Source organism: Sus scrofa, chromosome 2 (assembly GCF_054392235.1).
Source record: "Sus scrofa isolate SSC_HxYL_T2T_F1_AM1 chromosome 2, Sscrofa_HxYL_maternal_Yorkshire_Landrace_v2.0, whole genome shotgun sequence".
Taxonomy (NCBI): domain Eukaryota; kingdom Metazoa; phylum Chordata; class Mammalia; order Artiodactyla; family Suidae; genus Sus; species Sus scrofa.
In genome coordinates, this window is record NC_139384.1 from 70,802,709 (window position 1) to 70,905,956 (window position 103,248).

Genomic DNA, 103,248 nt, shown 5'->3' on the forward strand with positions numbered 1-103,248 from the left:
CAGGTTGATAATGAGACATGAAGGGGGAACTAAACACTCTGGTAATGGGAGGCTGCATTCCCCAAACATCCCTGGTGTCCAGAGTGCCTTGACTTCTCTCCCTTGGAGTCACTTGCTGCTTTCCTTCACTTCTGGGTCAGCACCTGCCCTCAGGTCCCCAGGATTGTAGCCCCAGCAGCCCTACTCAGTCCTGATCCTCTGAGATCCTAGAGAAGCAAATCAACGAGGATGACTTGTAAACAGAAGCCTTCAAGAGAAGGCTGAATGGGTGAGAGTGGGATCATGTGGGCTGTGATTACAAGCTTCCAGGCTTTCCAGTGTCTAGTGCAATGTTCCTCAATATTTGGCGCCAGATCTTTCTTTTCTATGGGATGTTGTCCTGTGCCCTGTAAAGTGTTTAGCAGCATATCTGGCCTCTACTAGTTGGATGCCAGTAGCCTCAGCTCAGTAGTAACAAACAAAAATGTCTCCAGACACTGCCAATGTCCCCAAGGGTCCGGGGTGTGGGGGTTGGGCAAAGTGGACCCCAGATGAGAACCAATGATCTAAACAGTATAGCTGTAATTCCTTAGCTGCCCCTTCTGCCCAGCTCTTGGGTCCTCCCTTTCTCCAAGCAGCGAAAACCTGTTAGTCTTTAAGACTCGGCTTAAATGTCACCTTCTCTGATGTCCAGCAGCCTTCCTGGATATCTCTTCCTAAAGCAGATTTATTCACTCATTCCTGGGTGCTTCCAAAACAACAACTCCAGAGTGAGTTTAAAAGTCCTTGCTCCTAAATTTGTCATGACCTTCTTTATAATGTGTCCTGTTGGAGATGCAACTGTCTCTTGCATTGGATTTTGAGTTCTTGATGAAAATAGTTACCCTTAATTGGACATTGGCACCTGTGTTCCTGTGTTTCTTATCAAATTTGTACCTAAATATTGTGATCACTTTCTATGATCCACATTTTACAGATGTGGCAGCTTCGTTCCACATAGAACATATCACTTGCCCAAAGGAGCTTGTCTCCTGAGCGGGGCAGTCAGGATCCTCACCCACAGTTGAATAACCCAAAGCCTGTCATTTCCTAATCTCTCTTTATACTCATCAATTATCGTTGGCTATTAATGAATGTTAAAGGCCACTCCTAAGATAGTTTCACTACACCAGACAATCCACTCACTCCCTCTCTATAATAATTAAGACCACAAAAGCCACAGCCATGAAGAAAGAAAGAAGATCTATGAGAAGACAGGAGTTCCCCATGTCCTGAGTAATGGCACAGGGCTGCATATACATGCTCTGGGATGATGGGATGCAGAATTTAGCTAAGATTGGTGCCTCTTCATTCTGGGAAAAGGCAAAAATATAGAGGAAGTAAGATTTGTTGTTGTCAGAGACTCAGGGGGAGAGAAGGAGAGATGAAGAGGTTGAAGTCAGAATTTTTTTTAAGATGGAGAAATAATTCTTTATGATACTGTAATGCTGGATATGTGACATTGTGCCTTTGTCAAAACCCACAGAATGAACACCAAGAGGGAACCCTAATATAAACTGTGGGGTTTAATTGGTAATAATGTGTTAATATTGGCAGCAACTGTAACACAGTTACCTCACTAATGTACAATGCTCTTTTATATAATGATTTTTTTTTCATTATGGCTGGTTTACAGTGTTCTGACAATTTTATACTGTACAGCATGGTGACCCAGTTACACATACATGTATAGATTCTTTTTCCTCACATTATCATGCTCCATCATAAGTGACTACACATAGTTCCCAGTGCTATACAGCAGGATCCCATTGCTTATCCATTCCAAAGTTAATAGTCTGCATCTATTAACCCCAAGTTCCCAACCCATCCCACTCCTTCCCCCTTGGCAACCACAAGTCTCTTCTCCAAGTCCATGATTTTCTTTTCTATGGAAAGGTTCATTTGTACCATATATAAGATTCCAAGTATAAGTGATATCATATGGTATTTGTTTTTCTCCTTCTGACTTTACTCAGTATGAGAGTCTCTAGAATGTTAATTAGAAGCTTCCTGCAGGGAAAGAGGGCTTATAGAAATCCTCTGCACTATTTGCTCAATTTTATGTAAACCTGAAACTAAAACAAACAAACAAACAAAAAACCTGTTAAGTATAGTAATTTAAAAAAAAAATTTAGAACCATGATGGTATGGGTGCAAGATGGCAGAGAAATGAATCTACCAGGAGGACACCCAGTGGTTTCCTTTCTAAGTAAACTGAACAGCCACAGAGAAATGGTGTAATCTGGCCACATTGCACTTAGAGGAACCCAGAGTGTGGCCAGTCCCCACCCAGGAATTCAGTGGCCAAGCCTGTCAGTGGGCAACTCCTGTCCAAACATTCCCCTGGGACAGGGTTTTCCAACTTCAGCATTAAGGACTTTAGGGGCTGGTCATTTTCTGTGGTTGGGGGCTGTCCTGTGCATTAGAAGATATTGAGCAGCATCTCTATTGCTCATCAATGCCAGTAGCATCTCCCAGTTGTGACAATCAAAAGTATAATCACACATTGTCAAATAACTCCTGGGGAGCAAAACTGCCCCTGATTGAGAACCATAAACTAGGTCTATGTCATCTTCTGCTTGCCTTACCTGTCTGCTCCCACCCTGGCTCTCTCTTCTCAGTGAGGTTGTTCTGGTTCCCCTCTCTGCATCTTCTCTCCCATCTCAGCCACCTCCTGCCTCCCTTTTCTCTCCCTACCATCACGGCACCTGTGCTTCCCTTTACACCCTCAGGGGGTGACTGGAGCCTCTCAATTCTAAATTCTCTTGTCTGTTTTCTCTGTCTCCGCACAAACTTTTTACCCTTATTTTTGGCCAAGAAAGAGAAGGGGTTAGAAATCAGACAGTTCTGGGTAGTTTGGGGTGGAAGCTCTTCTCTTTATGCACCTCAGTTTCCCACCCCATCCTGAAAAATACTCATGACATTACTTTGAAGCTAGGAAGTAAAGTCCTGTCTTCTGATCCCATCCCATAGACTCAAAATGAACAAGGAGTTTTATACACAGAGTGGCTTCTCTGAGTGTGTGGTGACTCCCCAGGTCTCTCCTGGTCAGGTTAAAGGGAGGAAAGATGATTTACCTGTGGCTCAATGTTCTGCACCTGCTTCTGCCTCACTCCAACAGGAGGCCCTGTTTTGGTGTTTCCCTGCAGGTGAGGGCTGCAAGGCAAGGAGCCTGCCAGCTGTTTGGGGAGAGGGTTACCTGAGTCTAACTGCCATTATTTATGCTGCCTCTGCTCCCTGCATGCTGCCTTCTCTCTCTGTGGTTCCCCAGACTGTGCCTCTGCCTCTGCTACAGAGATGCTCTGACCCATGGGGACCCTGCAGTGCATTGGGCAACCTCAGGGAAACTGTCATCACTTTCCTTTCCTCCTCCTTGCCTTCCAGGGGTGAGTCAGTTACCTGAGATTCTCAGGGGCTCAAGCAGTCTAATGCTTCACAAGTTTGTGATTTGGGGCCCTGGATGCTGATACTGGCATTAAGCCAGCACTGCCATTGCCCACTGAGGATGAGGAGGCTGCCTGACTTGCCTCTCCATCTTCTTTCTTCCCCATTAAGGCCATTTGCCCAATTAAAAGTCCTTTTAAGTTTTTAAAAATTAATACACAAATATATGTGTCTTATTAAATAACTGCAATGCTACAAGTAAGGCTATAATGGCCAGCCATATGATCATGAGATGGATTTAATGGGCAGCCTTAGACCTTTGTACACATGAGGCATTTGAACAAACACAAACCCGTAAAATAAGAGTACTGCTGTGGAATTTTGTTGCAATCTTCTGTTTGTTTTGGTTTTATTTTTGAGGTGAAATTTACGTAACTTAAAATTTTCTAAAACATTTTAATCACCCCCAACAAATGGGAGAACCACTACCATTAGCAGTCTTCTCTCCCCCACCCTCTGGCAACCACTACTGCTTTTTGTCCCTATGGATTTTCCTGATATGGACTTCTCATATACATATAATATGCAGCCTATGGTGTCTGGCACTTTTTCTCAGCAAAATATTTTTGAGATGCATGCATCAGTGCTTCATTCCTTTTCATAGTTGAGTAATATTCTTTGGACATCCAGATGGACCACATTAGGCTTATTCATTCACATATTGATGGGCATTTGGATTGTTTCTACCTTTTTGGCTGTGAGAGTAGTGCTGCTATGGATATTTGTGTACAAGGGTTTAATTGAATTCTTTTCATTTCTTTGGGGTATATTCCTAGGAATGAAAGTGCTGGGTCACAGAGTAATTCTGTATTTAATTTTTTGATGAACCACCATGTCGTTTTGCATACTATGTATTTATTTATTTATTTTTTTAAACTTCCCCATTATTTTTTTCTACTGTGCAGCATAGTGACCCAATGGAATACTACTCACCCATAAAAAAGAACAAAATAATGCCATTTGCAGCAACATGGATGGAAGTAGAGACTCTCATACTGAGTGAAATAAGTCAGAAAAAGAAAGACAAATACCATGTGATAACACTTATTTCGGTACTCTAATATATGACACAAATGAACCTTCCCATACTATGTATTTTAACGCAGCTCAGATTGTCCTTTAGGTAGCTTTCTGTAACTTAGCTTTTTAACTTAACATTTTGGAATACTATTCGTGTTAGTTTATGTAGACCAAAGTTTCTCAACCTGGGCAGTGTTGACATTTAGGTAGGGAAGTATCGTCCTTTGTGGTGGGGGCCGTCTGAGCATTGCTGGATATTTAACATGATCCTTAGTCTCTACCCCCTAGATGCCAGTAACCTCCCCACACCAGCCATGACAAAATATCTCCAGATATTATCAAACGTCTCCTTGGGGGCAAAATTACCCCTAGGTGAGAACCACTGCTATAGAAGCACCTCATTTTATACAATAAATTTAATAGATCAATTGAATAAATATAGGCAATGCATATTTAACTGTTAGATACCTCAGTTTGCATCCAATTTTCTCCATTATTAGGAATAATACAATATATATCCTTATCCAATATATATGACTTTTACCACAATCAGGCACTATCTGATTCAAATTCATATGGAGTAGTGAGATGATAATATCATAAGAAATTTGATCCTTAAATTTAAGAGAAATTGCCAAATTAAACTCTCCTGAGTGGCTGTATGCTTGTGTGTCAAAGCACCTCTTTCCCCATACCCTTACTAACTCTTGACAGGGTGAAACTTAATTTCGCCTATATAGTTGAAAAGTGGGCTCCCATTGTCACTTTAAATTGCATTTCCCTAACTACTAGTGGGGCTCAAAATCTATACTATTTTAGCTATATGGATTTCCTTTTTGTGCTATCCCTATTCAAAGCCTTTACTCATTTTTTTCATTGGATTGTCCTGCTCATATTGATTTGCAAGCATTTTAGTAGAGATTCTAAATACCAATTTTGCCTAGCAATCTTTTTCCTTTTCCTTCCATTTCTTGTGCCTTAATACTGTTCCTATGGGAAACATTCTTCTTGGTTTCTTCCAATGCTCTTTTATTACGGGTTTAGGGGGTCACTATAACATGTGGAGAAACTGCCTTTTTATAAATAAAGTTTTATTGGAACCATAGTCATGACAATTCACTGACATATTGTCTATGGCTGTTTTTGTGGTACAAGAGAGGAGTTGAGTAGTTGTGACAGAGATAGTGTGACCTGCAAAGTTGGAAATATCTATTACCATTGGGCATTTACACAAAAGTTTGCCAAGCTCTTACACTATAATCTTCAAAATATATGGTGCAAACACTTCAGATTAGGTTTCAGTTTATTATTTTTTGAAGAGTTCATTTTGTGGGGGGCTGGGAGTTTAGGTTCACAGCAAAATTGAGAAGAAAGCACAGAGATTCGCATATACCCTCTGCCCCCACCCTCAGGCTCATTGTCTCCCATTGTCAGTATCATCCATAAGAGCAATGCATTTGTTGCAGTCATTGAACCTACCTTGATACATCATCATCACCAAAGTCCAGAGTTTACATTATGGTTCATTCTCATTGTACACTTTGTGGGTTTTAACATATGTTTTATGAGTTGCAGCCATCATTATGGTATCATGAAGAGCTATTTTTACTGCCCTAAACATCCTCTGTGCTATTCCTGTTCATCCATCCCTTACCACTAACCTCTGGCAACCACTGATCTTTTTACCCTCTCCAAAGTTTTCCTTTTTCCAGAATGTCATGTAGTTGGAATCAATTTATTTTTTTCATTTTTTCAATTTTTAAATTATTTTTTATATTAGCTTTTTAAAAAAAAATCCCCAATACATTATTCTAATATATGGCACAAATGAACCTTTCCACAGAAAAGAAAATCATGGACTTGGGGACTAGACTTGCGGTTGCTGGTGGTGCGGGAGTGGGATGGATTGGGAGCTTGGGGTTAGTAGAAGCAGACTATTGCCTTTGGAATAGATTATCAATGAGATCCTGCTGTGTACCACTGGGAACTATGTCTAGTCCCTTATGATGGAGCATGATAAATGTGAGAAAAAAGAATCTCTACATGTATGTGTAACTGGGTCACCATGCTGTACAGTAGAAAAAAAAGTATGTCGCCTTTATTAGATGGGCTTCTTTCACTTAGTAATATGCGTTTAAGTTTCCTCAATATTTTATGCCTTGATAGCTCAAGTTTCTGGTGCTGAATAATATTCCAGGGTCTGGATGTACCACAGTTTATTTATATATTCTCCTACTCAAGGACATCTTGGTTCCTCCCATTTTTGGCAATTATGAATAAAGGTGCTATAAATATCTCTGTGCAGGTTTTTGTGTGAGCCTGAGTTTTCAATTCTTTTGGGTAAATACCAAGGTGTGTGATTGCTGGATTATATGGTAAAACTGTTTAGCTTTGTGAGGCACTGCCAAACTGCCCTCCAAAGTGGCTATACAATTTTGCATTCCCAGCAATGAATGAGAGTTCCTACTGTTCCACAACTTGTCGGCATTTGGTGTTGTCAGTGTTCCAGATTTTAGCCACTCTAATAGGTGTTCAGAGGTAAAATTTATTGGCTAATTGTCCTGACACAATTTTAAATAGTCCATTGATTTGAAATGCCACTTTTAAATGTAATAAGTTTATTTACACATGGGTCTGTTCCATGACTCTTATTCGGTTTCACTGGTTTTTTGTTTATTTGTTTGTTTTTGCTTGTTTATTTGTTTTCTGCTTTTTAGGGCTGCATCTGAGCATACGAAGTTTCCCAGGCTAGGGGTGTAATTGGAGCTACAGCTGCTGGCCTACACCACAGCCACAGCATCACAGGATCCAAGCCTCATCTGTGACCTATACCACAGTTCACGGCAACACTGGATCCTTAACCCACTGAGCAAAACCAGGGATTGAACCTGCAACCTCATGGTTCCTAGTCAGATTCATTTCTACTGCGCCATGACGGGAACTTCCAATTTCCCTATTGTATGTGTCTATTCCTATACAATATAATGTTGCTTTATAAAAATCATTGTGGCAAGGCTTGAGTGTGCAGGGTGGGGCCAGAGCACAGCTTGGGGGGAGGGAGGGGTCCCACTCTGAGCCACTGTTTAGCCTGCTTGTCCCTGTGGCCAGTGCAGGGTCCTTAGCCATCCACACCTTCCTGGTGAGTGAGGAGAATAGCAGCATCTATTCTGAGACCTCCCAGCTGCTGCTCCTCACTGGCAACTAGAAGAGGATAAGGTATGACAACCCCAGGTTTAACCTGACGCTGGGAGAAAGGATCTGCTGCTATTTGGGAGACTAGATTAGGCATCCCCATATTCTCACAGGTTGCAGTGCTTCTGGATTTAATAGACAGCCATTTTTTTAATTTTATTTTAGGAGTTCCCATGTAGTGCAGCAGTTTAAGGATCTGTTGTTGTCACTGCAGTGGCTTGGGTCACTGCTATGGCACAGTTTTGATTCCTGGCCCAGGAACCTCCACATGCTATGGGTGCTGTCAAAAAGTAAAGTTATTTTAGCTTTATAAGTTAATTTTACGGTATGCTATTTATATACTATAATAGTATTGACAGTTATAGTAGCCCATAATGACTATGATTTAGTCTCTACTTTGATCGTTATAGTCTTATTAGTTTATAATTACATAAATAAGTATATATGTGTCATTAATTTTCACAATAACTGCCATCTAAAATAGGAGGACTCTTGGAAAATATTAAATGGGTGCATTTTGATCATTATCCTCATTGTATTATGTCTATTAATTTTCAAAGGTTTGTTCAGGTGTTATGACAAAGCAATCAAAGAGAGGCAATGTTTTCATGACACAAAAAATTGATGCTAAGTTTGTAACTAGGGACAATTTCCAACTCTGTGTCCATTACCCAAATTGAGGTGGGACAATGCCCCCATTTAGCAGGAAGTAGCCAGAGTGGTCATCATCCTGTAATACAGATAGAGAGAGAGAGAGATAGATAGACAGAAAGATATCACATCGTATCTTCTTTATCCATTCATTCACTGATGGACTCTTCCAAATCTTCATTATTGTAAATAATGCCCTCATAAAAATACAGGTGCATACATCTTTTTGAATTAGTGTTTTCATATTCTTTGGATAAATATCTAGCAGTGTGACAGCTGAATAATATACTAGTTCTATTCTTAATTTTTTAGTAACCTCCATATTGTCTTCCACAATGGCTACATCAATTTACATTCCCAGTAACATGAGGATGTGTTTTACTCCATATCTTCACCATCACCTGTTATTTCTTGTCTTTTTGTTAATAGCCAATATAACAGGTGTGAGGTGACACCTTATTGTGGGTTTTTTTTTTCTTTTTTTAATTGGAGCATATTTGATTTATAACATTTTGTTAATTTAAGGTGTACAGCATAGTGGTTCTTTTTTTAACATCAAAGTGTAAGTTATAAGGTTTTCTTTATTTCTCAAATCTTGTACTTTGTACATTCTAGGATATCAAAGGTGCTTGGTTTTTTAGTTTTTTAATTTTTAAAACCACTTTTAATTGAAGTATAGTTAATTTACAATGTTTTATTAGCTTCAGATGTACAAGGTGATATATAGATATATAGACATAGAGATATCTTTCTTTCCTGGATATCTTTCTTTTCTATTATAAGTTATTATACGGTATCAGGTATAATTTCCTTTGTGTAAATCCTTGTTGCTTATCTATTTTACGTAGAGTTATTTTGTATCTGTTCATACCGTATTCATAATTTGTCCCTTCTCCACTCACTGTCCCTTTGGTAATCAAAACCACCTGACAGGCAGCTGCAGCTCCAATTCAACCCCTAGCCCAGGAACTTCCATATGCCACAGGTGCAGCCATAAAAAGAAAAAAAAAAACACTCGGTATATAGATAAGTGTGACAGCCAGAGTATGTATTCCGCTTTCCCACCTGAATACTAATTGATACAGAAGAGAAAAAGAGAGGAGTTCCTGCTGTTCAGTGGGTTAAGAATCTGACTACAGTGGTTCAGGTCACTGCAAAGGGGCAAACTCAATCCCAGGCCCAGCAGCATGGATTAAAGGATCTAGTGTTGGGTTTAGTCTCTGGCCTAGGAAATTCCATATGCCGCAGGTACAGTCATTTAAAAAGAGTAAAAGAGAATGTCATAAAAATGAAAGAATGTTGTTTAAATTCCAGCAAGCTACTCTTGTCTGCCAAAGGCTTCTCATTTTCTAAAACGATGTTATAAGTACAATGTTAAAGATACAGTAGCACCAAACCAGAATGTTCTCAGGGTATAACCAGAAGGATAGAAAGAACTTAAAAGGGAATATCTTTTTGAAGATACTTAATGTTGCGTCCATGAGCCAATATAAACCACCCTGAAAATCTTTCGGTCTCAACTAATATTTGACGAGGGAGCCAGCAACACCCAATGAGGAAAGGATGGTCTCTTCAACAAGTGATATTGGGAAAACTGAATAAATACATGCAAAACATTGAAAGGACCACACTCCATGCCACTCACAAAAATTAACCCAAAATGGATCAAAGACTTAAACATAAGACTTGACACTATAAAACTCCTAGAAGAAAACATAGGGAAGAAGCTACTCGACATTGGTATTGGCAATGATTTTTCAGATGTGATGCCCAAAACACAGACAACAAAAGCAAAAATCGAAAAATGATACTCTATCAACTTCAAAAGCTTCTGCACAGCAAAAGAAACAATTAAACAAATGAAAATACAACTTACAGAATTAGAGAAAATTTTCAATCCATATATCAAATAAGGGTTTAATAATCAAACTATATAAGGCACTGAATAACAAGAGGCAAATAATCCAATGAAAAATAAGAGATATTTTCCAATGAGGACATCAAAATTGCCAACAGACACATGAAAGGATGCTCAACATTATTAATTATCAGGAAAATGCAAATCAAAACCACAATATGATATTACCTCACATCAGCTAGAATTAATATCATCAAGAAGACAAGAGACAACAGGTGCTGGTAAGGATGTGGTTAAAAGGGACCCTTCTACATTGTCGATGGGAATGTGAATTGGTCCAACCAATAGAGAAAACAATATGGAGTTTCTTCAAAAACAGTTAAAAATAGATCTACCATACAATCCAGCAATTACACTTTTTGGTATATAGTCAGAGGAAGTGAAAACAAGATTTCAAAGAGACAGATGCACCCTTATATTTATTGCAGCATCATTCACAATAGCTGAGATAGCGGAAATAACTTAAATGCCCATCAATGGATGGATGGATAAAAAAGATGTGATTAAAAAGATTATATATAATTCTACCATGAGAAAGGAGGATAACCTGCCATTTGCAGCAATATTAGACAGATGCTGAGCACATTATACTGAAGGAGATAAGTCAGAAGGAGAAAGACAAATACAATATGACATCACTTTTATATGGAATCTAAAAAAGTCAAACATAAAAAACAAAATGATAGTTACCTGGGGATAGGGCAGCAGGGAGAGAAGATTGATGTTTTTTAATTTTATTGGAGTAGAGTTGACTTAAAACGTTGTATTAGTTTTAGGTATATAGCAAAGTGAATCAGTTACATAAATAAATATCAGTTCTTTTCACCCATATAGGATTTTACAGAACATTGAGTAGACCTACCTATGCTATAGAGTAGGTCCTTGTTATTTATTTATTTTATATATAGTAATGTGTATGTCAACCCCATCTTTCTAATTTATCCCTCACCAACACAGTTCCCCTTTTAGTAACCATAAATTTGACTTTTTAATTTTAATTTTTATTAAAGTATAGTTGGCTTATAATATGCCAATTTCTGCTAGACAGGAGAGTGACTCAGTCATATACATATATACATATATACATATATTTATATTTTTTCTTTTTTATATTATTTTCCATCATCATCTACCCCAAGAGATTGTATATTGTTCCCTGTGTTACACAATAGGACCTTGCTGTTTATCGATTCTAAATGTTAGTAGTTTGTATCTACCAACCACAAACTCCCAGTCTGTCCCTCCTACCACCTTGGAAATCACAAGTCTATTCTCCATGTCTGTGATCTGTTTCTGTTTTGTAGATAGGTTCATTTGTGCCATATTTTATGGTCCATGTGTAAATGATATCATATGGTACCTGTCTTTGTCTGACTTCACTTAGTATGATAATCTCTAGGTCCAAACATGTGGCTGTGAATGGCATTATTTTATTCTTTTCATGGTTGAGTAATATTCCATTGTGTGTATGTGCATGCGTGTGTGTGTGTGTGTGTGCTTACCATATCTTTATCCACTCCTCTGTTGATGGACATTTAGGTTGCTTTCCTCTCTTGGCTATTGTAAATAGTGCTGCATTGAACATTTGGATTCATGTATCTTTTCAAGTTATGTTTCTCTCTGGATATATGCCCAGGAGTGAGATTTCAAGATTATACGGTAGCTCTATTTTTAGTTTTTAAAGAACTTCCATACTGTTTTCCATAGTGGTTGTACCAATTTACATTCCCACCAACAGCGTTGGAGGGTTATCTTTTCTCCATACCATCTCCAGCATTTATTGTTTATATACTTTTTTTATTTGAAAATTTTTTATTTTTTAAAAATTTTTTTTAAATTTTATTTTCCCACTGTACAGCAAGGGGATCAAGTTATCCTTACTATACATTACATTTTTCCCCCACTCTTTCTTCTGTTGCAACATGAGTATCTAGACAAAGTTCTCAATGCTACTCAGCAGGATCTCCTTGTAAATCTATTCTAAGTTGTGTCTGATAAGCCCAAGCTCCCGATCCCTCCCACTCCCTCCCCCTCCCATCCGGCAGCCACAAGTCTCTTCTCCAAGTCCATGCTTTTCTTTTCTGAGGAGATGTCCATTTGTGCTGGATATTAGATTCCAGTTATAAGTGATATCATATGGTATTTGTCTTTGTCTTTCTGGCTCATTTCACTCAGGATGAGAGTCTCTAGCTCCATCCATGTTGCTGCAAATGGCATTATGTCATTCTTTTTTATGGCTGAGTAGTATTCCATTGCGTATATATACCATCTCTTCCGAATCCAATCATCTGTCGATGGACATTTGGGTTGTTTCCATGTCCTGGCTATTGTGAATAGTGCTGCAATGAACATGCGGGTGCATGTGTCTCTTTTAAGTAGAGCTTTGTCCGGATAGATGCCCAAGAGTGGGATTGCGGGGTCATATGGAAGTTCTATGTATAGATTTCTAAGGTATCTCCAAACTGTTCTCCATAGTGGCTGTACCAGTTTACATTCCCACCAACAGTGCAGGAGGGTTCCCTTTTCTCCACAGCCCCTCCAGCACTTGTTATTTGTGGACTTATGAATGATGGCCATTCTGACTGGTGTGAGGTGGTATCTCATGGTAGTTTCGATTTGCATTTCTCTTATAATCAGTGATGTTGAGCATTTTTTCATGTGTTTGTTGGCCATCTGTATATCTTCTTTGGAGAAATGTCTATTCAGGTCTTTTGCCCATTTTCCCATTGATTGATTGGCTTTTTTGCTGTTGGGTTGTATAAGTTGCTTATATATTCTAGAGATTAAGCCCTTGTCGGTTGCATCATTTGAAACTATTTTCTCCCATTCTGAAAATTGTCTTTTTGTTTTCTTTTGGGTTTCCTTTGCTGTGCAAAAGCTTTTCAGTTTGATGAGGTCCCATGGGTTTATTTTTGCTCTAATTTCTATTGCTTTGGGAGACTGACCTGAGAAAATATTCATGATGTTGATGTCAGAGAGTGTTTTGCCTATGTTCTCTTCTAGGAGTTTGATGGTGTCCTGTCGTATATTTAAGTCTTTCAGCCATTTGGAGTTTATTTTTGTGCATGGTGTAAGGGTGTGTTCTAGTTTCATTGCTTTGCATGCTGCTGTCCAGGTTTCCCAGCAATGCTTGCTGAATAGACTTTCCTTTTCCCATTTAATGTTATTGCCTCCTTTGTCAAAGAATAGTTGACCCTAGGTGTCGGGGTTTATGTCCGGGTTCTCTATTCTGTTCCATTGGTCTGTCTGTCTGTTTTGATACCAGTACCACACTGTTTTGATGACTGTGGCTTTGTCGTATTTCTTGAAGTCTGGGAGAGTTATGCCTCCTGCTTGGTTTTTGTTTCTCAGGATTGCTTTGGCGATTCTGGGTCTTTTGTGGTTCCATATAAATGTTTGGATTGTTTGTTCTAGCTCTGTGAAAAATGTCACATTTCTGTATACCAGCAATGAACTATTAGAAAAGGAATACAAAAATATGATACCTTTTAAAATTGCACCTTGCAAAATCAAATACCTCGGAATACACCTGGCCAAAGAGGTAAAGGACCTATATGCCAAGAACTATAAAACTTTAATCAAAGAAATCAAGAAGATGTAAAGAAATGGAAAGATATTCCGTGTTCATGGATGGTAAAAATCAATATTTTAAAAATGGCCATACCACCCAAAGCAATCTACAGATTCAATGCAATACCTATCAAATTACCTTTTTCACAGAACTAGAACAAACAAGTATATACTTTTTGATAATGGCCATTTTGACTGGTGTGACATGATACCTCCCTGGAGTTTTGCTTTGCATTGCTCTAATAGTTAGTGGTAATGAGCATATTTTCCTGTGCTTTTGGCCATTGTTCTGTCTTCTTTGGAGAAATGCCTATTTAGATCTTCTGATCATTTTTTGATCGGGTTTTATATAAACACATATATAAATATATGAGGGAGAGGTGTATGATATGTTTGCATATTTTGAAGATTAATCCCTTGTGGGTCCCTTCATTTGCAAAGATGTTCTCCCATTCTGTTGGTTATTTCTTCATTTTTTAAGGTGCAAGCTTGCAACAAGTAGTAAATATACCGTAATTATCTAAGGCACAGTATAATAAATATACACAACAATACTGTATTGCAATCATCAAACTTGCTAAAAGACTAAAACTAAATTATCTCCCAACCAGTAAGATAGAAAGGAAAATTACGTAATGTGATAGAGCAGTTACAGTAGAGATTATCTTACAATATGTAAATTATCAAATTAACACTTGTACACCTTAAATTTACACAGTAGTATATGTCAAATATGTTCAATTAAATAAAATGTACATGAATAAAAAAATTTGTTTCCACTTTCAAAAAAAAAGAGGGAACCACCATAAATTCTAAAATTGGAAGGCATTTGTGGATTTCAAAAGCAATTGAATCTAAAAAAGTGTTCAAAGAGACTTAGCAAAGTGACCCCACCTGATAAATTTCCTGAGGGCTCCCTTCAGATCTTGGTTTCTCAGGCTGTAGATGAAGGGATTCAGCACTGAGGTGACCATGGTGTATATCACTGTGGCTGCCATGTCCCTTTGAGGAGTGTGTGTGGATGCAGGGTTGAAGTAGACTCCAATAATAGTCCCATAGAAGAGAGACACCACACAAAGATGAGAGCCACAGGTGGAGAATGCTTTCCACCTACCCCGGGCAGAGGGCACCTTCCACACAGCCACAGCAATAGGTGTGTAGGAGGCCATGATGCACACAAAAGGGATGAGAACCCCTGAACCCCCAAGGACCAACACCAGTATCTTATTGACTTGTGTGTCAGAGCAGGAGAGATTGATCAAGGCATTGATGTCACAGAAAAAGTGTGGGATCCTATTAGAGCAAAAAGACAAGCGGGTCATCAGGATAGTGTGGACCATGGAGATGAGGTTGGCTGAGATCCAGGGTATCACCACCAGCAAGGCACATCGAAGAATGCTCATGATTGTCATGTAGTGCAGTGGGCAGCAGATGGCCAGGTAGCGGTCGTAAGCCATGGCCGAGAGAAGAAAGCTGTCGGCTGCCCCAAAGGCAACAAAGAAATACATCTGGGCCAGGCAAGCCGAGAAGGAGATGGTGCTGAGCCCACACAGGTGGTTCACAAGCACCTTAGGGATGGTGGTGGATGTAAAGCAGATGTCAAGAAGGGACAGGTTGCTGAGGAAGAAGTACATAGGGCTGTGAAGGTGAGGGTCTGAGACGATGGCCAGGATGGTGAGCAGATTCCCCATGCACCCAATCAGATACAGACTGAAGGACAAAGTGAAGAACATCTGCCTCTGCAGCGGCTGCTCTGAGAGTCCAAGGAGGATGAATTCAGAGACTTGGGTCTGATTGTCCATGTCCAGGCAGCTCTAAAGCCAGAAACAGGGGCATCAACAGTGGGAAGGAAACAGAGCCCCTCATTGCTGTGTCAAACCTATCCTTGAGGAGGCATCTCACTTAAAACACTCTGAGCCTCAGTTTCCTCATCTGTTACATGGGATGAATAATTCCATCTTCTTAGGATAGTTGAAAGGATTAAGTGATAAAAATATGTATTAGGGGACTAAAGCCATACCCGGCATGTTATATGGACAAATATTTTTATTTGCGGCAACTCTTAGTGATGCTGTTAAAATGAAGCATGATATGTTAATTAGCTTGATCGTGGCAGTTATTTCACAGTATTTACGCATATCAAAACATGAAGTTGTACATCTTAATTACATATAATTTTTGTTGATCAGTGATACCTCAAGGAAGATAGGAATAAAAGAAATAAAACCAAAACACACAGCCTAAATATTCCCGGGATTAGCTTTCTAAAATGAAAAGAAATAATAAAGAATGATTCAGGATATCAATTATGAAGCCAGAAATCCTGGATTTAAATTCCAGCTCTGCCACCTACTAGCTGTGTGACATTAGGCAAGGTACTTAACCTCTCTCTTCTTTAGTTTACTCATCTGTAAAATGAGGGTAATATTACCTGCTCTATAGAGTTGTTGTAAAGATGAGACTAATTAATATGTAAAATGTTGAACCTGATGTATTTTTCTGTGTTAACATCTCTTGTTGGTTGAGAACAAGGACTCTGTGGAGGGGTAGAAATCTACAGTTAACGATTACTAATCTAGATTAAAACCCTCTGAAGTTCTCCTCCCCCATTGTACCTGCACAAATAGATTAACTTTGTTCTGGACAATGACATTTATTCCATGCGATCCTCCTTTGAGCTAACTGCTTGAAACATATCATCCCATTTAACACCAACAACACCAGGAGTAGACAGTTGAGGCTCCAAATTTATTCCTGCATGGAATAGGAATACTGCATGGAACTAGGATCCAGTACAGCCTCAGGTCTGGCCTACATAAACTGTCTTGACCAGCTCACAGTACCACCACCCACCTATGAGGCTCTGATGCCAGGCACCTCAACTCCTTGTAGATGAAACCGAACAGATGATCCCCTAAACTCTGAGGGGAGGCTTCAGGAGGGTGTGCTTATCTTCTGCTGCAGCTTATCTTACTGATTCACTTACTTGACTATACTTCCCTCAGATTCCAGGACCTCTCAGCCCCCCATGTCCTATCTTGAGGTTTGGGGCTCCTGCAGCCTCAGCTTTGTCTTGCAGCTGTGGAGGAGAAGCTTGCTTTCTCAGGGCACACACAGCAGAGCCATACCAGGAGGTTTATACCTGACTCTCTGGCCTCTGGATTTATCCCTGGAGAACCTTGATAGAGAAAATACAATTAGCTCATCCTCCCTAGTGGAGCCTTTGAGTCTAGGAGCCCTGTAGGAAAGAGTTTTTGTCCCAAGAGCATTGGTTTTCTTCAGATCTTTCTTTCTTGGTTGACAGAGGGATAACATAGGGTACTCAATTATTCCCATACAGAAGCTTAAGGTTATTCCTGTAAACAGTTTCAATATATTAAGTATTCTAAATGTGACTGGAGCTTTGTGGAGCAGGCAACATCTTGTAATTCTTACAAAAGCTGGATGAGGAAGGGAACTGAGAATTTCACTAGCCCATTATTCACCCAGATTGAAGTGGCAGATGCAGGATTGAAATCTGGCCCCAGGGACAAATTAATGAATACAAATACCTCTGAATACACATGAAAAGATATTCATTTCTTTGCATATTAACAATATTCCATTGTATTTATACACTTCAGTTTTGTTTATCCATTCATCTGTTGATGGACATTTGAATTGTTTCCAATTTTGGCTATTGTGAATGGTGCTGCTGTGCACATTCATGTTGAAATGTTTGTTTGAGACCCTGTTTTCAATCATTTTGGGTATATATCCATCAATGAATTTGCTGGGTCATATAGTATGATATGTATCATTTTTAAGGAATTACCATATTGTTTTCCATAGTGACTCCACTGTTTTATATTCCTACCAGCAATATATAATGGTTCCAATTTCTCCACATACCTGCCAGTGCTTGCTATTTTATGTGGTTTAAAAAATTCTAGTCATACTAGTCAGTGTGAAGTGGTATCTAACTGTGGTATCTAATTGGTACCTATAGTATTCCCCTGGTGACTAATGATGTTGAACATCTTTTCTCTTTTTTAAAACTGAATTACAATTTATTTAGAATACTGTACCAGTTTCTGCTGTATAGTAAACTGACTCAGTCATACATATATATACATTCCTTTTCTTATATTATCTTCTATCATGGTCTATCCCAAGAGATTGGATATAGTTCCCTGTGCTATACAGTAGGACCTCATTGCTTACTTATCTATTCTAAATGTAATGGTTTTCATCTACTAATTCCAAAATCCCATTCCATCCCACTCCCTTCATCTCTCCCCCTTGGCAACAACAAAGTCTGTTTTCCATGTTTGTGACTGAGTTTTTGTTTGTACATAGGTTTGTTTGTGCTGTATTTTATTTTATTTTATTATTTTATTTTATTTTACTTTTTATTACTCAGATGAATTTATCATATCTGTAGTTGTATAATGATCATAACAATCTGATTTCACAGGATTTCCATCCCACAGCTCAAGCACAGCCTCCCACCCCCCAAACTGTTTCCTCCAGAGACCATAAGTTTTTCAATGTCTGTGAGTCAGCATCTGTTCTGCATTTCAGATTCCACATGTCAGTGAAAGCATTTGATGTTGGCGTCTCATCATATGGCTGACTTCACTTAGCATGATAGTTTCTAGGTCCATACATGTTGCAAAAAATGCTGGTATTTCATTCTTTTTAATGGCTGAGTAATATTCCATTGTGCATATGTACCACATCTTCTGGATACACTCCTCTGTCAATGGACATTTAGGTTGTTTCCATGTTTTGGCTGTTGTAAATAGTGCTGCAATGAACACTGGAGTACATGTGTCTTTGTGAGTCATGGTTTTCTCTGGGTAGATGCCCAGGAGTGGAATTGCTGGATCAAATGGTAGTTCTATGTTTAGTTTTCTTTTTCTCTTTTTTTTTTTTGTCTTTTTTTGCTATTTCTTGGGCTGCTCCTGTGGCATATGGAGGTTCCCAGGCTAGGGGTTGAATCGGAGCTGTAGCCACCAGCCTATGCCAGAGCCACAGCAACGCTGGATCTGAGTCACATCTGTGACCTACACCACAGCTCATGGCAACGCCGGATCGTTAACCCACTGAGCAAGGGCAGGAACAGAACCTGCAACCTCATGGTTCCTAGTCAGATTCGTTAACCACTGTGCCACGACGGGAACTCCCATGTTTAGTTTTCTGAGGATTCGCCATACTGCTTTCCACAGTGGTTGCACCAATTTACATTCCCACCAACAGTGTACTAGGGTTCCTTTTTCTCCACCCCCTCTCTAGCACTTATTGTTTGTAGACTTTTGGATGATGGCCATTCTGGCTGGTGTAAGGTGGTACCTCAGAGTGGTTTTGATTTGCATCTCTCTCATAATGAGTAATGTTTAACATCCTTTCATGTGTTTCTCGGCAATCTGTATGTATTCTTTGGAGAATGTCTGTTTAGATCTTCCGCCCATTTTTTGATAGGCTTGTTTGTTTTTTTGGTATGGAGCTGCAGAAGTTGTTTATAATGTTTGTGCTATTTTTTAGACTGCACCTATACATGGCAATGTAGTATTTGTGTTTCTGACTTCACTTAGTATGATAATCTGTAATTGCATCCATGTTGGTGCAAATGGCATTAATTCATTCTTTTTATGGCTGAGTAATATTCCAATCTGCTATATAAATGTACTACATCTTCCTAATCCATGCATCTGTTGATGGGCATTTAGGTTGTTTCTATGTCTTGGCTATTGCAATAGAGCTGTGATGAATATTGGGGTGCATGTATCTTTTCAAATTATGGTTTTCTCAGATATAAGCCCAGGAGTAGGATTGCTGAATCATATGGTAATTCTATTTTTAGTTTTTTGAGGAACCTCCATACTATTCTCTATAGTGGTTGTACCAATTTGCATTTCTACCAACAGTGTGGGAGGGTTCTATTTTCTCCACTCCTTCTTCAATATTTATTGTTTGTCGATTTTTTGATGATGGCCATTCTGACTGGTGTGAGGAGATATCTCATTTTAGTTTTGCTTTTCATTTCTCTAATAATTAGTGATGTTAAGCATTTTTCATGTGGTTTTTTTTCTGGCCATCTGTAGGTCAATAAGAGCTTAAATTCTTGTTAGCCCTCAGACCTGCTTCCAAGGCTTTCCCCAAGCTCTTCTCTCCATCCTTCTTACCAACATTTCATGCTTGTTTCTGACTGATTTATAAAGCCCAGCCACCCTATATAGACAAAATTTAACTGGAAGCCAACACTCTGTTCTCTGGCCACTTTCAGCCCAGTGGATGGCAAAAGGTAGAGACTCAGGGGTCAAGTGCACTAGGTTTCAGCATCTATGTCCACTCCCTTTGTTGAGCCTACTTGTTCAAAAGGAAAACAGGATAATATTTGCCTTTATTTCCCAGGGTTATTACAAAGCTTAGATAATATGAAGAATGAGAACCAGTTAACAAAGTGGTTGGTAGAGGATGCTTATGATTTTTATTGCTGTTGTTCACCTGCCAAATTCATATTTCACAAAAGGGGAACCAATGAAATGTGATAATTCATCATCTCACACCTGAACAGAGCCCTTATTCCCTGGCCTGCTCCCAATGCCCATTCCCATAACATTGTTCTGAATCTCCTACTAGTTTCAATAGTCCCTTCCTCCCCACACTATTTGTAGCTCCCGATTCTAAGTCAAGCTCTCCCTGCATCTGGGGATCTGGCTTCCCATATCAGGAAGTCTTGTCTCTGCCTAAGCTACAAATAGGCTCAAATATTCCCATTTTAAAACATACAAATTTTTTTAGAGATCCCAAAATGTACAAACATTTCACACAACTTTATATATTAAAAAAAAAACTAGCCCAATCAAAAAATGTACAGATGATCTAAATAGACCTTTCTTCAAAGAAGACAGACATATGGCCAAAAATCACATGAAAAGAGGCTCAACATCACCAATATTAGATAAATACAAAGCAAAACTAAAATGAGGTTCCATCTCACACTGGCCAGAAAGGCAATCATTAATAAGTCTACAAATAACAAATGGAGGAGAGGCTATGGAGAAAAGGGAACCCTCCTACACTGATGGTGGGAGTGTAAATTGGTACAACCACCATGGAAAACAGTATGGAGGTTCCTCATAAAACTAAATATAGAACTCCCATATGACCCATCAATCCCACTCCTAGGCATATATACTGATAAAACCATAATTTGAAAAGATACATGGACCCCAGTGTTCACTGCAACAGTACTCACAGAAGCCAAGACATGGAAACAACCTAAATGTCCATCAACAGATGCATGGAGTAAGAAGATGTGGAACCTGCTTACAATGGAATACTACTCAGCCATAAAAATAATGAAATAATGCCAGTTGCAGCAACATTGGTGAACCTAGAGATTATATTAAGTAATCCAGGCAGAGAAAGACAAGTATCATATATCATTTACATATGGAATATAATTTTTCAAATTTTACAAAATAGTGCTTGTAGGAAAGAAACAGCCTCAAATGTTTTGAGGTCAAACTTAGGGTTACCAAAGGGGAAACCATTGCAGGGAGGCATAAATTGCTACGATGGTGTTAGCACATGCACACTGCTATAACTAACAGGGACTTACTGTATAGCCCAGGGAGGTCTACCAATGTTCTATAATAACATATATGGGAAAAAAGAATAGATATATGTATATGTATAAACTGATTCACATTGCTATAAACCTAAAGCTAGTATGACACTGTATATCAACTATACCTCAATAAAATTTTTTAAAACAATTAAAAAAATAAAAGTAAAAGCACAGGGAAAAAATTTTAAAAACATACAAATATGTGAAATACAGATAACACAAAATGAAAGGAAATGAAATGAAATGAAAGGAAACAACTCAGTGGCATTAATACATTCATGATGTTATACAACTTCCATTTCTATCAAGTCCTAAAACATTTTCATGACCTCAAAATAAACCCTGGACCCATTAGGCTGTCTCCATTCCCCTTTCCCTGTTAACCTTTTAAAATGCCTTCTGTCTACAGATTTCCCTGTTCTGGGCATTTCATATAAATGGAATCGTATAATATGTGATCTTTTCTCCCTGGTTCCTTTCACATAAAATTTTCTTTTTTTTTAATAAATTTTTTTATTTTCCCACTGTACAGCGAGGGGGTCAGGTTATCCTTACATGTATACATTACAATTACATTTTTTCCCCCACCCTTTCTTCTGTTGCAACATGAGTATCTAGACAAAGTTCTCAATGCTACTCAGCAGGATCTCCTTGTAAATCTATTCTAAGTTGTGTCTGATAAGCCCAAGCTCCCGATCCCTCCCACTCCCTCCCCCTCCCATCCGGCAGCCACAAGTCTCTTCTCCAAGTCCATGCTTTTCTTTTCTGAGGAGATGTCCATTTGTGCTGGATATTAGATTCCAGTTATAAGTGATATCATATGGTATTTGTCTTTGTCTTTCTGGCTCATTTCACTCAGGATGAGAGTCTCTAGCTCCATCCATGTTGCTGCAAATGGCATTATGTCATTCTTTTTTATGACTGAGTAGTATTCCATTGCGTATATATACCATCTCTTCCGAATCCAATCATCTGTCGATGGACATTTGGGTTGTTTCCATGTCCTGGCTATTGTGAATAGTGCTGCAATGAACATGCGGGTGCATGTGTCTCTTTTAAGTAGAGCTTTGTCCGGATAGATGCCCAAGAGTGGGATTGCGGGGTCATATGGAAGTTCTATGTATAGATTTCTAAGGTATCTCCAAACTGTTCTCCATAGTGGCTGTACCAGTTTACATTCCCACCAACAGTGCAGGAGGGTTCCCTTTTCTCCACAGCCCCTCCAGCACTTGTTATTTGTGGACTTATGAATGATGGCCATTCTGACTGGTGTGAGGTGGTATCTCATGGTAGTTTCGATTTGCATTTCTCTTATAATCAGTGATGTTGAGCATTTTTTCATGTGTTTGTTGGCCATCTGTATATCTTCTTTGGAGAAATGTCTATTCAGGTCTTTTGCCCATTTTCCCATTGATTGATTGGCTTTTTTGCTGTTGGGTTGTATAAGTTGCTTATATATTCTAGAGATTAAGCCCTTGTCGGTTGCATCATTTGAAACTATTTTCTCCCATTCTGAAAATTGTCTTTTTGTTTTCTTTTGGGTTTCCTTTGCTGTGCAAAAGCTTTTCAGTTTGATGAGGTCCCATGGGTTTATTTTTGCTCTAATTTCTATTGCTTTGGGAGACTGACCTGAGAAAATATTCATGATGTTGATGTCAGAGAGTGTTTTGCCTATGTTCTCTTCTAGGAGTTTGATGGTGTCCTGTCGTATATTTAAGTCTTTCAGCCATTTGGAGTTTATTTTTGTGCATGGTGTGAGGGTGTGTTCTAGTTTCATTGCTTTGCATGCTGCTGTCCAGGTTTCCCAGCAATGCTTGCTGAATAGACTTTCTTTTTCCCATTTTATGTTCTTGCCTCCTTTGTCAAAGAATAATTGACCCTAGGTGTCGGGGTTTATGTCCGGGTTCTCTATTCTGTTCCATTGGTCTGTCTGTCTGTTTTGATACCAGTACCACACTGTTTTGATGACTGTGGCTTTGTCGTATTTCTTGAAGTCTGGGAGAGTTATGCCTCCTGCTTGGTTTTTGTTTCTCAGGATTGCTTTGGCGATTCTGGGTCTTTTGTGGTTCCATATAAATGTTTGGATTGTTTGTTCTAGTTCTGTGAAAAATGTCATGGGTAATTTGATAGGGATTGCATTGACTCTGTAGATTGCTTTGGGTAGTATGGCCATTTTTACAATATTGATTTTTCCAATCCAGGAACATGGAATATCTTTCCATTTCTTTACATCTTCTTTGATTTCTTTGATTAAAGTTTTGTAGTTCTCGGCAGATAAGTCCTTTACCTCTTTGGTCAGGTGTATTCCGAGGTATTTGATTTTGTGAGGTGCAATTTTAAAAGGTATCGTATTTTTGTATTCCTTTTCTAATAGTTCCATGCTGGTATACGGAAATGCAACTGACTTCTGAATGTTAATCTCATATCCTGCTCCTTTGCTGAATTTATTAATCAGTTCAAGGAGTTTTGGGGTTGAGTCCTTAGGGTTTTCTAGGTATAGTATCATGTCATCTGCATACAGTGACAGTTTGATCTCTTCTCTTCCTATATGGATGCTTTTTATTTCTTTTGTTTGTCTAATTGCTGTGGCTAGGACTTCCAAAACTATGTTGAAGAGCAGTGGTGAGAGTGGGCATCCCTGTCTTGTTCCAGATTGTAGTGAGAAGGCTTTCAGTTTTTCCCCATTGAGGATTATATTTGCTGTGGGTTTCTCATAAATGGCTTTGATTATGTTCAGGAATGTTCCCTCTATACCCACTTTGGCGAGGGTCTTGATCATGAATGGATGTTGGACTTTGTCAAATGCTTTTTCTGTGTCTATTGAGATGATCATATGATTTTTGACTTTTTTTTGTTAATGTGGTGTATGATGCTGATTGATTTGCGTATGTTGAACAAACCTTGGGAACCTGGGATGAACCCAACCTGGTCATGGTGTATAATCTTTTTGGTATGTTGTTGGATTCGGTTGGCTAAGATTTTGTTGAGAATTTTTGCATCTATATTCATCAGTGATATTGGGCGATAGTTTTCTTTTTTGGTGGTATCTCTGTCTGGTTTTGGAATGAGGGTGATGGTGGCCTCATAGAATGTCTTTGGGAGTATTCCTTGTTCTTCAACCTTTTGAAAGAGTTTAAGGAGGATGGGCACCAATTCCTCTTTATATGTTTGATAGAATTCACCTTTGAAGCCATCTGGTCCTGGACTTTTATTTGTAGGGCTTGATTTTATGACCTCTTCAATTTCATTTCTACTGATGGGTCTGTTCAGTTGGTCTGTTTCTACTTGATTCAGTTTTGGCAGGCTGTAAGATTCTAGAAAATTGTCCATTTCTTCCAGATTGTCAAACTTGTTGCCATACAGTTGTTCATAGTATTCTCTTATGGTTTTTTGTACTTCTGCTGTATCCGTTGTGATTTCTCCTTTTTCATTTCTAGTTTTGGTTATTTGGGTTCTTTCTCGCCTCTTTTTAGTGAGTCTGGCCAGGGGTTTGTCAATTTTGTTGACCTTTTCAAAGAACCAGCTCTTCGTTTTATTAATTTTCTCTATTGTTTTTTGAGTCTCTATTTTATTGATTTCTTCTTTGATCTTTATACTTTCCTCCCTTCTGCTGACTTTAGGACTTTTTTTGTTCTTTTTCTAATTCATTTCGGTGGAGGGTTAAGTTGTCAATTTGGGATCTTTCTTCTTTTTTGAGAAAGGCCTGTATTGCTATAAATTTCCCTCTGAGCACTGCTTTCGCAGCATCCCATAGATTTTGAGAGGTTGTGTCTTCATTATCATTTGTTTCAAGGTAGTTTTTAATTTCCTTCTTGATTTCCTCATTGACCCATTGGTTTTTTAGTAGCATGTTGTTGAGTCTCCATGTAGTAGGTTTTTTCTCTTTCCTTTTCCCATGGTTGGTTTCTAATTTCATGGCATTGTGGTCAGAGAAGATACTTGAGATAATTTCTATGCTCCTAAATTTGTTGAGGTTCGCTTTGTGTCCCAATATGTGGTCGATTCTTGAGAATGTTCCATGAGCATTTGAGAAGAATGTGTCTTCTGCTTTTTTTGGATGTAGTGTCCTGAAGATATCAATTAAGTCTACCTTTTCTATTGTTTCCTTTAGGATCTCTGTTGCTTTATTGGTTTTCTGTCTAGAGGATCTGTCCATTGATGTGAGGGGGGTATTAAGGTCTCTTACTATGATTGTATTCTCATCAATGTCTCCCTTTATGTCTGTTAATATTTGTTGTATGTATCTGGGTGCTCCTATATTTGGGGCATATATGTTGATGATAGTAACATCCTCTCCTTGGATGGATCCCTTAATCATTAAGTAGTGTCCTTCTTTGTCTCTCTTTATGTCTTTTGTTTTAAAGTCTATTTTGTCTGATATGAGTGTTGCGACTCCTGCTTTTCTGTCATGTCTATTGGCGTGAAATATTTTTCCCCACCCTTTCACTTTCAATCTATATGTATCTTTTGTCCTAAGGTGAGTTTCTTGTAGGCAGCATATTGAAGGTTTTTGCCTTTTCATCCACTCAGCCACTCTGTGTCTTTTGATTGGGGCATTCAGTCCATTGACATTTAAGGTGATAATTGATAGATGATTATTTATTGCCATTTGAACCTCGTGTTCCAGTTGATTCTATGCTTCTCCATTCTTCCTTTCTTTCTTTCTCTCTTTTTTTTTTTTTGGTTGGATGGTCTCCTGTTATTATCTGCTTGAGTGTATTTTTTTTTAAATGCAATATTTGGTTTTGGCTTGTGGTTGCCCTATTTTCTAACTATGCTAACCCCTTCCCATAATTGTGTGTTTTAGCCTGATGGTCCTGTAAGTTCAAACACTTCATTACTATATTAAAAGTAAGAAGAGAAACATACAAACAAACAAAAGGGTTATTTACTTCCTAACATCCCTTGCCCACATTTTATGGTTTTGATGACTCTTTTTTATTTTTTTCTTTTTAATTTTATTTTGTTTGAAGCATGTTCATGATTAAATCTGTATGCTGGCTTATTTGAGTGACTGCTCTCTGCGGTTTCCTCAGTCCTAGTTCTTCCTCCTCTTCTTCTTTTTTTTTTCCTTTCTTTTTTCTTCCCTTTCCTTCCTTTCTTTTTGGTTTAGAGAAGCCCTTTCAATATTTCCTTGAACCTGGGTTTTGTGTTGCTGTATTCTTTAAGTTTTTGTTTGTTGGGAAAAAATTTTATTTCCCCTTCTATTTTAAATGATATTCTTGCTAGATAGAGTATTCTAGGTTGCATATTTTTTCCTTTTAGCACTTTAAATATCTCCTGCCATTCCCTCCTGGCCTGTAGTGTTTCTGTAGAGAAATCAGCTGATATTCTTATGGGGGTTCCCTTGTAGGTAACATTCTGTTTTTCTCTTGCTGCCTTTAGGATCCTCTCTTTATCACTAACTTTTGCCATTTTTATTATGATGTGTCTTGGTGTGGGTCTGTTTGGGTTCAGTTTGTTTGGGGCCCTCTATGCTTCTTGTATCTTGAACGCAGTATCCTTTAGATTTGGGAAGTTTCCAGCGATAATTTCTTCTAATATATTTTCCATCCCCTTATCTTTTTCTACTCCTTCTGGAATTCCTATTATGCGTAGATTGGCCCACTTTATATTATCCCATAGGTCTCTTATATTGCTTTCCAGTTTTTTGATTTGGTTTTCTATCTGTTGACCGGATTGAGTGATTTCCATTATTCTATCTTCCATATCACTGATTCGTTCTTCTGCATTATTCATTCTGGTTTTTAATGCCCCTAGTTCAGTTTGCATCTCTGCAAATGAATGTTCTAGTTTTTCTTGGCTCCTCCTTATATTTTCTAGTTCCTTTCTGAGGGTATCTGCATTACTGTTCATATCTTCTCTGAATTCCTTCAGTATTTTCACTATTTCTCTTTTGAACTCCAGGTCTGTCTGACTGCAGAGATCTGTTTCATTGTTGACTGTTTTAGGTGAGTTCTCCTGTTGGTTTGACTGGGGGTGGTTTCTCAGCTTCTTCATCTTGCTTGTTGTTTTCTTTCTCCTGAGGGAGTTGTACTCTCCGTGATCGGGCAGTGTTTGCCTTGTCACTGCCGTGGAATATTTCCTGAGGGCTGGCGTTGTTGGTCAATCTTTTTTGAGGCAGTGCGGCTTTTCTGGAGTGTTGATGGGGCTAACAGTGTTTCTTTGAAGCAAAGGAGGACTTCCTGAGGGCAGACAGGACTGGGAGGTCCACACCACGATGGTAGCAGATTTCACTTGGTCATGCAGAGCTTGCTCTGGTGTTTTTAGGCTGTGGGGTTCTTGCAGGGGGTTGGCGGTGTTGGGAAGCTGTTCCACAGGAGTGCAGCACCCCTGGGGGCTGGAGCAGCTCTCTGGGTCACTGAGAACCTAAGAGGCTCTTCCCTAGGTCAGCCCTACTCAGAAGGACAGCCTGAGAGTGTAGGCGGATCTTTTCACAGTCTGGCCGAGCTTGTTGCAGCTTTTCTGGGCTGCAGGGGGTCCTGCCTGGAGCTGGCAGTCCTATGCAGCTGATCCACTAGAGCACCCCCTGGGGGCTTGGGCGGGTAGCAGGGCCGATGGAAACTGAAGAGGCTCCTCCCTGGGGCAACCCGACTCAGAAAAACCATCCAAGAATTAGGCCGATCTATTCACAGCCTGGCTAGGCTTGTTCTAGCTTCTCTGGGCTGCAGGCCTTTTCTCGGGGGCTGGTGGTGTTTGGTGCTGCTCTGTGGAAGTATAGCCCCTCCAAAGGGCAAGCAGGCCTGTGCAGGGACAGCCCCTGCGGTGGTAGGCTTCAGGCAATTGTTGAGGCCAGCCCTCCTGGATGGCAGGCAGCCCCAGGTTCGGCGAGAGCATCGGGGGTGGTGGGGGTGGGGGGAGGGGATGCACTGGGAAGCACAGCTTTTTGCTAGCTAACGGGCCTGTAAGCTTGCTGTGGCATGGGGGGTATTCTATGGGGACCCACCCCTTCTTCTCTCCCCTCGCCAGCAGGGGCACAGACCAGGCTCTTCTCCCAGGTTCCCTCTGAGGCAGCTTTCCACTTCCCCGCCCCTAGAGTATTGTTCCCTTCCTCTGGGACAGCTTTGCTTTCTAGTCTCCCAGGCAGTCTCTGCCCCGTCAAATGGTTTCTAGACCTCCCAAACAGTTTCTGCTCCGCCCCGCCCCCCCAGCCTGTTCTCAGGGTCTAACCTCTCGAGAGGAGATCTCGGTGCCCCGCCCCCATCCAGGCATCCCCTGTCCCTTTCCTGGGGACTAACCTCTGGAGCCGAGGACTTGGTGCCCAGCCCCCACCCAGGCGTCCCCCCGGCCCTTTCCCGGGGACTAACCTCAGGAGCCGAGGTTTCAGTGCCCAGCCCCCACCCAGGCGTCTCAATTTTTGGTGACTCTGCCCGTAGTTCAGATGGTCCGTTTGGTTCTTGATCGGCTTTTCCGTACTCCAACTTACTGCTACACTCTTCTCTGCATCTGGAGATTCCTCCGGTTTGTTTGATCTTTCCCCCGGTAGGTGACTTTCCAGGGTGCGGGATCCCTTTCTCCTCCGCAGTTCCCTTTCGGGAGTGCCCGTCCCGCTCGGATTCACCTTCTCTCACTCTCCTCTTTTCTCCCGTTCTGCCCAGTAATGTCACGAACTTCTTGCTGTTATTGGAGTTTAGGTTCCTCTGCCAGTGTTTGGTTGCTGTTCTGTGCGAGTCATTTATTCTGTAGATGTGCTTTTTTTGTTTGTTTGTGGGAGAGGGCGAGCGTGTCCCCCTACTCCTCCGCCATCTTGTCCTCTCTCCCACATAAAATTTTCAAAGTTCATCCACATTGTAGCACATGCTAGCACTTTATTCCTTTATAGGACTGAGTCATATACCTTTGTGTGGATATACCACAGTTATCTACTAAAGTATTCATAGACATTTGGGGTGTTTCTAAACCTTACCTTAGCTATTAAAAATAATGTTGCTGTGAACATGTATTTATCTGTATTAGTTTGAGTCTGTTTTCATTCTTTTGGAGTATAACCTAGAAGTAGACTTGTTGGGTCATTTGCTAACTACATTAAACTATTTGTGGAGTCACCAACTGTTTTCCATATTGCTGAACAATTTTACATCCCCACTAGTTACGTACAAGGAATGCGTTTCTCTAATCTTCACCAACAGTTGTTTCCCTTCTCCTCATTTTTTTTTTTTTTTTTGTTATAGACACCCTGGTGGGTGCAGAGTGGTATGTCATGGTTTTGAATTGCACTTCCCTAGTGACTAATGATGTTGAGCATTTTTCATGCACTTCTTGGCCATTTACATACCTTCTTTGAAGAAACGTTTATTCAATCTTTGTCCACTTTCTAAGTTGGATTTTACATTGTCTCATTTTGTTGTAAGACATCTTTTGTTGTTGTTGTTGTCTTTTTTGTCTTTTTAGGGCCACACCCACGGCATATGGAGGTTCCCAGCCTAGGGGTCTAATCAGAGCTGTTGCTGCTGGCCTATGCCAGAGCCACAGCAATGTCAGATCTGAGCTGTGTCTGCGACCTACACCATATCTCACAGCAATGCTGGATCCTTAACCCACTGAGTGAAGCCAGGGATCGAACCCACAACCTCATGGTTCCTAGTTGGATTCATTTCTGCTGTGCCAAGACAGGAACTCCCAAGTTGTAAGACATTTTGAAGTATTCTAGGGCAAAAAAGTATTTTTCAAAATAAATGCTCCTTCATGCTCTGAATCTCCCCAGACAAACTCCTCAATAGGGTGTCAATAGGGTTGTCTCCCAGCAAGCCATAGTACATCCTGACCCCAAGCTCACCTTTCTTGCTTACCCTGGGACTGATCGGAGCATCAGTTCAGATATGTCTGTAATACAATCAGGTAAGAAGCACCTACTGTGTATGTACCATGGCCACTGGAGACACAAAGACAAATAACCCAAATCTCTTTGAATGACAGCCTTATAGTTTTGCAAAGCTTTTCTCTCAGTCAGGACATATGCATTTTTGGATTTCTCCACTGGGTTTATCCCAGGGGATAATCAATAATTATTAGTTCAAGTTGTTTCATTTACCCAAACATTTATCCACTCCTGCTACTGCCAGGCTGGAGAAAGATAGATGCCAAGGGACGATGTTTGGTCCAATTGCGAAGAAGGATCACAGTTACAATTGTGAAAAAGGAGAGGAGGTTGTCTCCTTCTCAAAGGAGGGAGACAGAAGGACCAGGAAGGATTGCTCAAAAGTGGGGCACAAATGAATGCTGGCCAACCGAATGTGCCAAGATAGTAGATGTGTATTATGAAGGGCAGAATGGAGGATTTTCACTATATTCTACATGGGATAAGGACATGAGATTGCAATGACTGGAAGGACTCCCAAAGCATCTTTTCCTCCTCCTCATCTGCTCTGCTTGCTATTGATGATGACCAGGTGAGCACCCTCCCCAGCATAGCGATCCATGGCTTTGAACCAGGGAGTTTGTAGGTGCAAAATTGATAGCAGGAACCTTGATATGCCATCCAGGTCTTTGGGAAGGCTCAAAAGAGGATTCTGCGAAAGGAGAAAGAGGTCAGCTCTGCTGGGGCTGGTAGCTGCATTGGTCACTGAATGGAGCCGACAATGAAATGATTTGGACTGGACTAACCTGTGCATCCTTGACACTTTTCAAAAGTGAACACGCTAGCTTCCCAGTTGCCCATTCAAGGGATGGATATTATCAGAAGGCAGGGTAATGTAATGTAAGGTGCCTCAACTTTATGTTAACATTAACTATGATGGGGGTTGATTAAAATAACCCAACACACTCTGTGCTGTGAGAACCATTACTATCAACAGTGGTGGAAAAAAAAAAAACTTTCCTTCCCCAACCCTGATTTTCACCACCCAATCCTACCCCCTATCTCCTTTACTACTGCCTGTCCAAAAATACCTCCATTTGCTGGAACATTTCGTACTGTATGATGTCCTGCTCTTGTCCAGTGTCTGCCAGACCCTGTAGAACTAAGAGACCCATAGAGAAAGACTGATCAAAACTGGGTAGTCCACATGGGAAAGAAATCTATCATTCCAATAAGCACCCACATTTGATGTCCAGTTGCCTCAGTTCTTCCTGCACCTGGTTTATGAACTGCAAGACTAGGAGAGATAAAGCGATATGCTTTAGACTTTTAGACACAGAGTTCTTTCTCCAGGCTGAAATGGGAAAGGGTAGTTTCTTTTTCTTTTTTTTTGTTGTTTTTTTTTTGTTTGTTTTTCTTTTTACAGCTACACCTGTGCCATGTGGAAGGTGCTCAGGCTAGGGGTTGAATCCAAGCTACAGCTGCACACCTATGCCACAACCACAGCAAACCTTGATCCAAACCACATCTGTAACCTAGGCCACAGTTTGCAACAACATGAGATCCTTAACCGACTAAGCAAGGCCAGGGATCAAACTCACATCCTCACAGACAATATGTCAGGTACTTTTTTTTATGATTTTTTTCCCAGTATAGCAGGTTTACAGTGTTCTATCAATTTTCTACTGTACATCATGGTGACCCAGTTACACATACATGTATACATTATTTTTTCTCACATTATCATGTTCCATCATAAGTGACCAGACATAGTTCCTAGTGCTACACAGCAGAATCTCATTGCTAATCCATTCCAAAGGCAATGGTCTGCATCTATTAACCCCAAGCACCCCATCCATCCCACTCCCTCCCCCTCCCTCTTGGCAACCACAAGTCTGTTCTCTAAGTCCGTGATTTTCTTTTCTGTGGAAAGATTCATTTGTGCCATATATTAGATTCCAGATATAAGTGATATCTTATGGTATTTGTCTTTCTCTTTCCGACTTACTTCACTCAGGATGAGAGTCTCTAGTTCCATCCATGTTGCTGCAAATGGCATTATTTCATTCTTTTTTATGGCTGAGTAGTATTCCATTGGGTATATATACCACTTCTTCCTAATCCACAATGGGAACTCCATCTTTCTAAAATCACTACTTCCAGGAACACTACAGGCACCCCTTAATGCTCCATCTCTGCCACAGTCCCATAAAACCTTCTTCTCAAGACGGCAAATTTGGTGCCTGGATCTATCTGATAACCTTTTCCACTGGTCCTGCCAACTTACATTTGGCCAGGATTGCATCAAAGTTCAGGACTAACAAAAGTAGCATCAGAGTCATCACCAAGCAGAAAAACTTCCAGGGATCATCCTGGGGCAGTTTTGATCTCAGTGTGCTATAGTAAATGCTATAAGAGTGAGTCAGCACACAGTCTGGGAAAAGTGCTGAGATAGTGCTAGAACTGTGGAGGGATAATGCTGAATCACACACTGGAGTGTGAGGCAGTGAGTGATCATGCATATTGGGGAGGGCATTTACTCTTACCCTGGGCCTCCTGACTCAGATTCCCTAGGCATGGGCAGAGATTTTTCCCCCACTAGTGTGAGGTCCTGCAGCTGGTTGCTCTCTGTGCCAGCATTCTGTTGTGGTTGCAACTTTTTCTGCTCAAACTACCTGCAGCTCTTCTGGCTTTATTGAAGACATCCATCCTCTACTGGGAAATGCCATCTCCATGTAAAGCATCAGATATATCCTTCCTGGTTCAGCAAAGCCCTCAAGATCTCTATATGGCTTATCATCATTCATGTCATGGGGAGATGATACTGGCATCTTGGAGAAGGTATTCTTTTTTAAAAATTTTTTATTAAAGTATAGTTGATTTACACTGTGTCAATTTATGCTATACAGTATAGTGACATGGTGACATTGTGTGGCAATTTCTGCTATACAGCATAGAAAAAGTATATATATATTTTTTTTCTCATACTATCTTCCATCATGTTCTATTCCAAGAAATTGGATACAGTTCCTGTGCTGTACAATAGGACCCCATAGCTTGTTCATTCTAACTGTAATAGTTTGCATCTACCAACCACCAAACTCCCATCCATCCTACTCCCTCCCCCATCCCCCTTGGCAACCACAAGTCTGTTCTCTTTGTCTCTGAGTCTGTTTCTGTTTGGCAGATAGGAATCTGTTCCAAGAATTCTCTATAACTTTCATTTCTGCTGCCCCAGAAATCTGCCTCAAAGTCTCTGATGCATTTGTGCACCTAGGCTTCAGGTCACACTTGTTTTAAAACTGTTTGATTTTCTCAGAGAAAAAAAAATTGTTTTAATTTCAACATTGGAGTAATTTTTATGACTTTTCTCTCAGAGCATGTGACCCATCATTCTCACTCATTGATTTATAACTTTATATTTTAATAGAGAATGTGATACCATAAGGAGGAGAAAGTAGCCAATTCTGATGGAGAAGTTTCTGTTTATCAAATCAATTGTTAAGAAACTTTCATATACCCTGTCATTTTATGTGTCTTTTTCTTTCTGGATGCCATTATGGTTCTTCTCCTTTTATTTTGTTTTCATCAGTTTTTGTCTCTGTCGACATGTGTTTATGTTTCTGTGTATGTACATATAGTTTTTAAAATTCATTTTTATTGCTATTTCCCCCAACATGCTTTTCTTTTCCACTGTACAACATGGGGACCCAGTTACATATACATGTATACATAATTTTTTCTCACATTATCATGATCCATCATAAGTGACTAGACATACTTCTCAATGCTACAGGGCAGGATCTCATTGCTAATCCACTCCAAAAGCAATAGTTTGCATCAATTAACCCAAGTTCCAAATCCATTCCATTCTGCCCCCCTTGCCCTAGGCAATCAGAAGTCCAAGTCCATGATTTTCTTTATGTGGAAAGGTTCATTTGTGCCTTATATTAGATTCCAGATATCTTATGGTAAGTGTCTTTCTCTTTCTGACTTACTTCACTCAGGATGAGAGTCTCTACTTCCATCCATGTTGCTGCAAATGGCATTATTTCATTCTTTTTATGGCTGAGTAGTATTCCATTGTGTATATATACCACTTCTTTCTATTCCAATCATCTACTAATGGACGTTTGGGTTGTTTCCATGTCTTAGCTATTGTGAATAGAGCTGCAATGAACATGTGGGTACATGTGTATTTTTTAAGGAAAGTTTTGTACTGATGTAGGCCTTTGAGTGGGATTGCTGGGTCATATGTAGTTCTATGTATAGATTTCTAATGTATCTCCATACTGATCTTCCTAGTGGTTGTACCAGCTTACATTCCCACCAACAGTGCAGGAGGGTTCCCTTTTCTCCACAACCCCTCCAGCACTTGGTATTTGTGGACTTGTTAATGATGGCCATTCTGACTGGTGTGAGGTGGTATCTTGTGGTAGTTTTGATTTGCATTTCTCTAATCGTCAGGGATATTGAGCATTTTTTCATGTGCTTGTTGGCCATCTGCATATCTTCCTTGGAGAAATGTCTATTTGCCATGTTTCCATTGGGTTGTGGGCTTTTTTGCCGTTGAGCTGTATAAGTTGCTTGTATATTCTAGAGATCAAGGTCTTGTCAGTTGCATCACTTGAAGCTATTTTCTCCCATTCTGTAAGTAGTCTTTTTGGTTTCCTTTGCTGTGCAAAACCTTGTCAGTTTGATTAGGTCCCATTGATTTATTTTTGCTCTTATTTCTGTTGCCTTGGGAGACTGACCTGAGAAAATATTCATAAGGTTGATGATGTTGGAGAATATTTTGCTTACATTCTCTTCCAGGAGTTTGATGGTGTCTTGTCTTATATTGAAGTCTTTCAGCCATTTTGAGTTTATTTTCATGCGTTGTGGGAGGGTGTGTTCTAGTTTCTTGCTTTGCATGCAGCTGTCCAGGTTTCCCAGCAATGCTTGCTGAATAGACTTTCTTTTTCCCACTTTATGTTCTTGCCTCCTTTGTTAATTGACCATAGGTGTCTCGGTGTATTTCTGGGTTCTCTATTCTGTTCCATTGATCTGTATGTCTGTTTTGGTACTAGTACCACCCTGTCTTGATGACTGTGGCTTTGTAATATTGCTTGAGGTCTGGAAGAGTTATGCTTCCTGCTTGGTTTTTGTTTCTCAGGATTGCTTTGGCAGTTCTGGGTTTTTTGTGGTTCCATGTGAATTTTGGGACTGTTTGTGGTAGTTCTGTGAAAAACGTCATGGGTCATTTTATAGGGATTGCATTGACTCTGTAGATTTCTTTGGGCAGTATGGCCATTTTTACAATATTGATTTTTCCAATCCAGGAGCATGGAATATCTTTCCATTTCTTTACATCTTCTTTAATTTCCTTGATTAATGTTTCATAGTTCTTGGGAAATAAATCCTTTGCTTCCTTGGTCAGGTGTATTCCTAGGCATTTGATTTTTTTGGGGTGCAATTTTAAGAGATATTGTGGGTGCCTTCAACCTGTCTTTTGATTTGATTCCTTGATTTTTATAAAATTCTCAGGATTCTGAGCCCCAGATTTCCTACTCATTTGCTCTAACCTGAGATATGCCACTTAACCTATCAAGCTCATTTCCCTGCTTGCAAAATGGAAATAATTGGAATGCGTGCCTATCTGCATTGAGAATATTGTATCTGGTGGGTCATAAGCCCCTGATAAACACAGCTAAGGGTCTTTTATAGGCATGATAATACGCTTCCACGTAGCCAAGCAGGATAATTACCTACATCCTGAACATTAGGGAACCCTAAGTTTCAGGTACTCCCTTTAAGGAAGTCCTCCTCTATGATCTGGAACCAGATGGAAATTTAAGTGGCTTCCAGGAGAAGTACTCCAGGCCCTCAGGATAGAGTGAATTTGAGTGGGTCTCAGTTATAGGAAAGAAGTGTCTCAAAGATATCACTCCCCTCTAGTAACTGTCATCTGCCAGCAACAACCCTGGTACCCATTTCTCTCTTTGGGGGCACTCTTAGCCCTCAAGGCCACACATAGTGTGGACCAGAAGCCTCAAGTAGCTCCAATATTTGTACCTATAGCTAATTGGCATGACATTTCTTTCATAGATATGATGGCTGTGTGATGGTGGTAAAACATTGGTTATGGAGGACATTCATCATGGACCTAGGATGAGTTAAGGTTCTAGACTACAGATGAATCAACACCAACCCTAAATCCTGAGGTGTTTGTGGTCCTATGCATCTGCATTTGTGTGTTCATTTTCTGATGCCATCTCTGGACTACATTTTCCAAAACAGGCAGGGATAGTGACAAGAGTCCTTTCCTCCATGCGTGCTCTGGTGCTGGCCCCCAGTGTGGTCCCCCACAGGTTAGCTACAGGTTCTGCACATGTCCTGCCATCCACCGAGTATGACCAAGCCTCTCTCCTCCAAATGCTTTTGACACTGTTGCTCTGTAATGCCAATGGCCTTCCAATGTACAGTCTCCTTAGAGCCCTAGGTTTTATCCCAAGCTCTATCACTAATATCCATTTGACCTCAAAAGAAATTAACACAAACCTCTGAACCTCAGTCTCCTCATCTGCAAACTAGAAGTAATAACAGCACGTTCTTTCCAGAGTGGATCTTAAAATTGGCTGTGTTCATAGGAACACAGTATGTACACTTCCTATGCTCATGAAAATACTGCATCTGTGAATTGTTATGGGACAATCAACACCTTGAATGTCCTTGGCTTGTGTTTGGACTTTGTGGAATTATAATGGCTCTTCCAATGAACTCTATGAAAGAGGCATACAATAACAGCACCCCTACTGTGTGCCCAGCACTGTTATATGCTCTGGGGACCCAGAGACACATCATATCCAGTCCCACATGCATGACCCAGCAGCCACAGTGCAATGCACAGGCCTGTTAGGGAGACACCTACTGGTAACATTCAAAGGGCAGGTGGGTTCCTGTGATGTCCACCACACTTGAAAAGTGAATTTCAGATAAAGAAATAATCACTCATATTTCAGAAGGATTTTGCAGCTCACAGACTTTCCATAAAGTTGTAATGAGTCATTTGTTTATTCTCTCAGCAAGTACGTAATGTGAACTTACAAGGTGTCAACTTGTGGGAACACACTGGTGAGCAAGTTCAAAGGGGTCCTACACTCTCAGGGCTTCCAGTCTAGTAGAAGAGGAGGGAAGGTGTTGATCAAGAAATTTCTATAACACAGTCCAGTGAGCCTTACAATGGATGTAGAAGCATCAGCCACCCTCAGAACTCTAGAGACATTTCCTTCCATGTATACTCAGCAGCCTGGAACATTCTCTGTAGCCTCGCTCTGCACAAAGTACTTAGCAATCTTTGGGTTCTGTTGCCCAGAGAACCACAGCGCATGCTGATACACTGGGCTACTTGGAGCCCTTATGGATTTCTAGGATTAAAGGAAGAGAATACCACCTCTAATTCCCACTTAGGTCTCTTGATGCTAATCAAATGCCTGAGTCTGGACTTGAACCTAAATGCAAAAACCATCTGGGGACTATCCCTCCAGAGGAGGGTAAACTTGTAGCTCTTTCTGCACCTTAGCCCTAAGGTATGTATCAGACCTCATCTGCATGCTGCTCTGAGGCTGATCCTTAGGGACTTAATTTGCACAAATGGAGCGGAGGCAGGGAATTGTGAGTCAACTTTTAATGAGCTCCGGGTGTCACTGAAAATCCCATGACTTGTTCACTAATAAAACTTGGAATTGGCTTCTAGGGATTACTATGCCAGAGAAGTTTGGCAGACTGTGCCAGTTACATGTCCCATTGGGCACTTTAATGCCAGTCATGTCTATAATATTTTTAATATATCTGTGTTCTCAAGGAAGAATACCCAAAAGCCTTGACTGTTAAGCACATAAAGCACTGGGGTGGGGCTGGATGTGGCAGGTTCAGATGAATTCTAATTGTCTGCTAGGGAGACCCCATGATATCACAGCAATTGAATTCTCTGGGGACTCCTTGTTTTCTTTTTTAAGTTTATTGTTTTCATCTGTTAAACAGAGACCAGCTGGCCACCAGCATGACTTGTTCATTTCTCTTCAGTTTCTTAGACACAGATTACTAGACAAGAGGAGTTATACACTAGTGTGGATTGCTTCCTGCTTTAGGGCACTGACTCACAGCAGGTAGATGGAGTTCAAATCCTCACCCTGCCACTTTCTGGCTGTGTAACCTTGGTGAAGTAAACTGGTGTCTGTAAGCCTCTGTCTGCAGATGTCGAAGCTAATAGTAATAGCACCTGCCTGGTGTTGTGGTGCATATAAACTTGTTGGCACTTAGTAAATGCTCAAAAAATGCTAGGTAGCATTGTTTCATCACTCAGTAGCATCATATAGGTGTCTGACCCAGTCAACTACTTCATTTACCTTTCCCCATGCCTTGAAAATCCATCTATTCATTCAGCAGCATTTTGAGAACTATAGAAGGTGCCTCTGGGCAAATTTCAGCCTTGGGGAATTCAAGCAACATGAGGTCTGCTGACCTCCTGGTGTTTATCACATAGTAGAGAGAAAATAATTCCCAGCAATAGGAGTACATGTCAAAGAGTTACACACTTGTACTGGTGTCTTAAAGGAGATACAAAGCATGCGGTCATTTTTAGTGTGTTCTAGGCATTGAACTAAATACCTCCGATGATTATGATATTGTTGCGTTACACAACTGTGTTTGATGATCTGAGACCTAGATGTTCCATGAGAAGAAGAGTTTTCTCATGATTAAAGGCATCCAAAGAGGAAATGGCCCTTCTAGGGAGGCAGGGAGCTTCAAACAGAGACTGGGTACAACATGTGAGTGGGGAGATGAGTTCCCCTTTGGATGCATAAGTGATGACACACTCCAAAATTCTTTTCTGATTTAGTGGGGACTGTTTCATTTGTCAGGGTCAGAAATGTAAACTTTAAGCAAGGAAACAGGAATCCAGTGATTCCTATACTAAGACAAGAAGGGATCAGGTAAGGTGACCTCAGGACTCAAATCATGTCCTCAAGGCTCTCCTGCCCATATTGTTCTTGCACATAGAGTAATAGCCGTACCTAAATTTACTGAAAGTTGTGGGGTGTTGTGAAAATGAGTAAAAGAAACCTCACTTTTTTTTTAAGTATAGTTGATTTACTATGTGTTAGTTTCAAGTGTACAGAAAAGCGATTCAGATACATAGATACATATGTATATATCTTTTTATATATGTGTATATCTGTAAATTTCAAGTGTACAGAAAAGTTATTCATATATATATATATATATATATATATATATATTCTTTTTCAGTTTCTTTTCCCTTATAGGTTATTACAAAATATTGAGTACAGTTCTTTGCGCTATACAGTAGATCATTATTGGTTATCTATTTTATATATAGTAGTATGTAGGTATAAATCTCAAACCCCTAATTTATCCCCCCCACACACTCCTTCCTCTTAGGAAACCATAAATTTGTGTTCTATGTCTGTGGGTCTATTAGTGTTTTATACAGACATTTGTACATCTTATTTTAGATTCCACATATAAGAAATATCATGTAATATTTATCTTTCTCTGTCTGACTTACTTCACTTAGAATCTCTAGGTCCATCCATGTTGCCGAAAATGGCATTATCTCCTTTTTATGTCTGAGTAATATTCCATTGTATATATCTAACACATCTGCTTTATCCACTCCTCTGTTGGTGAACACATAGGTTCTTCCATGTCTTGGCTTTTATAAACAGTGCTGCAATGAATTTTGGGGTGCATGTATCCTTTCAAATTATGCTTTTCTCTGGATAGACACCCAGGAGTGGGATTCCTGGATCATAGGGGAGTTCTTAGTTTTAGTTTTTTAAGGAACTTCCATACTGTTCTCCATAGTGGTTGCACCAGCTTACATTCCCACCAAAAGCAGTTTAGGAGGATCCCCTTTCTCCACACCCTCTCCAGCATTTATTGTCTGTACACATTTTGATGATAGTCATTCTTACTGGTGTGAGGTGATCTTTCATTGTAGTTTTGATTTGCATTTATGTAATAATTAGTGATAATGAGCATCTTTTCCTGTGCTTTTTAACCATCTGTCTGTCTTCTTGGAGAAATACATGTTTATATCTTCTGACCATCTTTTGATCGAGTTGGTTTTTTTATATTGTGCTGTGTGAGCTCTTAGTATATTTTAGAGATTAATCCCTTGCTGATCTCTTCATTCACAAAGATTTTCTCTCATTCTGTGACTTGTCTTTTTTTTATGGTTTCTTTTGCTATGCAAAAGCTTTTAAGCTTAATGAAGTCCCATTTGTTTATTTTTGTTTTTATTTTCATTACTCTGGGAGGTGGATCCAAAAAGACATTGCTGTGATTTATGTCAAAAAGTGTTCTGCCTATATTTTCTTCTAGGAATTTTGTAGTACCTAGCCTTACATTTAGGTCTTTAATTCATCTTGACTTTAGTTTTGTGTACAGTGTTAGAGAATGTTTTATTTTTTAATGATTTTTGTTTTTTCCGTTATGGTTGGTTTACTGTGTTCTGTCAACTGAGAATGTTTTAATTTTATTATTTTACATGTAATTGTCCAGTTTTCTAGCACCACTTATTGAAGATACTGTCTTTTTTCCATTGCATATTCTTACCTCCTTTGTCATAGACTAGTTGACCATAGGTGCATGGGTTTTCTATCCTGTTCCATTTATCTACGTTTCTGGGGTTTTTTGTTGTGCCAATATTACACTACTTTAATTACTGTAGCTTAATAGCATAGTGTGAAATTGGGGAGGCTCATTCCTTCAGTTCCATTTTTCTTTTTTAGCCAAAGCAATCTTGAAAAAGAAAAGCAGAGATGGAGGAATCAGGATCTCTGACTCCAAACTATAGTACAAAATTATATTAATTCAATTTTAACCTTTTATCAAATTTTATGATTGTAGTACAATATTGTTGTGTATATTTATTATACTGAGCATTAGGTATCTATGGCATATTTACCACTTGTTGCAAGTTTGTGCCTTTAAAAAAGTGAAAATACAACCCATAAAATGGGAGAAAAATCTTTGCAAATGAAGTTACCCACAAGGGATAAATCTCCAAAATATACAAATATCTTAAGCAGTTTTATTTTTAAAAAAATGAAACCCAATCAAAAAAAAAAAAAGAATGGGTAGAAGATCTAAATAGACATTTCTCCAAAGAACACAGACAGAAGGCCAAAAAGTACATGAAAAAATGATCATTATCATTAATTATTAGAGAAATGAAAGTCAAAACTACCATGAGTTATCACCTCACACCAGTAAGAATGTCCATCATCAAAATGTGTACAAATAATAAATGCTGGAAATAGTGTTGGAAAAAAAGGACCCTCCTACATTGTTGGTGGGAAGGTAAGCTGGTGCAACCACTATGGAGAACATTATGGAGGTTCCCTAAAAAACTAAAAATAGAACTCCAATATGACCCAGCAATCCCACTTCTGGGCATCTATCCAGAGAAAACCATAATTTGAAAAGATACAGAATTCCTGCTGTGGCTCAGCGGTAATGAATCCTACTAGTATCCATGAGGATGTGGGTTCAATTCCTGGCCTTGCTCAGTGGGTTAAGGACCTGGTGTTGCCATGAGTGGTGTAGGTGGCAGACACGACTTGGATCCCATGTTGCTGTGGTGTAGGCCAGCAGCTGCAGCTCCAACTCAACCCCTATGAACCCCTGGGAACTTCCATATGCTACAAATGTAGCCCTAAAAAGAAAAAGAAAAAGCAAAAAAATAAAGAAAAGATGCATGCTCCCTAAAGTTCATGACAACACTATTTACAATAGCTGAGACATGGAAGTAACCCAAATGTCCATCAACAAAGGAATGGATAAAGAAGATGTGGGACCTATATTTAATAGAATATTAACCATAAAAAAGAATGAACTAATGCCATTTGCATCAATATGGATGGACATTAGATTATCATACTAACTGAAGTAAGCCAGACAGAGAAAGACAAATATCATATGATATCACTTATATGTGGAATCTAAAAATATGATACAAATGGGATTTCCCATCGTGGTGCAGTGTTTAACGAATCTGACTAAGAACCATGAGGTTGTGGGTTTCGTCCCTGGCCTTGCTCAGTGGGTTAACGATCCGGCGTTGCCGTGAGCTGTGGTGTGGGTTGCAGACGTGGCTCGGATCCCTCATTGCTGTCACTGTGGTGTAGGCCGGTGGCTACAGCTCCAATTTGATCCCTAGCCTGGGAACCTCCATATGCCAAGGGAGCGGCCCAATAAATGGCAAAAAGACAAAAAAACAATATGATACAAATGGATTTATTTACAAAGCATAAACAGACTCACAGACATAGAACACAAACTTATGGTTACCAAAGGGGAAAGGTGGAGGAGAGGGATAAATTAGTAATTTGGGAGTAACTCTACACACTATTATATGTAAAATAGATAACCAACAAAGATATACTGTATGCACAGGGAACTGCGGTCAATATTTTGTAACAACCTATATGGGAAAAGAATCTAATAAAGATGATATATGGTAGGTGGATAGATAGATGATAGATGATAGATAGATATATAGATAGATAGATAGATAGATAGATAGATAGATAGATAGATAGGGCTGAATCACTTTGCTATACACTTGAAACTAACACAACATTGTAAAACAGCTAATGTCAATTTAAAAAGAGTGGTCTAGGGGGCTTGTGGCAATGTTTTGGTAAAGGAAGTGAAAGTCAAGAAAGTGTTCAAAGGTAGATGATGACCTGAATCTGAGGGTTATTGAATGACAGACTGAGGATTAGGATGTGATCTTCCAGTCTGTGAGATGCTAGAGGCTCCAGATATGTCCAGAAGACTCTGGATATCACTAAGTTTGACAAAGGACACATTGTCTATTTCTCTCCAGAATACGCACAATTCTTCTTAACATATTAAAGGTTATGTGACTTCCTGTGGTTAAAAAAATAATTTGTTTAATGTTATTTAATCCATAATTTAGACACACTCACATATATTTGCAACTAACAAAATAATGGTAAGCATGTCAACAGGAGATAAGACAGACAGTTTGGTTCATGCCAAAATTGGACCCTTGAGGCGGTTGAGAAAATGTATATTGGAAAGGCTTTCCCAAGTTTCAGGGGTAGGTGCTGACTAATGTAGAGGTGATTTGAGTTCTCAAATAGGGACTCATGTGAAGATGAGGGCCAATTTATCTTACCACTTATAGACACCTTTTGAGTAATGTTTCTTGAGGCCAGTCCAGTAATAGTCATCTTTATTTGGATTGAGGAAATTATGCATAGGAATAAGGCAGATTCAGTCAAGAAATATGTGGCACTACAGGTAGAATTGGGCCCACATGCTGTAAACGGGTGGTCCACGAAAAGAACTAAGATATAGTGGGCCCAAGAGACAGGTGGTAACATTGTCCAATACAGCCGTTGAGTACCCAGGCAAAAAGTTCTTCCTAGACTTCCATTTCCACAATTACTATGGCCTATGTGGTCAGTCAAGTTATGGTCAACTATGACACTCAGCTCCTATGACACTCAGCACATTCATCCATGAAATAGAGACAGCAAAGGCAGGTGCCTCTCATAGTCAACAAAGATATAAGAGCACATTGTGATGCTTGATTGAGCACTGGATAAATAGTAACTAAGAGTATTATTAGAGGGCATTTACCAAGGGGGAGGAAATTGATCACCCATGAGCAGTGAGCAGCAATCCATGTCAAGACAGTGAATGTGTATTACAAAAGGCAGGATGAAGGGTTTGCACTGGATTATGCAGGGAACGTGTGGTCAAAGCATTCAAATATACACAGGACCTAGCACATGAGGGTGGATAAAACCACTCCTGCTCAGAGATTCTTGATTCATTGATGATGGCCTGGGCATGGGCAGTGATAGCTCCCTATTGGTGTGAGGTCTTTTGCAGCCTACTGCCTACTGAGCTTGCTCCACCACTAACATGCCATTGATCTCTGGGGGAAATTACTCAGACTTCTAAATCTCAATTTCTTCATCTTCTGGCTGGGGGTATTTTTTTTTAATATCTTTTTTTTTTCTTTTTTTTATTTTATTTTCCCACTGTACAGCAAGGGGGTCAGGTTATCCTTACATGTATACATTACAATTACAGTTTTTCCCCCACCATTTCTTCTGTTGCAACATGAGTATCTAGACATAGTTCTCAATGCTATTCAGCGGGATCTCCTTGTAAATCTATTCTAGGTTGCGTCTGATAAGCCCAAGCTCCCGATCCCTCCCACTCCCTCCCCCTCCCATCAGGCAACAACAAGTCTCTTCTCTTGGCTGGGGGTATTAACAGTCCTTACTGGCCAAGTTTGTTCTCATGATTAGCTATGTCTTAAGAACACAGCACATGCCACTTACCATGCCATCAGAAAATCTGATGCACCCGTATATTCACAGCAGAACTACTCACAATAGCCAAGACATGGAAACAACCTAAATGTCCACAGAGAGATGCATGGATTAAGAAGATGTGGTACATATACACAATAGAATACTACTCAACCACTAAAAAGAACAAAATAATGCTATTTGCAGTAACATGTATGCACCTAGAGATTCTCATACTAAATGAAGTCAGTCAGAAAGAGAAAGACAAACACCATATGATATCATTTATATGTGGAATCTAAAACATGGCATAAATGAACCTATCTAGAAAACAGAAAGACTCACAGACATAGAGAACAGACTTGTGGTTGCCAAGGGGGAGGGGAGAAGGAGTGGGATGGACTGGGAGTTTGGGGTTAGTAGATGCAAACTATTACATTTAGAATGGATGGGCAATGAGGTCCTACTGTATAGCACAGGGAATTACATCCAATCTCTTGAAATAGAACATTATGGGGATGATGTGAGGAAAAGAATGTCTATATATGTATGACTGCTATGCAGCAGAAATTGGCACAACATTATAAATCAACTATACTTCAATTCTAAAAATGAGAAAAGATGTTCAGCATCATTAGTCACCAGGAAAATACAAATCAAAACCACAATTAGATATCACTTCACACTCATTAGAATTATTAGTAATATTTAAAAATATATATATATATATATGAATAACTGGGTAACTCTTCTGTAAATCAGAAATTGGTACAACATTGTAAATCAAGTATAATTTAAAAAAAAGAAAATCTGTATATATGGGTGTTGGTATAAAACATTCAGCACCAGGCTGGAGAGTATGTACTCTGGACAAATAGGAGAGGATCTGCCATTGAACTCCATATAAGAGGCATATATTGTGTCATTACTGTATGTCCAGCACTGTTATAGTCTGTAGGGGCACAGAGGTTAACCATACCAAGTCCCACATCCATGGTACTGCAGCCACAGCACAATATGAAAGGCTGTGAGGGAGACATCTGCTGGTCACTAAAGGATAATGTGGAAGAAGAAATGTTTTCTCGGTTTTATAAGGCTAAACAGGAGTTCTCTTGGCTGAGAGCAGAAGAAAGGGCATTCCAGTCACAGGGAATTTTGAGGACAGTGAAACATTCTGTATGGTATTATAATAATGAATTCATCTCATTATTTGTCAAAATTCATAGAAGACACAATACCAAGAGTGAAACCTAATGTAAACTCTGGGCTTTGAGTGATAATGATGTGTCACTGTGGCTTCTTCATTTGTTTCAAACATACCACTCTGATGCAAGATGATGAAGATGGGGGAAGGCTGTCAGCCTGAGGGCTGAAGAGGGGAGAGTTATATGGATGGAGGACTGGCAGACTGAAAACCCCTTCCCAGTTGCTGTATTTAGAGAGACTTTATCTGAGGTGGCCAGGGTTTTAGTATGCCTGTCTTTGTTCTATCTCCTCTCTGTTCATTGGAGTAACTACAGTTTTACTGCATTTTTCTCCCAGATGCCAATATACATGGAAAAGCACCCCCAACCTCTTAAGTCCATTCCTAACCCTGGTCTTCTCCTGCTCTAAGAGCTCCTGCGTCTCCCTATTGCCATGCCTGGACGCTGGGAGAACCTGACCATCAGTATAAAGTCCTGTGGTCAGCTAAAGAGGCAGGGTCTTGACCCCAGACCATCAGTCCCGCCTTCACTCAGCCACGCCCACCCCTGGATCCTCACAAACCCCAAGTGCCCCCTGCTGGTTGTAGGCGAGACGGGCTAAAAGTGACAACACAGTTTTATTGCTGGGAATCTGCGCAAGTATGGGGATGGTATTGGACTGAGTCCCAGGCCTGGAGGAAATGCCTCACTGAGGGCTTGCGCTCAGCGGCTCCACCCGCAGCCAAAGTCCGCCCTCCGCGCGCAGAATCAGCTCTGGCTTCCTGCGCGGCTCTTCCTCCACCGGCAGAACACGGAAGCGCAGTAGTGTGAGAGCCAGGACCACTTTCATCTCTGTCATAGCGAATGTCTGCCCAATGCAGTTCCTGCAGGAGGGAGTTGGGGTAGGACTGAGCCCAGGACTCTCTCCCCGGCCCCACCGCACTGTCTGGCCTACAACTCTCATAGCCACCCACAGAGATCCTGCCTGGGTCCCCCAGGTGGCCTTGCATATCCCCAGAGCCTCGACCAGACTCCAGTCCCAAACTCTGACCAGCAGACAGATAAACATGTTCTCAAGTTACTGCGGACCACTCCTTGGGCCCATCCTCATTCCCCAGACCCTCACTCATAACCTCTGGAAGAGAAGAGGGAGGGCAGCCAGACCTCTCACCTTCTCTTCAATTTTCTCCCTTCTCTGCCCCCACAGTCATGCTCAGAATCCCAGTCCCTAACATCTGAACCCTACTACCCTATCCCCACTTCCATTACCCCATCCCCACCTTTACCTGGGCCCCGCTGAAAAAGGGATGAAAGCCAGAGGTGACCTCTCCTTGATGTTTTCTGGGTCGAAGCGGAATGGATCATAGACCTGGGGATAAGGCCAAGACAGTGTTAAAGGATGGGATCTGCCAAGACAACCTGTCTTGGCAAGGCAGAGGTGTATATAGTGGGGGAAGGTGAAGTGCGGTTTGTCAAGTCAGAACCCCATACCCTCCCCTGGGTTCTCCAAAGGGAGTAGACAAGGATAAGGGATGGAGGGGTGGGGAAGCAGCACCTCAGGATCTTGCCACACCAATGGGTTGTGGTGGGTCCCAAAAATACTGATGAGGCAGATAACACCTGTGGGAGAGGAGGGGCCAGTCAGGACTAGTTCCTCCTTGCCTGTTCAGCCCCTCTTCCTGATCAGGAACCTCCTCCCCGGCTCATATTGGGCACCTTTGGGGATGATCCGGCCATCTGGGAGCACAATGTCCTGGGTACAGCGATGGGAGATGACAGTGACGGGAGGATGCAACCGCAGACTCTCCTTGATGCACATGGTCAGGAAGGGCAACTGTGCCAGGTCATCCCTGAGGAAACCCCATAACAATTATCCAGGGAGTAAAAACACATACACACACACCCAACCCTCCTCTTACCCATAAGACCCTCTCTCCCTGTAATGAAAACATAGATCAAATATCTCCAAACTCCTTAAGTCATGCACATCAACACAGCTTTTTCTTTATCCATCAAATCTCAATAAAATGGTTCTTAAAAAGATGTAAAGAAAAGCAACGACACAAGCACCAGACAAAATTTAACCAGGTATTTTTAAACACTTTTCTGAGCAGAACACTACACCCAAAAGCCAACCATAAAAAGTTTACAAATTTGTATAAAAATAAAATATTCTTTATGGCAGGATAGCAACATCTAAAGGCAAAGGGTTAAAAAAAATAGAGTCAATGTTTACTCTTATTTATTAGGGCACTAGAGATAACTAGCTAATGCAATTAGACAGAGGGAAAAGGAGAGTAATGTCATTTGAATTGTGGGGGTAAATGTGTCATTTTTGGCAGATACTGATTTTATACTTGTTTTGAAAACAAGAGAATTCACTGGGAAAGTTTTAAAAACATTGAAAATAAGATCCAGTAAGGGAGCTAATTTTTTTAAAAGTCCCCTTATTTTTGGGTGGTGATTTAAATTCTTAATAGCTGATAGCAGTTAACTAGTTCAAGATTGGAAAACTAAAAAATATTATCTCTATGGCCCAACATCACTCATTTCCCTTCCTCACAGCTTGCCTAGTGATTATTTTTTATGTATCTTTCCAGAGGTTATTTTTGCATTAAAAAATATATATAGCATACTATATACTAGATACAGCGCTGTATCTTTTTTATGTAACAGTGTATTAGGTGTGTATTAGTTGTATGTCTCCTGGGACTTGTGTCAAGAATAGGGGCTTCCCCTGGAGCTATAAAGTAATTCCCATGACTTCCTCTAGAGGCTCTGAGACTCCTTTATTTTTTATTTTAAATTTTTGATTCATGAGGATGTTATTTTCTTAAAAGACATGAGTAGTTTGATTTAACTTTTTCCATGATCCTGGGTTGGAAAAATTAATATTGTAAAAATGGCCATACTGCCCAAAGAAATCTACAGAGTCAATGCAATCCCTATAAAATGACCCATGACGTTTTTCACAGAACTACCACAAACAGTCCCAAAATTCACATGGAACCACAAAAAACCCAGAATTGCCAAAGCAATCCTGAGAAACAAAAACCAAGCAGGAAGCATAACTCTTCCAGACCTCAAGCAATATTACAAAGCCACAGTCATCAAGACAGGGTGGTACTAGTACCAAAACAGACATACAGATCAATGGAACAGAATAGAGAACCCAGAAATACACCGAGACACCTATGGTCAATTAACAAAGGAGGCAAGAACATAAAGTGGGAAAAAGAAAGTCTATTCAGCAAGCATTGCTGGGAAACCTGGACAGCTGCATGCAAAGCAAGAAACTAGAACACACCCTCCCACAACGCATGAAAATAAACTCAAAATGGCTGAAAGACTTCAATATAAGACAAGACACCATCAAACTCCTGGAAGAGAATGTAAGCAAAATATTCTCCAACATCACCAACCTTATGAATATTTTCTCAGGTCAGTCTCCCAAGGCAACAGAAATAAGAGCAAAAATAAATCAATGGGACCTAATCAAACTGACAAGGTTTTGCACAGCAAAGGAAACCAAAAAGACTACTTACAGAATGGGAGAAAATAGCTTCAAGTGATGCAACTGACAAGACCTTGATCTCTAGAATATACAAGCAACTTATACAGCTCAACAGCAAAAAAGCCAACAACCCAATGGAAACACGGGCGAAAGACCTGAATAGACATTTCTCCAAGGAAGATATGCAGATGGCCAACAAGCACATGAAAAAATGCTCAATATCCCTGACGATTAGAGAAATGCAAATCAAAACTACCACAAGATACCACCTCACACCAGTCAGAATGGCCATCATTAACAAGTCCACAAATACCAAGTGCTGGAGGGGTTGTGGAGAAAAGGGAACCCTCCTGCACTGTTGGTGGGAATGTAAGCTGGTACAACCACTAGGAAGATCAGTATGGAGATACATTAGAAATCTATACATAGAACTACATATGACCCAGCAATCCCACTCAAAGGCCTACATCAGTACAAAACTTTCCTTAAAAAATACACATGTACCCACATGTTCATTGCAGCTCTATTCACAATAGCTAAGACATGGAAACAACCCAAACGTCCATTAGTAGATGATTGGAATAGAAAGAAGTGGTATATATACACAATGGAATACTACTTAGCCATAAAAAGAATGAAATAATGCCATTTGCAGCAACATGGATGGAAGTAGAGACTCTCATCCTGAGTGAAGTAAGTCAGAAAGAGAAAGACAAATACTATATGATATCACTTATATCTGGAATCTAATATACAGCACAAATGAACATTTCCACAGAAAAGAAAATCATGGACTTAGATTTGTGGTTGCCTAGGACAAGGTGGACGGAGTGGAATGGATTTGGAACTTGGGTTAATTGATGCAAACTATTGCTTTTGGAGTGGATTAGCAATGAGATCCTGCCCTGTAGCACTGAGAACTGTCTGGTCACTTATGAAGGAGCGTGATAATATGAGAAAAAAAGAATGAATACATCTAAGTGTAACTGGGTCATCATGTTGTACAGTAGAAAAAAAATTGTATTGGGAAATAACAATAAAAAAAATTTTTTAAATTAGATATCCATTTCACACTCTTGGATAGCATATGCTAATATTATCAATTAAATGTTTTCCACAAGTCAATCATATATTAAAGTCAATCTCCTCCTGTCCTTTGTCCTTTCTGTCTCCCACCTTTTTCCTCCTATTTGTGCCCAATTGCCTTCTCACCCTAACCTCAAATACACCCAAATATCTATTTTGACTTTACCACTCTTTACCACTCTTTCTCTAAACCCCAGGCCTGCCCATGTCCAGGTGGTGTCCTGACATGGGACTATTTATCCACCAGACTGAAAACTCCTAGAAGGCAAAGGCTGGGTCATTTGTGAGTCTCCGGGACACAGAAAGAGACTGGAAAGAATTGGAATAGCACAGAATTTGGGAGAGGGAGACAGTGTAGCAGTTGTTGAATGGGAACCGGATATAGATGCAGGTATTCCTGGAATGGAGCTGAATGACTTTAATCCCTAGGTGTTTGCTGTGAATCTTGGACTAAATAATATGAGGAATTAGGGGGAAGGAAATGAGAAAACATTCAGGGAATGGAGATGTTTGAAATCATGTTATTTGGGAGAGAAAGCAAGGGAGTGGAGGAGAAGTTCACTTATTGAAAATGTGCTAAGTGGCACCACATGCCATCACTCTTTGTCACTAATTCTCTCAGAAGTACAGGTGTTTCTATCCCAAAAGACTACAAACTCCCCAGCCATCCATGCTGGGTACCAGATCTTCCCTCTAGGCTCTTCTCCTATTACCATTAGCAATAATGACAGAGTCAACAAAAAGATTTTCTCTGTTTCCCAGCTGAGAAGCAGAGCCAATGAGAGGGGCTTAGCAAAATGTCATTGAGGACCTGCACTCACCATTCAATCTCTTTAGGCTCACGGTCCCTCAGGAGCTCATGCACCTCCTGCCGGCAGCGCTCCTGGTATTCTGGGTGCTTTGCCAGGTTGTACAGGACCCAGGAGAGGCCACTGGCTGTGGTGTCATGGCCTGAGAAGTAGCAAGACAGGCTTGGGTCTCTGGGCTACTTCGGCACCAGAGGGTGGACAGCATCCTCCCAGTAAGGCCCATGGGTAGGAACGGAAGGGATGGACTGGTCCAGGGTCTACTTGTACCCTCTATAGTGCCACACTGGAACCCTCACCCTCAAACATGAAGGTGTCAGCTTCAGCTCGGATATCTTCATCTGACAATCCCTTCCCATCTTCATCCTGGAGAGGAAGTAAGATCCCCAGAATCACACCAATTCTGAGGAGCCCTGGGCCTAAATTGAGACAACCTGGAAGCTCCATCATCCATCCAGGAATCCAAGCCCATCCTGAACCCCTAGACCTCCCTTGCTCACCATCACCAGAGGCCCTACCACTAAGGCATCCTCCGTGACCTCTTTGCCTCCTATGTGGTACCTGGTGAAAAGGATTCATGGCCCATAAATATTCACATGTTTCTACATGATGAGGGATTTTTGAGAAAAAAAAATTACTGGCAACCTGGGTTACAGAATGATTGAATGGCAACAGGCCTTAGAAGCTAGAGATTGAGCATTGATCCAATTTCCTCACATACTAAGAGGAAGTAAAATCTCAGATCCTTCTCAATTTCAGACTTAGCAGTCCCCTGCAGCCTGCATTCCACTCATCCATCTCTAGAACTTATCCCAGACCCATCTTTCTCTTCCCCAGACACCTTCCATGCCTCCTAATCCCTCTGCATCAAGTCCAAGTTCTTTGATCAGGTCATAGTCCATTCTACCTCCTGATCTCAGATCCCAAAGAAGCCCACCTTGGTCAGCAGGAGCACATCAATGATGTCCAAAGTTTTAGCCTTAGCCTTGGCCTTGAGGAAGTCATCAATGCCCTCTGTGGGAAGGGTGTTGCGCCGCTCCTGGATGACGGCATCTGTGAAGTCGTGAACTAGGCGGCAGGCCTTATGGAAGCGCCACCCATCAGGGGTGAGGTAGTACAGGAAGTCCAGGTGCAGGAAGATCTGCTGGTGCCGTTTTGCCACAAGAGCACTGAGCTCCAAGATGGCAGCAATATATTCACTAGGCTTCCTGCAGGATGAGAGTATGAAAGGGAGCAACAACCTAAAACACCTGAAGCCCCAAAGCCAAGAGCATTCCCATGAGGAAACTGAGTCTCCAAGAACACATGGCCCACAGATACACAGTGGGGATGTGACTTTCCAGACACTTCTCTCCTTACATCCCATCTCTGTGAGCTGCCTCCCTGCTCCACGTGCTCAGAGCACAACTTAAATATCACACTTCTCTCCTTCTCTCTTACCACTATCTCCCTTCTCCTTCCTAGAACTATCCTCACTGCTCAGACTTATCCTCTCCCAGCTGGTCCATGAGTCTAGCCCCCTTCCTTAGTCTCCTTACATACAATGTCAAGTTTATCCAGTGTCTTCATGACAGTTAGACTTCTCTCAAGTTAGATATCCAACCTCAACTTTGACCAAGACTCTCATCTGTTCAAACACCTTCCGTGGCTCCCTGGAAAGCTTAGAATAAAGTTCATATCCTCTTTGTATGGCTTCAGAATATTCCTACAATATACAACCCTGCTCACTCCTCCAACATTATTTCCAAGTTTGCACCCACTTTACTCATCTAGCCTCCTGGCTTTTATCAAACATACCTACCCATCTGAAAGGATTTCTTCTTCTCTTTCCTCTTCCTGTCCTTCAATGTCCAGCTCTGACACACCTCTTGCAGGAAGACTCTTCTGATTGCCCTGCCCAGTCCTCCCCTCCCACATCTACTCCCTTGGGTCTATGGCTCATATTCTCAGGCAGGCCGTGGGTCAAGACTCACTCTTGGCAATTGCTGTCAAAGCTGAAGACACATTTCTGCAGACTGTCCAGGGTCATGAGGCTGATGTGTTCAAACATGTCCAAACGGTTGTGGCCCTCTGTGACCAGACGCTGCCACTTGGCCTGAACAGAGAAGAAGGAAGGGCTGGGGCTGCGGCTGGGGCTGGGTACTGCCTCCCCTAGGCCCCTCCCAAAACCCAAACACCCAGATGCACCCCTGGGCCCAGGCACCCCTGTCAAGGGAGGACCAGGCTTGGGTGGCAGTGAAATCTGTTACTCTTAGGACATGAATCTCCCATGGCTGGGAGTGAGGAGATCTGTATTTAAATCCTGGTTCTGCCTCCTACATTCTCAGTCAACGTATTACATAAAGCAAATACATGACAAATGTTAGCTTTCAGTATCTTCATCGTTATGAATTAATTAGGAAAATATCCCTTATGTTGAGAGAAATAATCTCCCACGGGCCCTGAGTACCCCTGCACTTTCCTGCATGTTATTCCAAAATAAAAAATCCTTCCAGGCCCTAATGTTCTTTACCTGAGACTTTTCTCAGGGTTGTGTTTGCAGCAAACTACCTTGAGGAGTTAAGTTATGGCTCCCATGGACAAATATCAGGCTTGCTTCTAATGGTTATAAAAGTCTAGAATCCCTAAACAGAGTACCCCTCCCCATTGTAGTGCAGCATACTATATGAACAGGCATCTACTGAAGCCCACCTATGTCATACTCATGGTATTTGGTGATTTGAAGGAAGAATGCAAACCAACAAGAAGCACATGCTGTTTTCTATGTCAAGAGAAATGATGTGAATTGTCCTTCAGACTCAGGAGTCCCATGTTTCCTGGCAGAATCTACAAAAGAGTAACTGGCTCCCCCATCAGCTTGTGAGCCTCTTTGCAAAATCCTTACCTCCCACTACTCAGTTTCTTAAGTATATATCCAAACCCTATGCAATATGATTTTTTTCAGCAACTTCTATTACAAAGTGGAGCCTATTTCATCAACCTCTTGATTCTGAGCTGGACTTGGACTTGCTTTGGCCAATAGGCTTGTGAAAATGATGAGGTGATCATCCAAAACCTAGACCCCAAGGGGCATTTTAGTTTCCTCAGTCTGTTGGAACCTTGCCTTCCATGTGAACAAGCTTGATATGCCTTCTGGAGGGAGAGAATCTCATGAAAGAAAGTCCAGTTGCCACAGCTGAGACCATCCTAGATCAGGTACAGCCAGCCAAGCTCCGTATCTGTTAGAGGACTGACCTAAGCAGGGCTAAGCCTCCTGTCTCTGTGGTCAGGCTACCCAAGAGGGCTCTCCTCTTGCTCTCCATGCCTCCCCTGCTGGACCAGTCCCTGTTTTACCTACACCCAATTCACATCCTATTCACATGACTGACCTTTCATCTTAATCTTAGAGCCTAGTCAGTAAATGCCTATGTTCTTGCCTCCACCTGAGATGGTGATTGTTCCAATCTTCAGATCAGAATATCTCTACCATGATAGCTTATCAAATGAGAGGTGAGGGGCAAGCTTCTCTATTGGTTTCCTTGTAACCAATGAGGTATGCTAAACCCAATGCCCACTAAAACTTATAACCTCTCTCTCTTGCTCTACCTCCCCTACTAGTAAAGACTGCAGCCACATCCTGCTCACCATCTACTGCATGATCTTGCTTCAGACATGAAAGATCCCCTTATCCATGAAACTACTGATGTCTCTGTTGCTGAATCCAGGCTCTTTCTTTAGTCTTGGGACTTGCTGGCCAGGAGAATGCAATCAAACACTATCTGACCCACAGCTGATTGCAGATATGCCATTCAAATCCAGTAGAACCAGCCAATACACTCACAGACTTGTAAACACCAAACACTTATTATTTTGAAGTGATTTGTTACTCAGGAATAACTACTACACAGTGTTCATCATCATCATCACCAACTGTTTCACAAGATTTCAAGGCTTCTGTGAGGAAAAGTAGAAACTAATACTTTCTGAGCACCTACTGTGGGCCAGAGACATAACCCCATTACATCATCTTGTCTGTCCTACAAAGCAGGGATCACATTATCCTCATTATACAGCCCAGAAAACTGAGGCTCAGAAAGGAAGAGCAATGGCCTCAAGACACCCAGATTTCCAGACAACATGCCTCTAAGTCCTCCTTATCCCCAAGACTCCAGGTGGGACTCTGGGTTCAAGAAACTCACATGCATGACATTCACGCTGTCATTGAAAATCTTCATGTAGGGCTTCAGGATGTTGAAGTGGAAGGCAGGTGTCAGCATGCGACGGTGGCTGCTCCACTTGTCACCAGCACTCAGCAGGAGCCCATCCCCTGCAGAGACAGCCATCAGGAGTGGGAAAGAGCAGTATCTTCCCCTGGACCCCCAAGGTTGTCCTCAATCCCCTTAACTCCCAGTTACTCACCCAGCCAGGGCTTCAGAAAGTCGTAGAAGACCACATCCTTGGGTGCGACGGCAGCTGACGTGAATGAGGACAATCAGGGGCCAAGGAGATGAAGAGGGGAGGAATTTTTGTGGGAGGTGGAGGCTTCCAGCCGGAATCTGCATTTCCTCCTCCAAGCCCAGTATGGCAGGCATGGGGTCAAGAGCACAGGAAGCTGGGAGGAGGGGTGCTATGGGGGAGATCAGACCAAGATGCAGCATAGAACAGAGCAAAGGCAGAGCCTACGGACACAACTCTATGGGCTTAGACACACCCAACATGACACAGCAGACCACAATATGCCTTGAAATGGCTCCTACACAGTCCAACATGTTCCAAACCCCCAAGAATAGTCCAGCATTGTACAAAATGCCTTTACAAAGACCTAGGACACCACGTCTGCCCCAGCATTCTGATATCTCCTGAGACATCAGACCCAATACATGAGTTGACTTGTCCTGATAAGGTCCCAACATGCATGACACAACTTCACATGACACAGCACACTCTGGAATGGACCTGAAGACAATCTGATGTGACTTGAGTGTGCCCCAGGTGGACCTCAGACAGGACTTCAATACACAGACATGAATCAGGTGTGACCCAGACACACCCTAAGGTCTGTATCAGACAAGACTCATATAAGGCCCCAGGCATTTCTCAGAGTCACCCTGAGTGCCAGACCTCAGACAAAGCCCAAACATGGCCTAGACAAGACCAGCATAAAAAGAAGACAATTTCTAATGGCATCTCAGACAAAAAACAGACAGACCATGACATGACTCAAATGTCTCTGGTCACAGGTAAGCCCCAGAGACCATCTCCATTTGAAGCCAGGTGTAAATGTAATCAAGGGTCACCAGGTATAACATGTACCCGCTATAACCAGAATCCAGGTAGAAATGTAAATATGACCAGACATGGCCACACAATAGACATCACACAGACATGACTAGAGGTAAGGCAGGTGAGAGTCAACATGAGAGAGAAGCAGGAACATCTCTGCCACAGCCCCCTCTGCCTGCACCCTGGTCACCTGCCCAGCTAGAGGTAGCACAGAGACCATGGAAGCAGGCAACCTGGGCCATGGGTGCCTACCTGGAGCAAAGAGCACAGGCTTGATGCAGGTGGGGTGGAAGATGCGGATGACTGCGTGCCAGGGTCCCACCCACCAGCAGCACACATCCCCATAGGTGCTGGCCAGGTCCTGTGTATACAGGAGACCCTCCTCTGAGCTCTCAATCTAGAGAGGAACAAAAAAGACCCACTTGACACTATTCTAGGCTGCCAGAGGGAAGGACTGGAGTGACAGTGATCCAGACCTGACCCATGAATTACCCACAACAGCTGCTTTCTGTCTTCAGCCTCCTCCTGGGCCACCTTCCCTCACCCTTCATACACAACAATTTGGGTCCCTTGGTTACAAGGATAGAAAAGAGTCTCTCCCTGTTTGAACCCCAAACACCATGTTCTCCTGACTTTTCTTCCATCCCCATATTCCAGATAAGGAAACTAAAGCTCTGGATGATGAAGTTACTTGTCCACAGTCTCCCACACAGCAAGCCTGAGATGTGAGCCCAGGTCTGTATGAATCCAGGGCCTGAGTTCTTAACAATCAAACTACTCTGAGCCCCCAAACAACAACTCTGATGACCCTATGCTTGCCAAGACGGTGCACTCAGATTCTCAGAGACTCGGGAATCAGTCCTATGACCTAGGTAAGGCAAATGAAAAGGAATCCAGCACCCTGTGAATGAGCTCACTTTTCCATGGGGGTTGATCTTCTAGGATTCATCTTTACCAGGATGATATCGAAGCCATTACAGATGAACAAAGAACTAAAAGACGAAGACTGATTTTTGATGACATTGTTTGATACCTGGATCCAGCTGTGCCTGAAGACAAAATTCCTTGGACCGGACAATCAATCAATCCCCTTTCTTTCTTAGACCACACAGGGCTGCATTTCCACCACTAATAGCTGAAAGAGACTTCAGCAGACAGAGAGCGCCAGAAACCTTCCCAGAGGCATCCAGCATTTTGGCGTTGGAGCCAAGATCTCTGACAGATGCTGCCCATTCCTCTGATTTCCTGGTCTGTCTGTGAATGGGTGGGCAAGAGAAGGGAATTTGTGTGGTGTGGAATATCCTTAGGGAGATTACTGGAGCCTGGAGGACAAGGGCACTGAACTAGAAGTGGTTGAGCTGCAGGATAATGTAAAAGAAGCTGACCCACCAGAGAGGATGTCATGGAAATACTAGCCAAGATCCTCCACCAGACACAAGCCTTCATCATTCTGGGCCTTGAGGGTGTGTGAGACAGAGGGAAGGCCTAATAGGGGGCCTGGAATGCTATTAATGCCCACTATATAACAATATCTCTGCTTTAAGGAGCTCCCTTTGTGGCTCAGTGGTAATGAACCTGACTAGTATCCGTGAGAATACACATTTGATCCCTGGCCTCATTCAGTCAGATAAGGATCCAGTGTTGCCATGAGCTGTGGTGTAGATTGCAGGAATGGCTCAGATCCTGAGTTGCTGTGGCTGTAGTGTAGGCTGGCTCCTACAGCTCCAATTCAACATCTACACTGTGAACTTCCATATTCCACGGGTGCAGCTCTGAAAAAAAAAGACCCAAAAAAACCTTCTGCTCATCATTTCAGACCCAATTCCAGCAACTCCTCCTACAGACAGCCTTCCATCATGCCATAGCAGAGAAACTTGCTTCTGCTCTGGGTTTCCATAGCCCACAACTTCTGGCCAATTTCTGAACACACCAGGGAAGGGATCTCTCTCTCCACATTTGTCTCCTCAAAAATGGGACTGTCCTTCACTCATGGCTCCAGGTTGGGGTGCAGACAGCAGCAGGAGCAGGGAAGAGGTAATGAGACAGGTCTTGGTAGAAGTAAAGAGGAAGACGGCTGAGAGAGAAGAGGGGAGGAGGGGCCAGGGTCCTGTGGGGGCCACAGAGAAGTAGCAGGGAGAAGCTGGAAGCCCTTAAATATGCCACCACACCCACTACCACAAGCTCTGCATGGGTACCTGAGGCATTGGCCATAGTCCGGATCAAGTCAGGATGGCACAAAACAATGATGGGAGTGATGGGGCCCATCCAGATCATAAATCCATTGGGGTATGTGTTCATCATCTGAGTGAGTTTTGTCATGCCCTCCTCCGTGGGGGGGACCTGCAAGCAAGGAAAGAGCCATCACTCCCCAGAAGGAGACACTGCAGTGAACGGTGTGTCGGATTCTGCAAAGATGGAGGAAATATCTCCTTCCTCCTGCTCTTCTCTCTAGGAGAGGGTGGGTTTGGGGCCTCCACAATCCCAAGGGTGCATCCTGGGATATAGGGAGAAGACACGATTTCTGCCCACAAGAAGGCTGACCTTGACTGGACAAGACAAATTTTTCTCATCCTAGGAGTGGGTCCAGCCCCAGGGGAAACACAGAAGGAAAACTCAAGGGGGAAGTTTTTGGATAGGATGGCGGACTCAGGACTTATCCCTTGGATTTGGTCCCACGTCCTTTCATGTTCTGAGTCCATGTGGCCTCTAGTTCCTTGCATGCTCAAGGGTCTGCAGACCTGAGACCTTCCAGTCCCCAAGGGACATCCAGAACAATACCCATCAATCAGTACAGCAAGTCTGACCCATGACCACCCTCTGCTGGCCAGGGTCTATGCAAATGCATCCTCTCTATCTACCTCTCTGCAACCTATGGAAGTGCTGCTTAATTGTGCATTTACAGATGAAGAAACTGGGGCCATGTCCCCCAAAATTTGAAAAAGGGCAGTCATATCCTGATGAAGTATTCTCTCCATCAGGATTCTCCAAGCCTGACAAATACTTCCAGGTACTCTAGGCAGGTGATCATAAGTCAAATTCACCTTTATGACTTGCTCTCATCTCCCCAAGGACCCTGAAGTGTGGATTCAAAGCAGTTGAGAATGGTCCAGAGAAGGAAAGTGGGTCAGTCAAGGTCACACAGCATGAGGGGCTGGAGGAAGGAAAAGTGATGAAACCAGCCCTCACACCCATGACCCATGACCTCCATCTTTTCCTGCTACCTACAAGACTCACTGGGGCCATTTCAAGACCCAGAATCTCAGGAAATCTTCATAGTGAGCTTCAGAATGCCCCTGTTCTGAACTTTTCCATAATAAATAGTAAACCCTCCCCCAAGTTGTTGTTCCCCTCCCAGACAGGAAAGGAAAGCTATGCTCCTCTCTCAGAAGTGCTTGGAGATGGGAGGAGCTGGATACCCATCCCTTTGACCTTGCCTGAGGGAGGTGATGGCAAGTTAATCACGGGTCATGAAATATGTATTTTGCGTGCTTAATGTATGCCAGCCCTGGACTGGGCACTGTACTATCTGCTCCCCAGAATGGGAGAGATGGTTAATAAGCCTCTGGATAATTACTGTTTAATTAATCATGAGCAGGGCCAAGTAAAATGTCAAGCCGGTGGGGGGGGGGGTGGGAGGTCTAAGAAGGCTTCTGAAAGGGGAAGTGAGTGGCCAGCTTTATCCAGATTAAGGAATGGGCCCATCGGACATCTTGGGGTGGGGAGGGAGGGGAGTAAGAGAAGAGCAAGAGGTCTCAGGAAGGGAGGAGGTTGGTAGCTGTACCTGTAGACAGGTAGCTAAATCCTGTGGAGAAGCTGTAACACAGAATGAGGTGACACAAGGAAATGGGCATTTTCAGGGCAGATCCTGGACAGCACCCCCATGAGGAGAACTCAAGGCCATCATAGACACCAGGGGACCAAACTCTGTGCAGCCTGGCCTCAGATATGTGCTAATGTGTGGAATAAGCAGGAAATGGACCACAAAGCAGTCTAGGGGTGAAAGGAAAGGATATGAGAAAGGCCTGGGATGGCAGATCAGAGGAATGAATGAGGAAAGAGGAGGCTCCTTGGCCTCCCTCATTCTCTGCTGTTCCAGACTCCAGCCCACCCCCTGAGCTCCACTCCTGAAGTCCAGTCACCCTGATTCCACAGACCCACCTGCTCCCCACACTCACCTGGCCCATGTGACCCAAGAGCCAGTTCGGTTTTGGAGGCTGCGGGAAACCTCGGAGGCGGCGAACATTGTCAAGGGAGGTGCAGGTCCAGACCAGGACTCGGGCCAGGAGCCAGGAAGCCCCAACCAGGAGCAGGAGTAGCCATGGTGAGGCTTCCACTGGCCCCAGTCCCAGCCAGGATAGGCTCAGCTGCAGCATCCTACAGGGCAGACAGGGTGGAAAGTTAGCCCCTGATACTGAGCAAAGGGACAGTGATGGTGAGCTCTGAGGCAGAAATAAGTAGAGGGAGAGGAACAAGAAGAAGAGGGGGAGGGAATGGTGAGTGCTAAGGAAGAAAGGGCTCAGAGATAGGCAGACAGGGGCTCAGAGAGGAGAGAGACCCAAGAATACCCAGAGGTAGAAGAAGAGAGAGAGTTAGGGAGAGGGCAAGAGAGAAGAGAATGAAGAAATGCCAGCACAGAATCAGTGGACATTTGCCGTGGGCCCCTCTCAACCTTGGAGCAGAACCCTCAGCCCTGCCGACACCAGTACTGCACCTTCTGTCTGGAGCACTTAATCCCCCGAAACTTCTGTCCTCTTCCTAGGGAGTCTTCTTTCCTGTCCTTATCTCTGAACTGGCAGAGGTGGGGCTTGAGTGGCTCAGCCAATCCCTGCACACCTAGCTACCTCCTCCCCAACTGGCATCTGCCCAAGACTTAGAAACCGAGGCCCCTAGCTCCAGAGATGAAACAGCTGAGTCACATGGTACAGGTGCTGGCTCCTCAGATTTAGCACCTCCCGTGAGCAGTGAGAAGCTTTTTGGGCTGAAGGCAAAGGTGACTCTGGAACCCAAAGTTTATAGCCACCCCTGCCCTTCCAAGGCCAGGATGCAGCAGGTAAAATATGAATGTTCAGGTGCCAACTGTGTCCCAAAACATCTCCATGCCTCTCTCCATGTGTGGGCCAGAAGGGCAGCATGCACCATTTCTTGGCACAGAATCAGGAAGCCCAGAAGCAAGCAACCTCTGGCCTCCAGGGCACACACCCTGGCAGGAGTTCAAGTCCTGCCTCCAAGCAACCCAGACCTTGGGTTGAGATAAGACTGCTGGGAGCAGGAACAGAGAAACCAGCTTGGCTGGGGATTACCACAGCAGATTCAGGGGTTAAGGGCGCAGTCAGAAGAGGGCACCTGAAGCCATGAGTGGTAAGGTTGGGAGAGGCCAAGAGAGCACAGGCTCCAACAGGGGAGGGCAGAGCTGGGAGATCCTGAGTGGAGTACTGCCCCATCTTCCCTATGACTATGGGCTGTGCTGACCCTCTCTGGGATCAGCCTTCCCATCTGGGAAATGGGATCTTGGATGAGACCCTGACACAGGGACAGAGGAGGATTCCACAGGAAGATGGGGCACATCAAGAGAGTGAAAGAAAGGGGCTGGCAAAAATATGTGTGCTACTGTGTGCCAGTACACTGAACAAAGTAAACCTACGCTGTGCAGAAAACCATGAGTAATTAGTGTCTAGTGTGTGCTGGGTATCTCAAAAGCAACCGTACTATGCTGCTATACAGAAATGTACCTACTATGCTCCAGGTGTGCTACATAAAGTGCATCTAGGAGTTCCTGTTGTGGTGGAATGGGAGGAAGACACTTGCCAAGAGCAGGAACTGAGTGGAACACAAGCTGCACAAAAAGGCAAGTGTGTTTTTTTCTTCAACTCTTCTACTAGCATATGGATTTCCTGAGGTGGTCTCTGTGAGGATGCCAGTTCGATCCCTGGCCTCTCTTAGTGAGTTAAGGATCCAGCATTGCTGTTAGTTGTGCTGTAGTTTGCAGATTCAATTTGGGTCTTATATTGGTGTGGCTGGTATAAGCATGCAGAAGATCTGATTCAAACCCTGACCTGGGAACTTCCATATGCCATAAGCATGGCAGTAAAAAGAAAGGGAAAAAAAAAACCCTTTGGCTAGCATGTGAGATCATGAAACTAATCCTTTGGAAGGCCAGCCAGAGCAGTAAATTCTGGCCCCATATGGAATCTATAAGCAGATGTGGAATTTTCAGTAACCATGACCAATACTCAATTCCCCACAGGTCTCTGCTGCAATCAGAAGGGCAGGATCTGGACCTGCAATTAAAAGGGCCTGGCTCCTCTGATTCCTGGGTCAGGTGGTAGAAAAAGAATGGGAGCCAGCACTGGAGGCAAGAAGCCTCAGGTGGGGACCTTTTGTTCATCTTTGGGGATGTTCAGGAGCATCCCCAATGGTTTTTCAGCAAACAAGGACTATCTCAGCTGCCAAATCACCCAAGCCTGGCTTATGGGAGGTCTCCAGCCAGTGTTGGAAGGAGAGGAGCCATTTACCACCCTGCTCCTTTTCCTGGGTCCTTTCCACTCCCATCCAGAGCGAGGCAACAGGCAAGCCTGTGTAAGACCCATGGTAGTGGTCACTGTGAGTCACCAGCCTTGGGCACTTCCCATCACCTCTCTGAACTCAGTCTTTACATCATTAAAATGGGCCAATAAAATCTCACAGAGGGTTGCAAATATCCTATCAGACACAGGTAGAGGGAGTTTCCTTGTGGTTAAGGATCTGGCATTGCAACTGCCACCGCTCTGGTCACTGCTGTGGTGCAGTTCCATCCCTAGCCTAAAACCTCCACATGCCATGGGTGTGCCAAAAAAAAAAAAAAAAAGATACAGGTAGAGAGAGGAGATGAATGTATGTTTCAAAATATTATGTGGGTAAAGAGTCCATTGATAAATAAAACTTACATATATGTGTGTATGTGTACACATGTTTGTATACACATTGGAAAAAAATCTGGAAGCCACATAACACAGTAGAATTGGAGGAAGTAGAATTGTAGTCTCTAATGCATTTCATCCACACTGAGATGCTATAACTTTTATTACCAAAACACAGTTTTGAAAAGAAAGATTTGGCACGATCAGGGGCACACAGCTTGTACACAAAACAGATGCACAATTCTTATATTGTTACCATAAGGACACACACACCTCCCTAAAATCAGCCTGGTTTCTCTGTGCAAGTGTGTAGGGCTGCCTGTTGGCTGCAGTTTCACCTTTCATTAAAAAATGCAGGAAGGGAGTTCCCGTCGTGGCTCAGTGGTTAACGAATCCGACTAGAACCATGAGGTTGCAGGTTTGATCCCTGGCCTTGCTCAGTGGGTTAAGGATCTGGCGTTGCTGTGACCTGTGGTGTAGGTCACAGATGCGGCTCGGATCCCACATTGCTGTGGCTCTGGTGTAGGCCGGCAGCTACAGCTCCGATTCAACCCCTAGCCTGGGAACCTCCATATGCCACGGGAGCAGCCCCAGAAAAGCCAAAAAGACAAAAATAAAAAAATAAATAAAAAATAAAAAATGCAAGAAGACTCAGATTAATGGAGAGATATACAGTGCTTTTGGAGTGAAAGACTTAATATTGTTAAGATGTTAAGTCTCCCTAAATTAAATCAGATCCCAGGAGGACTTTTTAGAGAATTAGATAAGCTAATTATAAAATTAACAAGAAAGTACGAAGAACTTAGAATAGCCAAAATCTTTCTGAAAAGAAAAACTTTAGTTAAAAGATTGATAATACCCCTTTTAAGACATACTCTAAAATGACAGGAATTTGGATAATGTGATATTGGCCAAAGACTAGACAGATAAATCAACAGAACAAAATGGATAGTCCAGAATGTTTTTTAAGAAACATACAAGTCAATGCACTGAGGATAGTCTTTTCAACAAAAGGTACTAGAAAATTTGGATATTTACATGCAAGAAAAATTATCAACTCAAACCTCACACTTTATACAAAATTTAAATTAATATGGATCAGAGAAATAAATGATGTAAAAATGTAACAATTTTAGAAAGAAAATAGGAGAGACTCTATAGCCTTAGGTTAGACAGAGTTCTTGTATATAACACTATAAGCATGATAAGCATTATCATGAAAACAAAACATGGTCAATTGTACTTTATAAAAAGTGTAATGTGTTATTCTGTGAAAGAAATCTACTATAAAGAAAAGACCCACCCACTAGGAAAAAAAGACTTGCAAATCATCTACCTGACAAAAAACTTAGAGGCAAAATCCAACAATCAGACAATAAGCAATCCAGGGAATGTAAATTGGTGGGAATGAAATTTGGTGCAACTGCTGTGGAAGACAGTACAGAGGTTCCTCAGAAAACTAAATATAGAACTGCCATATGAACCAGCAATCCCATTCCTAGGTATATATCTGGAAAAAACTATAATTCAAAAAGATACATGCACCCCTGTGTTCACTGCAGCACTATTCACAATAGGCAAGACCTGGAAACAGCCTAAATATTCAACAGGTGAATGGATTAAGAAAATGTGTTACCTGTATACAGTGGAACGCTACACCGCCATAAAAAAGAATGAAGTCATGCCATTTGCAGCAACATGAGCTCAACTAGAAATTATCATACTGGAGTTCCCGTGGTGGATCAGCAGAAACAAATTTGACTAGCATCCATGAGGACACAGGTTCAATCCCTGGTCTCACTCAGTGGGTTAAGGATCCAGTACTGCCGTGTGCTATGGTGTAAGTGGCAGACAGCTCAGATCAGGCGCTGCTGTGGCTGTGGCATAGGCCAGCAGCTACAGCTCCAATTCAAAGCCTAACCTGGGAACCTCCATATGCTATTGGTTCAGCCCTAAAAAGACAAAAAAGAAAGAAAGAAAGAAAGAAAGAAAGAAAGAAAGAAAGAAAGAAAGAAAGGAAGGAAGGAAGGAAGGAAGGAAGGAAGGAAGGAAGGAAGGAAGGAAGGAAGGAAGGAAGGAAAGAAATTACTATCTTAAGTGCAGTAAGTCAAAGACAAATACCATATTATATCATTTATATATGAAATCTAAAACATGGCACCAATGAACCTCTGTACAAAGCAGAAATAGACCCGTGTAGTTGCCAAGGAGAAGTGGGATGGAGAGGGATGGACTGGGAATTTGGGATTTGTTGATACAAACTATTACATTTAGAAAAATAAACAACAAGTTCCTACTGTATAACACAGGGAACTATATTCAATCTCCTGGGATAGACCATGATAAAAACTATTTTAAAATATATTTTTTAATATTTTTAAATTTTTTATATTTTTAAAAATATCTGAGTCATTTTTCTGTATAGCAGAAATTGGCATAAGATTGCATAAAACTATACTTTAATTTTTTAAAAGCTAAGGAATCCCAGGAAAATTAATGGGCAAAATATTTGAACAGGTACTTTGCCAAAGAAGATATATATATGGCAAATAACACAGGAAAAAATCTTCTACATCATTAGACATTAGGAAACTTGAACCAAAATCCCAGTGATATATCATTGAACATCTGTAAGAATGGCTGGGGGAAAACTGACACTACCAGATGTCAATTTGTATACAAATAAATATTCATAGTAGCTTTATCATAAGAGCACAAAACTGAAAACAATCTACATCTCCTCCAATGGGTAAAGAAAATGTGGCCAATTTCATACTATGGAATATTAGTTAACAATAAAAAGAAACTAACTATTGATACTTGCCACAGGGATGAATTGTAAATGCATCAAGTGAAGGAGGCCAGACTATAGAAATAGAGGCTAGATCAGTGTTAGAAAGGAATTGGGCTGAAATAGATTTTTTTTTTTTTAGGGTTGCACCCTGGGGATATGGAAGTTCCCAGGCTAGGGATTAAAATTGGAGCTACAGCTGCCAGCCTACACCACAGCCACAGCAACATGGGATCTGAGCCATGACTGCAACCTATACCACAACCCAGGGCAATGCCAGATCCTTAACTCACTGAGAGAGACCAAGGACCAAACTCCATGGATACTAGTCACATTCGTTTCTGCTGTGCCCTTACAGGAACTACCTGAAAAGGATTTTTGAATACTAGAGGTGACAGGGTAGTGGTGGTTACAACTCTAGTCTTTTTTCAAAATTCGGAACTCTACCCCAAATAGAGTAAACTTTACTTTTTTAGATTTTGTAAATTTACATGAAGGTTTAAGATAGGGCAGAGAGTAACTAAGCACATATATTATTTGCATAAATATGCTAAGAAACAACCTACGAAAAGTAAAGTGTCTGCCTAAAAATTAGAAAATTGGTAAAAGAAAGGACATAGGGAAAACCAATATTTGCCACTGAGTATTTATTTTTTAAATGAGTGAGTATATTCTCTGTCAAAATTGTTACACTTGAAATTTTAGGCACTTCTCAAAGAATCTCATCTAGTAAGTGTGCAGTTCTCATGGTCTCAAGCACCTGGGTTCTGAAACACCTCCTTGGAAGGTAAGAAAAGTTTATGAAGCCAAGCTGACCAAACTTACCCCCACCCCACCACTCATCCACTGAGTGACCGTTGAATCAATCCCTCCAATCCAGAAGACTGGGGAAAGGATGAAATCAGAGCTTACCTGGGGGAGCTGAAGTGTTATCACTTTCTCCCTTCTAGTAGCCAACTTCTGTTAATAGACTGAAAACAGCAGTGAAGTCATCAAGCCTTAAGTGTTGTAGGAAAAATGTTTAACCACAACTACATCTTACATTGATGTATCTATTGTAAAAAATGAAATTTCAACACCAAAAATTATATGGTTAAGAATATGAAGACATCAAGCTGCGTGAAGAGAATTCTTGCAAAGTGAGAAAACTAAATTATTTTTCTAACATAATGCTATTTAAAAAATAATGACTTAAATACTTAACACTGAAAGATGTTAAAGTGGATGGTTTTATGTTGTGGAAAGACATTCACAGCATAATAGGAAAACAATAAAAAAAAGGTGTGATAAAATAGCATTTGGGGGGTTGAGGTAGAGCTCACATAACATAAATTGACCTTTTTGACCATTAGCAAGTGTTCGATTCCATGTGTCCAATACATTCACAATGTTGTGCAACCACCAACTCACTCTACTTTTCAGCACCTGAAAAGGAAACCTCATACCCATGAGCAGTCACTCTCTGGTTCCCTTTCTATCCTGCAGCTCCTGCAAGATCTTTCTCTATGGATTTATCTATTCTGCATATGTCATTTAAATGGAATCACACACTATGTGACCCTCTGTGTCCGGCTCCTTTCACGTAACATAATGATTTCAACATTCATTCACGTTGTCACATGTATCAGGGCCTCACCCTTTATATGGCACAATAGTGTGTTTTGTTATGGATATACCACACCCTATTCATCCATTCCTCTCTTAATGGATATTTGGATTGTTTCCCAAATATCCAACTATACCAATTGTGGACTCTACCACTCTAAAGAGTTGTGTGCAGATTTTTGTTTGTACACGTTTTCAATTTCCCTGGGTACATACCTAGGTGTGGGATGGCTGGATCATGTGGTAATTCTAGGCTTAATTTAATGAGAAAATGCCAGACTCTTAGTTTTCCACAGTGGCTCACCATTTTACATCCCACACAGCAATGTATCAAGATTCTGATTACCCCACGTCCTCAACAACACTTATTATCTTCCTTTTTTTATATAATAATTTTTATTTTTTTTCCATCATAACTGGTTTACAGTGTTCTGTTGGAGAATAGACTTGTGGTTGCCAAGGCAGAGGGAGAGGAAGTGGGATGGATTGGGACCTTGGGGTTAATAGATACAAACTATTGCCTTTGGAATGGATTAGCAATGAGATCCTGCTGTGTAGACTAGGAACTATGTCTAGTCACTTATGATGGAGCATGATAACATGAGAAAAAAGAATGTATACATGTATGTGTATTATCTTCCATTTTTTATATTCTTGCCACCCTAGAGAGTGTGAAGTAGTATCAGATTTTGGCATTGATTTGCATTTCCCTGACAACTAATGAAGTTGAGAATCTTTCCAGGGGCTTGATACTCAGTAAAATTGAATTTTAAAAAGGAGATAGTTCACAGAGTTCCCATCGTGGCTCAGCTGGTTAAGGACCTGACTAGTATCACTGAAGATGTGGGTTCAATCTGAGGCCTTGCTCAGTGGGTTAATGATCCAGTGTTGCTGAAAGCTGTGGTACAGGCCACAGGTGCAGCTTGGATCTGGCATTGTTGTAACTGTAGTGCAGGCCAGTAGCTGAAGTGCCAATTCTAGCTCTGGCCTGGCAACTTCCATATGCCACAAGGGTGGCCCTAAAAAAAGGTGGAGGAGAGATCACATGTGGCACTATACGTGGGATAATATGAACAATGAAGAGCTGACATGTTTTGATTATGGATCTGACTAAATTTAAAATTTTTTTCTTATTTATTTATTTATTTATTTTTATTATTTTTTAAATAGTTATTTCCCCAATATGATTTTTTTTCTACTGTACAGCATGGTGACCCAGTTACATATGCAAGTACACATTCTATTTTCCCACATTATCATGCTCCATCATAAGTGACTAGACATAGTTCCTAGTGCTATACAGCAGGAACTCATTGCTTATCCATTCCAAATGCAATAGTTTGTATCTATTAACCCCAAGCTCCCAATCCACCCCATTCCCTCCCCTTTCCCCTTGGCAACCACAAGTCCAAGTCCATGATTTTCTTTTCTATGGAAAGGTTCATCTGTGCCATATATTAGATTCCAGGTATAAGTGATATCATATGGTATTTGTCTTTCTCTTTCTGACTTACTTCACTCAGGATGAGAGTCTCTAGTTCCATCCATATTACTGCAAATGGCATTATTTCATTCTTTTTATAGCTGAATAGTATTCCATTGTGTATATATACCACTTCTTAATCCATTTATCTGTTGATGGATATTTGGGTTGATTCCATGTCTTGGCTATTGGGAATAGAGCTGCAATGAACATGTGGGTGCATGTGTCTTTTTTAAAGAAAGTTTTGTCTGGATGTATGCCCAAGAGTGGGATTGCTGGGTCATATGGCAGTTCTATGCATAGATTTCTAAGGTATCTCCATACTGATCTCCATAGCAGTTGTACCAGCTTACATTCCCACCAGCAGTGCAGGAGGGTTCCCTTTTCTCCACACTTTATTTGTATTTCCTTCTTTGATGAGGTATCATTTGGGGGAAAAGAAAAACATTTTAAAAAAGAACTCTGAAGGAAAAGAAAAACAAATATGATTTTTACTTTAGAATATATTAAATATTTACTCATTTCATGTTACAAGGTTTCTTTCTGATTTTGGAGACAGTAAGTCTTCTGTCCCCCAACCTCTGGGCCCCTCAAATGCTCTGAGACTAGGACTCTATACAGGACACCCTGTGGGCTGAATGGGGCAAGGCCTGGGGCAGCTGCTGTGCCAGGTTCTGAAAGAGCAACCCCACACGTGCCCTCTCACTATTCCTCACTGGTGTGGACCCACTTGACCCCACTTCCTAGAACATCTAATGAGAATGAAGTCCATGGTCATGCCTCTCTGAGGGGAAAAACAAATTTCACTTCCTAGCTTCGGGCCAGCTTCACATAAAAACCCCCTGGAACTATAACACAGATGCAACTGTGGAGGTTTTGAATTTACTGAATCTTCTAAAGATAGATTTCTTCAACAGCAGGTTTCCACATTTTCCAAAATTTAAATACAACTTTGAGGATTTTAAAAAACATTTTAATTTGAGAAAGTGATGCAAAAATAAGGGAGGAAGTCCACCCCTACTGACATTTACCAGATATTGAGTCAGTCATTTGTCACATGCTTACTTATTAAATCCCAACAACAGTGCAAGAAAGTAGCTACTATTCTGTAATAAAGGAACTAAGCCTTAGAAAGATAAACAATTTTCCCAAAGAAAAACAGCTAGTATATGGCTGACCAGGTTGGTAACTTTGGTAGTCTAATGGCAAGGAGCAATGGATCCAGGGTCATCTGTATCTAGCTCTCTGCTCCACCTTCCTTAAATTGTAGTTTTGTCCTCTTGATCCAACTACAACATCAATATCCCCCTCCATCCCAGTCCTCCACATTCTCAGCTACACCCACCCACATGGATCCTCATAAGACCCAAGACCCCCCTGCTGGCCCTCTTGAAGTTCAGCACAGTTTTATTCCTGGGACTCTGCAAAGTGAAGTGTCCAGGGTTAGGGTGGACCCAGATCAGGAGGTGGTGGGTCCCTGCTGGCCTCCACGCAGTGGCTCCACCCATAGCCAGAGTCCTCCCTCCACCCCAAGGATCAGGTCTGGCATCCTTCATGGCTCCTCTTCATCTGGCAGGACATGTAAGCACAGAGTGTGAGTGCCAGGACCACCTTCATCTCTGTCATGGCAAACGTCTGCCCAATGCGGTTCCTGCAGGGCAAGAAAAGGTGCTCTGATTGGACCCAGGTCCCCATCAGGTCCTATCATGCCCAGAAACTACCTGGAACACCTGTCCTCTCTTGCAGGGATAGAGAAGGAGGCTAACCATGCCTGAGGAGGCTAACCACCCCACTATTGTCTGCACACCATCCCCGCTTCACACACCCACCAGCCTTACCTCGGCCCCGCCGAAAAGGGAATAAAAGCCAGAGGTGACCTCTTCTGGGGACTTTCTGGATCAAAGCGGAAGGGATTGTATACCTGGGGCAGAGAGGACAGGCCTGCTGGGTGGGGTTTCTCAGGACACCCAGACACCCCCAGAAAAGACAGATGTAGATAGAGTAGAGGGGAAGTGTCTGATTCCCCAAGTGGGGGCAGCACCTCGGGATCTGGCCAGACGGATGGGTTGTGATGAATCCCAAAGATACTGATGACACAGATGTTCCCTGTGGGGAAGGAGGAGGCAGTCAGGATGAGGGCTCAGCTGACAGGACCACCTCCCTCTTCCCTCTGTCATTTTGGGCACCTTTGGGGATGACCCAGCCATCTGGGAGAACAACGTCCTGGGTACAGCAGCGAGAGGTGACAGTAACAGGGGGATGCAGCCACAGACTCTCCTTGATGCACATGGTCAGGAAGGGCAACTGAGCCAGATCATCCCTAAGGAACCTCCCCCCAAAAAACCCCAATTATCCAAGGAGCAAAAACAGAGACACACCTGGGCCCTGTTGCTGTCATGTGAGACACTCTCCCCACCTCATACTGACCCTCACTCTGATAATAAAATAAATTCAAGGGAGTTCTCGGTGTGGCTAAGCAGTAATGAACCTGACTAGTATCCATAAGGACACAGGTTTGATCCCTGTCCTTGTTCAGTGGGGAAGGATACGGCACTGCTGAGAGCTGTGGTGTTGATTACAGATGGGGCTTGGATCCTGCATTGTTGTGGCTGTTGCATATGCCTGCAGCTGCAGCTCCAATTCAACCCCTGGCCATGGAACTTCCATATGGCACAGGTGTGGCCCTAAAAGGAACACACACACACACAATAAAATCCCAAGACCGATACAAAATAATCCCTAAATTCTCTTGGGACAACTAGTTAGCCATTTAGAGAAAAAAAATAGATTTCTACCTCAGTACTTATGCCAATATATGTTTCATATGGAATAAAGGATAAAATATTAAAAAAACAAAAATATAAAATAAAATTATATATAAAATCTTCTCTCTCTCTCTCTCTCTCTCTTTTTTTTTTTTTTTTTTTGTCTTTTTAAGGCCGTACCCACAGCATATCCAAGCTGTGTCTGCAACCTACACCACAGCTCACAGCAATGTTGGATCACTAACCCACTGAGTGATGCCAGGGATAGAACCCACATCCTCATGGATAGTAGTCAGATTCTTTTTTTTTAAGTTCACATGATTTTTACTTTTTCTATTATAGTTAATTTTCAGTGTTCTGCCAATTTCTGTGGTACAGAAAAGTGACCCAGTCACACATATGTATATATTATTTTTTCTCACATTATCCACCATCAAGTTCCATCACAAGTGACTAGATATAGTCCTCTGTACTATACAGCAAGATCTCGTTGCTTATCCACTCCAAATGCAATAGTTTGCATTTATTAACCCCAAACTCCCCATCTATCCCAATCCTTCCCCTTCCCCCTTGACAACGACGTCTATTCCCCAAGTCTGTGAGTTTCTTTTCTGTTCATTACTAGTTGGATTCGTAACCTGATGAGCCACAACTGGAACCCCAATAAAATATTTTTAAGTAAATAAATCCATTAGAGAAAAACAAATGAAAGTTTTACATTTTAATCTTAGAGTGTAAAGGGATTTCTAAGCATGATTTCTGTTTTTTTGTTTTTGTTTTGTTTTGCTTTTTAGGGGCCACACCTGCAGCATATGGAAGTTCCCTGGCTAGGAGCTGAATCGGAGTTATGGCTGGTGGCCTATGCCACAGCCATAGCAATGTATAATCTGAGCCATGTCTGTGACCTACACCACAGCTCACAGCAAAGCTGGATACTTAACCCACTTATTGAGGCCAGGGATTGAACCCACATCCTCATGGATACTATTTGTTCTCTTTACCACTGAGCTACAACAGGAAATTCTTAATTTTTTTTTAAATACAGGAGTTGTGAAGAAGAAAAGTTAATAAATTTGACTGCAAATTAATGAACCCAAACCAAAATAAAGTCAAAAGACAATCTGATAGAAAGGCAGGAGTAGCAATACTTATATCAGACAAAACAGATTTTGAAATGAAGTTTACAAGAGACAAAGAAGGACATTACATAATGATAAAAGGATCAATACAACAAGAAGAATTAACAATTTTAAATATATATGCACCCAACAGAGGAGCACTACAATCTATAATGCAACTACTAACAGCCATAAAAGGGGAAATTGGCAGTAACACAATAATAGTGAGGGACTTGAACACCCCACTTACTATAAGGGACAGATCATCAGACAGAAAATCAGCAAGGAAACACAGGCCTTAGATGATACACTAGACCAAGCAGACTTAACTATAGAACTTTTCAGCCCAAAGCAGCAGAATATACTTTCTTCTCAAGTGCACACAGAACATTCTCCTGGATAGATCACATCTTGGGTCATAGATCAAGCCCTGATAAATCTTAAAAAATTGAAATTATTTCAAGAATTTTCTCTGATCACAATGCTATGAGACTGGAAATAATCTACAGTAAAAAACAGCAAAAACACAAACTGTTGGAAGCTAAACAATATGCTACTAAACAACAAATGGATCATTGAGGAAATTAAAAGATACATGGAGATAATTGACAATGAAGATACAACAACCCAAAACCTAACAGACACAACAAAATCAGTTCCGAGAGGGAAATTTAGAGCAATACAATCTTATCTCAGAATAGAAGAAAAATGCAAATAAACAACCTAACATTACACCTTAAACATATAGAGAAGAAAAAACAAAGCCCAAAGTTAATAGAAGGAAAGAAATTGTAAAAATTAGTGCAGAAATTAATAACATAGAGACAAAGAAAACAATTGATAAGAGCAATGAAACCAAAAGTTGGTTCTTTGAAAAAGTCAACAAAATTGATAAACGATTATCCAAACTCATCAAAAAAAAAAGGGAGAGAGTTCAAATCAATAAAAATAGAAATGAAAAAGAAGTTACAGCTGATGCTGCAGAAATGCAAAGGCTATGTGAGACTGATATGAGCAACTCTGTGCCAACAAAATGGACAACCTAGAAGAAATGGACAGATTCTTACAAAGGTACAAGCTACATAGACTGAACCAGAAAGAAATAGAAAATATGAATAGACCAATGACTAGTACGGAAATTGAAAATATAACTAAAAATTTTCCAAAAAAACAAAGTCCAGGACCTGATGGCTTCACAGCTGAGTTCTATCAAACATTCAGGGAAGAGTTAAGACCTCTTCTTCTGAAACTTCTCCAGAAGATTGCAGAGGAAGGAACACTTCCAAGCTCATTCTGTGAAGCCACCATTACCCTGATACCAAAACCAGACAAAGGTACCACAAAAAAAAGAAAATTACAGGCCAATATCACTGATGAATATAGATGCAAAAATCCTCAACAAAATATCAGCAAACTGCATATGAATATACATTAAAGAGGTCATACACCATGATCAAGTCGGATTTATCCCAGGGACGCATGGATTCTTCAATATCTGCAAATCTATCAATGTGATACACCACATCAACAAACTGAAAAATAAAAACATATGATCATCTCAATAGATGCAGAGAAAACTTTTGACAAAATTCAACACCTATTCCTAACAAAAACTCTCCAGAGAGTAGGCATAGAGGGGAACTACTCAATATAATAAAAGCCATTTATGACAAACACACAGCAAACATGATTCTCAATGGTGAAAAAAATGAAAGCATTTCCACTAAGATCAGGAAGAAGAGAAGGATGTTCTCTTTCACCAATGTTATTCAACATAGTCTTGGAAGTCCTAGCCATGGCGATCAGAGAAGACAAAGAAATAAATGGAATCCCAATTGGAAAAGAAGAAGTAAAACTATCACTGTTTGCAGATGACATGATTCTAATCCTAGAAAATCCTAAAGACACTACCATAAAACTATCAGAGCTCATCAACGAATTTGGTAAATTTTCAGGATACAAAATTAATATATAGAAATTAATTGCATTTCTATATACTAACAATAAAAAATCATAATGAGAAATTAGGGAAACAATTCCATTTACCATCACATCAAAAAGAATAAAATACCTAGGAAATTATTATTTGTAATAATTATTATAAACACCTAGGAAATTATTATTATTAAATGCTAATAATAATATTTATTGTTATTAATAACAATAAGCTACCTAAAAACCTACCTAAAGAGATGAAAGACTTGTACTCTGAAAAGTATAAGACACTGATGAAAGCAATCAAAGAAGACACAAATAGATGGAAAATATACCATGCTCTTGGATTGGAAGAATCAATATAGTCAAAATGGCAATATTACCTAAGGCAATCTACAGAATCAATGCAATCCGTGTCAAATTACCAATGACATTCTTTACAGAACTACAACAAAACATTTTAAAATTTGTATGGAAACACAAAAGACCTCGAATAGCCAAAGCAATATTGAAAAGAAAACACGAAACTGGAGGAATCAGGCTCCCTGACTTCAGACTCTACTGCAAAGCTACAGTCATAAAAACAGAATGGTACTGCCAAAAAAAAAAAAAAAAACCCAGAAAGATAGATCAATGGAACAGAGTAGAAAGCCCAAAAATAAACCCAAATACCTATGGTCAATTACTCTATAACAAAGGAAGCAAGAACATAGAGTGGAAGAAAAGACAGTCTCTTCAATAAATGGGGCTGGGAAAACTGGACAACTGCATGTAAGAGAATGAAATCAGAACATTGTCTAACACCATACACAAAAATAAACTCAAAATGGATTAAAGACCTAAGTGTAAGGGTAGGCATTATAAAATTCTTGAGGAAAACATTGGCAGAATGCTCTTTGACTTATATCACAGCAACACCTTGTTTATCTGCCTCCTAGAATAAAGACAATAAAGACAGAAATTAACTGATGGTGCCTAATTAAACTCAAAAACTTCTGCACAGCAAAAGAAACCAATAAAAAACAAAAGGACAACCCACAGAATGGAAGAAAAAATTTGCAAATGACTAAACTGACAAAGGTTTAATCTCCAAAATATACAAACAACTCAGACAATTCAAAAACAACAAAAAACAAACAGCCCGATTGAAAAATGAGCAGTTAAGACCTAAATAGACATTTCATCAAAGAAAACATGCAGATAGCCAGCAAGCACATAAAAATATGCTTGACATCACTAATTATTAATGAAATGCCAATCAAAAATATAATGAGGTACAACCTCACAACAGTTAGAGTGGCCATCATTAACAAGTCAACAAATAACAGATGCTGGAGAGGGCGTGGGAAAAAGGGAACCCTCCTACACTGTTGGTAGGAATGTAAATTGGTACAACCACTATGGAAAACAGTATGGAAATACCTCAGAAAACTAAATATAGAACTATCATATGACCCAGCAATCCCACTCTTGGGCATATATCCAGACAAAAATTTCACTGAAAAAAATACATGCACCCCTATGTTCATAACAGAACTATTCACAATAGCCAAGACATGGAAACAACCTAAATGCCCATCTAAAGATGACTGGATCAGGAAAATGCGCCATATATATACACATATACATATATATATATATATGTGTGTGTGTGTGTGTGTATACACACACTACTAAGCCATAAAAAGGACAAAATAATGACATTTGCAGCAACATGGATGGAACTAGAGATTCTCATACTGAAAGAAGTAAGTCAGAGAGAGAAAGACAGTCACCATGTGTTATCACTTATAGGTGGAGTCTAAAATATGGCACAAATGATCTGTTGAAATACAGGAAAGATCATGGACATGTAGGACAGACTTGTGTTTGCCAAGGGCGGGGAGAGAGTGGGATGGATTGAGAGTCTGCGGTTAGTAGATGAAAATTCTTGCATTTGGAGTGAACAAGCAATGAGATCCTGCTGTATAGCACAGGGAACCAAATATATAATGACTTGTGATGTAGCATGATGGAGGATAATGTGAGAAAAAGAATGTATATATATGCATGACTGGATTACTTTGCTATACAGCAGAAATTGACAGAACATTGTAAATCAATCATAATAAAAAATTTTAAAAAGACAATCGGGAATAATTCTTGCATAAGAGAAAATAATTAATTTTCTTAGTATTTAAAGAGTTTATATAAGTCAGCAGGAAAAATAACTAGGAAAAAACTCAAAATATAAAGGAAAAATTATGAAAATAACACTCCACAGAAAAAGAAATATGCATGGTTGGTCCAAATGTGAAAACAGTCAACAACTTTATCCATATTTAAAGTGATGTTCACTGAAATAACAAAGTATATTTCACCTAACAGAAAGGCAATTTAAAAATTTTATGATGAACATTGTTGGTGAGGATTCAAGGAAATGGGCATTCTTAAAATCTGTTTGTAGGAATGAATTTGCCAAGAGCTATTAAAATGCAATACTCAAATGGTCTTTGATCCAGAACACCACTTCTAGGAATTTGTCCTAGAAAGATATCCACACATATAAGCCAAGTTTATGTTCATTGCATCAGGTTTATTATAGCAAAAGGCTTGGAAACAAATTGGTGGGGAATGTTTAGATAAATTATGATTATATCCATATAATGGAATAACATATAGCTATCCAGAAGAAGTATATAGGGATTAACTAGTTCTGTCCCACACTTCAGGGTAAAGCTGTGGAGTAAACCAGTACAGAGATTTGCAACTTGGCAATATCTATTATAATTGAAAATGTTTATATAAATGTCCCCAACAAAAGCAGCTTGGGTAAACTAAGCAATGCTATACAGCACTCAGAGAGAAGGAGCTCTAAGACACATTACTGACTGAAAAGAACAAATAACCAAATGTGTGTGTCGGTTTATATTCACCTCTAATAACCTAATCTTAGGATGTTTCATTTTGTGCCAAAAAAAACACCTACTCTACTATTGACTTTGCAATTCAAAATTAATTTGCCAAAACTGAATAAATGAAAGGATCTTAAAGTTATATTGTCAATGAAAATGTCTGAGAGCTCTGTATGTGCTCTGAGCTGTAGAGAGAGAAGATAGAATGAATACAGCTAGAGAGAGCTGTGAACAGATAAATGTAGGAACAGATTGAACAATGTCTGAAAGGACACAGAAAACCACTGAAGGAAGGGATGGGATTGGGATGCTGGCATCTGACAGAGGCTTATGTGAGGTGGTAGATGTGTTAAACAACTTTATTGTAATTATTTATATATATATATATACACACACACATATCAAATCATCATTCTGTACACTTTAAGCTTAGATAATGTTATACAATTATATCTCAATAAACCTGGGGGTATTGATGGGAAGCTTACATTGTAAACCCTTTCATACTGTTTAGATTTTTACAAAGTGCTTAATTTTTTTTGAAGTTGGAGGAAGCACAAAAACATTTTTCCACCTCAAGGACTGCTGTTCTGAGAAAAGCCTTCAAGTTAAAGCTACTACCTCCAAAATGTTTATCCAGACCAACACTTTCTCTTCATCCTTTATTTAGTCCTTGGCCCCAAATCTTCACCCCTTGACCCCCCCAGACTGCAGCTCATCCCCTCCAGTTTGCCCCTGTAGCTGCAAAAAGATATTTCTTTTTTTTTTTGGTATTTTTTGAATATATATTATTTTTTTTTTATTTTCCCACTGTACAGCAAGGGGGTCAGGTTATCCTTAGATGTATACATTGCAGTTACAGTTTTTTCCCCCACCCTTTCTTCTGTTGTGACATGAGTATCCAGACATAGTTCTCAATGCTATTCAGCAGGATCTCCTTGTAAATCTATTCTAGGTTGTGTCTGATAAGCCCAAGCTCCCGATCCCTCCCACTCCCTCCCCCTCCCATCAGGCAGCCACAAGTCTCTTCTCCAAGTCCATGATTTTCTTTTCTGAGGAGATGTTCATTTGTGCTGGATATCAGATTCCAGTTCTAAGTGATATCATATGGTATTTGTCTTTGTCTTTCTGGCTCATTTCACTCAGGATGAGATTCTCTAGTTCCATCCATGTTGCTGCAAATGGCATTACGTCATCCTTTTTTATGGCTGAGTAGGATTCCATTGTGTATATATACCACATCTTCCGAATCCAATCCTCTGTCGATGGACATTTGGGTTGTTTCCATGTCCTGGCTATTGTGAATAGTGCTGCAATGAACATGCGGGTGCATGTGTCTCTTTTAAGTAGAGCTTTGTCCGGATAGATGCCCAAGAGTGGGATTGCAGGGTCATATGGAAGTTCTATGTATAGATTTCTAAGGTATCTCCAGACTGTTCTCCATAGTGGCTGTACCAGTTTACATTCCCACCAGCAGTGCAGGAGGGTTCCCTTTTCTCCACAGCCCCTCCAGCACTTGTTATTTGTGGACTTATGAATGATGGCCATTCTGACTGGTGTGAGGTGGTATCTCATGGTAGTTTTGATTTGCATTTCTCTTATAATCAGCGATGTTGAGAATTTTTTCATGTGTTTGTTGGCCATCTGTATACCTTCTTTGGAGAAATGTCTATTCAGGTCTTTTGCCCATTTTTCCATTGATTGATTGGTTTTTTTGCTGTTGGGTTGTATAAGTTGTTTATATATTCTAGAGATTAAGCCCTTGTCGGTTGCATCATTTGAAACTGTTTTCTCCCATTCTGTAAGTTGTCTTTTTGTTTTCTTTTGGGTTTCCTTTGCTGTGCAAAAGCTTTTCAGTTTGATGAGGTCCCATGGGTTTATTTTTGCTCTAGTTTCTATTGCTTTGGGAGACTGCCCTGAGAAAATATTCATGATGTTGATGTCAGAGAGTGTTTTGCCTATGTTTTCTTCTAGGAGTTTGATGGTGTCCTGTCGTATATTTAAGTCTTTCAGCCATTTGGAGTTTATTTTTGTGCATGGTGTGAGGGTGTGTTCTAGTTTCATTGCTTTGCATGCAGCTGTCCAGGTTTCCCAGCAATGCTTGCTGAATAGACTTTCCTTTTCCCATTTTATGTTCTTGCCTCCCTTGTCAAAGACTAATTGACCATAGGTGTCAGGGTTTATTTCCGGATTCTCTATTCTGTTCCATTGGTCTGTCTGTCTGTTTTGATACCAGTACCACACTGTTTTGATGACTGTGGCTTTGTAGTATTTCTTGAAGTCTGGGAGAGTTATGCCTCCTGCTTGGTTTTTGTTTCTCAGGATTGCTTTGGCGATTCTGGGTCTTTTGTGGTTCCATATAAATGTTTGGATTGTTTGTTCTAGTTCTGTGAACAATGTCATGGGTAATTTGATAGGGATGGCATTGACTCTGTAGATTTCTTTGGGTAGGATGGCCATTTTCACAATATTTATTTTTCCAATCCAGGAACATGGAATATCTTTCCATTTCTTTACATCTTCTTTGATTTCTTTGATTAAGGTTTTATAGTTCTCGGCATATAGGTCCTTTACCTCTTTGGTCAGGTGTATTCCGAGGTATTTGATTTTGTGAGGTACAATTTTAAAAGGTATCATTTTTTTGTATTCCTTTTCTAATGTTTCATTGCTGGTATACAGAAATGCAACTGACTTCTGAATGTTAATCTTATATCCTGCTCCTTTGCTGAATTTATTAATCAGTTCAAGGAGTTTTGGGGTTGAGTCCTTAGGGTTTTCTAGGTATAGTATCATACAAAAAGATATTTCTAATACTCCTATCTGACCTGCTTCCACCCATGCTCAAATATCTTCCGTGGCTCCCCAATTCTCTCCATGTTGGTCATGGATGTCCCTTCAAGAAAGAACTTGCTGGCATTCCTGTTGTTGCTCAGCAGTAAAAAACCTGATTAGTATCCATGAGGAAGCATATACAATCCCTGGCCTCACTCACTGGGTTAAGGATTTGGGGTTGCTGTGCACTGTGCTGTAGGTCGCAGACATGCCTCAGATCCTGAGTTAAAGTGGCTGTGGCGTAGGATGGCAGCTACAACTCAGATTCAAACCCAACCCCAGGAACTTCCATATGCCTCATGTGTGGCCCTGAAAACGAAAAAGAAAGAAAGACCTAGCTATACACCTTCAATAAGAGTTGTTAGCTGACAGCCTCCAGGTATAGGATCCCTGGGCTCTGCTGCAGCATTCATGGCAAGGCCACACTCTCCCAGGCAGCCTACAGCCAATGACAGATCACAGTGGGCCATTACTGTCTAGTCATTTCTGCCCTATGTGACACTTCCCTAATGGTAGCATCCTGCCCATTTGTATCTTTCTCCAATATTGGATTCCCAAAGTACTTGAACTGACACCTTTGAAAACTCTTGATGTGCTTTCCAAAGCTGTCCAACATGGGCTTCCATTCCCAGCTCCAGCTTTAATAGGAACCTCTCTAATCCTCACACTGTAGATTTCACAAGGATCCAGCCACCTTTATCTCCTTCCAGACATTCCAGGGTCACTCTTGCATGCTTCCATCCTGGCCTTTGCACAGGCTATCTCCTTGGCTTGCAATACCGTCCAACACCCACACCCAGGTGGTAAATTGATATTTTCTGTTTCACTATCAAGCCTCACCTCCTTTCGTCTCTGCCCCAGGCTGGACCATGTAGGGCTCAAATGGGACTAGACACTGAACTGGGAAAAGGGCAGTGTAGACGTGTTTACTGAGTAAAGAGGTGGACCCCAGAGAGATTTCCTGTGAACGCCTGGGATAAAATATTAGGTGGGAAGTAGAAGAAAGAGCAAAAATTCAGGGGGATGGGGGTTTTGGAGAAAAAAAATGCAGCTGGGAGCAGATCCAATAATAAGTGTTCAGGAAGAGACCATGAGGACCTGCACTCACCATTCATTCTCCTTAGGCTCACAGTCCCTCAGGAGCTCTTGCACCTAAGGACATGAAGAACTTACATGTTGAGAACCATAAAACATTAATCAAGGAAATTAAAGATGTTTAAGAAATCTAAAGATATTCCATGCTCCTTAATTGGAAAAATTAATATTGTAAAAATAGACATTCTACCAAAAGCAATCTACAGATTCAACGCAATCCCTATCAAATTGCCCATGACATTTTTCACAGAACTAGAACAAACAATCCAAAAATTTATATGGAACCATAAAAAGACCCAGAATTGCCAAAGCAATCCTGAGGAACAAAAAACCAAGCAGGAAGCATAACTCTCCCTAACTTCAGAAAATATCACAAAGCTATAATAATCAAGACAGGAGTTCCCATCATGGCTCAGTGGTTTGCAGGTTCCACCCCTGGCCTCATTCGGTAAGTTGAGGATCCGGCATTGCTGTGACTTGTCGTGGAGTTTGCAGATGCGGCTCAGATCTGGCGTTGCTGTGTCTGTGGCATGGGGCAGCAGCTACAGCTCTGATTATACCCCTAGCCTGGGAACCTCCATATGCTGTGGGTACAGCCCTAAAAAAGACCAAAAAAAAAAAAGACAGTATGGTACTGGCACAAAAACAGACACAGACCAATGGAATGGAATAGAGAACCCAGAAGAAAACCCAGACATCTATGGGTTTACTTAATCTCCAAAAAAGGAGGCAAGAATATAAAATGGGAAAAAGACAGTCTCTTTGGCAATTGGTGCTGGGAAAATTGATTTACATGTGTAAATCAATGAAACTGAAACACACCCTCACACCATGCACAAAAACAAGCTCCAAATGGCTGAAAGAGTTAAATGTAAGATAAGACATGCTAAAACTCCTAGAAGAGAATATTAGCAAAATATTTTCTGATATCGACCTCAGAAATATTTCCTTAGGTTAGCCTCCCCATGTTACAGAAATACAAACAAAAATAAAGCAGTGTTTTGGGAGACTGACCTGAGAAAATATTCATGATGTTGATGTCAGAGAGAGTTTTGCCTATGTTCTCTTCTAGGAGTTTGATGGTGTCCTGTCTTATATTTAAGTCTTTCAGCCATTTTGAGTTTATTTTTGTGCATGGTGTGAGGGTGTGTTCTAATTTCATTGCAAGAAAGAAAGCACCGCCCAAATCACATCAGCTCAGAGGACACCTGAGCCTAACCTGAAATTGTCCCTGAAGCTCCATCATCCAAACAGGATCATCCCCTCGTCAGCTCCAGAGCCCACCCCCAAGCCCTCCTCCCTGGTCTCCTGCCTCCTGTTTACTCCTTCCAGGCAGCCTTCTACACAGTCACATCTGAAACTGCTCACTGACCTGTCCCTTCCTTCGTTGAGAACCCTCTAGGACTCCCTAGCCGTCCCTGGATCAAGTTGGGGGGTGGGGTTTGGGTTCATTTTTTCTTGGGTTTTGTTTTTGTTTTTTGTTTGTTTGTTGGTTTATATTCACCTCTGCTTTTTGGGTCCACCCCTGTGGCATATGGAGATTCACAGGCTAGAGGTCTAAACAGAGCTATAACTGCCACCCTGCACCACAGCCACAGCAATGCCAAATTTGAGCCTCATCTACAACAGCTCATGACAATGCCGGAACCTTAAACCATTGAGAAAGGTCAGGGATTGAACACACAAGCTCATGGTTTCTGCTGCGCCTCAATGTACGTCCACATTCTTTGCTCTGACATGTGAAATCAAGATCCAGTCTACCTACCTCTTGAATTTAGATCCCAGAGAAGCCTACCTTGGCCAGCAGGAGCACGTCAATGAAGTCCAAAGTCTTGGCCTTAGCCTTGGCCCTAAGGAAGTCTTGGGAACCCTGACTAATGAGGGTGCGACACCGCTCCTGGATGACGGCATCTGTGAATTTGTGCACCAGGTGGAAGGCCTTATAGAAGCTCCACCCTTTGGGGTTGAGGTAGTATAGAAAGTCCTTGTGCAGGAAGATCTGCTCATTCCGTTTTGTCACCAGGGCACTGAGCTCAGAGATTGCAGCAATATAGTCACTGGGTTTCCTACACAGTCACACCAGAGAGAGCCTTGAGAAGCAGCTCCTTAACACACAGGAAACCCTGGGAGCCCTTCCAGTCAGGAACCCAGGACCACATCCCAGCCAGAAAAGAGTGCCCTCCCATCAGGTTTCTCTCGCTGCCTCCCATATCTGTCAACTGCCTCATGTCCTAGAACTCAGGGCGGAGCTTGAGAATCACGCTCATCTCTCCTCGCTCTTACACAATATCTGCCCCTGCCATTCTTCCTCAGCTTCTCCCAAATCTGCCCCATTTTCCCCACCAATGTCAAGCTTCCTCCTCTCTGGGGTCTCCTTCCATCCTCTGTCCACATGACAGCCAGGCTTTGCCCAAGTCAGATGTCCAAACTCTGCTTTGACCACAACCCACATCTGCTTGAGCACCTTCCCTGGCTCCCTGGAAACCTCAGCAAAAAGTTCATATCCTCTTTGTCTGGCTTTGGAATGTCCTTAAGCTATAGCCCCTGCCCACTCCTCCAACCTTATTTCCAATGTCTCTCCTCACTCTTACACCCACTTGGCTCACACTAGCTTCCTGGCCTCTATCAAGCAGTTCTGCCTGACCAAGAGGATCTCACCTTCTCTTTCCCCTTCCTGACCTTCAGTGTCCACCCCTCACCCACCTCCTCCAGGAAGGCCCTTCTGATCACCCTGCTCAGTCCTCCCCCTACCCCATCCACTCCCTTGGGTCTATGGCTCATGGTTCCAGGCCCTGGGACAAGACTCACTCCCGACAGTTGCTGTCAAAACTGAAGACACATTTCTGCAGACTGTCCAGAGTCATGAGGCTGATGTGTTCAACATTTCCAGACAGATGTGGCCCTCTGAGACCAAGTGCTGCCACTTGGCCTGGACAGAGAAGAGGGCAGAGCTTGGGCTGGGTATTGCCTCCCCTGAGCCCCTCTCCAACCCCAAACACCAAGATGCACTCTCCCAGACCCTGTCTCTTGGTCTCTGCCCTAGGCACCCACCCCCAAGGATGCCCAGGGCGTGAGTGGGAGTGGAAGCTGTTCCTATCAAGACATCAAGCCCCCAGAGCTGGGAGTCAGGAGACCTGAGTTCAAGGTCCAGCTCTGCCTCTTAGGTTCTGGGTGCCCTTGGTCAATTCATTGCTTTCCACCGGGCTTTTCCAGCATCAAATATTTAGTAACACTTCAGATGATCTGCTTTGGTATTGGACAAAGTAACTGTTAACTGGCATCATCATCTTCATAATTATCATAGTGGTAGACATCTGCAAAAATCTACTAGGCTGGAGCAGGGATCAAACCAGCACCTGGGGCCTTGAGCAGGGGCATAACAAAGTTGGGGTGGACAAGCCACAGGATGGGACAGCCACCAGAGGTGGACATCACGGAAGTAGTGGCCCACATCTTCCACCAGCCACATGCCCTCTTCATTTCTCTTTGCTTGGAAATAGGTGGGGATGGGGCTAGGCCTTACAGGGGGGCTAAGAAACTAGAACTGCCTATTTTATCCCCCTACCCACCACATCCACTTACCCCCTTCTCTCACTCTACCTGAATTTTTGATCTATACTTCTCTCCGTCTCACCAAGTCAGCTTCTCTCTGCTGGTCACTCTCTCTGTCCCCTTACTCTCTTCATCTGAATTTCCACAGAAAGACAGAAGAGGTGAGCAAGAAAGAGCGTTAACAGATGGTTGGGTAGATAGACATATTTGGACAGATGGATAGAAAGATAGCTACGTGGGCAAATAGAAAGACAAATTGTTGGTAAATGGATGGATGGATAGGGACATGATTATATAATGGGTGTATAGATGAATGAATAGAAATATTGTAGATGAATGGATGGGTGTATTGATACATGATAGATGATGGCTAGATAAATAGATTATAGATAGATAGATGCAGATGGATGAATGGAAGATGGTTGGATAATGGATAGATAGAGAGGTAATATTTATATCTGTATATGTATTTTCATTTGCTCCACTATATCTCTCTGCATGTCCTCTCTCCCTTAATCTCTCTGTATCTCACTCTTTCTGCCCTGTTTGTCTGTCCATCTCTCCAACTCTGCAACTCTGTCTCTTCTTATCTCCACACCTTCCACAGCTCCCCATCGCTCTCAGAATCAATCCCCTGCGCCTACCTGATCTTGAAGTCTTGTGAACCCTACTCTCCTCCCCAAACTTTTCCCTGCCTCTCACCTCTACACCCTAGTTGCACAGAACTCCCTTTGACTGCTCAAAAGCCAGTCACTCACTCTCTCACCTCCAGGCCTTTGAGTGCACTAGTCCTCTCCATAGAATACACTTTCCATTCTTTGCTTAGAAAAATACCTGCTATTTATTCCAGAACCACCTGCATCACTCTTCCTCCAAGACGTTCAGCCTGCCTGAATGGCAGAAGCCGTGCTTCCTCTCTGGATTCTCACAGATCATATATCCCTCAGACCTACCCTTACCACACAGATTGTTGGTGTCTATAATTCTGTGTGCAAGATTGGGGTTTCCTTCGGGACAGAGACTGGGGCTGTCTCCCCAAGAATCCTAAAACAGTGTCCAGAATGGGGGTTGGAAAATAAATGAAAGAAAGAAATAAAGGTGATGATGACCAAGGAAGCCCAAGGGAAGGAGGGGCTTTGGGACCTGTAGGAGCTGTGCCATAGAGTGGCAGGGAGGGGCTCTCAGCACTCAAATGCTGACACAGCACCCACCTGTGGTGTCAGTGACAGACCAGGCAAAGTCATGGTGGCAGAAACAATGAGGAAGATGGTGGGGCCCAGCCAGATCCTCTACCTTGGGAGTAGTTGACCACCAGCTAAGTCCCTCAAGTCCTGCTCCATGAGGGGACCTGCAACCAAGGCAAGAACCGTCACTCCACAGAAGAAGCCCCTGCAGTGGACACTGTGTCAGAATCTGCACAGACAGAGGGAATGTCAGCTTCCTTATGCTCATTCTCTCCAGTGGAGGAGCATCTTGGAACATCTCCAGGTCCCACAGGTGCATCCCAGAGCACAGGGAGAAGACATGCTTCCTGCCCACAGGGAGGCTGACCTTGGCTGGAGAAGACAGATTTTTTTCTCATCCTGGGAGTGGTCCAAGCCTTAGGGGTGGCCACAGGAAGAGCTCCTCATAGGGGAGATTTGTGGGTGGTACAGTGACCTTAGGACTAGTCCCTGGGTTTGGGTCCCACAACTTTTCATGTTCTGGCCCATCCATATGGCCTCTGCTTCCTTGCATGATGAAGGGCCTGAAGTTCTGGAACCTTCCATCCCTGGCAGACCCCACAGGACAGATGTGAATTCTGCCTGTCAGCTGGGACAGCCTTTCCCACCTATGAGCCTGTTCTGCTGGGCAGGATCTATACACAGTTCATCCTGCTATCTGTGTTTATCTGTCTATTATCTACCTCTCTATATATCTATCTAGTACATCCTGTCTATCCATCTACTTCTCATAGGATCTCTTAGCTAGTTCTTTATCTCTTCTGAATCTATGGACACACCATAAATCATGTCATTTACAAATTAGGAAGCTGAAGCCACATTCCCCACAAGAGGGAAAAGGGCGGGTCCCCTCCTTGTGAAGCATTCTCTCCCTCCAGATGACCCATTCAAGCCTGACAAATAGCCCCAGCTGCTCCAGGCAGGTGAATATAAGTCTTATTCACCTTTGTCACCTGCTCCCTGCTGACCCTGAGACACTTGATGAGATCAGTCCAGAAAGGGACTCAGCCTAGATCATACAAGAAGAGTTCCCATCATGGTGTAGCGGAAACAAATCTGACTAGGAACCATGAGGTTGCGGGTTTGATCCCTGGCCTCACTCAGTGGGTTAAGGATCTGGTGTTGCTGTGAGCTGTGGTGTAGGTCGCAGACGCGGTTCGGATCCTGCATTGCTGTGGCTCTGGTGTAGGCCGGCAGAAACAGCTCCAATTAGATCTCTAGCCTGGGAACCTCCATATGATGAGGGTGCAGCCCTAAAAAAGGACAAAAAGAAAAAGAGAGAGAGAGAGAGAGAGACACTAGAGGAGAGAAGAATGATCAAGACAAGCCTCCAACGCGACCCCTTGGAAGGGGAGTCAGAACTGCAGTAACTTTGTAAAATTCCCACTGCCTTTGGTGCTGGCAGAGACAGGTAACCTCAGGCAAACTTTACAATGAGCTTGGGACATCCTGTTCTGTGACAAGATGATCTGCAAGAGGAGAGGAGAGGAGAGGAGAGGAGCTGGACAATCAGGATTTGGGCCTTGAATAACAAAGGGAAGTGATGGCAAGCTACCCAGGCCTCCTCCATCACATTAGCAAACATTTATTAGGTGCCTACTGTATGTCATCCCCTGGGCCGGATCACTGTAGATGTGTGTGTGTGTGTGTATGTGTATCTGTGTCTGTGTCTGTGTGCGCACGCACACGCATGTGTGTGTGTATGTACTTCCCAGAGCTACCACCTACTGAGAGAGACAGTAGGGGGGAAAACAAATAATTGGAAAATTAATTCTTTAAGAAAGTGCCAGCCCAAGTCAGAGATCAAGGTCTGGGAGGGGAGGGGTTAATGGATTCTTTTCGAAATTAGTTATATTTGAGTTAAATACAAAAATAAGGAGGAATCCACTGGGTAACTGCAGGAAGAGAAGCGATTCCAGGCAAAAGAACAGCACAAGAAAAAGCCCTGTGGTGAGAAGGGCTTTGTTCATTGAGGTACCGAAAATCTCAGAGTGGTTGACATGCATGATGCTGAGGAGGAAAAAAAGGCCTGACCAAGAAACATTTTGTCTTTATTTTCAGAGGTATAGGCAGTCATTGAACAGTTTTCAGCCAAGAAGTTGCACAATCTAAACTGAATTTCAGAAAAATCTCTCCAGGGCCAAAGAGACAGTGGAAGAGTGGGACAGCAGTGGCAATGAAGAGACCAGAAAGGGGGGAAGAAGTGGGATGGATGGGGAATTGGAGATTAGTAGGTGAAAACTGTTATAAGTAGAATGGAGAAGAAATGAGCCCCTACTATATATTCCAGGGAACTGTATCCAATCTCTTGTGTTAGAACATGATAGAAGAAAATAGGAGAAAAAGAATGTACATACATGTACGACTGGGTCACTTTTTTGTACTGCAGAAATTGACACGACATTGTAAATCAAGTATAATTTAAAAAATTTTTTAAAAAGAGAGACCAGAGAGTAGGCTGGGAGATGCTTCTTGGAGAAAGATGATGGTGGATGGGGCCAAGGGTGAGAGGAGATGCAGAGAGCAGGCAGATTAAGGAGAGATTTTGGAGGCAGCACATTACGGCCAGATGCATAGGTGAGAGAAAAAGGCAGACTCAGGGGCTCCGAAGCATAGGCTGAGGGCAACTAGAAGGATGGACTAGACCAACAGTAGGGGCAGGAATGGGAACAGAGCCCAGAGTTCAGATTCTGATCAAGGAATGTGATGTTTAGGAGACACCCATGCCATGAGAGGAGGAGGAAGGAGATGGATAGGAAGACCTTGGGCCCAAGAGAGGTGTGAACTTGTAATTCACTTATGGTCCACTTAGGAGCTGGAGCCCTGGGGTAAGGAGGTGGTCTTAAGAGAGAAAGAAGAAAGAGTTAGGATGCTGGGGTTTCTGCACATGGAAGGGTGGAGCAAAGGAAGAGCCAAGTGGAAACAGAAGGGCCATGAGGAGGTATAGGAGATACCAAGGAAGGGGGTGGCCTAGAACCAAGAAGAAAAAGATGTTCCATGAGGACAGGGTGCTCCACAAGCTCAAAGAGCCGTGGGGAGGTGGACGAGATCAGGCTAGATGGAGTCCATGGGATTTGGAGACCATGATGTCACAGCCATCTGGCATCTTCTGTCAAAAGCACCTTATCCCACACTACTTCCTCTCCGCTCATCCAGGGAAATCTTTTTCCCTGGCATGACTTCTGAACACGAAGGGACAGGACTTTATTGGGCCTACAATCCCCTCAGCCTACCTACCGCCCACCCATCTGGGAGCAACCCAAATAAACCATGGGCTGAAGTAGCCTAAGTTATTGAGAGAATCCTGTGAACCAGCTCAGGGTCACAGAAGGTATACACTGGATCAGGAAACAGCCCCTCCCTTTTAGAAAAGATAGGGGGAGGGCAAAGGTGACTCTGGGCTCCCAGGTTTACAGCCGCCCCTGCCCTTACAAGGTCAGGATGCAGCAGGTAAATGTACGAATGTTCCGGTGCCAGATGCACAGGATAAATATCTCCAGGGCTCCTTTCCACGCATGGAGCAGGAGGGCAGCATGCACCATTTACTGGCACAGAATCGCAAAGCTCAGGGATAAGAAGCCTCTTGCCTCCAAGTCACACAGCCTGGTGGGAGTTCAAGTCCTGCCACCAAACCACCCAGGGCTTGGGTTGAGCTATGACTGTTGGGAGCAGGAACAGAGAGCCAGAACCTGGCTGGGGATTACTACAGAGATTCAAGGTTAAAGGGCCCCATCAAAAGAGGGCACGTGGAGGCATGAGGTATAAGGTTGGAGGGGCCAAGAGAGAACAGGGTCCACACAGGGGAGGGCAGAGCTGAGAGAGTTCTGCCCCACCTTCACTCTGACTATGGGCTGTGCCGACTCTCTCTGGGCTCAGCCTTTCCATCTGGGAAATGGGATGTTGGATGAGATCCTGAGACAGGGACAGAGGAGGATTTCACAGGAAGATGGGGCACATCAGGAGACTCAAAAATGATGGAGTAAAGGAAAGGTGCTGGCAATAATACTATGCTACTTTGTGCCATTACACCAATCAAAGTAAACCTACTCTGTTCAGAGAATTACATGTAATGAGTGCCTACTGTGTGCTGGGTATCTCAAAAATTATGCCTACTATATGTCAGCTGCTGTACATAAAATGTACTTACTATGTTCCAGGTATGTTACATAAAGTACATCTAGGAGTTCCCACTGTGGTGCAACGGGACTGGTGGCACCACTGGAGCACTGGGATGCAGGTTCAGTCCCTGGCCAGGCACAGTTGGTTAAAGGATATGGAGTTGTGTAGGTTGCAACTGCAGCTTGGATCTAACCCCTGGCCCAGGAACTCCATATGCCTTGTAAGAGGGCCCCTTAAAGAAAAAAAAGTGCATCTACTCTATTACAAGTACAGTACATAAATCCTGTCTACTCTATGCCAAGTGTTCTAAATAGAGCATGCTACTTTATACTGTCTACGCTCTACAAAGCATGCCTTCTAAGTGCCAAGTGTTCTACACAAAGCACACTTACTATGTGCTGGGTGTTCTATGTAAAGTATGCCTACTGTGTGCCAGGTGCCCTACATAAAGCACACCTACTGTGTATTACATGATCTCCATAAAGTACACTTACTTTGTGCAAGGTATTTTACACAAAGGAGCCAAGTTCTCTATATAAGGGGTACCTAATATACCCTGAGTACTCTACACAAATTCTTCCTACTGTATCCCAAGTGTTCTACATTTAGCATTCCCACTGAGTGCCAAACATACCACACAGGGAGCGTCTACAATATGCCAGGTACTCTACATGAAGCAACCTACTATGTGTCAGGTACTCTTTATGTGTGTTAGCTGCTCTCCGTAAAGTAAACCCACTGTATGCCAGGAGTTTTGCCAGCAAGATAATACATAACACACTCTCCCAGTGCTTTGGGCCTGCACCCTGGGATCAGGCAGAGAGACCCAAGTGATGGAAGGAGGGAAGAGACCTGTTTCATAGAAGAGGCCCAAAGAGGGCAAGCCTCTAGCTAAGTTGCAGAGCTGGAAGCAACCCACATCTGTCATGCCACCAAGCCCAAGCCTTTTCCTTACGCCACGCTCCTTCATCTGCATTCATAAGGGACGATGCCCTATCAATCCAGGGATAATTCTCATGGTGGAATCTCAGGCAATACGGTGACCCTAGTAGGAAGATATCTTGACCCCCTTGTATCACCACATGGACCATCCTCCCACATCCAGGATACACCACCCAAAGCATCTAGAGCTCCCATCTTGGCCCTCTCTTGAACTTGTCCAGATGTGCCCTGCGGAGAGGTCTCAGGTGACAGAGAACTTGAAGGATGGGACTCCTCGAAGAACTACTGAGCAGGAGACTAGGAGGAACGCAGTCTACCTGACACCGGTAGGATATTAGGAAGACCCCAAAACTCCCTCCCCCAAAACTGGCTGGAAGTATCAGGTGGAGGATCCCAAAGCCCTCAGTGGGGTAGGATGCATTCTACCCCCAGAATCTCTTCCCCCTCCCCAGGGGTAGACTTTGCCTCCTGGCAGATGCATCCACCTCAGGGCCAGGGGACAAGGCAGACTATGAAAAACCAGGAGAAGTCCTAGGACACAGAGAAAAAACAGCCTCCAGTGCCCAGAGAGGTTCAGCTCACCGCAGACCTACCATGTGCCAGGAATAGGCAGGCAGCCTAGAGCAGGAAGAGCAGCCACCACACCAGCATTTCCCAACATAAGTTACTGAAGCTGTTTTTAGCACCTTAGGTACATTGACCCTTTTTTTTCTCCATTTTGTAGATGAGGAAACTGAGACTGAAAACTATCGGACTCACCCAAAGTCACAGAGCTGGTGGGGGGCAAGGCTGTGCCCTAGGCTTCACACTTGGTATCCTGAACCACTAAGCTCTGCTCATTCCATATCTGCCAATAAATTTTCATTAGTATTACCTCATATGATTGTGGTAATCATTAAAAGAGATAACACTTGTAAAACACATACTCCAAAGGAAGAACTCAATAAATGAAAGTCATTGTGGCTACAATTGTCGTTGTTATTATTATAATCACTCAACAGCCTTCCAAGATGCCCATTTTTGCAGACAAAGAGCCAGAGATTCAGGGAGGTGAAGAAATTTGTTCCAGCCCTTAGAAAATTAGGTAAATATGACAAGACAGGTGACAGTAAAACCTGGTACATGTAGATGCTCTTTAAACGTGTGAGGAAGAAAGTTTTGTAGCAGTGACTTCTAAGGCTTGGCTGCTAAAAGTGCAGTCCTCAACACTCCACCATCTCACCATCTGTATCACCTGACAGACTGCAGTAAATGTAGCATCTCAGATCCACAGAGGAAGTATGTATATTCCTTCATGTTTTTAGAATGTACTGTCTTAAGACTCCTGAGTCTGGAACCTGCAAGGGTTGTGGGAATCATGCCTCTGATTCTCTGAGTTTTTTCAGTTATCAAGTAAGGAGAAAAATCTATACCAGTCAGGCTGTAACTCTATGATTATAACTATAGGATTATTGATCATCTATTATGTGCTTGACACTGTTTTAGGCAGTGGGGATGCAGGGATGATCACTGAAGATAGCATCCCTGTTGTCAAGGGGCTCAAACCTTGTGATGAGATGGACAATGATCAAATGAATGATCAAGGATGTGTCATGCAGTGCTAAGTGATGTGCCTGGGGAGGGGTCCAACCTTCGTTTAGGGGCAGGAACTCGGTGGAACACTCAAGTTGCCCAAAAAGGCAAGTGGGTTTTGTTCCTTTGACATTCAGGCTAACATGCAAGATCATGCAACTGATCCTTGGGGGCAGCAAATTCTGACCCCATATGGAAGCTATAAGTAGGTATTGAAATTTTAGTAGCCATAACCAAATACTCAAATACCCCAGCAGGTCTCTAATGCCATCACTAGAGGAGGGTCTATCTCCCTCCATCAGGTGGTAGTGATAGGGACAGAGTAGGATAGTTACACAGCTAATTTAGAAATTCCACTAGGGAAAGATAGATAGAGAGGGACTCTGGGGGATCAGCATAAGATAGACACCAACCAGTATATGCCATAACACCTGGCAACGATCAAACCATTTTGAAACTACACAGTCTTACACCATTTGTTTATATAATTGGGAATGAGGCATACCACGGAACAATAGATATGAGACCTGCATTCAGCCTTGTGAAGTCTGTAAGAGAATGAACCCCAGAAAACTACATTCCTGCACGTAGCTGATACAGGACTATGGATGAAAGGTCAAAGAAACTAGGAAAAAGATAACATACTGAGACTTGAGATGACTTGCCATAAATATGTATATGTCACTGCCCTTGTGCTTATTTATGTAGTGCCCTGACAGTCCACTCTTCTGGTCAAAAATACCGCCGCCTAACTTGTAAGAGGTGTTAATGATGAAATCTTGACATCTACTCAAAAAAATGAGGAAGTAGATGGTCTTCTCCCCCCCCCCCCTTTATTTTTATAAAAATGATGCCCATTCAATTCTTGGAGCAGAGCCTTCCTGCCTACCCATTTGGATCTTAAAAGTGTCCTATGCTTATAAACTCACCACTTACCTGTTACTTTGTCTCTTTCTGAATTATTTCCACTCCGAGACAAAGGACTCTGAGCTTCAGCTAAGTCCTGAGGCTATGTGTGCAGTTTCAATAGAAGGGGAAAGGGAGCCAGCATGGGAGGCAGGAAGCCTCAGGTGGGGACCTTCTGTTCCTCTTCAGAGATGTTCAGGAGCATCCCCAATGGTTTTTCATCAAATAAGGAATATCTTAGCTGCCAAATCACCCAAGCCTGGCTTATGTTATGTCCCTCAGCCATTGTTGGAAGGAGAGAAGCTGCTCACTCCCTACTTATTCTCCTGGGTCCCTTCCACCCATATCAAGAACCAGGCCATGGACAATCCTATGCCAGGCCAGCTGTGGTGATTCACCAGCCTTGGGCACAGCCCATCAACCCTTAAAACCTCAGTCTTCACATATGCAATATGAGCCTGATAAAATCTCAGAGAGAGTTGCAAGCATCCTATCATATACAAGCAGAGTAGGTAGGGGAAAGTAAAATTCAAAATGATGTGAGTAAACATTCCATTTACAAATGAAATTTATGAATGTGTGTGTATGTGTGCATGTGACTGTATATTCATTGGTTAAAAAACCCAGAAGAATCCACACATCCAATTACCTAGTGCTTTTTTCACTCACAATGAGCTGCTGTAACTTCTATCACTAAGACACAATTTGAAAAGAAATAAGGATTTGGCACAGGAAGGGGCACATAGCTGGCACAAAAAACAGATGAGCTTTTTTTTTATTTTGCCCGTGGCCATAGATCGAACACGTGCCACAGCAGTAGCAACACTGGATCCATCCCTGCTAGACCACCGGGGACCTCTGAGGAGGTTTTATTTTGTGTTACCATAAACACACACACCAGGAATCACAATGGTGTCTCTAGGCCAAACATGCAGGCTGCCTGCTGGCTGAAGTTGTATTTTTCCTTTCCTGGGCTGTTGAGAAAAGACTAGTTCTGGAGTCATCAGAAATTAGTTAAAATCCCAGCTCTGACATTTCCTTGCTGTGTAATCTTGGGCAAGTCAATCGCTCTCTCTGAGCCTCAAGGCCTCCTCTGTAAATGGAAAGGTGGATTTATCCCCCCAAGTAATTCATTCCTCAACAAACAATGAACTATACCAGACCAGCTACTCTGTACCAGTAGGAAAACAGGACATGGAACAATATCTCTGGATTATGGTGCTCATATCTGATAGTAAAAGGCTACGGGAAATCAAAGTCAGATGTTGGCAGTAATGAAGGAAATTAAGAGCATGAGACATTCTATAAAGAGACTGAGTTGGCTATTCTGGACAGGGCAATCAGGGAGGACTTCCCTGAGGAGGTGGCCTTGTTACTGAGTCTCAGCTTGTACTGCTCACTTAATGATAGGCCACTAAGTTGAGAGACAAGGTATTGGGGCAAGTAATAGTGACTTTATTTGGAAAACCAACAGGCTAAGGAGATAGTGGACTAGTGTCCCAAAGAACCATTTTACTGAAGTTAGAATTCAGGCTTCTTTGTACTAAAATTTGGGGTGGTGACTGGGTGTTGCAAGCTTCTTGGTGCCAGAATCCTATGTTCTCAGCAGTAGTCCAAAAGGTCCAGTCACAATGTTCCTATAAACCTCTGGTAAGACAAGTGTTATTCTTTGTGCCACAACTTTTTATCTCTGTATTAATGAAAAGTATTACACCTCAAAAAGTCAAGCCTGGGAGGCAGGGCCTTGAAAATGAGCTATCTTGTATATTTCAGGCTATAGGCAACATTCTTTTAAGGTGCAGAGCCAGCATGACTTAGCACAAGAAACAGAGCACAAAGGTTGGAGATAAAGGGATAGATCCAATATGGAGTCAGGTTTTTATTTTCTGTTAGAACCTTTGAGCAGAAACCTGAATGACATGGAGACATGGGTAGCAGATAAAGACCACCCCCACCCCTGAAGTCTTGCTAGGACTATAAAGACTGAGCACAAGGGTGGGCAATCATATGGATTAAAAAAATGTTATTCTTGCATTCTTCCTCAAAGGAAACAGAGAAAGTAAGGCAATTTCACTCCATATCTGTCCATGGGGGATGCAGGAACTAGTTGTGCTAGAGACCCAAATTAATGGTAAGATCTGTCCACTCAAGCAGGAAGTTGTTGCTGCCTTTCACTTACTAAGGTAAAGATCAGGAAATATCAGTGCCTGAAGACACATTGAGCTGGGCCAGAACTCTAAGCTGGGGCTTTCAACTTCTTGGCAGAGATACCAGGAGAACAAATGAGTTGGTTTCAGAAAAAATAAGACACAAGGAAAACTTCAGGAAAGTTCAAAACACAGACACTAGTTGGTATTAGCTTGCTCTGGATGGCACTGATTGGGGGATATAAGTTCTGAAAAGTAGACTGACTACTCCCACCACCAAGGAGTGAGGGGACTTGGGAAGTGTCAAATAGTGATTCTATGTTTAATTTTTTTAAAAAGTCTCAGACTGTTTTCCAAAGTGGCTGCAACATTTTGAATTCCCACTGGTAATGTAGTAGTGTTCAACTTCTCCACATCCCTGCCAATACTTGTTATTATCATTCTTGTTGATTACAGCCATCTTAGTGAAAGTTTTCTTATTTTTTAGGACCATACCTACAGCATATGGAAGTTCCCAAGATAGGAGTCAAATCAGAGCTACAGCTACCAGCCTACACAACAACCATAAAAAGGCCAGATCTGAGTTGCATCTTCGACCTACAACACAGCTCACAGCAACACTGGATCCTTAACCCACTGATCAGGGCCAGGGATTGAACCCACATCCTCATGGATACTAGTTGGATTTGGCACTGCTGAGCCACAACAGGAACTCCCTCATTGTGGTTTTGATTTGCAATTCTCCAATGAGTAAAAACATGGAGCATCTTATCACATGCTTTTTGGCCATTGCTCTATGTTTTTGGAGAAATGCTATTGGTATACTTTTTTCCATTTTTATATGTTTTATTGAAGTATAGTTGATTTACAATGTTATGATAATTTCTGTTTAACAACAAAGTGATGCAGTTATACATATACACATATTCATTCATTTTCGGATTTATACAAAGATTGTCACAGAATATGAGGTAGAGTTCACTGTGTTATAGAGCATGTCCCCATTGGCCAATCATTCCACATATCTCAGTGTACATATTCCAATCCCAAAACCTCAATCTAGCCCTCCCACCCCACCCCACCTGTCCCAGTTTGTTACCATGAGTTTTTCAAAGTCTGTGAGTCTGTTTCTGTTCTGCAAATAATTTCATTTGTATCCTTCTTTTATATTCCACATATAAGTGATATCATGTAATGTTTGTCTTTCACTGTCTAACTTTACTTAGTATGATAGTTTCTAGGTCCATCCATGTTGCTGCAAATGGCATCATTTTATTATTTCATAGCTGAGTAATATTGCATTGTCTACATGTACCACATCTTTGTGGTCCATTCTTCTGAGGATGGACATTTAGGTCGCTTCCATGTCTTGACTGTTGTAAATAGTGCTGCACTGAACATTAAGGTGTATGTATCTTTTAGAATTACAGTTTTCTCCAGATGGATGTGCAGGACTGGGATTGCTGAATCATATAGTAATTTTATTTCTAGTTTTTCAAGGAATCTCCATTCTGTTTTCCATAGTGGTTGTACCAATTTATATTCCCACCAACAGTGAAGAGTTTTCCTTTTTCTCCAGACTCTTTCCAGTATTTATTGTTGGTATGGCCATTCTGGCTGGTGTAAGGTAGTACCTCATAGTAGTTTGATTTGCATTTCTCTAAAAGCTAGTGATGTTGAGCACATCTTTTCATGTGCTTTTTGGCCATCAGTATGTCTTCTTTGGAGAAATGTCTGCTTAGATTTCTGCTCATTTTTTCTCTTTTTAGGGCCATACCACATCATATGGAAGTTCCCAGGGCAGGGGTCGAATCAGAACTGTAGGTGCCAGCCTATGCCACAGCCACAACACCAGGTCCAAGCCATGTCTGAGACCTACACCACAGCTCACAAAACCCCAGATCCTTAACCCACTGAGCAAGGCCCAGGATCGAACATGCATCCTCATGGATATTAGTTGGGTTCATTACCTCTGAGCCACAACGGTAACTACTTAAACCTTCTGCCCATTTTTGATTGGGTTGTTTGTTTTGCTATTGAGCTACAGGTGGTATTTGTATATTTTGGAGATTAAATCCTTGTTAGTTGCTTCATTTGCTAATATATTTTTCCACTCTGTTGGTTGTCTTTTCATTTTGTTTAGGGTTTCATTTTTTGTGCATACACTTTTAAGTTTAATTATGTACCACTTTTATTTTGTTTTTATCATCATTACTCTAGGAAATGGGTCTGAGATAATATTGCTGTGGCTTACATCAGAGTGTTTGACCTTTGTTTTCCTCTAAGAGTCTTACAGTATCTGCTTTACTTTTAGGTCTTTAATCCATTTTGAGTGTATTTGTGTGTATGCTGTTAGAGAGTGTTCGAATTTCATTCTTTTGCATGTATCTGTCCAGTTTTTCCAGCACCACTTATCAAGGGAGTGTCTTTTTTCCATTGTATATACTTGCCTACTTTATCATAGATTGACCATAAGTGCTTGGTTGTTGGTTTTTTTTTTTCCCTTGGCTTTCTGTCCCATTCCATTTGTCTATATTTCTGGTTTTGTGCCAGTAACATACTGTTTTTATTATTGTAGTTTTATTGTTTGGTATGAAGTCAGGAAGCCTAATTCTTTGAGCTGCAATTTTCTTTCTCAGGATTGCTTTGGCTATTTGAGGTCTTTTGTTTTTCAATACAAATTAAAATTTTTTTGATCTAGTTCTAAGAAAAATGCCATTGGTAATTTGATAGGGATTGAATTGAATCTGTAGATTGCCTTGGGTAGTATAGTCATTTTGACAATATTGATTCTTCCAATCCAAGAGCATGGTATATCTTTTCATCTGGTTTATCATCTTTGATTTCTTTCTTTGGTGTTTTATCATTTTCAGACTACAGGTCATTTGTCTCTTTAGGTAGGTTTATTCCTAGGTATTTGGGAGGGGTTGTTGTTAAAGGGATTATTTCCCTAATTTCTCTTTCTGATCTTTCATTGTTAATTATATAAATGCAATACATTTCTGTGTATTAATTTTGTATCCTGCAAATATACCAGATAGAGGATGGGATTAAGATGATGGAATAGAAGGACTGGAGCTCAACTTCGCTCCTAAAAACAACAAAATTACAACCAAATGCTGAACAGCCTTCAAGCAAATGGACTGAAAAATTTCAAAAAGATATCCTACTCCAGAAGACAAAGAGGAGGCCACATCAGGAGGTAAGAGGGGGTGATTACATGATATAAGTCTATTGACTTCCTGCCCCATACCTCCCAGGTGGGAAGCCAACAGACTGGAAAGCAACTGAATTACAGAGACTCACCTACAGCAGTGAGAGTTCTGAACCCCACATCAAGTTCCCACACCTGGAGATCTGGCATTGGGAGAAAGAGAACTGGCATTGAAGGCCAGTGGGGCTTGTGCACAGGAGCTCCATACTGGGGGAAACAGAAACCCCATTCTTGAAAGGTGCACACAGGCTTTCATGTGCACTGGGTCCCAGGGCAAAGCAGAGGCTCCATAGGAATCTGGGTTGGACCTGACTGCAGTTCTTGGAGGATATTCTGGGAAAACAGGGGGTGAATGTGACTCATTGTAGGGGAAGGACATTGGAGGCAAAGCTCTCAGGAATATTCATCAGTGTGTGTTTCCCTGGAGGTGGCCGTTTTTGGAATATCTGGCACCACTCATCAGCCCTGAGAAGCCCCAGGCCAAACAATAATCCAGGTTGGATCACAGCACCACCAAAAAGTAAACAGGCTGCCTAAAGACCTCCAAGGCACACAAGCTGCCTCTAATCTCACCCAGAGACAAAGCCCCACCCATCAGAGTGATGGGAATCAGCCCAAACTATCAGTGGCTAGGCACCAGTCCCTCCCATCAGGAGGCCTACAGCAAGCCCTTGTACCAAATTCACCCACAAGGGGGGCAGATATCAGAAGTAAGAGAGGCTACAACTCTATTGTCTGGAAAAAGGACACCACACAAAAACCTATAAAAATGAAAAGGAAGAGAACTATAACTCAGATAAGTGAGAAAGAAAACTCCCCAGAAAAACAGCTAAGTGATCTGGAGATTATCAGCCTCCAGGAAAAAGACTTTAGACCAATGATTCTGAAGATGATGTAAGACATTGGAAATATACCAGAGGCAAAGGTCGATAATTTACAGCAAACACTGAGCAAAGAAATACAAGATTTAAAACAAGAAAGCAGAGATGCAAAATACAATAACTGAAATAAAAAATTCATTAGAAGCTAACCAATGGCAGAATACAGGAGGCAGAAGAACAAAAAAGCAAGGTGGAGGACAGACTGGTAGAAATCACTGATGTGGAAGAGAAAAGAGAAAAAAGACTGAAAAGAAATGAAGAGAGTTGCAGAGAGCTCTGAGACAACATTAAATGCATCAACATCTGTATTATGGGGGTGCCAGAAGGAGGAGAGAGAGAAAGGGACACAAAAATATTCAAAGAGATATTAGCCAAAAACCTCCCTAACACAGGAAGGGAACCACTCACTCAAATCCAGGAAACAAAATGATTACCATATAAAATAAGCCCAAGGAGGATCACCCTGAGACACATATTAATCAAACTGACCAGAATTAAAGACAAAGAGGAAATATTGAAATCAGCTAGGGGAAAGCAACGAATAACATACAAGGGAACTCCAATAAGGTTACTGGCAGATTTTTCAACAGAAACTTTGCAGGCCAGAAGGGAGTGGCATGAAATACTTAATGTGATGAAAGGAAAAAACATCTAAGATTATTTTACACAGCAATGTTCTCATTCACATTTAAAGGAGAAATCAAAAACTTTACAGATAGGCAAAAGCTAAGAGAATTCATCAACACTAAACCAGCTTTACAACAAATTAATGCTAATACAACTTCTCTAGACAGAAAAGAAAAGGCCGCAACTAGAAACAAAAACACCAAAAATGATAAGGCTCATCAGTAAAGACATATATACATTAAAGATAGGAAATCATCCATGCACAATCATGCCACCAAAATCAGAAATTGTGAGAAGCAGAAGGCACAAATGCAGGACACTGGAGATATGTATTTGCAATTAAGAGACCAATGACTTAAAACAATCTCATATACAGACTCCTATATCAAAACTTCAGGGTAACTGCAAACGAAAAATCTACAATTGATACACAAAAAATAAGAAAAATCAACTCAATTACAACACTAAAGATAGTCATCAAACCACAAGAGGAGAGAACAAGAGAAGAAGGAAAGAAAAAAAACTACAAAACCAAATCCAAAACAGTTAATAAAATAGCAATAAGAACATACATATCAATAATTACCTTAAATGTTAATGGAAAAAATGCCTCAACCAAATGAAACAGACTGGCTGAATGGATACAAAAACAAGGTCTATATATATGCTGTCTTCAAGAGACCCTCTTCACTTCTTAGCGACACATACAATTTGAAAGTGAGAGGATGGAAGAAAATATTCCATGCAAATGAGACTCAAAAGAAAGCTGGAGTAACAATACTCGTAACTAAGAAAAGAGACCTTAAAATAAATAGTATTTTAAGAGACAAGGAAGGACATTAAATACTGATCAAAGGATTAATCCAAGAAGAAGATAAAAAAATTTTAAATATATATGCAACATAGGATCAGCACAATATATAAGGCAACTGCTAACAACCTTAAAAGGACAAATCAACAATAACACAATAATAGTGGGGGACTTTAACACCCCACTTACAGCAATGGACAGATCAACCAGACAGAAAATCAATAAGGAAACACAGGCCCTGGATGATGCATTAGACCAGATGGACTTAATAGATATTTATAGGATATTCCAGCCAAAAGCAACAGAACACACATTCTTCTCAAGTGCACATGGAACATTCTCTAAGATTGATCACATCCTGGGCTACAAATCCAACCTTGGTAACTTTAAGAAAATTGAAATCATATCAAGCATCTTTTCCAACCACAACACTATACAACTGGAAATCAACAACAAGAAAAAATCTGCAAAAAACACAAACACATGGAGACTAAACAGCATGCTATTAAACAACCAATGGATCACTGAAGAAATCAAAGAGAAAATTAAAAAATACCTAGAAGCAAATGATAACAAAGACACAACACTCCAAAACCTATGGGAACAGCAGAAGTCATTCTAAGAGGAAAGTTTATAGCAATACAAGCCCACCTCCGGAAATAAGAAAAAATCTCAAATAAACAAGCTAACTTTACATCTAAAGCAGCTCCAGAGAGAAGAACAGACAAGACCTAAAGTTAGTAGAAGGAAAGAAATCATAATGATCAGAGCAGAAATCAATGAAATAGAAACTAAGAAAATCATAGAAAGGATCAATGAAATGAAAACATGGTTCTTTGAAAAGATCAATAAAATTAATAAGCCATTAGCCAGATTTATCAAGAAAAAAAAGAGAGGACTCAAATCAATAAATTAGAAATGAAATAAAAGTCACAATGGACATCATAGAAATACAAAGGATCACAAGAAACTACTACATGCAACTATATGCCAATAAAATGGAAACCTAGAAGAAATGGACACATTCTTAGAAAAGTACAATTGTCCAAGGCTAAACCAAGAAAAAATAGAAAAGATGAACAGACCAAGCACAAATACTGAAATTGAAACTGTGACTAAATAACTTCCAGAGTTCCCATCGTGGCTCAGTGATTAACGAATCTGACAGAGAACCATGAAGTAGTAGGTTCGATCCCTGACCTTGCTCAGTGGGTTGGGGATCCAGCATTGCCATGAGCTATGGTGTAGGTTGCAGACGTGGCTTGGATCCTGCATTGCTGTGGCTCTGGCATAGGCTGGCGGCTACAGCTCCAATTCAACCCCTACCCTGGGAACCTCCATATGCCACAGGAGCAGCCCTAGAAATGGCAAAAAGACAAAAAAATGAAAATAAA

General features: G+C 41.6%; 2 protein-coding genes and 1 pseudogene across 3 annotated transcripts; all 3 read right to left on the reverse strand.

Annotated features, from left to right (window-relative positions):
* Positions 1-14,679: 14,679 nt before the first annotated feature.
* Positions 14,680-15,615, reverse strand: LOC102165457 (olfactory receptor 1f45-like). Its single transcript, XM_005661221.2, has one exon. It carries the CDS (start codon positions 15,613-15,615, stop codon positions 14,680-14,682), a length of 936 nt encoding a protein of 311 aa, XP_005661278.1.
* A 30,782-nt stretch (positions 15,616-46,397) lies between these two features.
* On the reverse strand, positions 46,398-61,246 carry CYP4F52 (cytochrome P450 family 4 subfamily F member 52). Of its 2 annotated transcripts, none has more exons than XM_003123433.4 (13): positions 61,158-61,246; positions 60,622-60,820; positions 58,642-58,786; positions 55,583-55,636; positions 55,363-55,490; positions 53,158-53,279; positions 52,122-52,392; positions 51,484-51,550; positions 51,200-51,329; positions 47,495-47,628; positions 47,334-47,398; positions 47,065-47,147; positions 46,398-46,662 (listed from the first exon to the last, which is right to left on the reverse strand). In XM_003123433.4, the coding sequence occupies exons 2-13, from the start codon at positions 60,817-60,819 to the stop codon at positions 46,485-46,487; spliced, it is 1,575 nt and encodes a 524-aa protein (XP_003123481.1). In that variant the 5' UTR covers position 60,820; positions 61,158-61,246; the 3' UTR covers positions 46,398-46,484. The 2 variants fall into 2 exon arrangements, with proteins under 2 accessions (XP_003123481.1, XP_003123482.1); XM_003123434.5 differs by lacking the exon at positions 58,642-58,786 and adding an exon at positions 56,699-56,843 and having other exon boundaries at positions 61,158-61,237.
* A 9,434-nt stretch (positions 61,247-70,680) lies between these two features.
* Positions 70,681-85,292, reverse strand: LOC102164999 (cytochrome P450 4F3-like; annotated as a pseudogene).
* Between the last annotated feature and the right edge of the window lie 17,956 nt (positions 85,293-103,248).

What these genes read in the sequence shown, in the direction of transcription:
- CYP4F52 (XM_003123433.4), bottom strand. Translation starts at nt 60,819, where the DNA reads ATGCTGCAGCTGAGCCTATCCTGGCTGGGACTGGGGCCAGTGGAAGCC. An exon ending in ATGTGCTCCTGCTGACCAAG is followed by an intron (nt 51,551 to 52,121) that starts GTGGGCTTCTTT and finishes CTTCCTCTCCAG; the next exon opens with GATGAAGATGGGAAGGGATT. An exon ending in CCTTTTTCAGCGGGGCCCAG is followed by an intron (nt 46,663 to 47,064) that starts GTAAAGGTGGGG and finishes TCCCTCCTGCAG; the next exon opens with GAACTGCATTGGGCAGACAT.
- LOC102165457 (XM_005661221.2), bottom strand. Translation starts at nt 15,615, where the DNA reads ATGGACAATCAGACCCAAGTCTCTGAATTCATCCTCCTTGGACTCTCA.